This window comes from Mixophyes fleayi, chromosome 5, assembly GCF_038048845.1.
Source record: "Mixophyes fleayi isolate aMixFle1 chromosome 5, aMixFle1.hap1, whole genome shotgun sequence".
In the NCBI taxonomy this organism is placed as follows: domain Eukaryota; kingdom Metazoa; phylum Chordata; class Amphibia; order Anura; family Limnodynastidae; genus Mixophyes; species Mixophyes fleayi.
The window spans coordinates 241,411,534-241,532,904 of record NC_134406.1 but is presented as its reverse complement, the minus strand read 5'-3'; the positions used below and the strand labels follow the sequence as shown (position 1 = coordinate 241,532,904).

Below are 121,371 nucleotides of genomic sequence, written 5' to 3'. Positions count from 1 at the left end.
CAGCAAGATAGTCCAAACCAGAGAGACCAAACACAGCCAAATCAGGAGCAGTAGAATAGTCAGGAAGCCAAGACACAACCAAGAATCACTCTAAACCAAAATCAGGAACCAAAGGAGAAGTAAGGAACAAGCCGGGGTCAGAATCCAAATAGGCAATAAAACAGGAACAAACGCTGGAGCAAGGCTGAAGCACAAATACTCTGGCAACCAAATGGTGTCCAAGTGCTCTTTATATAGAGGAAAGCGATCCCAGATTGGTGCTGCCACAAATAGCGGGAGGAACGCAATCAATCGCCAACTGTTGTATGCGACTGACCGATGACCTGCGCTAACGTATGGATTGTTAACATGACGAGAGTCTCCAGTCGCTGAGCAATCGAATGGAGAATGTGCATCGCTATGCAACGGGAAGCAGGTATCGCATGGAGGTAGGCACCCAACTAGAGGCAGAATCAGGACGGCGTCTGATAGGTTAAAGTCGTTTTTTAACTCATGAGTTTTCAGCAATCTACATATAGCATCTATGTCTAAAAATTTTATGAAAATGTATATAATTTTATTTATATACGTATAATAAAGCATAAAATATTATTAATTGAAACTTACGCAACTAAGCCCTAACCATGCTGGATTCCTGATCAAAACACTTTTATCATTATAATTTTATTAAAAACAATGCAGCCAATCACAATAGAGAAGATGGGGACCAAAAAAGAAGGAGACGTGTGTTAAGGTAGGGATTTTTGATCTGGAAATTTTTATCAGTCGGACAGTGATAAAAAGCATACAGCCAACATAACAGTTTGTAGGGCTCTGGGCTGAATCTGTACCATACAACCGGGCCTGTGGAATCCTATTTTACACAACTTCTGATGTGCCAACCAGCCACTCCGCTACACCATCGTAGCCATTATAGAGAGTGTATAACGTGGCAGTCACACATAGAGTGGACCCAGATAACAATGTAGTTACTGTTGGCTGTACTCAGCAATAGACCTGTACTTCAGACTTCGACCTTAATAAATGACACTTGTACTAAGTTCATAATAGCACTATTATTATTGATCCATACACCAATGATTTTACATCTGATAAATATGATTTTTTTTCACTACAACATTATTACCTCCCTGAATCTCTATTGCTTTATGGACAGGGCTTTTTGCGGTTTTGAAATTGTCCTTTATTGACTATTGTCTATCTAAATATGAATAAAATGATTAAATATTTACTGATTTAATGTCAGTTTGCATACTGTAACTTATTTACATAGAAATTAGGGAGTGTTTATTAAATTACAGCATTGATTTGTGAATGTATCAGGCTAATTACTTCTGTAGCCTATGTACTTATATGCAAGTTTAAAACTGGTTATGGATAGGTAGCCGGCAATCATTTATTTTCTGCAGTGTGTCTCTGTAATGACAGCAGATGTTGGGAAAGGAGAGGGCTCTCCACTCAGGTGCAAAAAGCGGATGATGTTAATGACGTCTCAGGCACTAGCAAACCGATTGCAATTGGCTGCTTGCAATTGCATTACTGTAGTTAATTGAGGCTTTTTTCATCCCTTGGGCACAGATTATGCTTTTGTGTGTTTAAGAAAAAGTATTTCTTTCTTACTCTAGATGGGGAGTTTTCTTGGGGCCTAATAATGAATGTATTTGTTGCACATAAAACAAATGGATAAAAATATGGGCGCACGAGGGACATAAGTGTCTGTGACGTGTGCTTGGCTTAAACTGGGTGCATATGCTACTGATACCTACCTACATGGATCTTGAGATCATCATTATCGATTAATAAAGCGTTAATAGAGAGGAATATGGCTCAGCATCTTTTCTTGTCTGTTTTTTTATGAGCATACATTACGCCCATTTAGAGTCCAGCTCTGTATCAGGACATATATGTTCCTGTTTTTTATGTTTTTGTACAGTGATGCACCTTGGTATTCAATAAGCTGTTCACTGTACAACTATGTGATACCATAACTGGCTATGTTTTTACACTTACTTTAGTGACTTTGCGAGCAACTCATTTGATGAATATCTCCAGTACTAATAATAAAAACGGGACTTTATGAAGAACTTACCATTGTGGTCAGCATATCCCCACTTGCTCATACTTCTGCAGATTGCTTGTTAGGAAATTGGACAAAATTTATGTTGCACGCAGGAGAAAAATCTAGTAGTGCCTTTCAATTACTTGCTTCTTTTGCAGCCTGGACCTCTTCACACCACGCTGGTTTGTGGGAAGTGACTTTCTAAGCTGTCTCTAATCGTCTATACATCTGTTTGGACTGGACCCTACCCTCTGCTTTTATTGTATGTAAATACTGAGAGAATCTTGAGACATATGAACACCAATTGGTGTCAATACAAACTAAATAAGTCGCACTGATGTGCTAAATATATAACTCAGTGCTACTATTTGAAACTATAAATATGTACATTTTTTCCTAAATACTCATTTTAACATGCATACACACATTTTTCAAAATACATTATCAGTAATCATGCAGCAAAACTTCAAGAGCTTTTCAGTACATAAATATTTTCATGAGTTCTAGCATAGTTGTCCTGTGTATATATCTAAAGATTATTTTTTTGTAGCTCTTGACTGTAAATTGAATGACCTAGAGCCTTATTTAGGATTGACGCTGCCTTGGTGGATGTATCCTAAATCAGTATTTAGCTCATGCACTACTAGGCAGTTGATTAAGACAAAGTATTAAAGAAAAGTAAATTAAAGGTAAAAAAAATAATTAATTTATACCATCTAGACATGTCTAATTCAATTGCAACTTTCTTTAAGGTTAAAGTCGTTTTTTAACTCATGAGTTCTTAGCAATCTACATATAGCAACTATGTATAGAAATTAAATGAAAATGTATATATTTTGTTTAATGTATAATAAAGCATAAAATATTATGAAATGAAACTTACGCAACTAAGCACTAACCATGCTGGATTCCTGATCAAAACATTTTTATCATTATAATTTTATTAAAAACAATGCAGCCAATCACAATAGAGACGAAGGGGATCAAAAAAGGAGGAGAAGTTTGTTAAGAAAGATATTGTTGATCTGGAAATTTTTATCAGTCAGACAGTGATATAAAGCATACAGCCAACATAACAGTTTGTAGGGCTCTGGGCTGAATCTCTACCATACAACCGGGCCTGTGGAATTCTATTTTACACAACTTCTGGTGTGCCAACCAGCCATTCCGCTACACCATCGTAGCCATTATAGAGAGTGTATAACGTGGCAGTCACACATAGAGTGGACCCAGATAACAATGTAATTTCTGTTAGCTGTACTCAGCAATAGACCTGTACTTCAGACTTCGACCTTAAAAAATGGCACTTGTACTAAGTTCATAATAGCACTATTATTATTGATCCATACACTAATGATTTTACATCTGATAAATCAGGGTTTTTTTTCCGCTACAACATTATTCCCTCCCTGAATCTCTATCGCTTTATGGACAGGGCTTTTTGCAGTTTTGAGATAGCCCTTTATTGACTATTGTCTATCTAAATATGAATAACGTGATTAAATATATACTGATTTAATGTCAGTTTGCATACTGTAAATTATTTACATAGAAATTAGGTAGTGTTTATTAAAATACAGCATTGATGATTATGAGTAATCGTGCAGCAAAACTTCAAGAGCTTTTCAGTACATTAATATTTTTAGGAGTTCTAGCATAGTTGTCCTGTGTACATATCTAAAGATTAATTTTTTTTGTAGCTCTTGACTGGAAATGGAATGACCTAGAGCCTTATTTAGGATTGACACTGCCTTGGTGGATGTATCCTAAATCAGTATTTAGCTCATGCACTACTACATTACTATAAATAAGAATTTTAGGCAGTTGATTAAGACAAAGTATTAAAGAAAAGTAAATTAAAGGTAAAAAAATAAATAATTGATACCATCTAGACATGTCTTATTCAACTGCAACTTTCTTTAAGGTTATGTCACAATCACGAAGATGAAGTTGGTGACACCTACCAGCAGTTGGCGCTACTGAGTACTGAGGCGCAGAGTCTAACACGCCTCTGGTTTTCACCAGGGACCCCCGCAAGATGGTATGGACTTAGCTGCAAGAGGCGTGCAGGTCCCGGCCCTCAGTATCAGTTATCTGGCGAGGTATCAAATGAGGCAGCGGTGAGGAGGCACCAGGATCCAGGAGGGTTGCCGAGAAGCAGCAATGCACAGAACAGTCAGCAAGCCAGGTCAATACCAGAGAGACCAAACACAGCCAAATCAGGAGGAGTAGAATAGTCAGGAAGCCGAGTCAGAACCAAGAATCACTCTAAACCAAAATCAGGAATCAAAGGAGAAGTCAGGAACAAGCCGGGGTCAGAATCCAAATAGGCAGTAACACAGGAACAAACGCTGGAGCAAGGCTAAAGACCAAATACTCTGGCAAGCAAATGGTGTCCGAGTACTCTTTATATAGAGAAAGAGATCCGTGATAGGTGCTGCCACAAATGGTGGGAGGAACGCAATCAATCGCCAACTGTTGCATGCGACGGACCGATGACCTGCGCATGGATTGTAAATATGAAGAGAGTCTCCAGTCGCTAAGCAACGGTAGCCAAGCTCAGCGTACGCATGCGAAATCGAATGGGAATGTGCGTCGCTATGCAACGGGAAGCAGGTATCACATGGAGGTAGACACCCAACTAGAGGCAGAATCAGGACGGCGCCTGACAGGTTAAAGTCGTTTTTTAACTCATGAGTTTTCAGCAATCTACATATAGCATCTATGTATAAAAATATAATGAAAATGTATATAATTTTATTTAACGTATAATAAAGCATAAAATATTATAAATTGAAATATTATAAATTGAAACAGTCAACATAACAATTTGTAGGGCTCTGCGCTGAATCTCTACCATACAACCGGGCCTGTGAAATTCTATTTTACACAACTTCTGATGTGCCAACCAGCCACTCCGTTACTCCATCGCAGCCATTATAGAGAGTGTACAACGTGGTAGTCAGACATAGAGTGGACCCAGATAATTTAATTACTGTTGGCTTGTACTCAGCAATAGACATGTACTTCAGACTTCGACCTTAAAAAATTACACTTGTACTAAGTTCATAATAGCACTATTATTATTGATCCATACACTAATGATTTTACATCTGATAAATCTGATTTTTTTTTCACTACAATATTACCTCCCTGAATCTCTATCGCTTTATGGACAGGGCTTTTTGTGGTTTTGAAATGACCCTTTATTGACAATTGTCTATCTAAATATGAATAACGTGATTAAATATATACTGATTTAATGTCAGTTTGCATACTGTAACTTATTTACATAGAAATTAGGGAATGTTTAGTAAATGACAGCATTGATTTGTGAATGTATCAGGCTAATTACTTCTGTAGCCTATGTACTTATACGCAAGTTTAAAACTGGTTATGGATAGGTAGCCAGCAATTATTTATTTTCTGCAGTGTGTCTCTGTAATGACAGCAGATGTTGGGAAAGAAGAGGGTTCTCCACTCAGCCACGGCACTAAGGACAGGGCTTTAGACATTTGCCATTATGGGACTGATACAGAGTGAGTACTACGCCGGTGTGCTTAGCATCTCTTGCGTGAAATTCCCTGACATACCTAGAAGGTGGGCGCATGGATAGGTGCCCATGCAGTGTTGTGTGATTCTGCCACGTGGACATAGGGAAAAGTCTTGAAACCCATATTATTTGCGGGAGGTCAGGGGCAGGTGCAAAAAGCAGATGATGTTAATGACGTCTTGGGCACTAGCAAACCGACTGCAATTGGCTGCTTGCAATTGCATTACTGTAGTTAATTGATGCTTTCTTCATCCCTGGGGTATAGATTATGCTTTTGTGTGTTTAAGCAAAACTTTTTCTTTCTTACACTAGATGGGGATTTGTTTTCTTGTTGCCTAATAATGAATGTATTTGTTGCACATAAAACAAATGGATAAAAATATGGGCGCACGAGGGACATAAGTGTCTGTGACGTGTGCCTGGCTTAAACTGTGTGCATATGCTACTGATACCTACCTACATGGATCTTAAGATCATCATCATTATCATCGATTTATAAAGCGCTATTAGAGAAGCATATGGCTCAGTATCTTTTCTTGTCTGGCTTTTATGAGCATACATTACGCCCATTTAGAGTCCAGCTCTCTATCAGGACATATATGTTCCTGTTTTTTATGTTTTTGTACAGTGATGCACCATGGTATTCAATAAGCTGCTCACTGGAATGTACAACTATGTGATACCATATCTGGCTATGTTTTTACACTTACTTTAGTGACTGTGTCAGCAACTCATTTGTTAAATATATCTCCAGTACTAATAATAAAAGCTGCACTTTATGAGAAGCTTACCATTGTGGTCAGCATATCCCCACTTGTTCATACTTCTGGAGATTGCTTGTTAGGAAATTGAACAAAGTTTGTGTTGCGTCCAGGAGAAAATTCTAGTAGTGTCTTTCAATCACTTGATCCTATTGTTTATTAAATTCCTAACATAGACGTGTGTAAGACTTGCTCCTTCCCACCATGCTGGTTTGTGGGAAGTGACTTTCTAAGCAGCCTCTAATCGTCTATACCTCTGTCTGGACTGGACCCTAATCTCTGCTTTTATTGTATGTCAATACTGAGAGAATCTGGAGACATATGAACTCCAATTGGTGTCAGTACAAACTAAATAAATCGCACTGATGTGTTCAATATAAGGATGAGCGGGCTCGGATTACCGAAGTCCGAGCCCACCTGAACAGTGCGGATCCGAAGGGATCCGAGCACTGTTTGGGTACTTCCGGCCGCCAAACGAATCCAAAACGAGGCTTTGACATCCAAGTCTCGCGTCGGATCTCGCGAGACTCGGATGTCATAAATGCCCCGCTCGCGGCCGCCATCTTCATTCTCCCTGCGATCACTGTCGAGGGAGGTTGATATCCTGTGCTCTGTTATACTAATTTACTATAGTCAAGTGGTCCTTTGTCCAGTGCTCTGTCCTGCTGAGTCCAGTAGTACTTTGTCCAGTGCTCTGTTCTGCTGATTCCAGTGGTGCTTTGGCCAGTGTCTGTCCTGCTGAGTCCAGTGGTGCTTTTCTCTTGAGTTTTTTTGGGCTAAGTCCATAGTAATTTTATAATTATAATAAAATCTAAAAATTTTAAAAAAATAATAAAAAAAAATAATGAAAAAATAATTTAAAAAGTATAAAAAATATTTTAGAGCAATATATTCCTGCAGTCCCAAAAAATAGGAACTGCAATCTATATTACTACGTTCACTGTTTAAGCAGTCCAAAAAATAGGAACTGCAATCTATATTACTACGTTCACTGTTCCTGCAGTGCATAAATATTAGTATCAGATATTAAACTACCTTCACTGTTCCTGCAGTGCAGAAATATTAGTATCAGATATCAAACTACGTTCACTGTTCCTGCTACATCAAAAAAGCATGAACCTGCCCTGCCATCAACAAAAACAAGAGGTAGTGACGCGCTTGAACTCCACCCTCTATATGCTGCAGAGAATGAAGGAGCAGCCATCTGTGCAGTGGAATTTAGACAAGTTGAAGGAGGTATTGTGGCCCCGCTACCAAATTGGGTACCGGGGCCACTCCACTACGCAGTCCAGAAATCTTAGTATCAGATATTAAACTACGTTCACTGTTCCTGCTACATCAAAAAAGCACGAACATGCCCTGTCATCAACAAAAACAAGAGGTAGTGACGCGCTTGAACTCCACCCTCTATATGCTGCAGAGGATGGAGGAGCAGAAAAAGGCCATTCAAGCCTACACAGCCACCTACGATGGGCTACGTGTTTGTGCCGCCGACTTGTGTCGCTTTGCTTAGACATCCAGCTACCTCGGTGCAACCTTTTGGACTAAAAACAATATTGTGAGGTGTGAGGTGTTCACAATAGACTGGAAATTAGTGGAAATGAATGTTATTGAGGTTAATAATAGTGTAGGAGTGCAAAAAAAACCGAAATATGGATTTTAGCACTTTTTATGCTTTTTTAAAAAAAAATCAGAACCCAATACCCAAAATCAGAACCAAAACCTTTCGTGGGGTGTTTTGGCAAAACATATCAGAATCCAAAACCTCAAGCTAATCAGAACCCAAAACCAAAAACACCAAAAGTGCCCGGTGCACACCCTTAGTTCAATATATAACTCAGTGCTACCATTTGAAACTATAAATATGCACATTTTTTCATAAATACTCATTTTAATATGCATACACACATTTTTCAAAGTACATTGTGAGCAATCATGCAGCAAAACTTCAAGAGCTTTTCAGTACATTAATATTTTTATGAGTTCTAGCATAGTTGTCCTGTGTACATATCTAAAGATTAATTTTTTGTAGCTCTTGACTGTAATTTGAATGACCTAGAGCAGGGGTGTCCAACCTTTTAGCTTCCCTGGGCCACATTGGAAGACGACGAGTTGGTTTGGGCTGCACATAAGATACACTAACAATAACGATAGCTGATCATCCAAAAAACACTAGAAAACATAGTTAACATATATATATATGAGAAAAAAAGTGATTGATATATATATATATATATATATATATATATATATCACTTTTTTTTCAAATCCCCCTATACTTACCTTTCAATCGCCCTGTTCAAAAAATCCTCTAGTTATTATACTATAATCACTTTTTGTATTGTTTCGATGCAATATCAATAAAGTGCATTTAAGCCAGGCATTGTATATCAGGGTGCCCTGACCAGGCCTGCGGTACCTGACATATACACCACTGTGACCCCAAATTGTGACCTGTTTTGCTAATTACACCACTATGTTAGTTAAGGGATAAAAACTTATAATGGGCCAAAGAGAATAATATATAATGCCCCATTAGTATTACAAGTAGAAGTATGTAGCAGGGAGATAAGGTCCATGATGCTCCAGGACCAGGTGACTTTTATTCACTGGTCAGCATCCCTTGAAATAAATAAAAAAATCCCCCTTAACTTACCTTTTAATCGGCTTGTTCTCCTGTCCTCTTCTCTTCTTTTCTCCAATTCTGTGCTGCTGATTATTCTTCACGCGCGGGTGACTCCTCTGTGCTGCGCTCCGCAATGAATGTTGGGTGTGATGACATCACGCCCGACATTCACTGCGAGCACCGCACGGAGGAGACAAGGGAGGGAGCCGGAGCACCAGCTGACGTGACCGCAAGGTAAGTATTTTCTTTTCTTTTTTTTGCAGGATTTTTTTTTTCCATTAACAGTGCTGCCCCCCTTGCCACAACCAAAACTCCTTCTGGGCCACATTTACAGGCGTGCTGGGCAGCATGCGTGCCGCGGGTTGGACAACCATGACCTAAAACCTTATTTAGGATTGACGCTGCCTTGGTGGATGTATCCTTAATCAGTATTTAGCTCATGCACTACTAGGCAGTTGATTAAGACAAAGTATTAAAGAAAAGTAAATTAAAGGTGAAAAAAAAAAATATTTTATCCCATCTAGATATGTCTAATTCAACTGCAAGTTTCTCTAAGGTTAAAGTCGTTTTTTAACTCATGAGTTCTTAGTAATCTACATATATCAACTATGTATAAAAATTAAATGAAAATGTATATATTTGTTTAATGTATAATAAAGTATGAAATTTACGCAACTAAGCACTAACCATGCTGGATTCCTGATCAAAACATTTTGATCATTATAATTTTGTTAAAAACAATGCAGCCAATCACAAATGAGAAGATTGGGACCAAAAAAGAAGGAGACGTTTGTTAAGGTAGGGATTGTTGATCTGGAAATTTTTATCAGTCGGACAGTGATATAAAGCATACAGCCAACATAACAGTTTGTAGGGCTCTGGGCAGAATCTCTACCATACAACCGGGCCTGTGAAATTCTATTTTACACAACTTCTGATGTGCCAACCAGCCACTCCGCTACACCATCGTAGCCATTATAGAGAGTGTACAACGTGGCAGTCAGACATAGAGTGGACCCAGAAATTACTGTTAGCTTGTACTCAGCAATAGACGTGTACTTCAGACTTCGACCTTAAAAAATTACACTTGTACTAAGTTCATAATAGCACTATTATTATTGATCCATACACTAATGATTTTACATCTGATAAATCTGATTTTTTTTCCACTACATTATTACCTCCCTGAATCTCTATCGCTTTATGGACAGGGCTTTTTGCGGTTTTGAAATGGCCCTTTATTGACAATTGTCTATCTAAATATGAATAACGTGATTAAATATATACTGATTTAATGTCAGTTTGCATACTGTAACTTATTTACATAGAAATTAGGGAGTGTTTAGTAAATTACAGCATTGATTTGTGAATGTATCAGGCTAATTACTTCTGTAGCCTATGTACTTATACGCAAGTTTAAAAATGGTTATGGATAGGTAGCCGGCAATTATTTATTTTCAGCAGTGTGTCTCTGTAATGACAGCAGATGTTGGGAAAGAATAGGGCTCTCCACTCAGCCACGGCACTAAGGACAGAGCTTCAGACATATGGGACTGATGCAGAGTGAGTACTACGTCAGTATTCAGCACCTCTTACATGAAATTCCCTGACATGCACATCTAGCTCTAAGGGAAAAGCGGCTGCTATAGGTGAAGACCTCCGTCATCTAGTTCTGTGGGTTGGTGATCAGACCAGCAGCCTAACATTATAACCGGCCTACAAATATTCCGGGAGTAGAAAATCTGGAATGGATGAAAGCGGAACCAACTTGTCTCCAGCTCAGGTTCTAGCTGGTCAAATTCAGACCCTGTCACAAATGATCCAGGGATTGTCTCAGCGCTTGTCCGCTCAAAAGGAGACCTCTTGGACTTCACAAGCTATGTCAGGTCCTGCCGGTAAACCCAAATAAAATTTTCCGGAACGGTTCTCCAGAAATAGAACTTTGTTCCGGAACTTCAAGGAGAGCTGTAAACTCAAATTTTAGCTGAGACCTCTGTTTTCTGGTTCAGAAAAACAGAGGGTTGGGATTGTCATCTCCCTCCTCCAGGGTGATCCCCAGTCTTGGGCTTTCACTCTGCCTCAGACGAGCCCTACCATGCAGTCGGTAGAAGCCTTCTTTAATGCATTGGGTTTACTCTATGATGACCTGGATCGAGTGGCCTCTGCTGAGGCTCATCTACTTTAAAGCAAGCCCGGCATTCTGCAGAAGAATACTGTGTGGAGTTCCGCCGATGGTCATCTGATAGCGAATGGAATGACCCAGCGTTATGCAGCCAGTTTCGCCTAGGGCTGTCAGAACAGATCAAAGATTCACTGGTGCAGTATCCTTCCCCAACCTCGTTGGAAACCCTCATGCAACTCACCATCAAGATTGACAGGAGAATTAAGGAGAGGAAGGCAGAATAAGAGACACTTTCCTTTTCTTCTGCATGTATCCCTGTTCCTGCAGATATTGAGGAGCCCATGCAGCTAGGGGCATATCACCTCTCTCCTGAGGAAAAAGACAGAAGACGGTCACAAGATCTTTGTCTCTATTGTGGTACTAAAGGCCTCCTCTCCCGCTCTTGCCCAACAAACCGCTAAAAGAGCATGCCTAGGGAACGAGGGGAAGGTTCACCTAGGTCTGCAAATTTTTTTCACAAAAAATGCTATCTTGATTCCCGCACAAGTCACCTGTTCCTTGGCCCTGTTGGCCTTTATTGACAGTGGAGCTGCAGGCAACTTCTTCACATCGGGTTTGCCCGCTCTACTGGAATTCCGACAGTGAAGCTCAAATCTGCTATTATCGTCTGTGGCTTAGATGGAAGTCCATTACCTGGTGCCAAGATTATCTGGGAAACGTCTGTGCTGCAATTAAACATAGGAGCTCTCCATTCTGAGTCCTTGACCTTCTTCCTTATCGATTGACTGTCTGTTCTCTTGTTTCTGGGCCATACCTGGCTTTCCCGTCATAACCCTGTTGTGGATTGGGTAAAATGAGAAATTGTCCAGTGGAGCTCTTACTGTACACAGTCTTCCTTAACCTTACCTCTTCGAATTCTACAATCAATTCCTGAGCAGCTTCCCTCACAATATCATGAGCTCTGGGATTTGTTCTCTAAAAAAGCTGCTGACACTTTTTACCACTTCATTAAGAGTTTGACTGTGCAATCGAGCTTATTCCTGGTTCCAGATTGCCTAAGGGACGCCTATATTCTCTTTCCGGTCCTGAGACCAAGCCCATGCAAAATTATATTGAAGAGAATTTAGAGAAAGGGTTCATCAGGCCATCTAAATCTCCAGTAGGAGCCGGATGCTTCTTCAGATCCAAGAAAGATGGTGGACTAAGACCCTGTATCGACTATAGAGGATTAAATTTAATCACCTCCAAGAACACCTATCCCCTTCCTCTCATCTCTGTATTATTCGACCAATTAAGAGGCGCTACTGTCTTCACTAAAATCGATCTCCGTGGAGCATATAACCTCATCCGTATCAAAGAAGGAGATGAATGGAAGACAGCGTTCAATATGCATTCTGGCCACTATGAATATCTGGTCATGCCATTTCGTCTTAGCAACGCACCTGCAGTATTTCAGGATTTGATTAACAAAGTTCTTCAGAAATTCCTTGACCACTTCGTGGTTGTTTACTTAGATGATATCCTCATGTACTCTCTGTCGCTATCCATACATCGGGGTCGTGTCAAGCAGGTTCTACAGAAACTACAAGAACACCATCTTTATGCCATACTGGAAAAGTGTGAGCTTGAGGTTCAAAAGGTATCATTCCTGGGATACATTATCTCTTCTGCTGGGTTCTCCATGGATCCAATCAAGGTCCAAGCGATTCTTGACTGGGTACAACCCAACAATCTCAAGGCAGTGCAGAGATTCTTGGGCTTTGACAATTATTATAGGAGATTCATACGTGGCTTTTCTGATATTGTGGCTCCTATTGTCGCCCTGACCCTCAAAGGAATGGATCCAACTAACTGGCCGCCCCAAGCTGTAACCGCATTTGAGACCTTGAAAAAAGCCTTTGTGTCTGCTCAAGTCCTTAGACATTCAAATCCAGAAATACCTTTTGTACTAGAGGTCGATGCCTCTGACGCCGGTGCTGGTGCTATCTTGTCCCAGAAGGACCCCATACTCCCCGCTTACATCCATGTGCCTATTTTTCTCGTAAGTTCTCTTCTGCAGAAGCCAACTATGATGTGGGCAATCGGGAGCTGTTGCCAATTAAATGGGCCTTTGAGGAGTGGCGTCACTGACTAGAAGGTACTATACATGAAATCTCCGTTATTACAGATCATAAGAATTTACAGTACATTCAGTCGGCCAAACGCTTGAACCCCAGACAGGCCCGCTGGTCACTCTTCTTCACCCGCTTCATTTTTGTGATCACCTACAGACCAGAATTTCGCCTATAATAATTCATGTCATTCATCTACTCAAGTTTCTCTGCTCTATTGTAACTTTGGTTTTCATCCCAGGTCCAATTCCTTGTATTCTCTCAAATCCACTGGTATTACGCAGATTCGTTCCACAGCTACTGATCTTAAAACTATCTGGAAGAAAGTACAGTCCTCTTTAAGATGATCCTCATTTTTTGCTACAAAATTTTCGGATCGCCACCATACCACCTGTTCCATCAAAGTGGGGCAAAAAGTGGGGCTTTCGACACGCAACATTAGGCTCAGACAGCCCTGCAGGAAACTGGGGCCTAAGTTCATTGGTCCATTTACCATTGTTAAGCAAATTAACTCTGTAGCTTTCATGTTGAAAATCCCTGGCTCATTGAGGATCCCCAACACATTTCATTGTTCTCTTCTTAAGCCTGTGTAATACCCAGACCAATCTCAGCTTTCTAGTACTCGTTTACCAGATTGGAACAAATCTCGGAAGTATGTCATCCAGAAAATTCTCGACTCTAAGAGAGTGCAGTGTCAAGTATACTTCCTAGTTCAGTGGAAGAATCGCGGTTTGGAAGAGCGGTCCTGGGTTACATGGAGACGACTCCATGCTAAGAAGCATCTAAAGGAATTCTTCAAAAAATTCCCTAAGAAACCTGGGTGTCAGGGTTCTTTGAACCCTCCTCAAGGAGGGGGTACTGTTAGGAGCTGTGGTGGCCACAGGCACCGCCTCGACTCATCTATTACCCCGTGGGACGTCACTTCCGCCAGCAGGTCCGACCGTTGCCAAGGCAATGGCCGGACGCCGATTCACTGCACAGCGTGCCCCGGCAAACAGGACAGCTGGGAGCAGACGCTGAAATCTCCCCAGCCTGTGGGCTGATTAATGTGGCCTTGTTTAATTAGTCCAGGCTGTATTGTTACCGGGCTTAGCCCTGATTGGTTACTCTATGTATTTAAGGCAGGGAGGGCTTAGCCTCCCTGCCGGTCATAGCGTTTCTGACCCAGTCTTGCTGACCTGCTCCTGTTTGCTGTACCCTGTCTTGTGGATACTCTGTTGGATTCCCTGTGTATGACCCCTGCCTGGACTTTGGACTCTGCCTGTTTGCTCGTGACCCTGACCCTCTGGCCTGTACCTTGGACTCTGCTACTTTGCCTGTGATCCTGATCTTTGGTGTGCTATTGACTACCCTGCTTGCCTGTGACCCTTGACCTCAGCTGTTGTTTGACTATCCGCTGCTTTCTACCCAGTCTCCTGGCCTGCCGCTCTGGTTCTGCATTACCAACCCACACTACACCTGGACCTAAGTCCTGGGGGCATCTGAGTACCGGTGAGCACATCTAGCTCTAAGGGAAAAGCGGCTGCTATAGGTGAAGACCTCCATCATCTAGTTCTGTGGGTTGGTGATCAGACCAGCAGCCTAACACAGGTATACGGTCATTTATCTGGAAACCCTTTATACAGAAAGTTATGAGCAGCAGAGAAATAAAAAAGGTAAATAATTGCTGCTGTTTAGTAATAATTTCTTGTACACAGACACATAACATTATCTACTACAATCACCATGATTAGCACTGCAAAATTTAAGGAGGAAGGGGGTGTTAGGGAGAGTGTGGGGATATACAGACAATGATCAGTGACAAAAGTAATATAGTATGTTTTAGGCATGTCCTCTTATTTATGGAAAAACCCTTAATCTGTACAACAATTACTCCCAAGCATGTTGGATAAGAGATCCTAAATCTGTATAGTGTAAATCGGTGGAACATATGATCAGAATGTTGGCTCAGGAACTACACTTGTTGAGCCAGTGAAGAGCTGATATAAACTCACTAAAAGTGAAAAGAAAGTTTATAAAAAGATACCTTACTTTATACACATTGCTTCATTGCAAAAGTATAATGTGCACTTATTTATCATTTTTAGCAGCAGAATGGAGAAAATAAATATGGCAAGTTCATTGTACTATCTTGAAGCTCTGTTAAGTGTACACTCTGCACATTAGGTCACATATACTTATCTATCTGATGCAGAGTAACACTGTGCCTTATGATAGTGACACGTGCATAGTTCAAGGACCAAAAGAATAAGTTACAAATTAATTAGCGGTTATACTATCACTATCACATGTGTGAACAAATAGCTCAATCATTCTGTTTGCAGATACAAAATGTCATTAACCATTCTTTTCTATAAAGCCATAAAAATCCCATTTTGTCAGGTATCTATGTAGTGTCAACACTCTTTGCAGAGATTTGCACTACTAAGCAGAACAACAAATATCTGGTGAAAATACATTTAAATTGTAGCCTGTTTCAAATAAGTAGTTTCACCCTGCAGGGCTCCTTTGAGAATCTGCTGTTCAGTGCAACCCTGCATATTAAACTTTTTTAAATAAATTTTTTTTTTTTACCTTTTTCATTCACATATCTACTAGAGGAATGTTAGCTGAAATTCAAGATACAATGCAAACAACAGTCTTATATAATAGCATGGATCAAAAATACCTAAAGTGTCCTAGCCCATCACAAGCAATCCAACATTAGCTTAATTTGTACTGGGTAATAACTAACTGGTAGCTAAGGTTTAGATCTCTTTTCTGCTACTTGCACCATGGTATTCAATAAGCTGTTCACTGGAATGTACAACTATGTGAAACCATAACTGGCTATGTTATTTCACTTACTTTAGTGACTGTACCAGCAACTCATTTGTTGAATATCTCCAGTACTAATAATAAAAGCTGCACTTTATGAAAAGCTTACCATTGTGGTCAGCATATCCCCACTTGTTCATACTTCTGCAGATTGCTTGTTAGGAAATTGAACAAAGTTTGTGTTGCGTGCAGGAGAAAACTCTAGTAGTGCCTTTCAATCACTTGATCCTATTTGTTTATTAAATTCCTAACATAGACGTGTGTAAGACTTGCTCCTTCACACCACGCTGGTTTGTGGGAAGTGACTTTCTAAGCTGTCTCTAATCGTCTATACCTCTGTCTGGGCTGGAGCCTACCCTCTGCTTTTATTGTATGTCAATACTGAAAGAATCTGGAGAGATATGAACACCAATTGGTGTCAGTACAAGCTAAATAAATCGCACTGATGTGTTCAATAAATAACTCAGTGCTACTATTTGAAACTATAAATATGCACATTTTTTCTTAAATACTCATTTTAACATACATACACACATTTTTCAAAGTTCATTGTGAGCAATCATGCAGCAAAATTTCAAGAGCTTTTTAGTACATTAATATTTTTATGAGTTCTAGCATAGTTGTCCTGTGTACATATCTAAAGACTAATTTTTTTTAGCTCTTGACTGTAATTCGAATGATCTAGAGCCTTATTTAAGATTGACGCTGCCTTGGTGAATGTATCTTAAATCAGTATTTAGCTCATGCACTACTACATTACTATAAATAGGAATTCTAGACAGTTGATTAAGACAAAGTAGTAAAGAAAAGTAAATAAAAGGTAAAAAAAATAAAATAATTTATACCATATAGACATGTCTAATTCAGCTGCAACTTTCGTAAAGGTTAAAGTTGTTTTTTAACTCATGAGATCTTAATAATCTACATATAGCAACTATGTATAAAAATTAAATGAAAATGTATATATTTTGCTTGTTGTATAATAAAGTATAAAATATTATGAAATGAAAGTTACGCCACCGCGCACTAACCATGCTGGATTCCAGATCAAAACATTTTTATCATTATAATTTTATTAAAAACAATGCAGCCAATCACAATAGAGAAGAAGGGGACCAAAAAAGAAGGAGACGTGTGTTAAGGTAGGGATTGTTGATCTGGAAATTTTTATCAGTTGAACAGTGATATAAAGCATACAGCCAACATAACAGTTTATAGGGCTCTGGGTTGAATGTACAGGGTCACTATTAATAATTACTTATAATTTCCCTTCTGCATTTTTGTAAATGGGTAACATGGGTGAATGTGCATTACCTCTCCTCCCCTGAAAATTACCCCGTGCAGGACTCCTATGTGTCCTGATTTTCCCAGGGCTGTCCCATTGTTTCCCATGGGAATGCTTTAACTTGGAATACTTGCATTCCTATTATTTAGAGCTCTGTTGCAAATGGATTATCAGGGCTAGCTGGAATAGGTTTGTAGAACAGTTTTGAGTGTGCCCCTTTTCTGTTTCACCCCTACCTCTGGCCTGGAAATAGAAAGATCAATATTTTTTGTGTGCTTCTGTCACAGTCCCAGCCTCTACTTTAACGATATGTGGCATAAAATGTGTGGTTTGTTGGCAATGTCCAAGTGAACCATAAAGAATGGTGACAATCACGTCCCAGTATATAAGGTTGAAAGAGACATTCAAATAAATGTACAGCTTTTGTAGTGAATAATGCTTTGGCCAAATGTGTCTGGTCTTTAAGTATACTTACTCAGCAAGATCATATTTTACCTCTTACAAATAATCAGTTTGAGCATGTTATTATTATTATTATTATTATTATTATTATTATTATTATTATTATTTTTGTTATTTTTAGTATATGAGTATTGAATACAAATATTATACAGAGCATAAAGTAAAATTGCCAGCTCTTATTCTGCATGCATAAAAATAATTAAAATAAATAAATAAAACCTAGTACATAATAGGGAATTTTTCCAGGAACTACACACATCAACATGTGGGTGACCTATCTGGATGAGATCCAGCCGATCATTGCTGGGGGTGATCCCTTCTGTAGCTACAAGGGTCTGTTAGTGCAAGTGGAAGTTTACCATATTCACAGAAGGATAAGAGATTGTGTTGCCAACATACAAGCTTAGCCTTGCTTATCTCACAGAATAGGAGATAGTACCGTGTCCTTCCTTCCTCTCCAAGACTGAGGAAGTCCGTCTGGTCATCTTCCAGTGATACGCAGCTTTCAGGGGACTTGCCAGACTCCAGCTGTCCATTCAGCACCATGGCCTTTGTAAACAACAGTTCCTTGTAAACACATTAAGGGTTATTTATAATATTACACATGTGAACATGTAAAATGTGCTTACTTTATTGTTTTGGTTGTATATGGGATAATGTACCACCTACTGTAAATTATAAAGATATTATAAATCACCAAGCAGTTCCGTGACCATATACCATGTGCTGAGCGCTTTTATACAGGTGATAGATCTCCAATGAGATTTCTAATATCTGTAATACTTTACGGTAAGGGGTGTTTGATTCCTTACAATACACACATTTTCCTAATGACCACTGAAGTCATGACATTAGAACTCACCAGTTCTATAGGTATTATTTATACATACAGTATACTGTATAAGCTCCATATATACACACATACATAGAAATAAAATATTTGGTCTTGGTTCCTACACATGCCGTTCTGCTCCCATTGATGAAAGTCACGTGAATGCTGAATGGCTGTAAATCCAGCCATGGAAGGTTAGAGATTTAACTAAAATAAGCCACACAAGAGCTTTCAGACACTGACATGTGACTTCCCATGTACGACTGAGTAGTTCAAATTAAGCACATTCACTTGCTCTACTGCCTTTGTTACTAAAAAAACTCCTAAAATATTTAGAAAGCTTCAAGCCATTATAATCTGCCTCGCATTGAAAGCAAATCACTTTTTTTTCTACCACTGAGACATGCTGTAATGTACATATTCTCTCATTTATCTCTTTTACTTGTTGTTTTATATTCAGTAAAGAAAATGAGAACTATTATACATTAATGCAACAATATAATGCTGCTAATAAGTGTAACTTATTTATATAATTTATTAGATTTTGGGTGCTTCAGGAGTATTACATTAATTGGTGGAATCACATTCGCATTATGAAGTATAGCGCTTCTTCAGCCAGAAAAGTATTGGTGCTCATAGCACTCAAATCACTGGTGCTTGCACATTGCAGTGCACAGTACACACATCCTTAGACAACGCTGCATGCAGCATCATCAAAGCTTAACCGTTCCTGCGTGATATTTCCCATTCACTTCAGAACGATTTGAGCACTATGAACGCTAGTGGTCTTATAGTTCAAAGCTCTAGTGTAACACTAGGGGACAAAGGATTAAAAAAAAAATATTTGCTTAATTGTGTGTAGTAGAAGTCAATCAATGTGTATGCTAGACAACTTTGTGTCATCCATCTCTACTGGATAGAATCAAACCCAGAGGGTGGGTTTGGTCTCTGTCCTATTTTCATTCCTTTCCAGACCTCACCATGCCCCTCATGCTCATGAAGTCATGCCCCCAAGCTATTGTCTTATGAGTGGATTACCACTCCTTAAAAAGACTGACATCTCACAGCATGACACTGTGTTTTTGCATTTGTGTGCTTTTCCGTGCATCATTCTCTGTTAGCAAGAAATCCCCTGCTCTGTCTTGCTTTTCCTATCAGTGGCAGCAAGGTTTTGCACCACTGCTATACCTTGTAAGTACCAAGAAACATGGGCTATAAAATAGATACATGGCCTTGGATTTGCACTGCAGGTTGCATCTCTGCAGTTTTGTAAAGTCAGCCGTGTGATATTACTGATCTCATCAGGGATTGGTCCTTGGGCAGATTGTTTTACTAGTGAAAGTGATTGGTCACCTGTTGTTTAGGTATTTACATGTAAATGCTTATTTTACTTCTTTATGAGGAGTTTTACTGACTTGTAAAACAAACATTTAATGTAATTTTGAAGGAACACATACAAAATATATGTAACAAATTTGTAAGTTTGTCTTCATTTTAAGAAAAAAAAAAAAAAATGTTTGTAGAGAACAGACAGACTGTGCTTGCAGACATACCCGCAGTTACACAGAGATTAATGCTGCTAAATATATTTAAATCAATTACACTCAAAACATTCACTTGAAAAGAGTTTACGCATTGCCCAACTGCAGTATATTTTTTTGCTGTTAATAACTCATACCAGGACACCTACATTTCCCTCTAAACTTACCTGATCCATGAGCACCTTGAACGTACATTTCATATAATTACACATTCCGATAGGTCTATTCACCTTGGCCTGACATGACTGTATCTCTTACATGTACCAGGCAAGTAGGGTAACACAGAAGAGGTCAAGTAATGAGGAATAGTAACTTTATGTACCATCCTCTAGGACAGTGATGGCCAACAGGCGGCCCGCTGGGCTTCTACCAGCTCTTGCCTGCTTAGATGTCAGATCAGATATAGTAATTATAGCTTGTAACACTTGTTAATCTTAAAATAAAAAAAATACCATGGCCTTATTTGTGAGGAGTTTGTATGTTCTCCCCGTGTTTGCGTGGGTTTCCTCCGGGTGCTCCGGTTTCCTCCCACACTCCAAAAACATACTGGTAAGTTAATTGGCTGCTAACAAAATTGACCCTAGTCTGTGTGTCCTTCTGTGTGTGTGTGTGTGTGTGTGTGTGTGTGTGTCTGTGTGTGTTAGGGAATTTAGACTGTAAGCTCCAATGGGGCAGGGACTGATGTGAGTGAGTTCTCTGTACACCGCTGTGGAATTAGTGGCGCTATATAAATAAATGATGATGATGATGATTTATACTTTTCTCTTTTGTACTCTCAGTATATGTTTATAATATTATTACCTCCACCTCTTACCAATCTCTCCTGGTGTTCTTCCCTCTGTCTTTGCGTTTCATTATATTTTAGCACAATTATTTTAAATGATAAGGTTGGTAAATATTTTTTTTGTTTAAGCTTTATAATATTAAAAACAATTGTTAAATACAAATATTTTGTATAACATACATAATAATGTATTGTTGTTACTAACTTTATATTACTATGAAAACTAATAAAGATAATATACACACCGAAAATGCCTGCTGAAATGTTATTACAGATAGGTGTCTCTTTCTTTGGTTAAATATAATATTACTGAGATTAAGGGTGAAGTGCGGCCCTTTTGAAGGTTAGAGGGCCTACAGTGTAACAGGTTGCCTATTACTGGTCTTGGACCTAGCACAAATTTGCAGTTTAGGGATGGTATCTACCGTGCCACATGATCGTTCATCTATTGTCCATCTGGCTTAACACCCTCCACTATTTCTCTATTTCGATAAAAACATTATTAATGTTTATACAGTACTTTATTTGGCAAAATTCCAACACTACGATTGGAAAAACCTCTTTATTGATGACTCAAGCTCCTCCACTGTATATTAATTGTCTTCTGAAATAACATCTAATGTAATGGAACTTTCAAATATTGACAGAATTAGCACATATAAGTTTTTTCAAACACATAATATTACTTACATGTCCATTGGTGGTGTAATGAACAATACAGTCATGGCCAAAAGTTTTGAGAATGACACAAGTATTGGTTTTCACAAAGTTTGCTGCTTCAGTGTTTTTAGACATTTTTGTACAATGTTGCTATGGTATACTGAAGTAAAATTACAAGCATTTCATAAGTGTCAAAGGCTGTTATTGACAATTACATTAAGTTTATGCAAAGAGTCAATATTTGCAGTGTTGACCCTTCTTTTTGAAGACCTCTGCAATTCGCCCTGGCATGCTGTCAATCAACTTCTGGCCCACATACTGGCTGATGGCCGCCCATTCTTGCCTAATCAATGCTTGGAGTTTGTCAGAATTTGTGGGTTTTTGGTTGTCCACCCACCTTTGTGGATTGACCACAAGTTCCTAATGGGATTAAAGTGTGGGGAGTTTCCTGACCATGAACCCAAGTGCAAGGCAGTGGGCTTGGGAGACTGAGCAAATTGTGGTATTATTGACATTGAGGGAGATTTAAGAGGAGGTGGTGATTCTGGCAGAAGGGAAGATAATATGCTTTGTTTTGGACATGTTGAGCTTTAGGTAGCATTGGGATATCAGAGTTGGAGATAGCTGCAAGACAGATAGTTACACGAGATAGTACAGAAGGGTAGCGGGGTAGGGTCAGGGGAAGAGATATAGATTTGGGTGTCATCAGCATAGAGGTGGTAGAGGTGGTACTGGAGGCCGAACAAGCGAATTAGTGATCCAAGAGGTGTACAATGAAAAAAGTAAAGGGACAAGAACAAAGCCTTGTGGGACCCCAACACATAATGGGAGTGGAGGGGAGGACGTGTCAGATAGAGAAATGCTAAAGGAGCAATTCAATAGGTAGGAAGTGAACCAGGAAAGAACTGGGTCATGAACACCAGTGGAGTGATGGGTGTGTAGGAGAAGAGGGCAATCAACAGCGTCAAAAGCAGCAGAGAGGTACAGGAGAATGAGTATGGAGAAATGACCCTCAACTTTGCAGTAAGTAAATCATCAATCACTTTTGTGAAAGAAGTTTCAGTGGAATGCTTGGGATGAAAGGCTGATTGCAGAGAGTCGAGAATGGAGTGAGAGAAGAGAAAGTGAGACAGGCTATTGTACACTAATTGCTCAAGTAGTTTGGAGGCAAAGGGGAGGAGAGAAATAGGGCAGTAGTTGGAGAAAGAGGCTGGATTGAGAGATGGTTTCTTTAAAATTGATGAGATGAGTGCATGTTTAAAGCAGGATGTAAAAAGACAGGTTGAAGAGTTGAGCTAGAGGTTGGAATGCAGTGGAGGAGAAGGAGCGACGAAGTTGGGAGGGAATAGGGTCGAGGGGACAGGTTGTAGGGTGTGATGATGAAATGAGTGTGGAGATTTCGTCTTCAGTTACTGGAAAGAATTAATTATATATCTAGTATCTATCCTATTAATCTGGGAAAATCCACTTTTAAAAGTTGTGGATCTCAGATTTGTGTTAGGTTTTCACTACTTCTTAAATCTCCGTTACTGAATATGTTACAGCCTAACAATATCTCATACATTAACACATCTATTCTAGACATAATCTAGACATAATATATTCTTCACTAGCTAACGTTGCCCGGGTTTAAATCTTCAAGTTATTAAGTTATCAATGATTTGGATGTAACTGTCAACCTTTTAAAAATAATTAGCAGCTCTTCCAACACACCCATGAGGTGGCTGCCCAGTGTTGTTTTTGTTTTTATATTAAGTGTCATCCAAATCCATTGAGTGCACAATCCAGAACAGGCTCCCGGGCCAAAGTTCTGTTCAGCATACACCAACGGGTGGTCTGACTGGGACCCTAACCCCCTAAAACCTGGCCAGGATCCAACTGGACCACCTTGCACTGGTTTCATCCCAATCGTTGCAGAGGTGTCTGAATGATGGCTCACAACAGGCACCCTGGGTCAAAGTTCTGCCAAGCGTACACCAACGGGAGGTCCAACCGGGACCTTAACCTCCCTTAAATCTGGCTAGGATCCAACTGGACCACCTCGTGTTGGTTTCATCCCAATCGGTGCAGAGGTGATTGAATGAAGGCTCAGAACAAGCTTCCCGGGTCAAAGTTCTGCCCAACGTACACGGGAGATCCAAACAGGTCCCTAACCCCCCTAAAACCTGGCCGGGATCCAACTGGACCAGCTTGTGTTAGTTTCATTCCAATCGGAGCAGGGGTGTCAGAATGTATAACCGGACAGACAAACAGACCAATGATTTTTATATAAAAGATTGCTTCCATTCATTTATTAATGAAATGTGTCAAACCATCTTCTTATCACTTAACAGAAACAACTTGACTGACAATCGCAGAGCAATGATAATTGCCAATACCCAGAGATTAGGGCAATTAAAGAGTAACACAGTAGCAGGCTTCAACATGAGTCTCTATTTATGATGAATCCGTGTTTGCGAGGGATGATAATATTGTATATGTGTTCTCCAGTGTCTTCAGTTTGATCAGTTTGCTTCTGTAGGATATTGATTTATCGCATATGTAGTTGCCAACTGTACATTTTCAGGGATAGTACCCATTAAACATTTATCAAAGGACATTTATGTCCCTGCTTTTCAATACTGACCTGTAAAAATCCTATTACTCATTATAATGGATGCTATTCTCGTTAGCTCTTCTAAGCTGTATAACTTAATATTTAATAGACTGGAGTACTTAAAATTAACACAACACTGTATTCATGTTTAGTAAGCATATTATGATTGAAATTGTAAGTGTATGAAGGTCTATCTACACTGTACCATGTTTGCAGTACTTACATTATTCTGGAATATTGGCCCCTATGGCTTATTCTTTGTCATATATGAATAGAACATGAAGATTGACTATGCCCATGTGAGAGGTACAGTGGATTAGTGTAATCGCTGTTACGAACCCTGAAATGAAACATTACTGTTGACATTAACCTTCCATGAGTAACAAGTTAAACAGCGTCATCCAGTGAAGTAAATGCAGCCTGATGAGGTTTAATTAGCGATGAGCACTTTGGATTCAGAGAAATCCGTCAGATCTGAATTTTTGGGGTTCCAAGTTGAACCAAGCCATGTAACGGTATCTCTTGCCAAATTCGGATCTGAAATCAAGGCAAAGCACTAATTTCTGATAAAATGTTGGAACTCTTGAGTTTTGGATCGATATCTCTTATACAGTATATAACCCTTCCTCCGGTTCTTAGCTGCCATTTTAGAATTGATAGCATATGGCTAGGATGTTTGCAGCAATTATGTGCTCAGAAAATCGGTTGAACAGGGTGAAAGACACAATTTATATTGAAATAGCTGTGATTTTACTGCACAAATATTAAAAGTGTATTTACAGATCAGTCTGCTGGAATTGTGTGCTGATAAATTGAGTTTAAGAGAGTGAAGAGTTGACAAGCAGTGGCTATTGGTTGCAGTAGTATGCTTCTAAACTTATTAGGAGTGGACTAAATCTATTCTTTCTTGCATTTAAAGGCAGTTGTTCAAGGGTCAGTATCAGTGTCATCTGAACTACGTAGTGGATAAAAAACAGGGTTATGTTTGATTTTCGGCAACATACATCCCCCCAAAAATATATTTCTTGTTTTTAAAATATCAAAGTGTTTCAACTTAAACACAATTGTGTGAGGCGCAGTATCAATTACATGTTACTACTAAGAGGCCAAGAACAGGGTGCTCTTTGACTCTGAGCAGCACAACCCCCAAATAAAATAAAAACATTTGTTTAAGAACCTAGTGTATAAATTTTAATTATATTATAAGGTAAAATTCCCAACTTTTCTCATTGGATGTTCACCCGGTGTCATGTAGCTTTACACCTCTTGTCAACCATGGATCACTGTACAGATCAGAAGCATCCCAGTACCAGCAGTAGTAGTACTTTTTCAACCTTTACTAGTAAAAAAGGTTATGTTGAAAGACAGTGTAATAAAGTGTGCTCAAACTCCAAACATTGTTTGTCAATCTCAAATAGAACCTCAGGTCTTGATATAAGAATTACGGGAAAAGTTTGTGATGAATGTTGTGATTTGTCCAAGAAAATGAAAATAGCTTATATTCCATACCACCTGCAGTGGCAGGAAAAGGATCAACTCATGGCCACTTTTGCTAGTAAGGGTCATGCTACGGCTGTTACACGTACTAAAAGGCCCATTGCAAAAGAGAGTTCCCAACACGGTCATGCATCTTGCATAACTTCTCATGTACCACTTTCTAGCTCAGAGTGTAAGTCTGTCACCTCCAAAACAGCCACATCAGTGCATGAACAGAACACTGAGGCTGAAGAACAACTTGAGCACTCACAGAATCCTGCGGAGAGTCTAAGGGTTTCCATGAGTGCTATATGTGAGTCTGACGTTTCAGATTCTGTCACTGAAAAAATGAGAAATTCTAAAATTTCTCATGATGATGATTTAGACACAGAAATCAAGGATGATACTTTGTAACTTGCTAATATGCAAGAGAATGAGGGGGATAATTTTGGATCTGAAAATTATGAATTTGTTTCTCTCCAACAAGAAAATGAGGAGGATAATGATGACTGTGTTGAAGTGGTACAAGCCACCAGTGGTACAATCACATGCCCATGAAAAGCGCATTGACATGCCAGGGCACCAGACCAAAAAAAGCACTTCTTGTGTTTGGAAATATTTTTATCCCAACCCAGAAAACATTTTTCAAGGCATCTGTAGCCTTTACGACCCCACGAAATGTAGAGGTCGGGATGTTGATCATCTAAGCACCTCCCCCCTTACAGAAAATTCATTCAAGTAGTTGATCAAAAGGTGGAAAATTATGTATAGTAACCAGCAGCTCATCATCAGCTAGCAGCCAAATAGACACCTCATGGAATCTTCATCATCCTCCTCATTATTGGTACATAGTCCAGCATCCAGTTTTCAAATTCAAACTGACTCCTCTAATGAAATCCTTGATTCCCAAGAGGCATTCTTGAGACTGTCCAACTTTACTACCAATATGTGGTACTGGTTAAATAAAAGACTACATGACCATGACAGCCCACTGGGTAGGTGTATCGCCATCAGCAGCAACAGCGCTGTAGGAATATCTTCCTCCTCATCCTTTCAGCATAATAGTGCTAGCACACAAAGCCAGGACATTCACAGGCAAGCTATTCTCTATATTGCTGATTTCACTAAGAAACATGCCAGTGTCAATCTGTTGGAAATACTCAGGGATGTCATAGCAAAATGGCTCACCTCACTAAGACACTCTTCAAGATTCTTCATTGCCGATAAGGTAGTGAGCATTGTATGTGCATTACAACTTGGTGAATTTCAACACGTACCATGATTTGCACACACAATAAACTTGGTGGTGCAGAATTTCTTAAGAAATGAGAGGTCGGTGCAGAAGATGCTACCTGTGGCCTATAAAATTTCAGGGCATTATTTTTTTTTAACTTGAGAAATTTTTATTGAGTTTTTTTTAAATAAAACAAGACAAACAAAGCAATGCAAACAAGATACAATCGGTACAATCAGGAAAATGATACAAGCAACATTGCTAACATATGGATAACACTTCAGACAGCAAAATAAGACATAATAAAATTTCTGGGCATTTTTGACATTCAGTGACCGCATGTAGAACATTGCAGCAGCTGCAAAAAATATCATCTGCCATGCCAACAACTGAAGCAAGAGGTAGTAACAAGGTGGAATGACACACTTTATATGCTTCAGCAACTAGGGGAACAGCAACAAGCCATCAAGACCTACACAACAAGCCATGAGATAAGGAGAGGGGGGACATGTTACCTTACTCCAATACATTGAACAATCCTTTGTTTTATGCAAGCTACTCAAACCATTTGAAATTGTAAGAAATAAAGTGAGTTCAGAGCTGTCAGCCTGAGTCAAGTCATACCCCCTAATCAAACTACTGAAAAAGCAGCTGGAGAAGTTGAAGGAGGAGATGAAACTTAGCGATTCTGCAAAACTATGCAGGGTTTGTAGATCAAGTTCTTTATTTACTTCTCCAGAACCTTAGGGTTTGCAGCATCTTCAAATTGGATCACTACATTTTGGCAACCATGCTTGATCCTAGGCTTAAGTCATATGTATTGTTTTTCCTTCTAACTGACACAAGTGTTCACAGATGCAAACAGCTTCTTCTGAGCAAGCTGTCGGCTCAAGTCGCACATGACACGTCCTCTGCTTCAGCTTCTCCTACGAAAGCTACTGCCATAAAAAACATAACTTTTCTAAGAGTTACACTGCTGATGACTCAAAAGAGCACACTGATGTGAAAATGTTTTATGATATCTGGTCAGGCTTAAAATAAATACCCAAATATATTGACACCTCTACCATGTCTCAATCTGATACACCTTGTATTAGTAGAATGATGGAGGATTACTTTAATGATAATGTAGAAATTAGCATCTCAGATAGTCACAGAATTCTGAGAGGAAAAAAAAGGCAATTTTGAGCCTGTTGTGCAAACTAACTATCCTGTACTTAAGCTGCCCGCTGTCTATTGTGTACTCGGAAAGATTGTTTAGCACAGCTGTAAACATTGTGAGTGATAGTCAGAAGAGACTACTTCCCAAAAATGTAGAAAAATTGGTGTTCGTCAAAATGAACTACAAATTGTATGAGGAATACCATTGTTGCTGCCAATTACAAACAGAATCTGTAACACTAGACTCTAGTGTGGATGAAATAATATTGTGTGATGATGATCTTGACATCTGTGAGAAGGATGATGATAATGAGGGTGATGACACAATTGAGGAAGATGACCACTGTTAGCAAAAAGCCCATTAGTAATTTGTTAATCCAGCTCAACAACCAACACTCAAAATGTTCTCTTTTGTGGGGGCCCAAACAAATCAAGCACTTCAGCCACAAAAGTGATAATTTAAAATTTAATATTTATACACCAATGTTTATACACACTATAATTTCAGATTTAATGTTTATACACCATATTTTTGCAGGAAGATTTGATAACTCTGTCTTCAAGAGGTTGAATCGGTCTGTGGTTTTCTAATATAAAGGTTGCTTCTTCATTCTCTGCTGTGCAAAGCAAACTCCGAAAATGGTCCAGCTGGTGATAGAGTGGGAAAAAAAGTTGTGATTTCTCATAGGAATTTTATCAAAGCTTATTGTATACAGGTCTCAATGAATAGGAACGGCTCTGTAAGACAGACAATAGGAAGATGCCATAAAAAAAAATCTTTAAATCGAACTCTACTCCAGACTTAAAGCTTAGTAAATGGGTGACGTTCACTATGTTAAAAAAATCCAGAGTTTTCCTTACTTGGTATGTGTTGTTCTTTCTATCCACCACAGTCCCTAAAGCATTCAATGGTTCAACACAGGTCTCCTGTACACTTCCTATGCTTGTCTTATTCATACAGATACATTTGCATATACTGGGGAAGGGCATAGACAACATTGCTCCTGAATAAAGTGAGCATCAATAGCTTCAGGGAGAATTTGTAGGATTATTTTATTATTATTACTATTATAGCTTTGTAAGGTGCCACAGTGCCCCACAGCGCCGTACAGTAGGGGAAACAGTACATACATAAAACAGCGACATACAAAGCAGACAAAATAAATATAGACATGAAAACAAAGGGAATGAAGGGCCTTGCTTACATTCTAAATGAAAGAGGGTACAGCTGAAATAAGAGGAGCTAGTGTGGCTTAGAGCGGAGATTGGGATAGTTGTGAAGGTGCATCAGTGTGAATAGTGTTATCGAGGATAAGGTGACCTCTATATAAGAGATGGGTTTTCAAAGAGCATCTAAAGATTTGAAGGCTGTGGGAAAGTCTGATTGAGCGTGGTAGGGAATTCCATAAGTGGGGAGCAGCACGGGAAAAGTCTTGTAGCTGGGAGTGAGAGGTTGTTGCCGGAGACCAAACAAGACGAAGGTCAGAGGTAGATCTGAGAATGCGGGAGGGAGAGTATTTTGATATGAGATTTGAGATGTATGCAGGGGTATTGTTGTTGAGGGCTTTGTAGGTAAGGATGAGTAATTTGAGTTTGAGTCTGGAGGACACAGGGAGCCAGTGTAGGGATTTGCAAAGTGGTGCAGCAGACGTTGAGCTGTGAGAGAGGAAGATCAGTCTTACAGCAGCATTTAGGATGGATTGAAGTGTGGATATATGGGTGTCAGAAATGTCAGATAGCAGGAGGTTGCAATAGTCAAGACGGGAGATGATGAGAGAATGGATAAGAGTTTTGGTAGCATGATGAGTAAGAAAGGGGTGTATTCTGGCAATGCTTTTAAGGTGTAGTCCATAGGATTGGAAGAGTGTCTGGATGTGAGGTATAAAGCAGAGGGAGAAGTCAAGTGTGACACCAAGGCAGCGAGCTTGGGAGACTGAGGAAATTGGGGTGTTATTGACAGTGAGGGAGATTTGAGGGCAGGTGGTGACTCTGGCAGGAGGGAAGATAATAAGCTGTTTTGGACATGTTGAGCCTTAGGTGGCGTTGGGACATCCATGTGGAGATAGAGAAAAGACAGTTGGTTACACCAGATACTACAAAAGGAGAAAGGTCAGGGGAAGAGAGATAGATTTGGGTGTCATCAGCGTAGAGGTGGTATTGGAGGCCGAATGAGTGAATTAGTGCCCCAAGAGAAGAGGTGTACAATGAAAAAAGTAAAGGGCCAAGAACAGACCTTGTGGCACTCCAACAGAAGGTGGGAGTGGAGGGGAAGATGTGCCAGAGGTAGGAACACTAAAGCGTTTCGATAGGTAGGAAGTGAACCAGGAAGAACTGTGTCACGAATGCCAATGAAGTGAAGGGTGTCTAGAAGAAGAGGGTGGTCAACGGTATCAAACGCAGCAGAGAGGTCCAGGAGAATTATTATGGAGTAAGGATGCATTATAATTATCAATTGAGAAGTAAAAACACACAGGGAATAGTAATAGTGAAAGAAAAAAACAATACAAACTCAGCATTGTTTAAAAAAGTACTTCTTGCTGTTCTTAATCGTTATCAGCAGAGTATTTTTCAATAAACAAGGCAACTTGACTATTCATTTATTGTGTGAAAAATTGATTTGTTGGTTCCTCTGAGTTAATTTTTTGCTTGAATACTTAAACCACTGAGGGTCTTATATACAGTTGTATGTAAGTTAGTCTTACAATGCAAGTGAAACTTGTATCTCGTAGTGTACTTAGTATTCAGAACTGCTTATATCTTAAGATACATGAGATTCAGAATGATAGGTGCAGTGATGAATTTCAAAACAGCATTAATAAGTAAAGCAACTTGTTCTCAGTCAAAATTTGCAAATTTGTAAGAGTAAGTGTGTAATAGATGGTGGTAAAGGGGCGATATGCACTTGCAAAATGTGTGACCTGGTAGGTGGGTGGTGAATCATTCCAGGTGAAGGACATGAGGGTCCTTTCTAGCCCACATCTCTGCCATTTGTTCTGGTTGCTGTCTCTGCTGATGTCTCATTGCTTGACCTTTGAGCACTTAAGCAACATTGCAACCTCTTGTGAACCACTTCCCACTAGGTATACTGGGCTGAGAGATTGACAGGTCTCAGAAGAATGAATATGTTATATTCCTCAAATAAGTTCTCCAGATCTTGCGCTGAGATTGCATTGTGTGTTACGGACCATTATTCATTTGACAGGGAAGCCTCATCTATATTATTATTCGTGCCTTCAGAACTTCAGTTTATGGCTGCAGCTCGTGCCTGCTGTTTACAGTGGTGGCTGAAAGAGTAAACTCTGGAATTTTGGCAGAGTAGTTTGAAGCTTCTTAAATGCCTCCAGCAGACGTTCCCTAACATAAGAATAATGAATTTCTGCTATAAGTTAGTGGGTAAGATAGTGGTAGGCCTTTCATCTTAGGCATCATGTGTATTATGTTCACCAATGGCTCAGTGTCAGACAGCGCTAACTATGTAACTGACCCTGTGTCAGATTCAGCAGGATAGTAAAAGGGGGTATGAGAGGATTCTTGGCTGCATGGAAGGATTTCTTCCAGCCTGCGCCGAGGCACCTGGACGTAAGCTGTGAGCTTGTTCACCTGCTTGTTTTTAATTCTTTTTCCTATAATTGCTGTTGGATGTTTCACTCCCCTGTGAGCTACAGTATATTACTCAAGTTTAACCATGATATTTTATCTTTCACAGATGCATACAACCCAAAATATAGATGTAGAAATGCAAATGTATTTTTGCATCTACATTCAGAACATATTTTTCTTTCAAATTATTGACACAATTAGGCACTTTGATCTCCGGATAGGAATATGTATGTACTGTCAAACAAAAGATCAGTGGGAAGATCAGTTTAGATATTTTAGTACTGATTTCAAACTGCTGATGCGTTGTGAACTTTTTGAGCGAGGACCTCTACGTTGTCTTCTCATCAGAGAAGGGAAGAAGACATAGATATTGTTTGTTGCAAGTTAAAATTAACAAGCAGCAATGCTTAATTCATATTTTTATTTGGATTTATTAACCTTAGTATGACTGGTGCTATTTATGTAAAATTAGACAGTATATTTGTCATACATGTTTTATTATATAAACGTGCTAATTTTCTGAGTTTAGCTAAGACATCCTCAAATCTATAAAGGGCTTCACGATCAGGGGGTAAATGTATCAAGCTGAGAGTTTTCCAGCGGGTTTGAAAAGTGGAGATGTTGCCTATAGCAACCAATCAGATTCTAGCTATCATTTTGTAGAATGTACTAAATAAATGATAGCTAGAATTTGATTGGTTTTTCAAACCCGCCGGAAAACTCTCAGCTTGATACATTTACCCCCAGGAGTGCAAGCAGATATTATTTTGGGATAACTAGACATTGGATATATTTGCACATAAACTTGATCAACCCATAGTCTCATAACTAAAATCCAGGAATGGGAAACAATCTTTCCCTTACTAAACATCAGTAGGTTTTGAGGGCACTCCACCACCACAAATAATTTCTTGCATGAACCCTCTTACTTGTACCATTGTTACAGATATATATATATTACATTTATTTTCTAAATGAAAGGGAATTTTATTACACACCTGCTGTGAGCTGATAGGTATTGCCTCTCGGAGGATAATCCAGGTTACACATTCTAGGAAAGGGCTTGTTGTTAGAGATCCAAGGTACGTCCAGTAGTTTCTGTCCTTTGGCAGCAAATTCGCGAGATCGAATCTTGTAAATGGACATTCTTTATTCTAAAAAATATAACCTGGGGTTACTAAATATATCAAAAGCTGCAAGATAAAAACTCTGCTTTCCTTTGTATAATGATATGGATATGAAACTCAAACCCTGGTTTTGTTTAATATGTCCTTGTAGTAATGTAAAAAACAAAAGTTTCTTAATCCATTCTATAACAACACTCAGCAAGATTTTTTTTAAACAAAAAGCCTTATTTGTCTGCCTGCAGTACCTGCTCTGTATAGGAAACAAGGTTGGACAAACCACAAGTTTTTCTCCAGTTTCCAATTGTCGTGAAACAAGAAACTAGGACACCCAATCAACATGCAGCTTTCTTACAGTGTCCGTTCACAGGTAGGACACCCAATCAACATGCAGCTTTCTTATGGTGACCGTTCACAGGTAGGACACTCAATGACCATGCAGCTTTCTTACGGTGGCCATTCACAGGTAGGACACCCAATCAACATGCAGCTTTCTTACGGTGGCCATTAACAGGTAGGACACCCAATCAACATGCAGCTTTCTTACAGTGTCCGTTCACAGGTAGGACACCCAATCAACATGCAGCTTTCTTACGGTGGCCATTAACAGGTAGGACACCCAATCAACATGCAGCTTTCTTATGGTGACCGTTCACAGGTAGGACACTCAATGAACATGCAGCTTTCTTACGGTGGCCATTCACAGGTAGGACACCCAATCAACATGCAGCTTTCTTACGGTGGCCATTCACAAGTAGGACAACCAATCAACATGCAGCTTTCTTATGGTGACCATTCACAGGTAGGACACCCAATCAACATGCAGCTTTCTTATGGTGACCATTCACAAGTAAGACACCCAATTAACATGCAACTTTCTTATGGTGGCCATTCACAGGTAGGGCCAAAAGAGAATCCGCTCAGTCAGATGATGCAGGGTCAGAACACCAGCTTGGCAGCCATTTTTTGGCCCATTTTTACTGCAATTGAGCTCAGATAGCATATGAATATCACCCATTGCTTGCAAATACAGTATAATAAGGATATCTCCTCTCTCGTTTTATTATGTTTGATTAAGCCAATAATTCTGGGCTGTATCCAGTGTTTGGTTTAAAATAATTACCCTTGATTTTACTTTGTCCAAATTCTCAATAATATTTTGAATTTCAGGATTTGCTTCTCCAATCTGTAACAAAAGCAGACACATACAGCTCAGTACCATCATTAAGTTATTGCATTTGATTAATAGCCATCATTTGACAAGTATGAGATGGTCAAGACGAAATAATGTGACCTATGATCTACAAATACAAAATACAGATTATGCAGCATTGGTCTGCAAACCCATATGCATTAGTGAATATTGAGACGCACTTGCAGAAATTGAGGTCCATGGCTGGACCAACGCAGATGACCTCCAGTCGAGGCAGACATTTTTAAAATGCAGACTAGTAATTCCCTTTGTGCATCAGTAATGTTTTTGGTTCCTAGTGAATTCATAGGCTGTATTCTCAATAAGATTTATTTAACAAACAAAATGGCTGCTTCTACTATGCTTCAGTGTTCACTCTCTGAGTGGTAATAATAAAATGGTGGTATTTACAAAATGGTGGTAGTTACAAAATGGTGGTAGTTACAAAATGGTGGAAACTCAGCTGAAGTAAAAATGTACCTTAAGTGTATTGTGTGAGTTGGCCTAGATAGGGCTCAAAACTCGTCAATTTTAACACAGTACATGACATGCAGTATATTAATTATTAATGTGAGCAAATAGCATGATTAATGAATTGATTGGATTTCAATTATAACTCGACAAAATACTGAGGCTATTTATAGTTTGTGTCTACATCTTTGCTATCTTAAGACCTCTTCCAAAGTAATACAGTCATTAATAAGTAACAATTCTCTGGCTCTATATTTCTCATATGGATGAAAGGCTGAAATATTTCTAAATAATTACAGCGTCAGGATTGTGAAGAACAATTTGTACATAGTTTTGTGAAGCTCCACCCTACTCCCGTCACCCTGGAGACCCCATAATGTAATGGTGATGCTATGAACAAATGCAGTTTGTCAACGTCAATGTCTCACTCCCAGACAGTGTCTTACTACAGCTCCACTACACACGCAAGCATGGCTCCAACACTGAAAAGTGACACTTGCAGTTAGCACACGTAGATGTATTTGTTTAACTAGTATGCTGGATACACATAGGGTTCAATGAACCTTAAGGATGTAGTGCCAATAGTACATAAAATATTTCAGAGTGAATGTTCGACAAACATGGAGTCCACACAATAGGACAGGCTGCGTCTGTGTTAGTTCAACTTTCATTTTGATACTTTCTGTCAATGCTTTCTTCATAGGTTTCCATGAATCCTAAGTGCAGTGTTAGCATACATCACAGCTGTCCCAGTTTAGGTGAGGGGACAGTCCTGCGGGTTGGCACGTTTGTCCCGACTAGAGAGTAGGGACTGCCTGCACCAGAGGCAGGGGCCTATATTATATGTTTCAAAGCTGTTTTTAGGGGATGGGGGGGAGCTAGGGGTGGTCTAGCAGTTTGGAAGCCGTGGACAATCCCATGGGGTATATGGCATGCCCACCAACCTGGCGAGACCAGGCAGCTTTTTGAATACCTCCAGCACAATTTTGGGGAGTATGTGTTAGTTAAGCTGTGATCACCAAGCAGAGACTGTAGTTCTGAGTGACTATAACAAAGACATAGAAAAATTGCCTGTGTGTAAGAGTTTCTAAGCTATTGGTGGAGAGAGCATGAAGGAACTTATCTTTCTGTAACACACACAAGGTTTGATTTAGAATTGGATGTAAGTCCAACTGTGGGTGCTTTTGGAGAGTGCTTCTCTGTGTGTCCTTTTTACTATAAGATACTTTGTTGAACTACATGCTCCAGTGGATCCTAGCTGCCAGGATGTTCCACAAACTGCAGCATGTTCTGGCAGCCGCTGGCTCTACAAATGCCAGCATGCCCAAGTCAATGGCTGCTAGGACTTGCTGGGACTTGAAGTTCTACAACAGTATTCATCTATTTAGTGACAGTACACTTTTACTATTACCCTGGCATCCACCAACCAAGGTGTCCCAGGAAGAGTCCTAGTGCTATTCAGCAAGGGGCTGGAATGCCCTGGGGGGAGGTTCTCCTAGGGAATCCCACCTTATGCTGATCCGCTGGTTTCAGGTTATGACTGGGGGACTCTAAAAATATAGTTCTACCTGTTATAGAGTGACCAGCCTGGTCCTGGTTACTGCCTTTGAGGGAGCATGTCGATTTTTTTTTTTTACTTAAGGGGAGATCTATCAAAGGTCGATTTTGACCAAATCTCCTACTTTTTACTGATTTACATGGCAATTGCATTATACATAATCTAATAAAGGCAAATCACCAATGATTCCACACTCACAGAAATGTTCACTTTCTGCATTGTGTAGAGCGGGGGAATCTATTAAAGGCCGATTTTCAAAATTGTCATGAAAATCTTCAAACATAATCTCACTGTTTTCAGACAGTCAAGCTTGCCTGACAACCAGTGAGATGGGTGAGATTTTCTATTCATTTAAATGGCCAAAGCCTATGAATGCCCATAAAAATGCAATGTTGATTGAAATGAAAGGAAAAATGCTACGTAAACTAAAATCTTTTTATTTTTTGAAAGTAAAAAAAAGAAATCATTTACTATTGTGAAACTCATTGGCTGCTTGGACATGCTGGCACTTGTAGAACTACAATCCCAGCATACCAGTGACTGCCCGGACTTACTGGGACAGTTCCACTGTAGTGTATCCTTGCTTTGTCGCCAGCCCCATTGTTTTCTAAGGGGTTGGAGGTCAGTATCTGTTCAGCCAATCACATATGGCCAGCTTTTAAACATTGCTTGTAAGTTGCCCATTTAACGATCTCCCTCTAAATCTTTCTTTACAAGTAAATATATGACATCAAGTTGATAATGACTGACGTATCTTTACTCTGGCTACATTCAGATACACCCAGGGACTATCTTGTGGCCGGATAAGTTAAGGTACGTGCAGCTCAAAATACACATGGAAGGCTACAATTCTGCGCCGTAGATTTATGCCTGTGTTTGGACCGCCAAATTGTTGGTTATACTAAATAAAGCCCATAGTGCACAGGGCACAAGAACATACTTATTCACAAACCTGGAAGGTCCTTTTAGGAGATGTGAAAGAAAACGAGGAACATAAAAGAGAGAGTGAACTGCATGCAAGTGACTTGGTGGTGGGTGTACCCATCATACTAGTTCATTAATCCCCTGAAGTAACAGTTGTCCATAAAAATTGTGCTTTGCCCCATAAGAACCATCACATTAATACAAATTTTTCTACAGACAGACCTAAATCATGGCTCATATATTTTAGATTTCATAATAATAACAGAATTATTGAGCTAGTGTATATATGACTAATGTAATAATACTAATAACGCTCAGGATTGTACAGATTACCTCCAATAGCACGCCTATCACAGACAGGCCATCAGGATGCTTTATAGCCTCGTCAAAAGACGGATACCTCTGTGAATTCCAGTGGACTATATGCAACTTAAACAACAGCAAAACAACAATATGTCAGATATATATACCTTGGATAAAAGATATTTTACATTATATATTATTTGTTATCAATATGATTATATCAGAGTTTTATGTAACACTAATATATACAGTGATTTTCAATGAGCCAGAGTAAATATACAACAGTTTCTGTAGTGTATTAAAAATATAACAATTAAATAAATTTACAAAAAATGTATGTGTCCCCCTAAAATTAGTAACCAGCGCCAGTGCTATATACCTAACTCTAATCTTTACGCTCCTAACACCACATCAGGGGGTAAATGTATCAAGCTGAGAGTTTTCCGGTGGGTTTGAAAAGTGGAGATGTTGCCTATAGCAACCAATCAGATTCTAGCTGTCATTTTGTAGAATGTACTAAATAAATGATAGCTAGAATCTGACTGGTTTTTCAAGCCCGCCAGAAAACTCTCAGCTTGATACATTTACCCCCAGAAGTCTTTGATGACATCTCCAACACACTTACTGATTGGCCATCCCAGTTCCTGATTAGAGAGAGCGACTTTAACACAATACTGAATTGATTCCTAGATAGATCTACACGACTTTCATCCAAACAAACAAACATCACTTTATAGACATTACAGGACCATGGATTTTCAGACTCCTGACACTCTCCACCCTAAAGACCAGGATTATACCCTTATATTCTTACTCCTAATTCCTCAATGATTTCTAGCTAAATGAGTCTGTGCTAGCATGAGATTAAACGTTTAGATTATGCCATAGTGCAAATAATCCAGTCTGACTGCCTAGCAAAGCTAGCTCCTTCCACCTGCAATTTCAATTGCATAATATTACAAAAATCTGTATTTGTGTATGTTAAGCCGCTCATTAAATCCGTAAATGCAGGATAGGGAGCGTATTACCCAAATTACTCTATTTCTTCTGGACCCTCCTAACTCCCTTAGTGACTTCATATTTTTGCAAACTGGGAGTAGTAATCAGCAATTATAACCGGCAGAATGGCAGATCACAGGTCTCCAGGAAGACCCTCGATGCTCACCAGTCCTCCCCAAGCTTATCCCTCCCTCTGCATCTCTCTACAGCTGGTCAACTGAAACAGATTATCCAATAGTAACCCAAATTTAAAACACTGTTAAGCCAGAGTTTATGAGTCCCATACAAATGCAAAACCTCTGTCTACCACCTAAGACTAACTCTTCAGTCAGACGTAACCTCTTTATTCAACATTCTCTACATCTTTGGGGGTTTTGTCATAATAAACACAACGTAGACCCTCCACTCTTGTCACTTCAGTGAATGACCTGCTACACACAAGCAAGATATTTGAGGGATAAATATAAATGCCCCTCAAAAGAACACTTTGGGCTAGATTTACTAAGCTGCGGGTTTGAAAAAGTGGGGATGTTGCCTATAGCAACCAATCAGATTCTAGCTGTCATTTTGTAGAAAGCACTAAATAAATGAAAGCTAGAATCTGATTGGTTGCTATAGGCAACATCCCCACTTTTTCAAACCCGCAGCTTAGCAAATCTAGCCCTTTGTTTCTATCAAATACATGACTTTTCAACAAATGATTAAAGCTAGTGGCACCATTGCATTAAGTGAATATGAAAAAATATATACTCATGGTATAAAGTAATTTCTTCCCTCAGCCCAAAGTGTCAGTAATCCATTGTTCTGTGACCCCAAACAAGGTGGTGCCCAATAATATGAATTGTCCATTTAACAATCAAGGGACCCCAAAAATAGATTATGGAAACCATCCAGACCCAAACCGTCTCTAGTCTGTATATAACATTTAATTTAGTTCAGTAAATATAGAAATTCCCAGCATGCTCTTTTTCACTCTGCTGCTGCAGGTTTCTATGTTAGGGGGGAGGTGCTTCTCTAACACAGCAGACACACACTGACTGACAGCTTGTAAGACATGCTTAGCTGAAATACACTGTGAATTGGATATATATACGGGGGCTGGGCCAGTGATGTCACAGCAACTGAAATGACTGCAGTCTCTGCTTTATAACCAGTCTCAGATACCATGAAGACACTGTCCTAAAGATGTGGGAGGGACTCTACATTACTGTAATAGAGTGGGGAGGTAATACCTTACTTTTTATCAGAGCTGCAGTGGACTAACAGGTTTAAACTGATGAATGTATTTTATCTTCGTGGTTCATTTATTAAAAAGTTAATTTTGGGGGCTATTGATCCTATAAGTACCTGTCTGTCTCCTGAGACTGCATCATCTTACCTCAGCAGGGTATTGTTGTCCATCTATTACATGTTCGGAGCCATCTCTGTCAGATGATCCCCAGTGAAAATGGAATTGACGTAAGCGATAATTCCCAGTCAATGGTCCTTCACTCAGTACTACAACAGAAAAGCATTAATAGTCCATGCAGCAACACAAATCATTTCAGAGAATAAACTATAGATATATTTCTTCTCTTAAATACAGTGCTCCCTATTTATACTGCCATCCTAAAACACAGACCAAAACGGATATTATTATTAAGAGGGTGACATATAATGGAATTAATTTCTTTTTATGTACTTTTGGATACAGAATATATGTGGCAGTAGGGGTGGCGCTATAAAGGGGGTATAAAGAATATGCATTAAACTTTTTTTTGCTTGTTGTCTACTTTTACTTTAAAAATACTTTGATCTTGCACTGGTGTATATTGATGTAACACCCAGCTGACATGAAGATCATGCTTCCTCTCTGAACTAAAACAGTAAGGTAAAGTGACTATGAGCTTTTAGAGCAGGTAACTGTGTTTGTATCAGGAAGGGCTCTATTCATGTAATGTGGTCATCCATTAATGCAGTGGTTCCCAAACTTTTGCAGTTCGCGGCACCCTTAGAGTCTCCAAATTTTTTCAAGGCACCCCTCCAAAATAATTATTGAGTCCTGTTTTAGAAGTAGTTGGGTCAAAAAAATGTAATACGTATTTAGGTCAGGACAGAAATACTTATTTAGTTGTATGCAAAAATGCTACCTCTGCATCCAGACACTCTGCCCTCAGGCACTCTGTCCCCACTGCATCCAGACACAGTGCCCCCTCTGCATCCAGACACTCTGCCCTCAGGCACTCTGCCCCCTCTGCATCCAGACACACTGCCCCCTCTGCATCCAGACACACTGACCCCTCTGCATCCAAACACACTGCCCCCTCTGCATCCAGACACACTGCCCCTTTTGTCACACTGTCCCCCCTCCTCTGCTCTGTCACGCTTTCCCCCCTCCTCTGCCCTCTCTCATGATGTCCCCCTCCTCTGCCATCTCTCATGATGTCCCCCCTTCTCTGCCCTCTCTCACGATGTCCCCCCCTCCTCTGCACTCTGTTACACTGTCCCCTCCTCTGCCCTCTCTCACGCTGTCCCCCCCTCTGCCCTCTCTCACGCTGTGTCCCCCTCCTCTGCCCCTCTCACGCTGTGTCCCCCTCCACTGCCCCTCTCACGCTGTGTCCCCCTCCAATGCCCCTCTCACGTTGTGTCCCCCTTCACTGCCCCTCTCAGGCTGTGTCCCACTCCACTGCCCCTCTCACACTGTGTCCCCCTCCACTGCCCCTCTCAGGCTGTGTCCCACTACACTGAACCTTTCACAATGTCCCCCTCCTCTGCCCCTCTCAGGCTGTGTCCCCCTCCACTGCCCCTCTCACAATGTCCCCCTCCTCTGCCCCTCTCACGCTGTGTCCCCCTCCTCTGCCCCTGTCACGATGTCCCCCCTCCACTGCCCCTCTCACAATGTCCCCCTCCTCTGCCCCGCTGTCACCCTCCTCTGCCCCGCTGTCTGCCCCGCTGTCACCCTCCTTTGCCCCTCTGTCTGCCCCTCTGTCTGCCCCGCTGTCACCCTCCTTTGCCCCTCTGTCTGCCCGCTGTCACCCTCCTCTGCCCCGCTGTCACCCTCCTTTGCCCCTCTGTCTGCCCCGCTGTCACCCTCCTTTGCCCCGCTGTCTGCCCCGCTGTCTGCCCCGCTGTCACCCTCCTTTGCCCCTCTGTCTGCCCCGCTGTCTGCCTGGTGTCTGCCCCGCTGTCACCCTCCTTTGCCCCTCTGTCTGCCCCGCTGTCACCCTCCTTTGCCCCTCTGTCTGCCCGCTGTCACCCTCCTCTGCCCCACTGTCTGCCCCGCTGTCGCCCTCCTTTGCCCCTCTGTCTGCCCCTCTCTCACCCTCCTTTGCCCCTCTGTCTGCCCGCTGTCATCCTCCTCTGCCCCTCTGTCTGGCCCGCTGTCTGCCCACTGTCTGCCCCTCTGTCTGCCCCGCTGTCACCCTCCTTTGCCCCTCTGTCTGCCTGCTGTCTGCCCCTCTGTCTGCCCCGCTGTCACCCTCCCTCGCCCCTCTGTCTGCCCGCTGTCTGCCCAGCTGTCACCCTCCTTTGCCCCTCTGTCTGCCCGCTGTCTGCCCCTCTGTCTGCCCGCTGTCACGCTCCCTCTCACTCCTCTGCTGCGAGCCAGCTATAGGAAAAAACAAAGAGCACATAAACTTACCAATCCGTCGGGCGCCGGGACCCAGCAGACTCCTCTCTCCCGCAGCTGTTACTGACGTCGATATTCAGTGACAGCTGCGGGAGAGAGGAGGCTGCTGGGTCCCGGCACCGTGCAGATTGGTAAGTTTATGTGCTCTTTGTTTTTTCCTATAGCTGGCTCGCGGCACCCCTGGGAGCCGCGGCGCACTCTTTGGGAACCGCCGCATTAATGTAATGTGGGTTATACTAATATAGGTTCTCTGTATTAAATATGGGGAGTAATAATAAAAATGTGGGGGGGGCATTAGGGGAAATAAGCCTATTTATTAAAAGTGAATGCTATTGACTTAATGTTGGGTGTGGTTGTGGGGAGGAAGGCCTGTTATTAAATGTGGGTGCTATTAATCTAATATTGGGGGAAGGAGGCCTAGAGTGTTCACTCATTGCTTGAATTTCCAGGAGGTCAAAAGTGCCTTTCCAAACAGGACCCAAACATTATAGGAACCAAACAAACAGCAAATGAGCGTGAGCCACTACCAGCAGTAGGTTGTAACTGCTTCAAGAACAGGAGAGAAACTGTCTGACGACTGTCCCAATTCTGTTGGGAAAGTCCTGATATTGGACTTTGATTAGACTACAGGGACAGCTGTGAGGTATTTCCCATGTGTGCGACTTGTAAAGGGGAGGTGTAGAGAAAGTAAAGAAAATGAATTCACAAAAGCAAATTTTCTAAATTAGTGATTTCAACTTGTTGATAAATTGAGCAATATTGAGCTTCTATTTTACACTATTTGTATAGAACTGTTCATGGTAGTTTATCTAAAAGATAAGAAGACTGTTATTTCAGCTATATATGTTATAAGCCCCATACGCAATTGATAGTGTGGGTTCTGAACTGCAACTAATGAAGCTTAAGGGTTTATTTAGTCAAATTGTCAATTCTCTGGGATTTTGCCAGCCAGTTCTAAAGCGGCAGGTTTATTCAAGATGAACCTAGCAGGTTGTGCCTTTAACAAATTTGCTGTTTTAAGCATGAACGCAGAAAAAATGAGAATTGTCGATTCTATAAAATCGGAGTTTGATAAATAAATGTATTAGTCACAAACTGGCCAATAAGCCATTTAGAATTCAGCATTTCTGAGATTTAATATACATTTATCTATATCAGAAATATCTTAAAAGAATGTGGGAGCATTTGGAAATAACTTAATGATTTGCATTCCTAATAAAGTTATCTTTTTGAGGAAGTTTGGGTATAAATGCAAAAAGAAACAACTAGTCCACTGGGTGGCAGAGTGAGTCATATTTACACTAAGAATGTAGGATATACAGGTAAAAATGGGCACTGTCAGTCATTTTCAAATTTAGTGTCAACTACGGCTAATGCTGGCAACACGTGCTGAAAAACTGGCAGCGATATTGAACAGTTAGCTATATATCAATAAGAGTGTGGAATCACAACAAGTACATTCATTATCTAAATTAACTTAAATCAGATTGTTATTGGGTTTGTTAATAAATCTAAGCTGGAGATGATCACTATAGGCCTGTGCAGACAGGCATCTACCAATCACAGGTTCCATCGATGCCAGGCGGAATCTCTCTACTCGGCTAATGAAGCTGAAAAGTTCTAATTAGCACTCTGTTCTGTCTTTCAATCTGACACACAAGGACTACGCTATGCTGAGATTATCTCTTTTCCAATTTGTTACACAACATTAATAATACAATGTTTCAATGCATCAAACATACCTGATTTATCATTTGTGTCATCAAACTCTACATTAAAACAATGACCGACATTAACAAGTCTTCGAGATGATTTGGGATCATAGTAGATGTACAGAGGCTTCAAAGATGAATCATGCTTGACTTTTTTGGTATTAATATTAACTGGGGACTGGTGAGGTCGACATTGTCCAGTACTGGAGGTACATATACCCATATCTGGGCTCTATTCTGAAAAAAAAAAAATAATATTGCTATAGTGAAAACTGGATTGACAATTTATTATCATTATTAACTTAGACAAAAACATTTGGCATTTTGCTTTTCAAGGATTCGTCCTGTGGGTTCGTCAGTCTGTCCGTACATACTATATGTACTTATTATTAAGACCACAGAACAATGATATTGGCAATAGGCTGCAGTTATTGATCTGCCCTTTTAGCCAGTAGGTGAAAGCTGTGCAAATCAGAAAATCAGAATTATACAGGCTATTTTCATCTTCACTTAAACAAAATACTTAAAGGTTATCAATAACATTTTCTTGGACATTTGTATACTCATGAGAATTATTCTGTGCCTCTATAAACAGTGGATGGGAGATTTGCCAGGGATCAGCACACATTGGGCCTGAGTCATTAAGGAAAGTAAGGCAAAAAAGGAGTAGATGTTCTCAGGGACAACCCATGTTATAATACAAGGGGTGCAAATTAGTTTATTATTTTGCGCATAAATTAAATACTGGCTGTTTTTTCATCTATCACACAAATACTTGATAGCTTTATTTGTACACTGACTATTACAGCTGATCTAGGACATGCCCTACCCCAACTATAAATCTGTCCTCACATTTTAAATTTACCTCCCTCTCCGATGCAACATGGTTTTGCCCAGGTGCAAAGTTACTCCTTTTTTATGCTTTGCTCTTCTCAGTGAACCCAACCATATGTGGACCTCTAATGTATGTTTCATACAATGAAAGTGACTATACTGCCCTCTGGTATCCCACATTCATTAACCAAATATGTCATATTGCAGATAATTATATAAAAAAAAGTGCCAAATTATGTGATTTTAGAAAAAAAAAAAATAGGGATTTTTTTTAAAAAAAAACGGTATCCAAAACAAAAAACAAAACACGTGAGGGCGGTTTTGCCAAAACAAAAACCAAAACCAAAACACGAAGTTAATCCAGATCCAAAACCAAAACCAAAACACAGTGGTTAATGAATACCTCTAGCTCAAACTGTATTTCCCTACTATCCCCCAGCATGTGTATTAGGAAGATAAGAACATTGGTAGCAATGAGCATTAGGTCTATGTTCCATAAAGCCCTAAGAAAACAAAGAGGCCCAAACAAACATTATATTATTTATAGTTCTGGTATAACACTAACAAACACCATCTCATAGAGATTTATAGCTGGTACCCTGGCCTGTGATTGGCTGACCGTGTCTACAATTAGCCTGGCTACATCTATATGTATTATTTTCTTACAGATGTCAGAGTATCAGTTAGGAACATTTAGAAATTATGTGTAGTTACATAACCCTACTGTAGATAATAAGGATACTTAAAGTCACCATTACATTCCGTGTCCTGTATTATACTTTCAGCCTCCATATTGTATCTCTATATGGTTACTGAACCTTTTGGAGATTTATAAAATACAAGTATACACTATGTATTTTTACATACATTCTGCTGGAAAGATAGATTTAGAGTATTTGAGATATTTGGTAAGGGGGAACCTGTTCACAAAAGCTAGCAGAAAGAAAATAACCTTTGAAAGGTGTAAGGGTCATATTCATCAAAGGCCAATAGGGTGTTTTGTAATTTTGCCCTATACGTCAAGGGGTTACTGCCATCTATAACACTTCTGATGGTTGTAAGATTCACTGGTTCCCACCTTAAGCTGGGTACACACTACAGAAATTTCAACAAACTTTTTATGTCGAGCGATTTTACATGCGATCGATGGTCCGATCGCTCGGTCCATGGACTGCATACACACTAGCCTTGTTTAGGATGTTAAAGGGAAGAGCGGACGTCCCTTTAGCGACTTTTTACAGCCATGTTGTCGTGAGCAATGACTGTAATTTTGTACTCACTGTTGTGGATCGGTCGGAAGTTTATACACACGACACAGCGGAAACGAGATTGGAACGAAAATATTAAATGGTACGACCAACCAAATGAGGCGACAATCGTCCATTTGGGCAGACTTTGGACCATCGTGTCACTGCACACACTGACCCGACTTTTGAACGAGAGGTCGTATGTCGGCTGATTGAGCCGATTATTGGATGAAAACCGTGTAGTGTGTACCCAGCTTTAGATTCCACATCCCATTGCAACCTATATAAACAAGCAGTGCGGCAATATATGTATTGCCTCTATATTAGTTCTGATATCGCAATCTCACAGTGGTGAGAAAATCAATGAAAAGTTATTTGAATAAAGCATTTTTACAATGTTGAAAGGTTTTTAATTATATTCTTAATATTTATTATTTTTTTTCTAATTAATGGAACTGAATTTCCAAATCTGGACTTTCTGTTCCACACTCATTTGTGTCCTACATGAAAAAACAGCCAGTATTTTCCTTATGTGCAAAATAATAAACTCATTTGCACCCCTTGCATTGTAGCATGGTTTTGGTCCAGTACACTTAAGTAAGAAAACTTACTCAATTTTTTCTTAACTTTCCTTAATGAATCAGGCCCTCTATCTCTTACAGAAGCACTAACCCAGCATGAACATACTCTGACCTGTGTGTATAGTATTATGAAAATGTTATTCCATATATTATATATCTACGACTGACTACAATTATTGCTAAAAATAGATGTTTTGATCTGCTGTACTAATGTGATACTTTGTTTTATTTTTGGGCTTGATTTGTGATTGGATATATAATGAAAACAAATCTCCTGGAAGCAAAGAACTACGGGCCTGATTCATTAAGAATCTTAACTTTAGAAACTTCTTATTTCAGTCTCCTGGACAAAACCATGTTATAATGCAAGGGGTGCAAATTAGTATTCTGTTTTGCACATAAGTTAAATACTGACTGTTTTTTCATGTAGCACACAAATATCAACTTTAAATTTCAGTGCACAAATAAGCTATAAAGTATTTGTGTGCTACATGAAAAAACAGTCAGTATTTAACTTATGTGCAAAACAGAAATAGTAATTTGCACCCCTTGCATCGTAACATGGTTTTGTCCAGGAGACTTAAGAAGTTTTTTAAGTTAAGATCCTTAATGAACCCTATATTACTAAATTATTGGTGATTTATAAGATGTATGGTATATAGTATTTTCTCATTTCATTGTGAAACTGGTTGTCTGTTAGAAGTATGTAATTTGTCTAATCCTTTCTCACACACACACACACACACACACACACACACTTCACACACACACACTTCACATACACACACTCACACACGCACTTCACACACACACACACACACACACAAGCACTGTTCCTTTTATATTAAAGCTAAAGATTGCAGTAGACTTGACACACAGTCGATATAAAAAGTCTGGATAGACTTATTGCAATTGCAGGTGTTTGTGATGTAAAGAGTGAAATCAAGACAAATCATGTCAGACATTTTTCATAATCTGACCAACAACATTCAAGTGAAAAACAAACTGACATTTTTAGGAAACAGAGGGGAAAACTACAACACTCTGGTTGCACAAGTTGCAAAGTCACGTTGAAAATGGAAAAAAAACATGGTTTATCTTGATTTCAGACTTTACATCACAAAACACCAGCAATTTCAATAAGCATGTCCAGACTTTTCAAATCCGCTGTATACACAAGTTCACAAGTCTTTCTTAGAGAAGAGCCCTTGCTTAGCTGTGTTAACCCTGTGTCTGCCTGAGTACAGTTTGTTAACTCTTTGAGGGCTGCACACCAACTTCGTTGCACGCAATTCCTGGTGACGAACCTAAGAGTGTCAAAAAGACTGATTTCATAAATAAAATTAACATTTTGTAGCAGAGACCACTGGCAGAATATCTGGGTTATTTTGGTGTGTGATTCCACTCAATCCTGTAACCTGTGTGACGGTGTGTGAGATTGAGCAGTGATAAAAACCTGTAGTCCCATCCGGATTGGATGTGCTGTCAGTGTGTACCTGATATCAGGCCTTACCAGTTGGCCAACTTTGCAGATTTATTTTTTTACATGGGCATGCGGAATCAATTACTATTGTCCTTCATGTGTAAGAAGCAGCCTTAGACTAGTTTACACTGCTTTGGATACTTGTCTGCCTTATCTGAACTGTAAATCTTCCATACTGGAGGGTCTTAGTCAGGGACATTTTAAGAAAGGGTCCATAGGCCTACCAGATGTGGGAGCAGGGGTACCATTAGGCTGGTAAGAAGAGGATCTAAAAAACTTGCTTGCCAGGAACTAATGTTGTAGGAAACAAGATATCTCTTGTTAGAGGTGAATCTCCTCCTAGGTGATGCTAGAATCTCCTGGGACAAATAAAAAATGATTAACCTAAAGTTTAACCTATTGTCAATCCTAGGCCTAACATTAGTCCAAGCCCTAAAATAGCTTGTATGGTGGTCCACTAATATGTTCTTTGCCCTGATCAAAGCAATATCTTAAAGCAATACCTCGGCGCCACCAGTAGAGTGCACTGTTTTATAGTACCAGTGGTCAGTTAGGGGAACAGAATATAGACAAGGAATAATGCATTGCTCTTGTTAAAATGGCAGGTTAATGTCAGCATTGTTCTCAATTATGTTGTTTAGTACTTTCAAAGACAATGAATTGGATAATTACATGTTACAGAGAAACTAAAGCTTGAGCAGTTAACTAGCATTTTAGTGCAGAGCATATTTATAGTGATCCCATAAACTGCATTGTCGGTCCTTGCAGAATTACATGGTTATTTACTAGGATTTCGTCAATAATTCATCACAGCTCATAGAGATACCTTCTCCTGTCCCTGTCTCTATCCTGCAACTTCTGTCCAATTAGGTACTGCATTAGTGTGTGTACGTTCCAACTATTATTGTTCCAAAGCACATTGTATCATTTGATTTTTAAACTGAGCTAAAAATCTCATTCAACGATGGAACCATGTCCTTCCAATTCTGCAGTGTGTCTGCACTCAGGACCAGCAGTGTCCATAGATCTCTATGGAGTGTGCAGAGTCACAATCTTTTCAGCTGATAGTTATGACAGATGAAGAGCACAGATCTGAAGATAAATCGTGTAAAATGTGTTTAGTGTATACACAGGGATTGGCTGCTGACCAGGACTTTTTTGGGGACTTTTTTTTTTCTTGTTTTTTTAGTCATTGGTAAAATCGTTAAGGATATCGCATGGGGAGAAATTTTGTAAAATGCGTACCCAGCCTAGGTTATAGTAAGATCTCTAGGAAAAAAGCCTATCATTCAGAGGCGAGGGGATTTTTGTAACCCCCCCTCCCATATAATCACTGGTAACATTCACTTAAGCTTCAAACACGCAGAATAATTATATGAATTGTAATCAAATGTCTAATTTATAAACAATTTTAAATATAAATTATTTGCAACTGAACTTGTAAGCAGATATTCTCTAATCTCCCCACAGCACCTACTGTAGTAAGTGGTGTCTGTGTAAAACTACCTACACATGTTACAATTCAGTTATATGATGTGATTGATAATGATTGAATGGAATTCAGTTTATGGAATACAGCTAATCAAGTCCAATCGCAATTCTACAATATATATTGCAAAGACGTCTTCGGATTGGATGCTTTGAAAAAGTTTTTATCTTCATGCAATCAAATTCTTGTCTGTGTGCTGTCATTGCAGACTTTGCACTACATTGCTCATTCTCAGCCATTGCAAACGGGAACATCTCTGCATGTGTGGGGAAATGCTTTGATTTTGTAGATGCAATCCAATACATTTCTGAGTGAATCTCATAAAGATCCAATATACTGTGAGTGAAAATCATGGCCTGATTGAGGATTCATATCGCCCTAGTCTAATACTCTCATAGCGCCCCTCAGCTTTCACAATACTCTGTATAATTGTAAAGCAGAACGGAGAGATGAAAGAGCGCTATAGAAGGTGAAGGTATATGTTTGTAGCCTAGCTTGTCTCTCCTATTCACATATACTCAAGGACTCACCCAAGGATGATTCATTGGGCCTGATTCATTAAGGCACGCAAAACGGAGGTGCGACGAAACGAGTTTGATAACACTGTAACCAGTCTGTTCCTCGTTTCTCACATAATGTGGATTATAGCAAGTACTTTTATAGCCCTTGCTTTTGTTCCCCAGCTCAACAGACTACAACTGCAGTGTCTAATTACATGTGGATAAGGGGACATTGTAGTTCATTGTAAATATGTATATTGTTTAATGTATATTGGTGGTGTGGCAGTGAGGTTGTTATTCATTGTCCTTAAAGTGAAGGCAGGGGGTTATGGGTAGGGATCAGGTTGCAAGATACTGGAGGGGGAAAACTAATTGGTGTCCATTCTTCTCACAAGACTAGTCCAGACAGGCCATCTAGCAGGGGAGGTTCTGTGGAAGGACAGCTCAACTTCACTCCCCTCTCCAACCCCCCCTAGTCCAGCACCGACCAATGTTTAACAAGGAGAGGCCCAGGGGTTTGGCCAGAGAGGGGAAAGCTCTGTGGAAATTAGACCGTAGATATAAGGAACCACTCCAGGGGGGAGGGGGTGTTCATTCGGTGATTTGATTGCTTGAAGGTGCAAGATCTGGTTTTGAGTTGTCATTCTCTACCAGAGTCTAGATAGGCAGCTGAGAGAGATCCATGGGTCATCAAGTCTGTACAGCCAGGTCACTGTAACTCCTTAAGCTAGTGGGGTAAAGGACAGATAATGTGGTAAACCTGCCTGGCATTTATTTACTGTGTGTACATAATAATCTAGTGATTGTTTTTATTACAATAAATGTATTGCTTTACTTTATAAGTGCATTTGCCTGAGTGACTAGCAAGAACCTTAGAAGGTACTGGGTAGACTTCCCTGGCTTAGGAAGGCACCTGTGCGCGGCCAGTCAGCGTGAAGTGGGTATAATTGGGCCAGAAACCCCAGTATCTTCACAGAAGGCATTGTGTATTTTTTTTTAAAACACATGTAAATCGGGCATATGCACATCCGTAGTCAACAAAGAGCGGATGTTAAAGATATGTCTATTGTTAAATACTGGTCTCAGTACGCTCTGCTCTAACAGACAATACACAGCAATACCTCCAATACATAAGTGGGGTATAAAGACCCAAAAGAACGGACAAAGAATAATAAAAAGTTTTCAGTTAATGTCACTTGTTAATAATATAAAAACATAAAAAAACATTATTTTTTCTGTACATAAAGTGCATGTATTAGAAATGTTATGAATGTCTACTGTACAAAAAATTCATCTTTACAGTAGCTTCTGAGTGCAAACACATGTTCTAACATGTATATACCACCGTCATCACTAGTAATGGGCACTTACACCTGACCTGTACTGTGCAGGAGATACAACAGAAAAACAAAGTAACTTTCAGATGCCCAAAGCTTGAATCAGATGCTGCAGCGTGCTCCCGACCTTGGCATGTCCTTACTGTACAATGATTACAAGTGTACACCCAGTCCCCTCCCCATTCCACCCCTGAAATCGTAGGCTGTAGTAAGTGACCTTTGCGTCTGAAGATGAGTTGGATGTTGCTACATTCAGAGTATGGGCCAGTTCTGGACATGAGAAGATCGATTTTACGCAAAATACGGCAAGTATCTGCATTTACGTTCCTTAGTGAATCAGGCCCATTGTCTTCAACCTTTACCATGGAAATACGTCATGATGAAATCCTTACTACATTTATTTTTACTATTTTGTGTTTAATTTTTAGTTTGGAGAACAAAAATTCTCTTAAATGTTAAAATGAACAGATTTTACCTCTCCCTGCACAATTTTGCACCCCAAACTCTTGCACCCCTCCCACCCCCCCCACACACACACACACACAAGACTTGCACACAAGCCTGCCGCTTACTCAGCCTATTGCATAATCAGGCCCTGGGGAAAATTGCTTAAAATCAACAATCAAAAATTGTGATTGTTATGTGTCTGGGTAGCTTAAGCACATTTTATTCAGTCTGAGTGATTAATTCTCCTGAAAAGCACTATATGAATAAACAGTCCAGGTAATGTAATTGCATTACCTAATTAGTCTTGGCATCATCCTCAAAGATATTGCTTAAATTCAACCACAAAGAACGTGTTGTGTACTGCCACCTGTGAGACTTGCACTTTCCTTACCAGACTGGAGACTTCACTGTAACATGATCATATGTGGGACGATAAAGGAAGAAAGGGTGCAAAGTCTTTCAAGCAACACTTACAAAGTTTTTAGGTTTCCTAGCAACAAAATAGCTAATCAGAGATGAAATCACACCCTAAATAGTACAATGAAAACAACTTGTAGTTTAGAAAAAAAATTCGTATCACTTACAGCAACTAGCAGAGTTTGGAAAACAAAGTTAAATCAAATACATGGCGGAGACATTTATTCGACAATAATCAACATAAGTAGTAGCAATGAATCTATATATCCCATGTTATCGCACCAACAGAGTATGAACCAGATTAATTTAGATGTTATTTTATTTGTATAATTTTAACACTATGATGATTATGATGTTGATGAAAACTGTTATTGAATAATAATGATAAAAAACCAAATCATGGGCCTGATTCATTAAGGATCTTAATTTGAGAAACTTCTTATTTCAGTCTCCTGGACAAAACCATGTTACAGTGCAAGGCGTGCAAATTAGTATTCTGTTTTGCACATAAGTTAAATACTGACTGTTTTTTCATGTAGCACACAAATATCAACTTTAAATTTCAGTGTACAAATAAGCTATCAAGTAGTTGTGTGCTACATGAAAAAACAGTCAGTATTTAACTTATGTGCAAAACAGAATATTAATTTGCACCCCTTGCATCGTAACATGGTTTTGTCCAGGAGACTGAAATAAGAAGTTTCTCAAGTTAAGATCCTTAATGAATCAGGCCCCATATCCCCACACATTAAAATACATATGAATGTAATTTCTACTGAAACAAGTTACAAATTAAGTAATGTCATATTTAAAATACAATTAATGGTATTAAAGCTCTCAATTATTAAATCACTACTGTGGCTTCCAAACTGTTATTGAACTACGACCAGCTGCTTACACCATTAATCTGGGTACACACCTATGTAATTATTATGCAGATCACACGGTTCACGTTTGTTCAGATATTGCCAGAGTGCGTACGCTGCCACGATCATGTTTTATCATACTAAAACACATCCCTTCTGTTGATTTGGTTTTATAAAATTCCTAAAAATCACAATCAACGATTGAACGATGTCTTTCAGCAGATGGTTATGAGAGATGAAGATCACAGATGTAAAGGTAAATCGTGTAGGTGTTTGCATGAATCAGCATCTTTCAATCATTGTTGAAATCGTTACAGACATTGCATTTGAAGTAAGATAGCATAGGTGTGTACCCAGTATTACTGTCAGAGCTTGCTTGGACTTGTAGTTCGACAACAGCCGGAGAGCCACAGGTTGCCTTAGTCTCATTTATTAAAGTTATACTGACATAAATCTACTGATACGTAATAAAACTGTTCCACGTACCAAGCTGCAATCACAATCTTAGATTGCTCTTAAAGCATTAGGCTACGGGTTTGCTGGTATCATATATAGTGTATCTGTCATTAGCAAAGAGCTGCAATGTGCACATTGTTGGCATTTGGCCAATACTGCATCACTCTATCTCATTCATGTTCCATAACCATCAGGAATATATAATCATATTGTACCCTACATACTATACACACAGCATCAGAGAAATGCATTAGTCATTACTGTAACCCAATATCCAAAAGCTTTCAGTAACAGCAATCCTTTACATTTTACCATGTATTTTATTTATTTTATCTATATACTCACCGATCGCAGATCTCCTCTCTCCTCTCCCTCTTCTGGTATTTCTATGTGGTCTTCACTACTCAATATAACTCAAAACATATCAGCGGCACAGCAACCAAAACACAGAAAGTCAGACTGGTTTTACAAGCCAAGCCTCATAATGCAAACGGGGTGGAACTTGTATAGGATGACAGGATGGCTATATTATAAATAGTAATAGGTGTAATATGCATCTTTAACAAGCATGCTTTTGATGTTTGATGCTCTCCAGTGTTTATGCTTGAATATATCTAATCATTAAATTAGAAAAAATAGGAGCAAACTAATGAACATAACATCCCACATTTTTATAGAACTTTAGTAAAGATTTATTTTAACACAGAGTCAACACAGACATAATAAAAGCATTCCGGATGAGGCGTAAAAGGATGTTTCTATAACAGCTGCTAAGCTTCTTTTGACAGGACAAGATGCCTATTAAAAACACACAACATTACACACCTTTCTGCGGTGCCTTTTTGTCTTCTTCTCAACAAATATTTCTTTCCAGACAGTTGTTCCCCTGCTGTGAGCCAATAAGGCATGACCATGACACTACACATTGCAGACAATATTGTTTTTTGTAACATCATGTAGCGTTGGACAAAGCAGCCTCTAGGCACAACTTTATCATCTACTTTCTTTATAAATGACATAATCATCATAATCATCATCATATTTTATTTATTCATCAGGTGCAACAGAATCAGCAGAGCCCCACAATCAACAAGATGTAGACAGAGCAATATGCTGATAAGTAAGGGGGAAGGGAAACAATAGTATCAGTGAAACTGAATACAAGATTAGACAATGGAGACAGCGACTACATTAGAAGCCACAACTAGAAGAAAGTAAACCTTACATAGAGGGCGAGGAGACTGGGGGGGGTAGAGAGGGCCAAGCTCATGAGACGTTACACTGAGGGGCAGGAAGGAAACAGAGATGAGTAGGGTATCAGGAAGCGAGTGGATCAGGGTGGTGGAACAAGAGGAGGGAAGAGTATGAGATGGGGCGGTGTAGCAAATGGAGACAATAGGGGTGGAGGGAAAGGGGCAGGTGGAGCGTAAGGAGGGAAATGTCTTAGGATGTTAGGATAGGGCAAGTTAAGCAGATGTGAAAATGTGAGTATTGAGGTAGATTGGAGGTTGGAAGTGAATCCAAACACAAGAGAGTTGTAGCATTACATTTCTATCCTCAGCAAGATCCCCCAGGCATTCCAACCGTTTATACTGAATTAAGGGGGATTCCACACTTGGATCTCAGGTGGGGTCAGAGGCGGAACTAGTGAGCTGTGAGCCCTGGTGCAGGGAGGTGGGGAGGAGGGAACTGGGGCCCCCGACCCTTTGCATCTGCCATGCAGCAGGCCCCATTATTTCCATGGGCCCCCGATGCGTGTCACCTGCCAATGGTAGTTCCGCCTCTGGGTGGGGTCACTCCTATTAGAACCCCATAATTACCTTAATATTACTCCCAGTGCATTATGTTACAGCCTTCTAGAAGGCCGGACGACTGGGGCTGCCATGAAAAATCAAAAGTGCATTGGATTGTAGTAAAGATGCTCAGTGTGCAAACACTCTGGTCATTCAATCTAGTGCCAGGTACTGGAGGGAGCAACCTAGGTGGGGAATATATTAAGATGTGTTTTGAAAATCAGACATTCACAAGAGTTACAGCCTATTACTGTGGTTTTGTAATTACACAGAATGGGATTTATATAGTTCAGATAGCGCACTGCGCAGTACAAAGGCTGCTTTGGTGCCACCATGCACATCCATTCCCAGAGTGGCAGAGTTTTTGTAGGAGCAGAAGTTGGCATAGGCCAATGGGAGATGTAAATTTCTTTATTTTGCCCAAATTTGTATTAAACCATTAAACTTCATGGCAGCTCATAATTTCTTTTTCCATTTTATTTATAGTTTCACCATTTACCTGTACTTCAGAAAGAAAAATGTCTTTACTATATCATTTTCTAAAGTTGTGTCCCTCAACATAATGTTAATGTTTGAGAATAATTGAAAAATGTGAAATCTATCTGTTTCTTTATATTTCCTAAACAACAATAAAATCAAGACACAAATATAAAACTAATCCCACAAAAAAACCAAAACATTTTATAAAGTTAGAATTCGAGTATCAGCACCCACATCTTGTCCTCTTCCTCTTCCTCCTACTAAGTGACTTAATAGAAGTTTTACATTTAATTCTTTACCTGGAAGATCCTCTCTATGTAGCCAGAGGTGGCCACTGACATTACGTACAGCATGCAGCATGGCAGCTCACAATATCCTTTGTAAAGTTTATTTTAGAAAGTGAAATCCATACCATTGTCTGTAGGTGCTGGCACCGAGTCCTAGGGCGACTCCTCCTCCCCTTCCACGTTGTGGCCGGAAGCTGTTGATACATAATTTTCCATTACAAACATGGTAATGCAGCATCGTCCTCATGCCTGGGCTCATCATAAATTGTGTATTCATGGCAGGGCTGGTGAAAGCCCTGGGGGGCAACCTAGGCGGAGCCCCCCAGCCCCACCCCACTCAGAAGCGGCGTCCCACCCCTGCTGCTTCTAACCTTAGCATTCTAGATGTGGGGACAGCATCCTCAGTTACTGAGACTCATAGCCAAGCGCAACACTCCCAGCGTAAAAAACACTGTCATGGAGGAGCCACAGCTAATTGCTGGTGGCTTCTAATTCATGACAGCGGCCGGGCGCTCCACGTGGGTGCGCTGCAGGGGCAATATATATACTAGATCAGTGACATTATGTCATGCATTCAGGGCCTGATTCATTAAGGAAAGTAAAGCATAAAAAAGGAGTAACTTTGCACCTTGGCAAAACCATGTTGCATTGGAGGGGGAGGTAAATTTAAAATGTGGGGACAGATTTATAGTTGGGGTAGGGCATGTCCTAGATCAACTTTAAATTTCAGTGTACAAATAAAGCTATGAAGTATTTGTGTGCTATATGAAAAAACAGCCAGTATTTCCTTATGTGCAAAATAATAAACTAATTTTCACCCCTTGTATTGTAACATGGGAATACTTACTCATTTTTTCCCTTACTTTCCTTAATGAATCAGACCCTCAGTGTTTTAGCGGCGCTCCTGAACTATTGGTGCCCTAGACACACACCTTGGCTCGCCTAATGGTAGGGCTATTTTTTTAATGGCAAACTCAAATCATATACACTAGAAAACAACACAATTTGAGCGTGTTTTGGGGTGTGTTCCTGTATGGGCTAATGCTTAAATGCAGCATAATCACCATATATGAGCATTTATGTGTCCATTATTAAGTATATTAAACATTCATACCTTAAAGAATGCTACTGGATCCTGGCTGCTGGGGGTAATTCTCGTCCTCACACCTTCCTGAAGTTACATCAAATCACGAAATAGGAAACAAAAATGTAATGTCATACATATACATTTTTTAAATGTTATATAAAACCTCTACAACTGATCTGTAGGAGGCTACACCACCTATAAACTACTTAGCAGTAAAGTAATTCTTCCTCAAACTCACCCTAAATCTGTCAGCTGTACAATACTTATCACCTGTGCCTTGTAAAAAAAACAACTTTATATTATCATCTTCATCATCATTTATTTATATAACGCCAGCAAATTCCAAAGCACTTTACAATTGGATATTTGAAAGCCTCTATCATCTACCTCTATCATCCTCCCCTTTCCCTTCTCTCCACTAAGCTATAGATAATTAGGTGTTTTAGCCTTTCCTGTGAAACTTTGTGATCTATACCGTACAATGCACCATTTTTATAGTTATAGTCCTACTCGATACCTTCTATAATGTATCTATATACTTCCTTAAGATATGATCTCCAGAACTGCATAAATCATCCAATGTGTGGTCTTAACCTGTATAGTAAGATTTTTAGAAATCTTGTAAATTGAAAACAAATCAACCTTTAGAACTTTTAACTTGTGACTCTAAAATATTACATAATATATATATACCGTATTTCCCCATGTATATGACGCTCCACTGTATAAGACGCACCTATATAAATCATGTGAAAAAATTGAGGATAAATATAATCTTTTCACAGAGTAATTGTGCAGCGGGTACTACAGAGAGGAGAGACGGAGTTCTAACGCTATTGTCAATTCTGCCTGACCCTGTCAGATGCTTCCTCTGTCCGGTAAAGTCTTCTATCTTCTGTCCATTCTGATCCTGATGCTGGAAAGTCGCTTACCGTCCTCTTTCCGATGACCGGAGATGACCGGATGTCCAATCAGGACTTTGACAAGGTCCTGTTTGGGAAAATGCCAAATGCAGAAACCAGAAGTGTGCGTTCCAACTGGGGTTCACGCACCACATCCGGTCATCGCGAAGAGGACGGTAAGCGACTTTCCAGCATCAGGATCAGAACAAACAGAAGAAAGAAGCCTTTACCGGACAGAGGAATCATCTGACAGGGTAAGCGCTACTACCCCTGTATAAGGCGCATCCAGTTTTTATACCCAAAATTTTGGGGAAAAAGGTGCGTCTTATACATGGGGAAATACGGTAATATATATATATATATATATATATATATACACTATATGAACAAAAGTATTTGGCCACATCTGCTAATTATTGAATTGAGGTGTTTCAATCAGACCCATTGCCAGAGGTGTATAAAATCAAGCACCTAGCCATGCAGTCTCCCTTTGCAAACATTTGTAATACAAAATGGGTCGTTCTGAAGAGCTCAGTGACTTCAAGTGTGGTGCTGTGATAGGATGCCACCTTTGTAATAAGAAGGTAGGTGAAATTTAATCCCTCAAAACAATAGAAGGGCTGCGCTCAACCCCAATTCAGGCAAGAGCAGCAATACTCAGGAATCCCTTCCTGTAAATCACAACATATACACACAATGTACTGCGCTCAATTGCCAAAACTGCGGATATACACTGATCAAATGTTATTGAGTGATAGATGTAGGTGCATATAACTCGTGCTATTGGTCAAAATACATCAGGATACAATGAAAATTACAGTGGTCAAATATATAACTCATAAATGGGTGACTGATATAAGGAGGCTGTTTGAATATAAGACAGTACCATTAGTAAAATAAAAAATAAAAAATGATGGACAGTATGGAAGGTAATGACCAAGGGTTTAATCAGGGATTGGTCGTACACATGGTAAACTAAATGACATAGCTCTGTAGCATCATGTTACCAATCAGAATTAGATAAAAACAGTAAGAAATATATAAAAAAATACCAGTAAAAAGTCAATCATAAAGTCCAAGAGGGTTCCAGCATCAACCCTTTCACAGAGAATCCCAATGAAGTAAAAATCAACTTCCTATCCAAAATGTCACAATAAGGTAAATCCAATAGATGAAAAAAACCTTTGGGGAGCACTGAGCAGAGAGCCGGTACTCACAATTCCGGATCACAGGATATACGTGGCAGTGTACCTGACCAGAGACTTGGGGATCCGGGGACCGCGGTCCAGATGATATCCAAACGGTAATTATACCAGTGAAGCTCACAAACCATGTGAGGAATGAAACAGACAGCGGGGAAAAACGGAGTGCGTTCCAGCGTGGAACGCAAAATCCGGATATCCTGTTGTGTCTAGCGGATGTGGGTGTGTCCAACGCGTTTCATCTGCTCTGCAGATTTCTTCAGGGAATGTAGGTAATGGGTGGAGATTAGTGTAGTCATTTATATAGTGTGGCCAATGATTGAGTAAATGGATACTTTGGAATTGGTCAGCTGTTAATCGACCATAATGTTAACATTACCAGCAAATGCTTGTGTGTTTAAACGAGCATGCTGCAATATTACATAGTGAACATACTGCAATGTTACAGGTGAGCATGTACATAAAACTTGCAGAATACATACAAAGATAACAGCGCTAATAATCTTAATAAAAATATACATTCTTACAGGTGAGCAAATAATATTACCTCTGAGTATATCAATAAATATTGTAGGTGTATACAGATAATTAAAATGGAAGGTATGTCTAATTAAACCAATATTAAAACTATACAAAAAGAATATTATGTGACTGACATATACCTCTGTTGGAATGCATATATGATGGAATGTCAGCAATCAAATACAGCAATAAAGTTATAATTTGCAATTATTCTCAGAGAAGATGTATATATGTCATCAATTATTATTCAATTGTAAAACCGTAATGATACAAATATAGGTACATATTGTGTATTGGTACATAGTAGATGACGTGCCTTTACACTCAATATCACCGTATTGGGATGTTTCTACTACATGTACTCTACTGTACCGGATGTTCCCGGGAGGTCGCCCATCCCGGTACTAGACCAGCTCCACTCTGGTTGGCTTCCAAGTTCGGTGGGGATTGGGCATTTCCAGGGTGGTATGACCGTAGTCTACATGGAGACACAATACCCAAAGGGACAAAGGTGACATAGGCACTGGATAGTCATCAACTGATAACCAATGATTCACAATATCCTAATGATATGACATCATATTATAATGAGACATCATATTCCATATTAAGTCCTCGTGGTGTTAATGTGTTAAAATAAAGGATTAATCTAGTTTCTTCCCTGTTAATATTTTTGATTGGGTCTCTCCCTCTCCAGTTGTTGTGTACACACTTAATGCCGAAAAATGTCAACCCTTTTGGGTCACAATTGTGGGTAGTTTTGAAGTGGCTAGAAAGGTGATGCTTCTCAAATCCATTACGTATATTCCTGATGTGTTCACTAATTCTGACCTTCAGGGGTCTTATTGTGCGGCCAATGTATTGTTTGCCATACGGGCATTTGATGAGGTAGATGACGTTCTTAGTGCTACACGTGATAAAGTCCTTAATCGAAAACTTCCTATTATCATGGGATGAAAAGACCTCAGTAATGGAGTGAACACATCAGGAATATACGTAATGGATTTGAGATCACTCAATAACATTTGATCAGTGTATATCCGCAGTTTTGGCAATTGAGCGCAGTACATTGTGTGTATATGTTGAAATTTAATCCCTGCTGGATATTCCACGGTCAACTATAAGTGATATTATTAGAAAGTGAAAGTATTTAGGAACAACAGCAACTCAGCCACGAAACAGAAGACCATGTAAAATCACAGAACGGGGTCAACGACTGCTAAGGCGCATGGTGCGGAATATTTGCCAACGCTTGACAACTCTGCTGATTTCATAGCTGAAGAGTTCCGAACTTACACTGGCATTAATGCAAGCACAAAAGCTGTGTGGCGGGAGCATAATGGAATGGGTTTTCATGGCCAAACAGTTGCATGCAAGCCTCACATCACCAAGACCAATGCTAAGCATTCGGATGTAGTAATGTAAAGCACGCTGACACTGGACTGTGAAGCAGTAGAAACGTGTTTTGTGGAGTGACGAATCACGCTTCTCTGTTTGGCAGTCGGATGGGTGAGTCTGGGTTTGGCGGATGTCGGGAGAACGTTACCTGCCTGACTGCATTATGCCAACTGTGGTTTGGTGGAGGAGGGATAATGATATGGGTCTGTTTTTCAAGATTTGGGTTAGGCCCCTTATCTCCAGTGATCATCTTAATGCTACAGCATAACAAGTCATTTTGGACAATGCTATACTTCCAACTTTGTGGTAACAGTTTGGTTTGGGGAGGGCCCTTTTCTATTCCAACATTACTGTGCCCCAGTGCACAAAGCAAGGACTACAGAGACATGGTTTGATGAGTTTGGTGTGGAAGAACTTGACTGGCCTCCACAAAGCCCTGACCTCAACTCCATCAAACACCTTTGGTATGAACTGGAACAGAGATTGCGAGCCAGGTCTTCTTGTTCAACATCAGTGAATGACCTCATAGCAAAAAAGCAAACAAACACTTGTAAAAGATGACCAGCTTTTCTCTAAGAGTTAAGCTGGGTACACACTACAGAAAATCCCAGCAGCAATATGCCAAATTAATTTAAATAAAGGGCTGAACCTCAGCTCACACAACACCCACAAACATACATCCAGAAATAGGAAATATCATCATCGCCATTCATTCCATTGTTCAGCTTTGTGTATAGTGTACGTTCCGCAGCTCCGTTCACAACTGTACACTTGTTACGATTTATTATAATACTGGCTGGAGTACCCGGCATTGCCCGGGTTTAAATCTTCAAGTTATTAAGTTATGAATGAGTTGGATGTAATGGTCAACATTTTAAAATAATAATCAGCTTAGCATCTCTTCCAACGCACCCATGAGGTGGCTGCCCAGTGTCGTTTACATTTTTATATTAAATGTTATCCAAACCCATCCAGTGGAAAGCTCAGAACAGGCTCCCAGGGTCAAAGTTCTGCCCAGCGTACACCAACGGGAGGTCCAACCGGGACCCTAACATTGAGAGCTGTGGAAGACAGTGGCCAACAAACAAACCTCTTCTTTAATATATATATAAGAAGATAATAAATGAATAAATGAGAATTGCTTCTCTACTTGGCAAGAGCGCTGCAAATACTCAACCGTAGGGAAAGAAGAAGAAATCTGACTTGTTGGACCAAGGATTGGTTCAAGAGGAGAGCCCAAACAGGATCCAAGGTGGATTTTTCTGAGGCACTGTTGGCCATTTTGGACAAGAAGCACTCACAAAAATCCCTCAGTACGCTGCTGTCAGCCAGTACAATGTTAAGCGAGGCCATTTTAGCTGAAGGCACTTAAAATGCATGGATTATGTTTTTCAGGCCCTTACCGATTCAGAGTTAAAGTTGTTTCATTCCCAGCCAATAGAATCAATGGGGAGTGGTTTTAGTCACCTCATTAGGAACTCCCATGGATTTCTAGATCTTTCCTACCCGCAATTTCACGGATGCCTCCCCGCCTGCCCAGCTAGTTATTTGTTTGATTCTAACAATCTTTTTTACAGAGGAGGCGCAGTTGGTGGTAGAGCAATGCAGTCAACGACTAGTCACAACGGTGGTTAGGATATTTGGCCGCACGTCACTGCCCCTTTCAAGTAACATTACTCTTGATCCTTCTGAGTGGAGGATCCCTTGGCGTGCTTTGCGTGGCCGTCAATGTTGAGTCCAGAAGGGAGCAGTCATGCTGACGCCTGTTTAACACCGGCCAATGGTAAGGGAGTATTCCTTGGTTAGTTTGAATGCCATTTGGGCATTGCAGTATTTGGTTAGATGATTAGTTGTTTAGTTGACTGCAGTTTGCTCTCGCCACCACCAGGTGACTTTCATTTAATTGGTTTATGATTAATAAAAACTGCGACCTTTTGCCAAAGTAGCCATACGTGTCTGTGTCTTTATTTCATTAGTTTAAGTTACACTTTTAAGGTACGAAGGTTGGTAAGGTGCGTGCGTGAAGGAAAAGGACATTAGCCATATGCATTTTAAGACTAAATAAATCTGGCTTCTATTTGTAAATAAAATGCAGAAGTCTTGGTTACAAACATTTGCAAATATATGATAAGCCACCTTCCATTGATATTATTCAGACACCTTACAAAATCCAGGCACTAGGGTGCTCAGCTAGCTCTGCTGCCTCCAGTGGTGAGGACAGGAGGAGGACATTCTGGTTACAGGCGTGGGCAAGGTGTTGCGCTGTCACGTGAGGAGGAGAGCCCGCCACATTCAGTCAGTGTGAGGGCTCTGCAGCTTCAGCTGCCAGCATGTCAATCCGGCTCCCATCTTCAAGAAGCCCTTGTAGATCTTCTAGCTGAGGAGGAGGAAGTGAGCCAAAGCGAGGCCGGTGCCAAGGCGCCGTTGTTGCTTCATATTTTTAAAATATAGCACTGTGCACCTCTGCCCTAGATTTGTAGCTAGGTCTATAATCATTAAGTTTCGTTGAACTCATTTGCATCATGACTCACATGGGGGAGTGTGTTTCCTTGGTGTGTGAGTTTCCTTTGCACAGAAACCAAGCTGTCTATGTATATCAACTGAAGCCATTAGAGGTGATTCCTGTCAGTTGCAGTACTGTAGCATTGCATTATTATTATTATTATTATTACCATTTATTTATATAGCGCCACTAATTCCGCAGCGCTGTACAGAGAACTCATTCACATCAGTCCCTGCCCCACTGGAGCTTACAGTCTAAATTCTCTAACATACACACAGACTAGGGTCAATTTGATAGCAGCCAATTAACCTACCAGTATGTTTTTGGAGTGTGGAAGGAAACCCACGCAAACACAGGGAGAACATACAAACTCCACACAGATAAGACCATGGTCGGGAATTGAACTCATGACCCCAGCGCTGTGATGCAGAAGTGCTAACCACTAAGCCACTGTGCTGCCTATTGTCTACCAAATGCTGTTTAAGGGCAGCATCAGCTCAGTTCCTTATCACAATGATGTATCACTGTAGTTCCAGCATAGGAAGGAGATTCCAAGGCCCTAGTAAAACCCAGTTGAGCTTCTGAAAGTATCTAATTTGTTTGTTAAAGGATCACTGTCATGAGAAAAATATTTCTTTTACGTTTTATAGTTTTAAATCTAGGGCTCTAAGAGTTATAACAATTACATTTCAAGTCAATACATTATGTATTGTTATCACAGTGTGGTCCAACAAGAGCAACTATCCATTGCTGAATGACAGGTCTTATTTCATTTAGCAGAGTAGCAGGATTCACTTAGGAAATGAGTGCTAATCCTAAGTGTATAGCATGTTCATCAGTATCAATGTTGATCTAGTTTTAAGACTGAAGAAGGAGAAACAGTAAAAAAAAACTACCTCTGGGGGAGCTTCCAGCCCCAGTACAGATAACCCTGTCAGGGGCAAACGCAGGACTTGTAGAGGGGAGTTTCCACACCATGCCGCCAGTGGGCGTGACCAGCATGCATGGGGGTGTGGCTATAATTTTAGACAGTGCTTGGCTGCTCTCCAACTCTTCCTATCCCCGTAATATACATGGGCACTACTGTTAGGTGCATGCAGCTCTCCCTTATCAAGAAGAGCTATCTGAAGAGGGGGCAAGGTCCAGCCACCTCAATTATACAGTGCCCCAGGCTTGGAGGAGGGTTCACAGGCACTAGGAAACTCCCCTCGGTTTGCCTATGCCGGTGCCATGTCAGGTCTGGGGTAATGGGCTGTCAGCTCCAGGTATCGGAAACCTGCCACTGTACCAGGATCTTTGAAATACCCAGCAAATAAAAAGGCCAATGAGAAGCCATACTCAACAGATTACCTAGGTGGAGCACATGGATGTAATGTAGCATGGCTGTAAGTACATGTAAAAGATTACCTAGGTGGAGCACATGGATGTAATGTAGCATGGCTGTGAGTACATGTAACAGACTACTCAGCGTGAGCAGAACACTGTAGTGCAGTTCACATGGATACAGTGTTAGACCCATAGGGAAATCTTTGGGAAAAAACACCCCTTAAAACGTTAAGAGGAGTAATGTTACTCCACAGACCACCACGTCACAGTGCTTCTGCTGATCTTAAACAATGAGAGACCCTATATCAGGTCATACATTCATGTTTTTAAATTGAGAGCTAACTTGAGATGAGATACCCCAAAAGCTTTTTGTGTGTGCTATCTAGATAACCCCTCACTTCCAAGCACCTCCTGTTTGTGTAATCTTGAACAAGGACAAGCTAATGTACAATAGTGACCTCTGGTTGCCACAAGTGAAATTAGCCGATACAAAATGTTGCAACTGCTCTGAGATGCAATATAACGTTGGGTCTGTTTTCAAGCCGGTTTCACACTGGTTAAGTTGCAGTTTGTGTATTACGTAGCAGACTCTAACTGTGGACCCATTTTGCTGCTAGTGTATGTCACTGGCTCAGATGAGAAAAGAATCCTAAGGGGTGTCCTATCTGTACGAGGGACCATCTGCAAAAACGCTTTAATATTAGAATGAATCATTTTATATTTTTTTATATTATTAAACTAGTTTTAAATAATTTTTATTATATTTTTTTTTCCACGTTTGTCATTAGCAGAGACTAGAATGGCAAAGCAGTAAGTTAACCCTTACTGCTCCAGGCTAGTATCGCTGAGGCAGCTGAGTATCGCTTAGATATTATCGGTGTGATATTATTGAAAACTTGTGACGATAAAAAAAATCTTTGTTATCAGCACTTGTTCATAATTAGTCCCCTATGTCTCTACAAAATGGTTATTCAATACCAAAGACCAAATAGGTCTACACTTATAAAGGTCTTTCTCTCTCAGGGATGGATATGTAAATTACTTCACAACAAAGTTTCCTTTTAGCTTTGAATAATGTTTAACGTTTTCCATTCTTTCCTCTATATTTTCCTCTGGATAGTGAGCCATGGGTGCACCCTCATGGTAATGAGATTAACTATTACCAAACGGAATGTTGCATCGCTCCGTCTTTATCCCTGCAATCAAATCCTCCGTCACCTCTCAGGTGCTGAAAGTCAGCTCTGTTCTGTTTTATGTAATAACTCTATATTACATGTGACGTCACTCTGCTTCATAAACAGAGCACTGGGCATAGGCAAACCAGGGGGGGTTTCCTAGTGCCTGGAAACTCCCCTCCAAGCCTGGAGCACTGTATAATTGAGGTGTTAGTACCCTGCCCCCGCTTCACACGGCTCTGCTTGAAAAGGGAGAACTGCGTGCAGCTAACAGTAGTGTATGCAGCATTGCCCATGTATATTATAGGGATAGGAAGAGTTGGAGAGCAGCCAAACACTGTCTAATATTATGGCCTTGCCCCCATGCATGCTGGTCACGCCCACTGGTGGCGTGGTGTGGAAACCCCCCCCCCCCCCCCCTCTACAAATCCTGCGTTTGCCCCTGCTGGGGCTCTATCAATGTAGTGCATAGTGTCCTCTACAGCTAAATGCAATGTTAGTAAATAAGCCCTACTGTATTTAGCAATTCGTTAACCACATATGTGGATTCCTACATGAGGCTGACTTGTGTAGACACATCAGTCTATTTATTAAACCTGTTTTCTCTGCAAGACAACTGCCGTTGTTGGCAAACTCAGTTACCATGTCATTTCCCAACAATGTATTGCATTGCATAACTATTTGCCTCCCACACAGAGTACCTTACATGAATCATTATCACCAGGACATAGAAATTTGTAAAGCCAATGACTAAGCGTCTAAAAACAAACTAGCTGTACAAGTTACACAGCAAAATAATGTGGCCTAGGGGTGAGAATGAGAGGACATTTCAATGTAAAACAACTGGTGATTTAATTATTACTAGAAAGCAGGTGAAATGTAATATAGTTAGATGTTAGTCATATGGACATAGTTATCTTATGAAAGAATGATCTCAGTTAAAAGGTTGTCACTTGGGCTGTTGGGTTTCTCTGTGAGACACGCACAGGATGCACAAGGTAACCCCACTACGTCACAGCAGGGCGAGACACAGACGTAGTTGGGGATAGACCAGGGGTCAGAGAGGGGTAGCACAGGTTGCTGGTTGAAACACACAACGGAGGTCAGAGTCACAAGCGGATAGGGAGGGTTAGAAACAGGCCGGGTCAAAAACAAGTGATCACAACAGCAAACAAGACAGCTGGCGCAAAGGTGGCCAAGAACAAGCCAAATCAGTAATGGGTAATCACATAAGCAGATAGAAAGCATAAAAACAGTAATAAACACATCAAAAGTAATATAAAAAAATAACAAAAATAAATGTTGCTCTAACACAGTAATGTGCACTAAGCGTACTTTTAAATCCAGTGGCGAAAAAACCCCCAAATAAAACAGAAAAATAAGAAAAACAGAAAAAGAGTCAGACACAAACCTAATCGGAAACCGGGAGCGAGAACACAAGAACAGGTAATGGTGCTGACAAAGGAATAATTTTTCATGATTTTCCGATAGTTATTAGTAAATCCCATGTATGGCTTTCAGGCCTCTCAGGGTCCATTTGAAGGTCAAATTCAGAAAAAATGTATCCTGGGAATGAAACCTGTTATTATTCAAACATATATTTCCCAGGTTTGGCATAAAATCCATTGTCTAGAAGACGTTGAAGAACTGCTTTGACATGGAAATGGTTTGAAACCTGATCGGAAGAGTAAATCCAAATTGTGTCTAGCTAGAGAATAACAAATTAATAGAGAAAATCCCAGAACAGGTCATCAATGAAATGACTGCTGGGGCATTTCATAGCCTTAAATACATGGCATGGTGGTCTTCACTCATCCCCTTCTTTGATACCGATGACATTACAGAAAACTGAGTGTCAGGATCTACCTGCAGCTTTCTGCATTTCATGCTGCTTTTGCATTGGCAGCTCCTGTCTCCAGGACCTTGGACTTATTACATTAAATGTATTATCTGCAGTACCTCTATTCACCAGAGGTGCTGCTATTGTGCATTTCCTTTTCATCAGTAGGGATTAACCTGTTGCACCAATTATCTCCTGCACCTATTGGCTGCACTTATTGCTGACACCGCTACTCCGGATCTCTCTCCACTATCCATTGTACCCGCATTCGCAGTATTCCTTCCAACCAGTATTCAGCCTTCTCAGAAATCCCTGTGCAGTTCCAGCAATATTTGGTGTGTACTACTTTTCTGTTTTTTTTTCTGATCAATAAACACCTTTATGCTTTCATCACATCCTGGGCTCCATAGCCATGATTTACATTGAAACGTGACACTGAGGCTCCATGAATTTGACTGAAGAGTTCCAAGATCAGTAAAAGAGGGTACCATTTATGGTCATTTTATTGAGATCCTTGCAATCAATGCAGGGTCCTAAAGCCTGGTCTTTTACTCAACAAAGAAAAAGCCAGCATGAGCAGGAAAAGGAGATTCCTTGATAAAAAGGTCCAAATTCTCCATATTGTACTCTGACTTAGCTTTGGTTTTTGGTATTGAATGGCGCTATGCACAAAATCTGGGAAGAATGGCACCAGGAATTAAGTTGACGTTACAATGACAGGGTTGGTGCAGAGGTAAAGTCCAAGACTTGCATTTACAAAAGACATCAGTAAATTCTGAACATGCTGAAGAGAGAGAGAGTTGGCTACCTGAGAATTTAGGTTTTATTTTCTCAAGACAAGTACAGAAAAATGAATGCTAAGACAAAACTTGACTGGTGTTGTTGCAGCCAGGGCACACCTAAGAGGATTGGATAAAAAGATGAATTGACAAGAAGGTTTGTTCAGTATACAATTCCAATATGTAATGTAAGGGGAAATGTAAGGGGAAATCAAAGGAACTAGTGGAATCCAATACTTCTGAACAAGAGAAGTTTACTTTGAGACACTTTAATTACTGCCATCAGATATATAGGCATATTTTGGGCATTAAAATGTGCCTGTTGCAAGGCTGTCTGGAACAAAAAAATATTTACTCATGGAGCACACTATTAAAATCTAAAGATTTGGAGACCTTGGCCTCAATCATGTTCAGACACAACCTGCACACAACTTGCATTTAAAAAACAAGCACGGAACCGGAGTATAGTTCCGACCATATGCAAATCTCAAATATACGTTTCAATCTGAATCTCTGCCTAAATGTTACTTGCTGTATGTTAACAGACAGAACACTGCAGGATACGAACATGCAATACACGGTCCCATCAGAACGCATGCAAAAACAATTCTATAGAATAAATTAACAACTCATAATACTATACTCATTAATAAAATATGTTTTTTTAAAAAATGATTATTTTTTTTTATTATATACATAAATTTGGATATACTTTTACCTCTCTGTCTGTATGTATTACCCAGTATTGTCTTATCAATGTTTGTTCCCAATTGTAAAGCGCTACGGAATTTGCTGGCGCTATATAAATAAATGTTGATGATGATGATGATATACTTAATGGGGCTGATTCATTAAGGAAAGTAAAAAAAAAAAAAAGGAGTAACTTTGCACCTTGGCAAAACCATGTTGCATTGGAGGGGGAGGTAAATGTAACATGGGGGGACAGATTTATAGTTGGGATAGGACATGTCCTGGATCAACTTCACATTTCAGTGTAAAAATAAAGCTATCAAGTATTTGTGTGGTATATGAAAAAACAGCCAGTAATTAACTTATGTGCAAAATAATGGAAATAATAGTGTCTTTTCCATCTATGGAGCATGAAGCGGAATATACATTTATATGTGGAACTTATACTATAAAGCTTGTTTGAACTGAGGCTCTAGTTCATCTCTGCTCAATACGGAGTTATATATATGGCCATATAGACATTATCATTCATAGGAAGAAACTTACCACTACGTGTGGATTGATGTTAACGGCAACTATCAGCACTATATATCTTTTTGTGGGGAAATCGTAGAGCGTTGCTCATGTCTTTTAATCAACATCTTTGACCACACAATTGGCTACATAATATACAGCTGTTATATTTTTCTCTCATCAGTAGCGTGTGGTTCATATACGTCATAGTGCACTGTGATGTAGTTTTTGCAATTTTTCCTCACAATATACCTTTGTAAGCACACAGGTATTTACATGCATGGTTTTTAATATACACAATAAACATGTTGATTTTATATACTTGACCACTCGTGATCTGCCACTCATTATTTTTATTAGCCTATATTGGAGACAGTTAGATTTAAGCGCTGCATACCGTTTTTTGCTCTATGTGCAAAATAATAAACTAATTTGCATCCCTTGCATAGTAACATGGTTTGTACAGCAGAAAACTTACTCGTTTGTTTTTTGCCTTACTTTCCTTAATGAATCAGGCCCACATAAGTACCAAATAAATCTTTCTAACGAAGGTTCTTGAAATACAAATATGTGCAAATACTGCCACCTTGTGGCAGTCTATGTCTGTGATAATTTAAATATTGTCAAAAGTCTTAAACATGCTACTGTACTAATATTTTGGTGATAAGATAAAAAAAATTTTTTTTGGACAATGTCACACAAGGAATTCTGTAACTATAATAGTTTTCATGCAGGAATGGATTTCCCACAAATCTATAGCAGAATTCACATTAGTGGTATTAGTGAATTCACATTCGTGGCATTAGTGAAATTGCAGTTAGCAATAATTTTTTTTATGACTTTGCAGCAAACAATCTATTCACAAAAAATGAAACTAGCTTGTGACTGAAATTAAAGGAAATCAGGAAATATGTTCAGAGAATTCCAACCACGCTGATCAACTTTGCATTAAGAATGATATCACTGATAACTGATTTTAAACATATATTAAAATCGAAGGATTCCCAAATAAACAATGAACAACAAATCCTTCCTGTGTTTGACTGTATAGAATGGCAAATTCACAAATTAATAATAAGTCAGTTAAGAATACAACTTTAATTAACACTTTTTATAGATCACTATTTTTCTACAAACATCAAGGTAATTACCTGCTCACTAACATGCCTGTTGGGAATTTGCCAATTACTGTTTTAAAAAAATACTAAACCCAGGGGCTGGCTAACAAAATTTTAGCCCAGTGAGTAAGACTTGGCTCAGCAGCGTATTAGGAACATTTTAAAGTGGAAAATAATGCTGATTGTTCAGTGGCTAAGCCCAAGGTAGCCCACTATGGAAATGGATCTCCTGCCCCCAACCAGCCTCTGATTAAACCTGAGATTGGAAGCTTCAGATATGAACCAAGAAGTACACATTGTTCCGTGTTAGCCGGACATTCCATTGCAGCTCTATTCAAAAGAAAGCAAAGTATTACCTCCCCGTTCCACAACAGACAAGGAGACCCTCCCACATCATTATGACAGTGGCATCTGCTCCACCAGGCCATCAAACACTATCTACCTGCTCTGCTAGAGAAGCACTGTCCTCCTCAGATGGCAGCCTGCTACAGAGGAGCAATAGACTGATCTGGCCTCATTTAGAAATGATTGCAGTTTATGAATATTTTAGTTTCATTTGGTTAAAATTAAGGGCTAGGGGAGTGGCATTTTTCTTTCACAAGCACTAAAATTTTAAGTTACGGCTCTGGCCTAGTCAGGTTCACCTACAGGACAGTACAGTCCGGCACAAGCAAGTTATGAATGTCCCTTTTATATTTAAAACTATGTTTTATTAGTTTACAGGCATACATTTCAGACAGACACATGGGGTAAATGTATCAAACTGAGAGTTTTCCGGCGGGTTTGAAAAGTGGAGATGTTGCCTATAGCAACCAATCAGATTCTAGCTATCATTTTGTAGAATGTACTAAATAAATGATAGCTAGAATCTAATTGGTTTTTCAAACCCGCCGGAAAACTCTCAGCTTGATACATTTATCCCATGGTGTATAATGATGACTGCCATACCTTTCATTGTTAGAAATAAATATTTGTAAAAATAAGCATTACTCCCCTTAACATTTGTAACCAGCAGCAGCACTATACAGTCTGGGCTGATTTCCGCTAAAAAGGGGACACATGTGGGGTATCCCTGTTATAGAGGGAACCAGACTCAACCTGGTCAGTGCTGGGCTCTAGGCTTTGGCCACTTGTGACTGGCTGTGTGTGGCTTCAAAAAGTTTGGCCCCGGGGAAGACGTTGATAATGGTGATGGACATACTGTATACACTATATGGACAAAAGTATTTGGTCACACCTGTTAATTATTGAATTGAGGTGTTTCAATCAGACTCATTTCCAGAGATGTATAAAATCAAGCACCTAGCCATGCGGTCTCCATTTGCAAACATTTGTGATACAAAATGGGTTGTTCCGAAGAGCTCAGTGATTGTGGTACTGTGATAGGATGCCTGCTGGATATTCCACAGTCAAATAAGTGATATTATTAGAAAGAGGAAGCATTTAGGTAGAACAGCAACTCAGCCACGAAGCGGAAGACCACGTAAAACCACAGAGCGAGGTAAATGACTGCTAAGGAGCATGGTGCAGAAGAGTCGCCAACGCTCTGCTGATTCCATAGCTGAAGAGTTCGGAACTTTCACTAACATTAATGGAAGTACAAAAACTGTGTGGCGGGAGCTTAATGGAATGGATTTCCATGGCCGAACAACTGCATGCAAGCCTCACATCCCCAAGACCAATGCCAAGTGTCGGATGGAGTGGTGTAAAGCACGCTCACTGGACTGTGGAGCAGTGGAAACATGTTCACACTTCTGTGTTTGGCAGTCAGATGGAGAGTCTGGGTTTTCCGGATGCTGGGAGGACGTTACCTGCCTGACTGCATTATGCCAACTGTGAAGTTTTATTGAGGAGGGATAATGGTATGGGGCTGTTTTTCAGGGTTTGGGTTAGGCCCCTTATCTCCAGTGAAGGGCAATCTTAATGCTTCAGCATACCAAGTCATTTTGGACAATGCTATGCTTCCAACTTTGTGGTAACAGTTTGGAGAAGACTGTGTCCCAGTGCACAAAGCAAGGACTACAAAGACATGGTTTGATAAGTTCGGTGTGGAAGCTCTTGACTGGACCACACAGAGCCCTGACCTCAACCCCATTGAACATCTTTAGAATGTACTCAAACGGAGATTGCGAGCCAGGACCTCTCCTCTAACATCAGTGCCTGACCTCATAAATGCTCTACAGAATGAATGGGCACAAACTCCCACAGAAACACTTCAACATCTTGTAGAAAGCCTTCCAAGAAGAGTGGAAGCTGTTATCACTGCAAAAGGGGGACCGATACCATATTAAAGTATATGTATTTGAATACAATGGGCCTGATTCATTAAGGAAAGTAAAGCAAAAAAAAGAGTAACTTTGCACCTTGGCAAAACCATGTTGCTCTGGAGGGGGAGGTAAATTTAAAATGTGATGGCAGATTTATAGTTGGGGTAGGGCATGTCCAAGATTAACTTTAAATTTCAGTGTACAAATAAGCTATCAAGTATTTGTGTGGTACATGAAAAAACAGACAGTATTTAACTTATGTGCAAAATAAAAAAATAATTTGCACAACTTTCATTGTAACATGGTTTTGTCCAGGAGAAAACTTACTATTTTTTTACCTTACTCTCCTTAATGAATCAGGCCCAATATCATTGCAGTCTCTGTTGGAGTAATTGTCAAGTGTCCGAATAATTTTATCCATATACTGTATTTACGCTGGAAGCATCTACATGCTAGATTTTTAAATTAGACTTATTTTAAGAAACATGCAACTGAAAATAAAGACATAATTTTGTTCACCTCTAAATGAGATCCATTACTTAAGTAAACCTTTGTTTCAGATTTATTATTCAGCTTAGTAATGCACAGCCTTTCATATATATTGATTTATCATATTGGCTTTATTTATTCTTTAGGTTTTTGCTTTCTTTCTATTAATTGCCTGCTTATTGTAAACTTAAAATGCATTGTCTTGGCATGAATATGTATTTTTTAAATTCTGTTAAATGTATTTCTGATTTGTTCTACAGGTCAATAATGGTCCCACCCTCAATTAAAGACACATACAGTATTTTTGCTTTGATGACACTTTAACTTCAGAATCACCACAAAGAGGAGCAAAATAGGCAATTACCTCTAGAAAAGGGGGTAGTTGATGAATACAGTATAGAATATAAAACCGACATACATCAATTATCTTGTGCTTACCTACTATTATTATCAATGATTTGTAAGGTGCCACAGTGCTCCGCCACGCGCAGTACAGTAGGGAAGACAAGGACATACATAAAACAAGAACAGACAAGGCAGACAAAATGAATGGAGACATGAAAACAAAGGGTATGGAGAACCCTGCTCATTAGAGAGCTTACATTCTAAGTGGAAGAGGGCACAGCTGAAACAAGAGGATCGAGTGTGGCTCAGAGTGGAGATTGGGATAGTTGTGAGGGCGCATTAGTGTGAATAGTGTTATCGGGGATAAGGTGACCTCTAAAAAAAAGATGGGTTTTCAAAGAGCATCTAAAGATTTGAAGACTGTGGGAAAGTCTGATTGAGCGTGGTAGGGAATTCCGTAAGTGGGGAGCAGCACGGGAGAAGTCTTGTAGGCGGGAGTGAGAGGTGGTTACCAGAGAAAAGACAAAGCGCCGGTCAGAGGTAGATCTAAGAGGGCGGGAGGGAGAGTATTTTGATATGAGATATATGAGATTTGAGATGTATGCAGTGGTAGTGTTGTTGACGGCTTTGTAGGTAAGGGTGAGTAATTTGAATTTGATTCTGGAGGACACAGGGAGCCAGTGTAGAGATTTTCAAAGTGGTGCAGCAGATGTGGAGCGCTGAGAGAGGTAGATTAGTCTTGCAGCTGCATTTCGGATGGATTGAAGTGTGGATTTATGGGTGTCAGGAATGCCAGATAGCAGGAGGTTGCAATAGTCAAGACGGGAGATAATCAAAGAACGGATAAGAGTTTTGGTAGCATGTTGAGTAAGAAAAGGGCGTATTCTGGCAAAGTTTTTAAGGTGTAGTCGACAGGACTGGGAGAGAGTTTGGATATGAGGAATAGAGCAGAGGGTGGAGTCAAGTGTGACACCAAGGCAGCGGGCTCAGGAGACTGAGGATATTGTGGTGTTATTGACAGTGAGGGAGATTTGAGGGCAGGTGGTGACTCTGGCAGGAGGGAAGATAATAAGCTCTGTTTTGGACATGTTGAGCTTTAGGTAGCGTTGGGACATCCATGTGGAGACACCAGAAATATAGTTAGTTACACGAGATAGTATAGAAGTAGAGAGGTCAGGGGAAGAGATATAGATTTGTGTGTCATCAGCGTAGAGGTGGTATTGGAGTATTAGAATTAGTGGTATTACCTATCCACATTATATGAAAAGGTAAATAAATATTAATGAGTAACATAGAATAAAGTTGGAGTTATGTAATAAGAGCATCATTTTAAAGGAAAACGCGCCAGTTCTGGGCTGCTCTGTATGAACATCTACGTGTTTAAATAAGAGAATCATATTATTATTATTATTATTATCGTTTATTTGTAGGCGCCACAAGGTTTCTGCAGCGCCGCACATAGTACAAACAGTAGACTATACAGTAGACTATACAGGGTAGAACAGTACGGAACAATAAACACACAGTACCAGTACTTCAGAAACTCTGGGAGGGCAGATACAGTAAAGACGGAGCAGAAGAACAGGTATGGAGACGGGAGGGAAGAGGGCCCTGCTCATTCGAGCTTACATCCTAAGGGAGGGTAAACAAAGTCAGGCACAAAAGGGAGCCAGTGAATCAAAGGGGAGAGAGATGAGGGGTCAAGGGAGGATGAGCAGAAGAGATGAGAGGTTAAATGGATGGTTGGTAGGCCTTGAGGAACAGGTGAGTTTTAAGTGCCTGTTTGAAGGAGCACAGATTGGGAGAGAGACGGATGGAGCGAGGGAGGTCGTTCCAGTGAAGGAGGGCAGCACGGGAGAAGTCTTGGATTTGAGAGTGGGAAGAGGTGATCAGTGTGGAGGAGAGGCGGCGATCATTGGCTGAGCGCAGGGAGCAGACAGGAGTGTGGATGGAGAGGAGGTTAGAGATATAAGGGGCAGTAGACTGGGAGAGAGCCTTGTAAGTGGTGGTAAGGAGTTTAAAAAGGATTCTGTAGGGGAAGGGAAGCCAATGTAAGGCGAGACAGAGTGGAGAGGCGGAGGAGGAGCGGCGTGAGAGGAAGATGAGTCTTGCAGCCGCATTGAGTATAGAGCGGAGGGGGGCAAGGTGGGAGTGGGGGAGGCCAGTAAGTTCACTTGTAAGTTCACTGTAACATTATTTTATTGATATTATTAATGATTAAAACAAATGGAATAAGTATGCGCTTCTATAGTGTAAATTATTAAAAACTATTGCAAGAGAAAATAGTAAGATTGCAGGTGTACCAAGTAACGTATGGAGGCAACGTATAATCTATGCAGGCTGCATGTTCCAGATAGCTCAATTTCACGGACAGCGTTCACAGAAAGTTTTATACAGTACTTACAGACATAAACATACCATCGATTTATTAACCAGTCTGGCAACTAAATGTCATTAGATCAATTCACATTAGATTAAAAGTCATTATTTATTCCCTAGTTTTCTATTTAACATTTAGAGTGCAAGAAAGTGAATAGACAACATATTATTTGGTTGGTAAAAACAAATCAGACATAAAATTACTGGGTTGGTCAAAAGTTGTAAACATATACATAATTACATTAAGAGAATCTAGAATGTTTTGTAACAAAGAAATACCTTACCAGGCTAGATTTTTCAATAGGGTTTCAAAAGAACTGTACACTGTTACAGTGGATCAGCTGCAAAATGTATCTCACATTCCTTTTCTAGTTGGTTTGAACACTAGTATCAAAGCCTTAGCAACATAACCCTGAGTGAATTTCTCCCAAAGGACACCAAGTCATCTCAGGCTCCATGGGAATTTTCTTGTTTCCTCTTTCAGTGTCATATTGAGCCTGGAACAAGTTTTAAGGTCAAGAACATCCTAGACTTTGTTCCAACAAAGGAAAAGCTACATAAGAACATATTGAATGCCTAATAAATCTTCCTCTGCCAAGGATCCGTGCCAAGAAAGAGACAACACTGCGTTGACTGTGCCACAAGAGATAACACTACATAAACTTTGCCAACAATAACTTTTATTTTTTAGACTGCCCAAATAAATGTTATATTGTTCTCTTTCTGTTGGGGCCATATGAGTAAGTTTATCTTTAATTTATGAGCATGAATTGAAATATGGGGGTAAAGGCATTTTTTCAGAATTCTTCTTGGAACTACTTTCACTAAATATAACCTTTATTTTATTCTTGACATGGAAACGTTTACATGGATATTAGATGTGTGTAAATGTTTGTGTGTCTGTGTTTATTTATGCTGTAAAAAAATACAAACAACGTTTCCACTGTATTTCTATCACACCAGGTCAATGGTAGAGCATGTAATGACAAGCAGTACCACTAGAGGCACTGTGCCAGAAATAATCTGAACTGGGTCTTACTAGAACCAGATAATCTTTCTCATGCACATTGCTATCATAATGATGCATTGTGATAGCACTCTCTTTAAGATCGCTTTCCATAGTGTCTAATTACCCTTTATGGGGCATATTTAACAAATAGTGATGGTGCACTATCGTGCACGTACCGTACAATCCATGGCCCTCTGTGTGTCCCGCATATTTATTAAAGGTGCATCGCAGCAGATATTGTGGATATCTGCTGCTTTGCATTCTGCTTCGTTTTTGGGAGCAGTCACCATTCTACAGTATGGTGACTGCTCCCTCTCGCAATATAAAAAGTTCCGAAAAATTGTTTTTTTCGGAAACTTGTCATGATAATGTACGCCAGCTAAAGCTCATAAATGAAAAATTTCAGTACTGTCAGCTCTGCTCCGAAAGAGCAGAGCTGGACAGCGCATGTGTGGAGGGATCACATGATCCCTCCCTATCAATCACTGCTTGCTCTCTGCAACCTTTGCAGAGACAGAGCAAGATCTTTGTGCGTATGTTCTTCAAACTGCACATGCGCAATAAGAAAACAAGTGAAGAGGACAAGGAGGTGATCCGGAGATAGTGCGTTCCGGAGAGGCGGGCAAGTATGATTTTTTTAACACAGAAAAAGCAGTTTATCGGAACTGCTGTTTCTGTGCTGGGTTGTACATAAATTTGAGAACTAGTTCAATCCTTATCATTGCGATAAGGATTGAAAACTATTTTTCACTTCATGTGAACATTGATAAATGTGCCCCTATGACCTTCTAGAAACACGGTCATTTTTTACATATGGGCTTACGTGTCTTGTAAATTTTTGAGGCAAGAAAACAATATTCAGCCATCTGGCAGGTAGAAAATGCTGCAGCAAAGTAAGAATCTGCCATTGGGATCATTAATCAAGCACTTTAAAACATAGATGAAAATTTCTGTAAAAATATCCACTGCAAAGTGTCTCCAGAATGGTTGCAAGATACTTTGCAGCTAATTGAATTCCCCCCTAAGATTTTAAATGAACACAAATAAAGTTAGTATAATATGATTCTAAATTAGTTTTTGCCCAGGGACACTAGTACTGTTTATGAAAAAGATAAAATAAACTTTGAGTATTTTAGCCTGTTCAATGTGGAAGAACAATGGAAAGGAGACAATGAATAAGCAAGGGGATAAGGCTATGTAAATCCTGAAACAGGCTGCACTACAATAGGTTTATTACATGCTGTATGTCTGCAGTTTGTACTGTGCAGTTATGCAGCAGCATGCGTGTGATCTAATTGCAGTGTAGCCACAGCACACGGTTATTTCATGTGTTGAGATTTATATTTTGAATATTGGAGGCTAGTATAACAAGGGTACAATGCAACTCCCCCTTTATTCATTTATACTGGCAAAGGATCTCTACTGCTAATAAGAGACGCCTGCTGCTGTGTGCTTTGCACTTCATCTCAGCACAATGCTATTTCCTACAGATCTCTCCACCAAAGGTACTTGTGCATAAACAGAAACAGCCGGCAATCTCCATAGTATGTGCAGCCTGCAGCGTGCACGGCTGGGGAATGCGTCACCTCGGCCCGTTCAGTGAGTGCTGTCTACTCTACGGCGCCCTCTGACTGTATGACTGTGTGCTTCCGCCTCGCGTAGTGATTACGTTACAGCTCAGCACACGTGTTGTTAGACTGCGGGAGAGACGGAGATACAGGTACAGGGATTATATTCTGTGGGACTACAATAACTGCTGTATATTATATACATCTTCAGGACGCATTCCGGGTACTGATAGTGAAGATACCTATATCATAAGTGTCAGGTTTCCACCTTAAAATAATCCCTTGTTGCAGATTTGTGCTGATCGCTTAAGGACTGAGCCTCTGCCATCACTTTAGAATCTTGATGTTTCCATTTACTCTTTGGAATAGAGTGTAAGTAAACCTGCCCTGTCTTTCTATTCACAGGATATTGTATAAGCGATGGCAAAAAGCAAAGGGAAAGGCCAGAAACAGAAGAGTGTGTTTCACGTCGCCAACACTAGAAGCGTAAAAGCCAAAAATAAAGCAAAACCAGTGAAATCAAACCTGAAGAAGGTCAGTGTTACATTTTTGGAGGTTGTCAACAGTGGTGTTACTCAATAAGCCGGTATTATTTACATTAACTTGTTTCCATACTATTGTACTGTATTTCTTTACCAGATCAATGTTTCTACCAGTGATAAAGTGAGCAAAGTTAACAAAGCATTTACAGAGCTGCACAAAGATGTTGCACAGATGAAAAAGGTGACGGCCTTAAAATCAAAGAAAAGAGAGGTAATTATACTGTAAGCAGGAAGTTATGATGCAAGGCAAAATGTTTTGTTATAATGTTGCGTAAAATCTATGACTGGCATTGGCCATATTAGCCTTTGACAGAGGTAACAATATTATGTAAACAGAGACTGGCCAAAATAATTAATGACCGCTTCTTAAAAGAACACATTAACTCAAGGCGCTTGTTAATTCGGTTTAGTAACAAGCGAAATATGCAGTTTATATTTATTCTTGCAGCTAGGAGGCATTTGGCGTTCAGTGCTAGTCTCCTCTGCTATCTTCTGAACCATGTTTAGGACACTCCAGGTGTTGTGAAACTACAAGTCCCAGCATGCTCTGCCAGCTATTAGTTAGTTATCTACTGGCAAAGCATGGTGGGACTTGTAGTTTCACAACACCTGGAGTGTCACAGGTTAGCCATCACTGCTCCATACTTCTAGCTGGGGTAACAGGTCTTATTGGGGGTGGAGATAGCAATACATTGAATTATCTTAGTACGGAATTTATTTCAAAATCATGTTCTGTTCTACTACTTCTGTGGCACACTGTACGGGCCTCATAATCCTCTTTGGCAAAGTTTACTTTCTATACATTTTATGAAAACCATGCATTTCTCAATTTAATGTGCAGGTATGGGTGCAAAACTGTGGACACATTGCACTGCATGGTTTCTGTATTTTTATTTTCTGGCTGCATCCACAATGTTGAATGTCCTTCCTCGCCAAGTCTTTCCTTCTAGCCTCCAAAAGTTCTCTGAAACCCCACTATCAGTGAAACTTATCAAATTCCCCAACCACCGTCTGCTATCCTACCCTACTACCACTCCTCTACACAGTAGACTTGCTTGTGTTCTTTCTATACTCAAACAACCCTCTGACTATCAGTGCTGTGTGGCTGGATCATATAGCTCACAAAGCACTTTTTACCCCTGTAGTCTGGCTGGACCATGATGCATTCATTGTTCCCAATTGTAAAGTGCTATGCAGATATATAAATTGTTAACTATACATTTAGTTAAAACCAACCCTGAAATATAGACTATAAAGCAGCTTTAGGGGTGTATTTACTAAACGGCAGGCTTGAAAAGTGGAGGTTTTGATCATAGCAACCAAATTCTAGTTATTTATTTAGTACATTCTGCAAAATAACTAGAATCTGATCGGTTGCTATAGGTAACATCTCCACTTTTCCAAAACTGCAGTTCAGTAAATATACCCCCTAGAGTGGTACAACTTACTGCAATATTTTCAGCAGCATGTATCAGACACTTGTGGCCCCTTACAGTGTTAGAAGCTGCGCTGGGGCATTCATGTGTAAGGCTCCCTTTCAAGAGAGGTATCAGTATTTTGGTTTCTACGTATCTCTGAAAACATTACCTGCAAACTATAAATTCTACATATACACAAAAGGGCACCAGCTCCTATGTCTACAGATAGAGCCATTCAATAGGCCACTTGCAGCTGTCATAATAAATGCGGTGAACAAAGATGGAAAATCACATAGAGAAAATAGTACCAATGCCTTTTTTTATTTACAAAGCAGCCTATTTGGTTACTTAAAAAACACATGCAAGTCACGTTTGGTGTAATATTTGCCATTATGATACACATAATGCATTGTGTACAGAAAGCTGCCAGCCACCAATTTTAATGCATATTGCAAATTCATGTATATAAAATTCAATAAGTGTCCCCTTGGAGGCATCAAAGTGTAAACGTTGGAAATGTCATTGCTAGAAGTTTGTTTTCTTCCTCTCTTAGATTCCCAAGCCAACCTCAGAAGCCCCCGCAGATGTAGACATTGCTGCAGATCTATTCTCACAGCTATAGTCCAGTGTGTGGAAAAGACCACTTTACTTTGTTGGAACCGCCTCATTCTGTATAAATCACACCAATTCAATGTCTGTACATGTTTATTAAAAATAAAAAAAAAGTACAATAATCAGCATATTAATACAGCAACAAGCCAGGAAAGATGTGGAAAATGATAAAACTGGGTGAAGATTACAATCACACAATATACACAAATGACATCAGGACTGAAACGTTAACTAAGGCACTTTCAGATTGCCCAACCAGGAAGGGAACCCGACTTAACTTGGCAGTGATCATCAAAAAAAAAATTACAAAATAATTTCTTGGCAGACTGAATATTTTGCAAGCTAGTGCTTTTTGTTCAATTTGGTTCAAATAAAGTGGTTTGGCACTAACCCTCTGAAGGATGTAAATGGCTGCACTGCCACTTTCCATGCTTGCAGAATTCCACCTCTAACAAAAAGGTAAAACTAGTATATATGTACTAATGCAGAACAGCTGGTTTCCAAGAAACCTACTTAACCAGGCACTTTTTCATAGCGTTACACCCAGGCAAGATTGGCTCCATCACTAGAGTGCACAATCCCTTTGATAGAAGTGTGCTCTATTTGCAGTTAATAAGGCTAGGCTACACTAGCAGTGATAGTGTGCAACTAATCACCTCATTTGTAACAAATGATCCCTAATGGCAGCAGCTACAGATGCAATAGTAGCTCTGAATGACTGTTACAACATGTGTTCTCACTGCACTTGTTCCATGAGATTCATGGTTTCTGTTCACATGTATAGAAATGATTTGTGTTGCATGACAAGACACTTGCATGTAGCACTAGTCTAATCATGTTATAAGAGAAGCACAAAACAATACATAGCACCATAACGTGTTCTATATTCATGCACGTTGGGAAAGGGTAAATATGTTTGTATATTATACACATACACCTAAAAAGGAAAGGCTCCTGCTGAAGGGATGGATATGCCAAATTATAGATGTTTTTCTATAGTTTGTATAATAACCTTGCAGTTAAACTGATATATTGAAGATCTGTGTTCTCAAAAACATTTCCTGGGGGTGGGTCTCCTTCCTTAGTGTATCAAAGTATCACATTTAGAGGAACAGTCTATTGTTTTGTGCTTCTATTATAATGGGTCCTGCGTGGTGCTTGGCTATTCACCGGTTAGGGTTACTGGTGATTCCTGCAGTAGCACACTGTGTTTTGTGAGTAGTACTTTATTGCCAACACTATGCATATCTGCCTGAAGATACCCTTCCTGTACCTTGCATCTCATCCTTTTTGTTCTACTTCAGTGTTGGCTAACCTGTAACACTCCAGGTATTGTGAGACTACAAGTCCCAGCATACCCTTGCAGCAATAAGCTGCTATATATTGGCAAAGCATGCTGGGACTTGTAGTTTCACAACACCTGGAGTGTCACAGGTTAGACAATTAACTAGAACAGTGTTGGCTAAGAATGGTGTCACCCTGGCTGTTTCAAAACGCTTCAGCTTTTGTGGAGCTGAATGCAACTTTTTTTCAGCTTCAGGACGTCTTGGGGGTGTCAACCTGAAGTAATTTGCTATAAACAAAATCCTATCCTGTGACAGTGAGATTGTCTCCACTGTGTCAATGTAGAAGACATGCATGTTTTTTGTTCTACTTCGTTATTTTGGCCTTTAAAGGCATAGAAGAAAGAAAAACCAGCTGTCCATTGTCCAAATGAAGTTACAGTCCTCACCTAGATGTGCTATGTTCAAGGTTCATATGTTGAATATTAAAATAAAAACATTAGTACATGGTAATGTATTGGAAAAGACTATTCCACACAAAATTAATTCTCCTTGAAAAATTTGTATACTTGCACAAAAGGTAACCGCAAGTGTAAAAATTAGTTATCACAACCTAAAATTTAATGTAGAAATCCCAATAGCTCAGATGAATCTTAAACACAAGATTAAGGGAGAACAGATTTGTCAATGTCAAGTAGTTATAGTACATATGGTAACCAATAGCCAATGGACCATAGTTCTAACTAGGAAAATGAGCCATATTTTGGCTATTTCAGCACAAGAGGAATCTAAGGGGGGAATTCAATTGGCCACATTACTGTAAAAAGTAACACGGGCTGCGCACTATTACGGTAATAGAGCACTTAAATATCGTTAGTACAGTAGATTCAATGCTGGCTTTTTGCTCGCAGCTCCCAGCAGAAAGCTGGGTTAAATTTACCGTAATAATGGTAATAGTTTTCGCAGCTTTACTTCAGGTGGAATTTAATTCCCCCCTAAATCTTAGGCAATAGCAAGTGACTACATGTTCTAAATTTACAAACACATCCAGAATGCATCCTTCTTCATAAGGAGCCTGTGTGTAGAAGTCTGACAGATTGACTTGATCTATTTCCAATTCAACCAGACATCTTCCTGAACAAATGTTGATCAAAGTAAACAGTTTAAACTCGCATGTTGAGATTTACAGCCAATTCGTTTCTAAAGTTTATATGGCCTCAAACTGCACATGGTACCATCACTTGTAGCCTTACAGATATATTCAATTCAGGAGAAAACCCCTTAACCTTTATGATTAAAATGATGAATGGCTCACTGTTCTGCTCTCAATTCCTGAACAGTCTCAATCTGGCAAGTCTGTCATTGTGGCATAAAACAACCAAATAGAATTGTTACACTCAAGTTCTGTAAAGACAGATCCTATAATAAGGGCTTGTACCATGTTAGAAGACAATTAAGGATTTTAAAATTGAAAACTCCAAAACCCATGCCATATTCTTCTGTTTTGGAGTCAAACTGAGTTTTCTTTAAAAACAAAAAACCTTCCATGGATTTGGAGTTTACAAGCCATGGGAGGTTTATATCTATATATAAAAAAAAATAAAAAAAATACTATGTTTTAATCTTGCACATGGATCTGATAAAGGCAGCACAAATCTCTTTATTACATATAAAACAACTAAGAATGTGTCCTTTTAACTCACAAGCTGAACATCGGTTTATCCCTTGTTAAATTTAAACATTGGATGGCAGAAAAAACATTTTTCTTCTTCCAGGATTGAAAGTAAGGTGCTTAGAAAACAACTTGCATGAGTCTGGGACCCAGTATTTGAGAATATCATAAGATTCATGTAATTCACCAGCAAATTAAGAAGGTGCTCTATGAAAGTCAGGCTTACTGTTAATCATTGTTAATACAACATTTTTTGATCTAGAAATCACTTCAGTAACAAAACAAATTGAATATCCTCTACTTATAAAATCTATTTCACTGTACATGGAAAAAATATAAATCCAAGTGTAAAAAATAAAATAAAAACAAAAATTTGCACTACTGTCTGTAAGGCAGAGAGGTAGACAGAAATCCAGAATAAGAATTAAATCTAATAATTTAGTATCTGCACATCAAAGAGATCACACACTCCTTCACTGTCATCCAAGTTGAAACTGTATTCATCTCCGGGTGTTGGAGAAAGCCGCAACAACGGGAACACTGAAACAAGAAGGTAACGGTTATAAAATCACCCATGTTGTCTGCATGCCATGTCTAACTAGTAGACTACTTATAAATGGTGGATAGACTAATACAACCTGTAACCAACCCTGCCTAACAGACACAATGTTAAAAGACTATGTAGGACACCCAGTATAAGGAAGTATGCTTCATTTATTTTACACCATTATAATAGAGGGGGGAGGAGAAAAAACAAAAGCAAACCACACACACTGGGGAAACAAGTAAAATGCAAAGTGAAACCGTACCCATCAGATATACATCAAAGCTTTATTTAAATGGGTTCTCCAGTTATCAATTGCTAAAGTACCAGTAAACTGCTGCCAAATAAAGCAGGAGACAGGGGGACTGCATGGAAATCGAGTCTAACAGTCCTATCAAGTATCAGCACAAGTACAAATATATATTATTGGGCGCTCATAACTGGGGAAGAGGGGATAGGTGAGCAATAAGAATTTTAATGGGACCACCCATATTCCTATTTCGGTAAATGCATAGCAAACAAAGGGATGTATACAGTGATAGACTGCACTGTCATCTACAAAAGGATTATAAATGGAAAATCTTGTTATGCATAGGCTCCTTAATGCTACAGATGTACTTCAAGACTTAATACATACCATCAGAAGACATTAATTCGTCAATTAGGTCACCACTTATTTGACCTAAAATAAATAAATGAATTCATGAGTCACGTGATATACAGAATGGGGGGAGGGGACGCATTTCTACATACAGCTGATCTCCATACTTGAGAACAGGCCTCCATAACATACATGCACTGTGTGGTGTCTGCAGGAATTAGATCTGGTTTAATAGCATGTTATGTTCTATTCTATACAGTTTAAACCACATTGAATCTTACCTTCTGGGTCATCCATTTTCATCATGTCAAACGAATTGGGCTTAAGGATACTGTTTACATCCAGTGGAAGGAGCGCTGGAAAATCACTGGAGCTGGCAGTAGACCGTGTTAGATCAGTCTCCAGGGGATATAAAAGAGACTCCGGAATCTCGGAGTAACCGCTCACAGTTGTGTTCTCTTGTACATTACCATCTACAAATACAAGAAAACAGATCTAAATATGGTCATTAAAAGATGCCACATACTTTGATAGGTTTCCCCATCAGGCTTATGAATGATCACCACACATATAAGTTTTGTAAATTCCCAAATTAAATTGATCTCTATATAGCCACACGGGTTAATGCCTCCCTTCCCTATAGTCTGTAGCATAAAACAATGAGTAAAATATTCTCCTGTTCCCCTCCCCATCCCCCTAAAACCTTTCCTTTCTGTTCGTCTCCCCCCCCCCCCTGAAAAATAAAAACAAACATTTTTCTTTTCCGTGTACAACATACCGGATTTTAGATAATTAATCTAAGTCTTTCTTACTATTTGTGTGTAAAGTTTTTTTGAATTTCATATGTAAGCAATATGTTTATACATTCTTTTGGTATGTTTCAAACTCATTGTTTTGTTTTGAAAAAACCCTAATAAAAATTATTTTCAAAAATAAAAAATGCCACAGACTGTTCATCTTTCCCAACTAGCAACAACTTTTCTTAGAAAGTAGATTCAGATATAGATTATATTTTGTGGTTTTTGTAAGTGAATAAACATATGTCATTACATTCACTCATCAAGGCAGTGAGATGTACAATGTAATGCAGTGTTTTTTTGTATATTCACATGATCTGTGGGCATTGAAGTGATGGGGTATTTTTCATGTCTGGCTATACATTTTTTTTACTCCATCCTACAGCTTGTGGCAATTATAGGATTCCCATCTCCGTCATCCCTGCCTTTGGGAATCTACCCTTGAACAGAGATATCACTTCCATAAAAACAGTTATGAGAGAAGTTTGGGATAATGGCACACATCAATAGTAGCAGTATAGCCCCATATACAAAATCATGGAAAACCTACTAAACTGAAAACTGTGTACAGTCAAAGAACTTCTAAGACCACATGCACTGCGCTTTTATACAGGCCAGAACAGCAGCGTGGTCCCATATCTCTTTACATTTGATTAAAAATGTTTGTCTTTCAGTGACCCCTTTGCAATACAGCGATAATTAGCAGAAGTTGCTGAGATTCTGCCAGTTCATGTGCCAAATTATAAGTACGAAGTAGTTGGGGGGGGGACGGACCAACTAAGGAACAGCGAATACCAAGGGCTTATTAAAGACTTCACAAAAAAATGTTCTGTAATATAAATCAGATATTCACTTTTAAATAAATCATCTTGTGTAGTGCTAATAGCAACCAAACAAACATTTGGCCACGTGCTCTATAGAATCATAATATATACTTCTGGTGTACATCTATTCAGTGCTTACCAAAAACACAGACACTGCCATTTATGAATATATAGCATATCATTACCTACCACACCATGTTTGGGCAACGGAGGCCCTTTCATAACCCTAACTAAGCTTAATAAAATATTATTATGGCTGTGATTAATGTTCATATTTATCTCACTTCATAAACTTTATATCATTATGTGTAATAAAGTGTTTGCTGGACACCTACTATACTTAATACAATACTCACTTATGTTGAAGTCTGCTGGGTTCTTATGCTGTATGTCCTCTGTCTGCTGAGGCCTACACTGTGGGGGCAGTTTCCCGAAGCTGCTGGATGTGTCAGACTGAACATGGGACTGTATGATGTCATCAGGTGGAGGAACAGGAAAAGCTACTGGTTTCGAGGAACTTGATTCCTTATTAATCAGAAGCACATTAATGGGCCCCAAATTGCTCTTTAAACTGATTTGGTATTTCTTTAGTCCATTGTGGCCCTAAAAATACAAACACATTAGGAGTACATTAATCTTCTGCTAGTGCCCCCAACATTACAAATGTTCTGCTGTTTGTACATCAGTGTGCAGGCAAATCAGTACGTCAGAAGAAACAGCGCTCATTTAAGGGTAGTCTTTTGCTCATCTCAGGCAGTTTCAACATTTTAGGGTACAGTATACCTCCAATACACTGATGCTGCAGCTTAACAGAAAGCAGATCACCCCTCTCCCATAACAAGAATTGTTAAAAGCAGACAAGATATGCAGTCCTCATACTGAAATATAAACTGTTCCCCCACTGGAGTTTTGTTTTTCCCTCCTTTAAATATTTTATATGCCTTTTGTAGTCAATAATATGGATATTCAAAAAGAGTAACCATTCAAAATTACTGGTATGTAGCACAAAGTCAGGAAAACAAACAGAAAGTTAAAAGACATAATCCCATTTAAAGTAGACTACATTCACTCACTGTTTCTGGAATGGGAACTTCCAGTTGTGTACCGGACGGAGCTTGAACTGCCAAAAGTGTGTCCCCTAAGCATTAGAGAAAGCACAAACATTAGAACTATGTAAAAAGGTCAACATACATAATATACCAAAAGTAAACGTTTTTCAAAACACATTTATATTTTAGGCTGGGCTAATCATCCTTCCTCCAACCAGCAAAACCGTGGGGGGGTCATGCCAAGAGCTACCGCTTTTCGGGAGAAACTCGAGCCGAGCAGTCAGGACAATGTCTCCGTTTGGGGTGGATGGTGGCACAATGGACACTGGCTAGCACCAAGGACAGCACATTTTATGCAGTATAATATACAGACAGAAAAATGTTATTTTGACCAAGCAAAGCAGTGATCGTTTAAAAGTCAGTCAATTTTAGCTCACTACAAGTACAATCTGAAAAGCACAGATTAAAATACGATAAGGAAATAGCTTTTTGTTACTAAAAGCTTGTAGGACATATTCATAATAAGCAGTATATATTATTGTGGAGTTTTCTGAAACCATCATGTACACTAGAATACAAATCTGTGTATTGCATGAGTCATCAGAACATCAGATATTCGTATGCAACGACACCAGCACTTCTCATCCTCAGATTTGTCACAAAGCTGGTAATATACTCCTTATTCAATGCCAACCAAATTAAAACTACATTATGAGGCAGATTCATTTAGCCATGAGGTCCTGTAGTAATCTTCCAGCTAAGTTATTGTGTGACGTTGTTTGTAATGACCTTTGTTTATTTTTGCTCACACTTCATAGAGGTGCAAGCAAATATGAGAAAAGTTTTCATCACTGTAATTGCCGGTAATGTGCGTAGAAACAGCCACAAGGTTACTACAGAACCATGTGGGCAATTGGATCCAGACCCTACATGTCTGGTAAACAAGGTTCTCTACGTGCACACAACAGAAGCCAACACAGAGAACATTTTTTTTAATTCATCAAGACAAACAAAAACCACCCAACATAATTATGCTAGAACCCATGTACTTACCAGTAAAAGTGCTACAAAGGTCATCATGAGTTACAAAGGAAAATGTATGGCTATGTTCAGGAAAACACTAGAAATCAGAATATCAAACAAGTCGGTTTTACTGCATTTGTCTATGGACAGTATTCATTCCAACATCAGCACACAATCTGCATATGGAGTTGCAGACATGCTACACCAGAGAAACCATCAGTCAGAACCTTTTAAGTTTAATTTAATGTCAATAGGGAGGACAAGGTGCTGGATGCTTTAAGGGATATCAGGAAACCATAGAGTAAAATAGGACACATTTGTGCCATGATGTAGTTTTACTCATTACAGTATATGTAACACAGCTATTTACAATAATTTATATGTACATGCTTTACAACCCACCAACAAGTGATCAAAGGCCTTTTACAACTCATTCTGCCTTTTCAAGCTCCTACATTCCATGGGCTGGTGGAGAGCGTTTTTTTTTCTTCTAATTCTTCCCCTTTAAAACACTTTGAAATGTCAAACTAGAAAAACTGGCTTCTGGAATGAAGCTTTTGCTGACTATTGGGAGCAGACGTGAAATCCACATAAGTGTCCTCATGGGGGTGGCACAGATGTAGATACTATAGTAGTACCAGTGAAAAAGGATTAAATTATATGTGGTTTTATATTGTGCTGATTCAGTCAAATTTTAAGTAGTAAACCAGGGACAAAAGGTTTGTGATAAAATGTTTAAAACAGAGTCCATAGTTGCAGAGAAGAGATTGGGCATGGACAGTTAAGTAACTGCAGCAAAGACAATGCTCTGCTCAAAAAAAGGAAGAGAAAAAAAACAGACCAGTGCACTTCCTGCATTAGGGCAGAAAATTTAATTTCTCTCCATATAAGACAGGATTTAAAAATATAAGTACACACTATCCTGTCCCTATCCTTGTAACTAGTCCAACTTTGCATTCATTTACAGAACACAAAATAAATAAAAAGTGCAATAAAAACAGTCTGATCTTTGAAAACTAAAAAAAATTATAAAATGTATACACTAAGGTTAGTTTACTAGAATATGTAACAATTCACTAGACTGCCAGCCATACAGGCACTGCAATACATAAGCACTTTCACCTTCATACCTTAAAGCAGATATGCTCAAACCCAGTCCTCAAGAGCTACCAATAGGTCATGATTTCAGGATTTCTGTCTGTAGAAACAAGTGGGATAATTTATTTGACTGGGTCAGGAATTGACTCACCTGTGCATGATTAAAGAAATCCTGAAAACAAACTGTTGGTAGCTCTTGAGGCCTGAGTTTGGGAAACTATTCCTTAAATTCTATATTCTTAAAAATAAAAAATAAATAAAAAAAATTATATTAAATCTAACAGACTACAATGCCATTTATTGAGGAAATAAACAGTTTACTTTAATAAAGACAGTTTTGCTCTTACCATAAAGTAGACCTCACTGTCACACACCTATGAAAAGTGGTACACAGACAATGTAATGTCCCAATGCCACTAGACAGTTCCCACTTCCTAGGGCGTGGAATATTCCATTGTCTGTGGTCCCCTAATGTAGATAGAAAATTGCTTTATATTAAGTAAGGCGAGCTATCAAAAGTATTTACATCTCAAAAAGGATATAATTTATTTGCAGAATCATCCATAACATTATTGATGCTTTGTTGCAGCCGCACTTTCTGTTCGTCTAGCTCCTTTTCTCTGAGATCCAGGTCTCCAATTTCTGCTTTAAGGTTCCTCAGTCTGTCTAGAATTTCTTTTGTGTTGCATCCAGCACCAACACCCCTTAAAGGAAGCAATTAAACAAAAAATAAATAAAAACACTCGTCAGTTCAAGGAATTACAGAATCTATTAGGCCACAAGCTATGGGTAAAACAATCACATGACTGGATGTAACATGTCAGATTGTTCTGATAAACTTTCACTGATCTGCTTAAAACCCATAACATTCTAGAACCAACAATTTTCTAATTAAATATATACATCAGCTTTGGACTTCCATTGTCAAATTTTATTCTGACCCCATTTTTGAAGCCCTGAACTGTCCAATTGTTACAGGGAGTCACAATCCATAGTGTGTTGAGAGTTATTTCTTATAGCTCAGGACCATTTTGCATATTAAAACATCATGCACATGTAAATGGCAATAGAAAAATGTATGTATAAAGTGATTAGGGAATTATTGGAAAGCAGTGAAGTTGTACAGATGAAGGGTGTCTGTTTCAGAAAGGATTCCGGGAGGGTTGACAAGAGATGCTGCAATGTCAGAAAACTGAAAATAAAATACACAAAGTATATACTTCGGTGTGCTGATGGCTACATGGTTTTAGACAAGCTGCAATTTCAAGCGCTTATTGAGGAGACAGCTTTTGACTTGCCCAAAATTCTCTGTTTATTCAAATTAGTTTGAAATAAAACAGATTAGGCAGAAGCCTTATTCACTTTCAAACACAGTGGGTTTTTTTTGTTTTTCTGTTTCCCTGAGTGTATTGAACAACAAAGTTGGCCTCTTTACTTGACATGTTGTCAATATTGATTATCCACTCATTAAAGTGCTGTTGGTAATCCATTGAGGATCATGGAGATTACAAACTTTTTCCCATGGTTTCTGAAAGTAAAGAGTGTCTATGTTTGTAGACATGCAGCAGTAACAGTAGGTACTATAGGCCGCCATAGCTTTTCAAATAAGTCGTTGCTGGACAACATTATACACTCCAGGGGGCCGCATGGGTGGGCCTCCAATAACCCTTAATCTCAGAAGTTAAAACAATACTATTTATGAAAGAAAGATACCCATCTATAATAATATATCAGCAGACATTTTAAACAAGTGTGACAAGTTATTACAAACAAATCTGACAGTCTAGGAAGGAGCCAAGGCCGTAGGGGAAGGCTCGGAGGGCCGCTTGCTGCCCTTGGCTGAAATAAGAGCTTCAAAAATTGGCAACTCTTACATCAGAATACTACAGCAATGTGTTAGCCAAGGACAAGCTAGAATGGACTGAGAGCAGTCCATGATGGTGAACAGTAACCTCCTTCCAACACATGTAACCCAAACACACAGCAGAAGACAGTCATCCCTAGGACAGTAGAATGGGATACAGGAAGGGAAAACCCACAGGTCAATACACCAGTAAAAATGCTAGTGAATGGAACAGCATCCTGTTACTATGCATTCATCCTTAGATCAGCCATTACCAGAGGCTCCAAGAGAACTCTTGCAAAGTTCATGACAGTCAGGAACGGTCAAGTCTCAGAAATGCCCAAAAAAGAACTAAAGCAGCCTTACTTTTGGGAGTTTCTAAACCGTATGGGTTTAATTGCCCCAGCGCACAGTTATGTAAATTACCACGCCTGAAAGCTGCCACTGAGAAACTTATCGACTCCACATCCTAAAAATACATATTCTTACTTCCACTGGATGCTGTTCTTAGATTTCTTCTCAATCAAACCAATCCCCTCCAAGACATTCGTGATATCATATATTCTTCGTTTTTGTCTTACAGCCAGAGTATCTGCAGCCTAAAAAAAAATAAAGATCAAAAAATCACTAGCTGATTTAACTAAAGTTACTATACATAATGTAAATCGTACACGTACCTTAGGCATTAAAAAAAGAAAAAGTGCTCATTTTTAATTAAATAAAAACAAAATGGAAAAATATGACTGTAGCCAAATTGCATAGAAGTCACAACATAACTTTCTTCAGAAGTGCTCCTGTAGAAGAAAGGTCTAATCCATGTAGAGACTGTTGTGGTTTCTTATGCTGTAAAGCCAGTTGAATGGAAACACTTGTACAACTGCTTTATGAGCATCCTTATGCTGTGAAAGGGGGTAACTCAGTCACTTATCAAAAAGTAATCCCTCTGGGGATGTCTCAAACCTCTTCACATTCCACTGGATCATTAAAGAAAGAATACCGCACCAACCACCACAACCTTGGAAAACTAGGGGGTATATTTGAAAAAGTGGAGATGTTGCCTACAGCAACCAGATTCTAGCTGTCATTTTGAAGAATGTACTAAATAAATAACTAGACTGATTGGTTGCTATAGGCTCCACTTTTTCAAACCCGCAGTTTAGTAAATATACCCCCAAGTATGAAAGAGGGATCCAATCATGAGGCTTTTTTTCCCCCCCTCTTTACGTCAACCATATAAAGATAAGACTTACGCAAAAAAGAGGATTTATGTACGTACGTTAAATCCGTTTCTCTGATTCCGTCTGGGGGACACTGCTTTACCATGGGTTGTGGAGGGGAGCTGGGAGTTGGCACCTAACTAGTTAACTTTAGTGCTGGTGATAGACCCCTCCCCTCTACAATCCCCCTGCCTCTTCCTGTACAATCCAGTTAGTTTTAAAAAGCCCCAGGAGAAAAAAGGGCAGTCAAACAAGAGCACACAGAAGAATAACAGAAGGGAGGGATCGCAGTGTCCCCCAGACGGAATCAGAGAAACGGATTTAACGTAAGTACATAAATCCTCTTTTCTCTTTCATCCAGTCTGGGGGACACCGCTTTACCATGGGGACGTTCTAAAGCAGCCCCTAAAGGGTGGGACTACTCTGAAAATGCTGATGCAAAGACATTAAATTAATAAAATTTAGTAAACGTATGGACAGAGGACCAAGTGGCTGCCCTGCAAAGCAGGTCCGCAGAAACACCATTCCTTGCTGCCCAAGACGCCCCAACCGATCTGGTGGAATGGGCTGTGACTCTCTCCGGCACAGGACGGCTAGCCTTTATATAAGCTTGTCTGATGGTAGACGTAATCCATCTTGCAATGGACTATTTTGAGGCTGGCCAGCCTCTCTTATTAGCGTCATAAAGGACAAATAGAGAGTCTGTACGTCTAATCTGGGAAATTCTCCTAACATAAATGCGGAGAGCCCTAACCACATCTAACTTTTCCATCGATTGCTGATCCGTATGGGAAGATGAGAAAACCGGAACTACAATTTCCTGGTTGAGATGAAAAGCCGACACTACTTTTGGTACGAAAGGAGGGAGAGTTCTTAACACCACTCTGTCCTCGTGGAAAACCAAATATGGTTCCCTACAGGACAGAGCTCCTAATTCGGAAACTCTACGAGCCGAAGCGATAGCCAAAAGAAAGAGGACCTTCCAGGTCAACCACTTTAGGTCTGCCTTACTCAAAGGTTCAAAGGGGGGGCCCTTGAGCATCTCCAGGACCATGTTAAGATCCCAAGGAGCAGTAGGAGGGACATAGGGAGGTTGGATATGTAAAACTCCCTGGAAAAAGTCCTAATGTCTGGCAATTTGGCTAATTTCTTATGAAAAAATACAGAAAGTGCCGAAACCTGGACCTTTAGGGAACCTAGCCTAAGGCCTGCTTCCAGGCCATTTTGAAGGAAGGCTAATAGACGGGAAAGCTGAAAAGAGGACGAGTGGAACGTCCTATTTTCGCACCATTTAATGTAGGCCTTCCAAATCCGGTGATAGATTCGAGAAGAACCAGGCTTCCTGGCTCGCATCAGAGTCTGAATTACACTGGGCGAAAAACCTCTAGCCTTCCAGAGGCTGGATTCAACAGCCATGCCGTTAAATTGAGCTGAGGTACATTCTGGAAATGGAATGGACCTTGCAGAAGCAGGTCGATTCGATACGGAAGGCGGAACCCCGGCCTTTCCGCCATAGATATGATGTCTGCGTACCACACTCGGCGCGGCCAAGAGGGAGCGACTAGAATTACTGGCCGAAGGCCCTGCCGAACTCGTCTGAGTACTCGAGGAAGCATGGGAATTGGGGGAAACAGGTATCCCAATCTGAACTCCCATGACATCGTCAAAACGTCCACTGCCACCGCTAAGGGATCCCTTGCCCTTGCGCAAAACTTGTGGACCTTCCGGTTGTGTCTGGAGGCCATGAGGTCTATGTCCGGAAGACCCCACCTGAGAATCAGAGACTGGAAGACATCCGGGTGTAGAGACCACTCCCCCGGCATCAGCTGGTTTCGACTTAAATAGTTCGCCTCCCAGTTTTCTATTCCTGGAATGAAAACCGCCGATATTGCTGGGACATATTGCTCTGCCCAAACAAATATTTGGGCTGCAATCTCTATAGCCGCTGCACTCCTGGTTCCTCCTTGTCTGTTGACATATGCCACGGCCGTGGCATTGTCGGACTGAATTCTGACCGGTTAGCCCTGAAGAAAAGACTGGGCTCCCCGGAGAGCCAAGAGAATGGCTTTCAATTCCAAAACATTTATCGGTAGAGTTGATTCCTGAGGCGACGAAATTCCCTGGAGTCGGAGGTGAAGGATTACCGCCCCCCAACCCTTCAGGCTGGCGTCGGTCGTGGCTATGATCCATGACCATTGTGCGAAGGATTTTCCCACGCTCATGTTGTGCAGACACATCCACCACTGAAGAGATTCTCTCGCTTTCTGAGATAGAGATCTTTTGACTTTTCAGGTGTAGGTGTGACCCTGACCACTTCGATAGCAGATCCCATTGGAAACATCGAGAATGGGCTCGCCCGAAGGGAATGGTCTCGAAAGAGGCCACCATCTTTCCGAGTAGCCTCATGCACAAGTGCATTGAGGGGCTGGGGTAAGACAAAACCTGGGAGGTTACCGACTGAATAGAGGAGATTTTCTCTGCTGGGAGAAACACTCTGCCTCCTGGTGTCCATGATGAGTCCCAGGAATACCATGCGCTGACACGGGATCAACTGGGATTTCTTTGAATTTATTAGCCAACCGTGGCCCTCGAGAACTGCCTGGGTGAGGGACAGGTGATAACGCAGGCAACCTTCTGAGGAAGCCTTGATGAGTAGGTCGTCCAAGTAAGGAACGACCTGAACGCCCTGCAGGTGAAGACATGCTGCCATAACTGACATAATCTTCGTGAAGACCCTTGGCGCAGTTGAGAGGCCGAAGGGGAGGGCCCGAAACTGATAGTGAGCAGATCCTACCGAGAATCTGAGGAGAGACTGGTGGTGGATCCAGATGGGAATGTGGAGATAAGCGTCCTTTATATCTATGGACGCCATGAACTGATTTATCTCTAGGCCGTTTATTACTGACCTCAGAGATTCCATCCGAAATTTGTCCACCCTTAAGTGAACATTGAGGCCCTTTAAGTTTAGGATGGGCCGAAAGGAGCCGTCCGGCTTCTTGACTAGGAACAGGTTTGAATAAAAACCCCTTCCTTTCTGCCCATCTGGCACTCTGCAGATGACCTGCTGGAGTAAAAGAGAAGCAACACAATCCTGTATAGCCCGTCTTTTTAAAAGATCCTGAGGTAGCGGGGTCTGGAAGAAACGCTGTGGAGCCGGGCCCAATAGGTCTATTTCGTACCCCTATGAAAAGATTTTCCAAATCCAAGGATCTTGGGAAGACGCTGTCCACTGTTTCTGAAACAGGGACAGACGTCCTCCCACTGGCGCCCCCTGTAGAACAGGTTGGTCGTCAGGACGCAGGCTTTTCCTGGGTCTTAGCGGCCTGGCGCTTGGAAGTAAACGAGGATCTTCCCCTAGAGGAGGAGCCTCGGGAATTAGATTGCCTTCCTCTGAAGGACTGACCCCTTTGGAAGGAGGTCCCTTGAAAGGGCTGTCGGAAGGAGCTATTCCTCTGAGCGCGGCTTCTGTTAGCGTATACTGGCAAAGAAGTGCTTTTGCCCCCCGTTGCCTGGGAAATAAGGGTATCCAATTCCGGGCCGAATAAGCCCGCTGCAGAAAAGGGGATGGTTTCAACGGACCGCTTTGACTCTGCATCACCTTCCCAGGATTTCAGCCATGGTGTTCTCCTTGCTGAAATGGAGGCCGCCTGAATGGCAGAGGAAACCGCCGCTGAATTCTGGGCCGCCTCATAGAGATACCCCGAAGCTTCCTTTAAATGCAAAGCAAGGGGAAGGAGCTCAGAGTCCTGTAAAGCTTCTGCCAGCTGGTCTGCCCATGCTTCCATGGCTTTTGCTACCCAGGCTGAAGCAAATGTGGGTCTAAAGCCAGAACCCGCAGCCGCAAATATTGATTTGAGCTGGGATTCTACCTTACGGTCATTGGCGTCTGGAAGAGACGCTGAACCCGGGGCTGGGAGTAGAGTATGTTTAGCCAGGCGAGCAATAGGAATGTCTACCTTGGGAATACTCTCCCAGCGAGTCGCCTCTTCCTCCTGAAGAGGATACAAAGAGGTGAACCTTTTGGGAATGAAAAACCTTTTCTCAGGTTGTTTCCAAGCCCCTTCAGCAATCTCTCAGAGTTCTGCAGAAGGAGGGAAACGGTTGGTTTTTCTTTTGGCCTTTTTGAACAGACTTCTGTCCCTGGGGGAAACCTCCTCCGGCTCTGGGAAGTCCAGCGCCTGTCTAACCGCTAAAACCAAATCATTAACAAATTGGTTTCTAGGGTACACTTCCTGCTCTGAGGAATGACTATGGTCAGCATCCGAATAGATTTCCCCTTCTTCCTCCGAATCTGAAAGGACCACAAGGGGATTTATCGCTCTAAGCCTCCTTCTCTTAGCAGGCGGGGTATTAGAGGAATCTAGCAACTGGTTAAGCTTGTTTAATCCCTTCAAAAAGGCTGTAGACCAAGCCGGATCTGTATTAGCAGGGGCTGGGTCAGCCTGTGATGTGGAATCTCCCGGCAAACTCGATCCACTGGCATCTGAGAAAGCCTGGGGGTCTGAATGTGTATTAGTATTGTTAGCCACCGAAGTTGCCACAGTTGATAGCAACTGATTTGATTGAAAAACCATTTGGGCTAGGGAGGTAACACTGTGTTAGGGAGGTTACCCAGGCCGGTTCCTCAGACGAAGGGGCTGTAACCTGCTGGCTTTGCACAGAGGGGGCCCCTGCTTCGCATGCAGCGCAGAGCGCCAAAGGGTCCTTCTGCCCACACGGTAATTTAACATGACATTTAGAACATGTGAAATATTTTGCCATAGGGCCCTTTCCCTTATCTGTCATTTTATATAAAGGAAGGCACACCAATCACACAAAATCAATCTAGCTGAATATACAGATAGAGATAAAGGAAGAGAGAGAGAGAGAGAGTAAAATATATTAAAAGAACAGAGTAAATTACAAGTAATCAACTAATGTCTTTGAAAAAGTTGTACTTGAATATTTTTAAACACCATAAATATTTTAGGCTAGCAGGAGACTATAATGTAAACCTGCTAAGCCAGTAATAAAACAACAAATGTGTTTAAATAAGCTTGTACTTAGCCCAAGGGCCACCAAGACAGGGAGAAGTCCAACAGCAGTCTGTGCCCTCCCTCAGCTCTGTTCCTGTTCCCGGGCTTCTGCTTTGGCGCCAGAACCCTGGGACAGTCCATCTCTCTCTTTCTCTGTAGGAAGGGGGGGGAACTCTATGTTTTAGCTCCCCCCTCTTCCCTGATGCCGATGTTCCTGCTTGAAAATCCATAGGAAAAACGGCTTTTGGTGGCAGATTTGTGGAGACCTCTATTAGTTCCTCTTCCCAGGACAGAGGTCTCCGCAGCGGTACCTTTCCGACGCCCCCCTCCTATGTCTGAGGGGGGAATCTTGGTTTAGCCCCTTCTCCTCGGCGCTGCCTGCCGAAATCCAAGATGGCCGCCGCCATTTTCATTATCCGATAACCGGCGCTCTATGCCTGTAATGGCAGCGCCGGTAAACGGGGAGGCTGTAGGAGTGCAGCGGTCCATGAGACCGCTTGTCACTCCCTTCAATCAGGCACTTTGTACTTCTGTCCCTGTCACTGAGAACCGCTGGTTCTCTGCTGACAGGGGAATGCCTGCGCTGCCAAGCTGTGAGTGTGTTCTCTATATTAGAACACACTCCAGCGCTGCCACCTGAAAAAAAAGTAAAAGAAAAAAATAAAATTTCTTAACATTAAACTAAGCACTAAGCAAAAAGGCTGCCCAACTCCAGGGCACCTAAAAAAAACTGGATTGTACAGGAAGAGGCAGGGGGATTGTAGAGGGGAGGGGTCTATCACCAGCACTAAAGTTAACTAGTTAGGTGCCAACTCCCAGCTCCCCTCCACAACCCATGGTAAAGCAGTGTCCCCCAGACTGGATGAAAGAGAAATTAAATGCAATATGTATTCATCAAATTGCCAACACACACACATGGGAGGATGTTAAAATAAATAGGGGCGTAAACTAAATAGAAGAGTCTAAACACCAGGGGGAGGGTTAAAATTATAAATACAGGTCACATTTAGTTGTTGCATAAAAGCCTCATCTTTACATGATTTATATGGTTGAAGCTCAGACAAACAGGAGCTGAAAAATTGTCTAGCAAGACTACACCTATACAGTGGGCTCAGGCCAACCAGGAAATATAGGTTCCCAAACCACTAGTTACACAATAGTCTTACATCACAGTACAACCAAAAGGCTCCCTGAAACATTGGATACAATGTGGACATTATTTTTCATGCTTTGTGACAGAGTTGGGAAAAGTCAAAGCTGGATTTAGCTGCGAATAAAGTAAATTCTAAGGGGGGTATTCAATTGTTAGCGAGTTCCGCTAAATACTCGCGCTCTCAAAATATTACCATTAATACGGTAATATCTCAAATTACCGTATTAACGGTATTTACGCGCATATTACCGGTAATATTTTTAGAGCGCGAGTATTTAGCGGAACTCGCTAACAATTGAATACCCCCCTAAGTTTGTTGGTTGGTAGGGACAGCACTATCTTAGACCACATAACTCAAAGTACACACACTTATGCGGTAATGGTTTTTTGCAAAATTCGCTTAGGAGACATTATAGTTAATCATTTCTAGTTTCACTGTAGAGGTTTTCAGTTTATCTGCAGTTAAGGTCCATTGTTCTTTCTGTAAACAAGCACTACCTTCATATATCCTCCTCCAAATTTCAGTGTTCTTGTTCTGCAAATTTTACGATAAATAATCTGCATTCCTATAAATACCCATAATTTATTTGAATGTTTATCAGATTATCTCTGTCCCTTCTTTCTGAACTGTACATTTACAGCTATAGAGGTCTTCGCTAATAAATTTTGTTTAGCCCTGAAACCATGTGAGAAAAATAAAATGAAAATCACAACACAAAAAACACACATTAGATGTGGTTTACTTATGCTTTAACACATTTTCCATTATCTACATGTAGCACACTGCACATTCTATAACCAAACAGAAGAAATATACCAGATATATCAAGTTACACGTCACTTTCTAAGCATTGAATGCTCTTGTGACATTACAATTTGACAACTACAGTAGAGCTGAGCTCCTGTGACATTGCAGTTGTTAACCAATTATCCACTTTTGACAGAACTGCAAAATAGCCAACTTTTACAGTGAGAAATTGCCTATGTACTTTCGTGGAAAACAAAAAACATTCTGCACACATTACAGTAAAGAACATGCTGCAATTCTACCCTACTAAAAAGTCTTATTTACAACAGAAAGATTTGCAAGTTATGGCTCATATTTTGCTTGTCTTCTATTGGAAAAGTAAAATGATGATTATTTGACCACCACAGAAAATTTTTGTAATCTCAAAGCAGGGAAGCAAATCCGGTGGCTGCTCTGAAGAACATAAGCGGTGGTCCTAAAGGTGAACTGACAAGAGTAAGCATGCCGGCTATTTCCACAAGTGTAGTTTGAGAAATGCCTAGCTCAACTTGTGTGTACAACAGCTTACTCCTGTCTTCTTTGTATGACATAAGAGATCAATAGTGCTCACTTCACAATATTATGTAAACAGATAAGGAACAGTTCTTGTCTACATGAACCTCACTGTACATTTTTTTTTCTTTGATATTATAAATACATTCAATGAATTATTTGAAATTAGTTTCCCCATGATGACACTCACCCTTACAATCTATCTTACACACAGCGGCTAGATCATTTTTCCACTGCTGATCCACTCAGTCTCTACATTGGTTTCCTGCTTTTCACCGAATTCAATATAAAATACTTGTACTAACACACAAGGCAATCAACAATAATGCACCCATACATCTCCTCACTTGCCTCTCCCAACTAGACACATACATCCTGCATCTCTCATCCACACTTTTACCTGCTCCCAGGGGGTATATTTACTAAACTGTGGGTTTGAAAGAGTGGAGATGTTGCCTATAGCAACCAGATTCTAGTTTTCATTTATTTAGCTCATTCTACAAAATGACAGCTAGAATCTGATAGGTTGCTATAGGCAACATCTCCACTTTTTCAAACACGCAGTTTAGTAAATATACCCCCAGGACTTTTTGCAGCCTGCTCCCACTTTGTGGAATGCCCTTCCACGCACAATACGACCTCTCTCTAGTCTGTAAACATTCTCTAAAAACCCAAGTCTTCAAGCTAGCTTATAAAATTGCTCAACCTCCCTAGGGTACTCTTACCAGCCTTTACTCAGGACAACAATACTTTAATCAACACTGCTGTGCGACTAGATCATATAGCCCACTAAGCACTTTTTACCTTTGTAATCTGGCTGGAATAATACGCAACATGTAGCACTTAACATCATGTATCAAACTCCTATAGTCCTATAGACTGTTTGCTTGCTAGCAGGGCCTTCTTACCTCTGTCTAGATTACCCAGTATTGTTTTATTGCTGTGTTTGTTCTCAAAAAAAGCACCACGGAATTTTCTGGCACTATATAAATAAAATGTTGACAATAAAAGTTGCACACACCTATCAAGTAGTTCAAATACTTCATTAAAAGGAGGACTGCTCAAATCCTCAAAACTGCTTCCAAAACACTTTAGAACTGTACATGCATTTTTCAATTTGAGTCACTGATTTGAACGTAGCCCTGTTCAAGGCTTCAAACAAGTATGTGCCCAGTAAGAATAGATGGAAAAAAAGCTGGCACAAGTCTACCAATACATCACTGATCACCATAAAGTACTGTTGAGTTTCATATACAGGGAAAGACCAGATAGCAACATCACAAAATAAGCCATATTCCTACATGTAATATCCAGTGCACACAGAACAGAGATGTGTATTGCATGATGCATGCAGTTTCCCTGAATGCAATTGACCATTTCCTGATGAACACTACTCAGACATAAGATTTGCAAGTTGCTATTCAATATAGCATGATCAGCCCTTGCCTACCTGTAGGCCCGCAGTGTAGAAGCAAAAAAAGATTAAATAAGCCTCTTCTAAATCTAAATGCCACCAGCCCTACCAACTCCATAAGTCCCCCACCATGTTATTGCAGCCACTGGGTGTGAGTGATATATATCTACTAAATAAAAGCCTAGTTGCGTGTGTCTGTGTGTGGGGAAAAAAAAAACCAAGCTGCAGCGCCACCTGCTGGGCGAAGTTATACACTGACCTACTAAATTCTTATGGGCGTATTCAATTGTTCCTCCGGCCGACGGAAAAACGAGCGCTCTAAAACTATTACCGTTAATACGGTAATTACCCGCCGAATTTCATCTTGCAGCTCCCTGAGCTGCTAGATCAAATTCAGCGAGTAAACTACCGTATTAACGTTTTTTACGCGCAAGTTTACCATATAAACGGTAAGTTTTAACGCGCTCGTTTTTTCCGGGGGCCGGAGGAACAATTGAATACGCCATTTAGTGTGTGTGGATAAAAAAACTGAGAAAGGGCTGAAATTTGCTGCAGCGCCACCTGCTGGGCAGTTATACACTGACCTACTAAATTCTTAGCATGTGGAAAAAAACTCAGAAAGGGCTGAAATTTGGTATACTAAGATGTTTTTAATTTGTTGATTTAATTTAATTGTTAAAAGTGTTTATAAAGATTTTAAAAAAATATATATATTTCTTGAAGAAGTGACAGTTGGGAGTGGTTGGTTGTTGCCGGGGGCGACAGTTGGGAGTGGTTGGTTGTTGCCGGGGGCGACAGTTGGGAGTGGTTGGTTGTTGCCGGGGGCGACAGTTGGGAGTGGTTGGTTGTTGCCGGGGGCGACAGTTGGGAGTGGTTGGTTGTTGCCGGGGGCGACAGTTGGGAGTGGTTGGTTGTTGCCGGGGGCGACAGTTGGGAGTGGTTGGTTGTTGCCGGGGGCGACAGTTGGGAGTGGTTGGTTGTTGCCGGGGGCGACAGTTGGGAGTGGTTGGTTGTTGCCGGGGGCGACAGTTGGGAGTGGTTGGTTGTTGCCGGGGGCGACAGTTGGGAGTGGTTGGTTGTTGCCGGGGGCGACAGTTGGGAGTGGTTGGTTGTTGCCGGGGGCGACAGTTGGGAGTGGTTGGTTGTTGCCGGGGGCGACAGTTGGGAGTGGTTGGTTGTTGCCGGGGGCGACAGTTGGGAGTGGTTGGTTGTTGCCGGGGGCGACAGTTGGGAGTGGTTGGTTGTTGCCGGGGGCGACAGTTGGGAGTGGTTGGTTGTTGCCGGGGGCGACAGTTGGGAGTGGTTGGTTGTTGCCGGGGGCGACAGTTGGGAGTGGTTGGTTGTTGCCGGGGGCGACAGTTGGGAGTGGTTGGTTGTTGCCGGGGCGACAGTTGGGAGTGGTTGGTTGTTGCCGGGGGCGACAGTTGGGAGTGGTTGGTTGTTGCCGGGGGCGACAGTTGGGAGTGGTTGGTTGTTGCCGGGGGCGACAGTTGGGAGTGGTTGGTTGTTGCCGGGGGCGACAGTTGGGAGTGGTTGGTTGTTGCCGGGGGCGACAGTTGGGAGTGGTTGGTTGTTGCCGGGGGCGACAGTTGGGAGTGGTTGGTTGTTGCCGGGGGCGACAGTTGGGAGTGGTTGGTTGTTGCCGGGGGCGACAGTTGGGAGTGGTTGGTTGTTGCCGGGGGCGACAGTTGGGAGTGGTTGGTTGTTGCCGGGGGCGACAGTTGGGAGTGGTTGGTTGTTGCCGGGGGCGACAGTTGGGAGTGGTTGGTTGTTGCCGGGGGCGACAGTTGGGAGTGGTTGGTTGTTGCCGGGGGCGACAGTTGGGAGAGGAGTGTGATACTCAGGACCGCTGAGAGAGATCCCTGTGTCTGGATAGACATCTGGATAGATGTGGGGATAAAGATGAAGGATGAGGTGATGGAGAAAAATGAGGTGGTGACATGTGGACAAAACCACGTTAAAAAAGGGCTCTTACGTCGGGATGTAACACTCTTCCCCTGAGGAGGACTGGGCTAGGCCCAAATGCATGGCAGGAACCTTTTTAACACCTTAAGTAGCTTGATTTGACTAGAATGCATGAGTATCATGCACGGGTTAAATATATATATATATATATATATATATATATATATATACATACACACACACATACACACAGAAAACTAGGCAGTTGACCCAATCTTTTGGCATTGCCAAGATGTAACTTCTCTTTTTTTAATGCTTACCACCTATAATACATACAGCCTAGAACTCTATATATTAGATTGGTTAACACAGTGGTTCCCAAACTTTATCAGTTCTAGGCACCATTAGGGTCTCCATAATTTTCCAAGGTACCCCTATGTCAAAATGATTACCAGGTAGTCCAGATTTTTAAGTAGTTGGGTTTAAATAATGCAAGAAGCATTTAGGCACCTTCACCAGATCACAATGTGCCCCTTCACAATGTCACACTGTCTCCCCTTCACCAGCTCTCACTCTTTGATCCCCATTTTTTTCTTCTGGACAAGCAGCTATGGCCGCGGCACCCCTGTGACAACTCCGCCGCACCCCTGTGACAACTCCGCAGCTCCCTGGCGCACACTTTGGGAACCGCTGGGTTAACACTCAACTTTAGGAAGCAAGTTGCACTGTATTAGTTGTAGGGTTAGGACTGCAATCCCTCTATTGACCTGTACTCAACTGGAGCCCAACCTCACTGCTGTAAACAATGACAGCACAGCTTGCTCCCCAGAGGTAAGCTTGGCTTCCAAGTGGCAGCATCACAGACCTAGGAGCAGTCTGTGCTGTAGATCAGACACGTTTATGTGATTGACATTTGTTTGCATATGTAACAGGTGCAGGTCTGACGTGCAACAAAAAATAAATAAAATTATTTTTCAGGTATAATGCGCAGACGTTTTTGTTTAATGTCCGTACTATGGAGCATTCTTGCCACCACCCAACATGTATACATGGCATGCTAAATAAGCCCTTTCCTGATGTGGCACGCAGGATGTCTGACCAATGCACCAAACAGATGAAACCTCCAAGCTATCATTGCTGTGCTAACACCACAAGCCCAGGAGGCTGCGGGCTTATTACAATACACGGCCACTCACCACTTTCAGGTCCAACACGCCGTCTTTCGCCTCCTGCAGCAGAGACACGAATTTACTAGTGAGGAGCCCCAAACTCTTCTCGTGCCTGCTGGGCACACCCGCTGGCTCCGCCATACCTCCGGGTCCGACACTACGGGGCGGGCCACTGCAGCCCGCCCCCCTGCACCAACTTATAACGGGGAAAAAACGTGGAGCACGCGGGGCACCACGAGAGAAGCGGCTACACGGGAAGTGACGTCCTGTCGCACGGTTGCCGTGAGAAACAGAAACTGGAGAGAAAAAAACATGGTGCTAAAGGACGACATATTTAAGGGACCAAATACGTCAGGTGAATCATGAGCGGCCATTTTGGATGATGGCATGACTTCGGCGGCACCATGATAAATGCCAGAGCGGTTGTCTCCAAGATTTCCAGATTGAAGAGTCGTATATATATTTTAAAACAAAACCTCGCCACACGCGTTTATAAATAAGACAATAGTCGGGCTTTGCCCATTTGCATGTTTTCCCATTACAAAAATGGTCGCCGACCTACCTAGCTGAGGCACTCTATGGTACTGACGTCATTACGGGCTGCACCTATCAGCAGGGGACAGTAATAGAGAAAGCTGTCAGGTATTGGATGCAGCGGAGAACAACACAGGAGCACATGGCTGTGAGTTCAGTGCACCCTGGAAGATGTAGCGAGGAGACAGGATTTGTGGTGTCTGCCAGGTGTAGGCATCTATTGTATAAAATACAGTGGAAAATATTATCATTTTTTTTTATTTTTGGCAAAAATGACAACATATTTTATAAAATTGTGATTTTTCTTTATGTTAGGTTTTCATAATATTGTTGTTGTGAGATAAAATGTCTGTCATGGAAGGAAAACTGTATAAAAAATAATGTTTTATACTACAAAAAGGTTTTATCACTTTTTTTTTTTAAATCACATTAGGTTCATTTTTAATTATATAGTAACTTTTTGAAGGGTGTGGGTAAAAGCCAGAAACAATGTAAAGTGTATTGAAAAAGCCGGAAATCAAAATAAATGTATTGTAAAAGTGGCAAGTATGTAGTAAGTACACACTACAGATTTTCCACCCGATTATCGTGCCAATCACACGATAAAGGAATGTTAGGTCCAATACTGTATTAGTGTGTATGGTTCCACGATCATGTTTCATTTGATTTTTTAAAGTATTTTCTATAGTTTACGACTATTTCAATACATTTACTATGATCTCATGCTTTTTCAAAAATGAGAGGTGGAGGGGTGAGGTCACATGTGACAAGTGTATCAGAGGGCGCGGTGACGCCATTGCTAGGAAATGCCCACATTAATGGCATTGTATAGCGATGAGCGGAGCATAATGATGCAAAATTACCCTTAAGCCCCGCCTCCACCGCGTTCCGAGGATGCCTACTTTCCCAGAAATTCCAGGAGAGTAGTCAAGTATGTACTATGGTTTCTGGCTTATTTAATGCATTTAATATGGTTTCCGGCTTTTTCAATACACTTACATGGTTTTGTGCTTTTTCAATGCATATAATATGATTTCCGGCTTTTTCAATACACTTAACATGGTTTCCGGCTTTTTAAATGCATTTAATATGATTTCTGGCTTTTTCAATACACTTCATTCTTTTTCTGTCTTATCTGAAATTAACATCTTCTACATTTGTACAATTTCAATATTTTTAAATGTTATACAGAATGCTAGTTCAGCCAATTCAAGGGTGTAATGCGGCGGTCACCAAACTGCGCCGCGGCTCCCAGGGGTGCCGCGGCGCTGTCACAGGGGTGCCGCGGGCCAACCATAGCAAAAACAATACAAAAACTTACCAAACCGCGTGGCACCGGGACCCAGCATCCACTTCTCTCACGCAGTGTGTCACTGAATGTCGCGGTTTGGTAAGTTTTTGTGTTGTTTTGTTTTTGTTATGGCTGGCGCGCGGCAGAGGGGACAGAGGAGGGGGGACCAGCGTGGCAGAGGGCAGATGAGGGGGGACCAGCGTGGCAGAGGGCAGAGGAGGGGGGACCAGCGTGGCAGAGGAGGGGGACAGCGTGAGAGAGGGCAGAGGAGGGGGGACCAGCGTGGCAGAGGAGGGGGGACCAGCGTGACAGAGGGCAAAGGAGGGGGGACCAGCGTGGCAGAGGAGGGGGGACCAGCGTGGCAGAGGAGGGGGGACCAGCGTGACAGAGGGCAAAGGAGGGGGGACCAGCGTGGCAGAGGAGGGGGGACCAGCGTGACAGAGAAGGGGGGGCCAGCGTGACAGAGGGCAATGGAGGGGGGACCAGCGTGGCAGAGGGCAGAGGAGGGGGACAGCGTGAGAGGGGGCAGCGTGTCAGAGGGCAGAGGAGGGTGGACCAGCGTGGAAGAGGGCAGAGGAGGGGGACAGCATGAGAGGGGGCAGCGTGAGAGAGGGCCGAGGAGGAGGGACCAGCGTGGCAGAGGGCAGAGGAGGGGGGACGAGCGGGGCAGAGGAGGGAGGAACCAGCGTGGCAGAGGAGGGGGGACCAGCGTGGCAGAGGGCAGAGGAGGGGGACAGCGTGAGAGGGGGCAGCGTGTCAGAGGGCAGAGGAGGGGGACCAGCGTGGCAGAGGAGGGGGGACCAGCGCGACAGAGGGCAGAGGAGGGGGGACCAGCGTGGCAGAGGAAGGGGGACCAACGTGACAGAGGGCAGAGGAGGGGGGACCAGCATGGCAGAGGGCAGAGGAGGGGGTCAGCGTGAGAGTGGGCAGCGTGTCAGAGGGCAGAGGAGGGGGGACCAGCGTGACAGAGGGCAGAGGAGGGGGGACCAGCGTGGCAGAGGGAAGAGGAGGGGGGCCAGCGTGGCAGAGGAGGGGGGACCAGCGTGGCAGAGGGCAGAGGAGGGGGACAGCATGAGAGGGGGCAGAGGAGTGGGACAGCGTGAGAGGGGGCAGCGTGGCAGAGGAGGGGGGACCAGAGTGGCAGAGGGGGCAGCGTGAGAGAGGGCAGAGGAGGGGGAACCAGTGTGATAGAGGGCAGAGGAGTGGGACATCATGACAGAGGAGTGGGACAGCGTGAGAGAGGGCAGAGGAGGGGGGCAGCGTGAGAGGGGGCATAGTGTCTGGATGCAGTGGGGGCAGAGTGTGAGGGGGCAGAGTGTCTGGATGCAGAGGGGGCATTTTGGCATACCACTAAATAAGTATTTCTGCCCTGACCTAAATACTTATTACAATTTTTTGACACAACTACTTCTAAAACAGGACTGCTCAGTAATTATTTTGGAGGGGTGCCTTGAAAAAACTATGGAAACTCTAAGGGTGCTGCATACTGCAAAAGTTTGGGAACCACTGGTGTAATGTATATGACATACCTTCTAAATAGCAAAGGCACATTTGGCATTTACAGAATATGAACATATTCCTTAAAATAATATGAATAATTTTCTTCTTCACATACATTTACAAACAATTGGAGGTGTACATCACAATACAACATCCGTTCACACAAATGTGTGGTTAGCTATTAACTGGGATTTCCGTACATTCAGCTTGGTAACTTGTCAAACTTCCTTTGCTGAAAAGTCAGAAAACCTAGTCACACACAATAACTCATTGAAAAGCCATGTGTTACGACTTATTCACAGAATATAGTCTCTTACAGTCACCAATTAATAAAAATAAAATATTTATTAATAATCCTAAAACATGGATTTCCCTCTGAAGAAATGACTTTATGTAATGAAATGCGTCAGCTACTTATGTTGCGGTCTGACACCATGTATAAATAGATGCATGTGTCCGCAGTCTTTCGAGACTCATACTGGACACTCTGGGCCTGAGTCATTAAGGAGAGTAAAGTATAAAAAAGGAGTAACTTTGTATCTGGGCAAAACCATGTTGCATTGGAGGGGGAGATAAATGTAAAATGTGGGGACAGATTTATAGTTGGGGTAGGGCATGTCATAGATCAACTTAAAATTTCAGTGTACAAGTAAAGCTATTAAGTATTTGTGTGCTAGATGAAAAAACAGTCAGTATTTAACTTATGTGCAAAATAATAAACTAATTTGGACCCCTTGCTTTGTAACTTGGTTTGTCCCAGAGAATATTTACTCCTTTTGTTGCCTTACTTTCCTTAATGACTCAGGCCCTCTAAGATTTCATCTATACTACTTCCCCTTTGTAACATGGTTTTGTCCAGGAGAAAAGTTACTAAGTTTTTTGCCTTTCATTAATGAATCATGACCAGTGTGCGTAAATTTGAAAATCTCTCTTCCCGTGGGCTTGTCGCTACGATGATCCGACAAACAGACCATTTATTTATTCACAGTTTCCGGATACATTTGATCAATTTTTTGCTGTCCACCCGTTCGGGATTTACGTTAAAAACTTTGAAGACTTGTGTCGAAGATGGAACTTGAGAGACACATTCAATGTCAGCTTAATATATTCTCTGCAAACAAAACATAGCGCATTAGGATGCGAGTATATTTTGCCAGGTGATAACAATCGGGTGGTTATTCCAAGAGGTCCCAGCTGTTCTATAAGCAGATCTACGAACTGACGTCAATGGTAATATAAACATTTTTTCATTCTTATTGAACAAGTTTTCCGACTTTTATATCTACACATTCTCCCACTACTGAGGCTGACAGCGTGTCTGAGTAGAACATATATACCACCCAGCCACGTACTGGATATATTGTGTCAGCCATTGGAGGCTATTGTTACAGTGTATTGGGCAAGAAAACAGTTGTTTTCTATGCTGTGATGCATATGTTGTCCTCATACAGACGTGTAAAATGAAGTAAACCCTCTTTTAATCTATATTTTTACATATCAGGACATCGTTAACTATCATACAGTTCTCACCAAGTCTTAAAATGTGATAAATCTTACTATACGAGTATTCTCTAAGAATTGAACGATTTGTTCCTTGAGAGCAACAAAATGTTGCAACACTCTTTCATGGCTCAACCAACGAACCTCTGTGATAGAGTACATTGTTGCAGGTGGCACCAAGCTCTCCAAGAAATGCTCGAAATGACCTATGTTTTAGTCCCCTTGAACGGATATAGTTTACAATCGAACCTACCTCTGATATTACATGGTTGAAAGGCAAAACTTATCTGCATAGCACTTGCCGATGTACAATGCAATGATACTTAGTTATTTTCTTGCCAGCAAACTCTTCAACAAGAGTTACTGCACCGATGTTTTTCCCGCACATAGTTGGAGCGCCATCAGTGCAAGTGGCCACTAAGGGGCACATTTATCATTTATCGTTGAAATAGAGAAATGGTTATCAATCCTTATCGGACGTATAAGTATTGATTCATTTCTCAAATTTATCAAAACCGGAGTACAGAAACAGCAGTCCCGATAATCTGCTGTTTCTGTGAAAAAAAAATCATACTTACCTGCCTCTTCGGAAGCGCGGTCTTCGGGTCTTCTCCTTACTCTTCAATTGCGCATGTCCAGTTCCAAGAACTGGACATGCGCACACAGATCCCCTCTCTGTCTCTGCAACGATAGTTGCAGAGAGAGAGCGCTGAGTGACAGGGAGGGATCATGTGATCCCTCCACACATGCGCTGTCCAGCTCTGCTCTCCGGAGCAGAGCTGACAGCATTAGATTTCCTCAATTCGGATGATGTACGCACATTAACATGACAAGTTCCCGAAAAAAATGTTTTTTCGGGACTTGTTAGATTGCGGCCAGGAGCAGTCACCATTCTGTTGAATGGTGACTGCTCCCAAAAACGAAGAGGAATGCAAAGCAGCAGATATCCATGATATCTGCTGCGATGCCCCCTTAATAAATTTGCGGAGGGCACTGTGGGACCTTAATTACCCGGTAAAAGCACTATCGTGCTTTATTAAATATGCCCCTTTGTTTTCAAACTTTATGCCTAACTTTTCAGTTACACACTTGATTTGCAATTTCTTTTCCAGTAGTTTGACCTCGCATGGAGAACAAACCAGCCAGTTCCTCTGTACTTCAAAGTTGTCAATTGTTTTGTTTCTATTGCTGTAATTTGATGCAGATTGTACAACTTTAAAATATTCTCAACAATATTTATATTTTGTGATTCTGCCTTTCCGGTTCTAATAAAAAGTGAGTATTTTACACTGTCATTATTTATTCAACAAAAATAAGTCCTCATGAAAAGCGATGTGTGAACAAGTAATTATACCCTTGCTGCTTCCATACCACTAGATTATTTAGCGAGTAGGTTATAAAGTTGGCTGATAATCATAGACATGTCATTATTTGATCATCAGGGAATGCTAATGCACTGGTGGAGGAGAGAGCTATCATTTGGACCAGTTGGATGAGTAGCTTTGATCTCCAAAGGTGTGTTACTAGTACAGCACCTCCTCCCCTACTGTGGATGGCTTTGCAGAGTTGATAAAACAGATGCGCCCATAATGGATACTTACTGGACATCTTCATGCTGTCTTGGTCTGATGTCACGGAAAGGGAACAATTTAATACATATGAGAGAAGGAAAAAAAACATTGAAATTCACAAGGAGCACCTGATGCAAAATGAGTTATTCTCCATTGCACCTGCCTAATTAATAGCCAGGTAGCCAATCAGGAGTGGCCACTTATGACATCATTATTCATATTAGTAGTGGGGGTGCATTATAATTATTATAGTTACATCATCATCATTTATTTATATAGCGCCACTAATTCCACAGCGCTGTACAGAGAACTCATTGTCACACGAACTGGTGAATATTTAGTGAATCCCGTGCAACCGCCAACTAGTGAGGCTCATTCAGGGGCGCTAGGTCTAACAGTAGGTGGTGTTCACCAGTGACCCCCGCAAGAGGGTATGGAATTTGCTGCACCTATTCCGCAGGTCGTGGTTCCCAGAAGGAGTAGTGGCAGAGCAATTGTCAGAGCCTGATACAGAGGAAGAGTAAAGGTAGATCAGGGAAATACTGAAGGTATAAGCAGGAAGCCGGTCTAATCGTAATGCTGAGCTGAAGTGAGTAGCGGAGTTGAATAGAGAAGAACTGGCAACTACATGGATGGAAACTCAGGACATCTCACGTGAATACTGGTACAGAGGTAGTACAATAAAGTCAATCTACAGCTGATCCGTAGATGGTAACTCAGAGCAATAGCAGGTGAATTACTGGTACAGCGGCAGTTCAGGTAGAAACAGTAGCGGTGTGGAACTTAGCTGATCCGTAGATGGTAACTCAGAACAACAGCAGATGAATTACTGGTACAGCGGCAGTTCAGGTAGAGACAATGGAGAGATGCTACAGCTGATCCAATAGTGGTAATGCAAAGCAACAGCAGAAGAGTCAAACCGAAGGAAGCCAAATCCTTAGTGAGAGTAACTCGAAGAACAGACATCGGATAGCAGGAAATGGGAGGTTTAAATAGCGCTCCAAAGTGCCAGGACCAATGGGAACAGGTAGAAGGTCATAAGAGAGAGTGGTAGGTAACACATGCACAGAACAGGAGACCAAATAGTGGCTGTTGAACCAAGACTGCAATTCAGAAAACCGTGATCACCGCTTATGAGAGAGAGGTAACAAAACCGGTGCCCGTCCGCGGGGCCGGCGTGTGACAATCATTCACATCAGTTCCTGCCCCATTGGAGCTTATAGTCAAAATTCCCTAACATACATACAGACAGAGAGAGACTAGGGTCAATTTGATAGCAGCCAATTAACCTACCAGTATGTTTTTGGAGTGTGGGAGGAAACCGTAGCACCCGGAGGAAACCCACGCAAACACGTGGAGAACATACAAACTCCTCACAGATAAGGCCATGGTCGGGAATTGAACTCATGACCCCAGTGCTGTGAGGCAGATGTGCTAACGACTTAACCCCAATTCTAAAAATAGGCAGCACGGTGGCTATGTATAAAAAAACCTGTCTGGGGACGAGGCCCACTGGCAGTGCATATGTGCACCATGATTGGGGCAAGCATTAAGTTAATGGGGACATGGCCAATCCCAGAAAGGACCAAAAATATGACATAGAGTATGTAAAGTGGTAGCAGACACAGCCCCCTGAATTTGCTGATAGCCTGCACAGTTATAACATAAAACTGTGTCTAGCATATACATTGTCCTGAACTTGGCAAATCTGAGCAGCAAAAAATGTAAAGATTATATTTCCTCATAGTTGCCTGCTCTGCAACATCAGAGAGACTCACAAATATTGAGACATGTCCAGGATTCCAAGTGGTGCAGGCTATTCTCCCTTAAGGACAGTGAACAGCCTGGGAAGTGTGCAGGCATGTGTCACAATGATGTAAACACTGAGGGAGCAGTGGTGTGATTAAACAATTAGCTGCATTATTTGCCTTACCGCCCTCTTGCGACAAATTGTATCACCAGGCCCCTCCCACATCTGTCTTCTTGGCATTCCTTCTTCTGGAGGCATAACTCCAAACGTTTGGGTATCCAGCATGGTGACAGTTGACGTGGCCACTGCCATGTAGGCCAGCAGTGTATGACGCACACCTCCCCATTTCCCATCCACAGGACAAAGCTGCCCCAATCAGGATGGCAGGACAGAGTTCTCAAATCGGTACTGTCCCGCCCCAATAGGGACGGTTGGGAGGTATACTGGAAGGAAGGTGTAGAAAGTAATTAAGAATGCATTCTGTGTTACTGTGTAATTTATTATGTGTCCTTCCTAACATTATTGGCAAATCCACTGGATATCATTCAGCACATTGCCTTTTGCTAGAGGTCTTATACCATACTTGCCTACTCTCTCGGAATTCCCAGGAGGCTCCCGAATTTCGGGGAGTCTTCACGGACTCCCGGAAGAGTAGGTAAAGCTCCCGCATTTGCCGAAATTCACGGCAGTGAATGGAGGGGGCTTTTTATAGTGGGGGCGGGGCTAAGTGGTCACCACACCCTTTTCCTTCCCCATGTCACATGACTTCTCTCCAGGGGAGAAATCTTAAAAGTTGGCATGTATGTCTTATTTGCAAAAGTCACTCCAGGCATGAGACTCAGGTCAGATAAATGTAAAAGAACCTGAAGTGTACCCATTTCCAGCATCAGACTTTTTATATAATAAGGACAAAGTAAAGGTAGACTGGGTTGCTATTTAATTTTGTCTCTGTTAATGAACAGTTTTATTGAGCAGCTTCTAGAAAGGACGGACACAAGTCTCTCTGCAGCACTTCTGAGTACAAGCCTCTCCTGCTGTTATTATTGTCAATTAGCAGACTATCTTCATTCACTGACAAACTCACTGCTTACTGCACTTAGTTCCAGATGATTAATTGTATAATCCATCTTTACAAATGAGTGGCATTTATAGATAAGCACAGCCATTAAAACAAAAACAAAGCTTGGACGAATAGAACAGTTTTGAAAAACAATGACACGGAAAATAAAAGAAAAAACAGTCACTTCAGGGGAGAACGCTTTCTTCAAACTTGAATGTTAGCAGATATTTAGGCTTTTAATTGTTTGAAGATTACTTTTCTATTTGAATGGAATTTGTATTTCAATGTAATTCTGGATGCTGCCCAGTAATGTTTGTCAGCCAAATTGCTTCCATTAAATACTTCTGAGGACCCCTTAGGTTTGTCTTTTTGTGAATTTTATTTATTTTCTACTTCAAACTTGCAAAATTGGAGTTTTGTTTCACGCACTAGAAACTTGCTTCTCCTGCCTCAGTGATGTCGCTAGTTGCTAGTGAAATAATTATTTGCATTCAAATGAATACTGTTTTGCCTTACAAAATGGCTGCCTCCACTGTTAGTGGTCACCGTGTACGTTTTAAATTGGAGTTATATCGATTGCCTATGCATGGTGGAGGCACACAATACGCTGTCAAACTTTAAATCTGTCTGTATTTCCTCAGGAGAGGTACAACATCTTCCAGTGGTGCGTTAGTTACCCTGCAGCGTCAGCGCTGGTGAAAATAGTGACTGTACTCATAACAGATTTTACAAACATGAAACGAGAGTCCCCTGATGTCAGTGCTTCACCCACTGTTATGTTTACTTCATTTGTTTATAACCTGTTTTGCACTAAATACACCTACTTTATAAATATTAATTTATAAAGCTCAGAGTATAGATGCTAAGAAAAGAGGAACTTTTTTGTACAGTTGGTCAATATTGAAAAATAGGGATATTTCCGGGGCCAAAAATTTTAAACCTGGGATTGACCCTGGAAATTAGGTCAGCTGTTTAGGGCAGAAGATTCTGGACTGAGGGGTGGGGATCATTGGAAATAAATTGGGATGGTGCTGAGCATGTTAGTAGCTACTGTGTGCGGTTATAGGGACCCAGTGGTGAGCGAAGTCCCCTTCTTAGCTCTTATGAGGATGCACAGGATCCACCAGAGATGCAGCAGAGTCCTGTCTTGGCTTTCAGTTCCACTGTGGTAATTCTTAAGCAGTGGAACTGAAACCTCAAATGGCGCTCCATTGTGAATGTGCCAGCCGGAGTGCAGGCTCAGAAGAGCAAATCAGGGTCCTCTGAAGCAGCATGTTGATATGCATCAGCACCCCCTCAAACAAAATTATTTTCCTATAAGGACAGGTGATTGCTAGTTACACCCCTGGCACAGGGGCGGATCTAGAAAAATGCTGTACCCGGGGCGAGATAGGGGGGGGGCGATTTAGGCCCCGCCCCTTTCTAACATCTTAGGCTGCTGACGGCTGCACACTATGTGCAGGTCCGTCCAGCCGTGACAGGCAGGGACAGTGTGCTGCCCGGCTGCTCTGATTGTGACAGTCAGAGCAGCCGGGCAGTACACTGTCCCTGCCTGTCACGGCTGGACGGACCTGCACATACTGTGCAGCCGTCGGCACCAAGTGTCTGCTAGGGCCCCCCCCCCCGGATCCGCCACTGCCCTGGCACTGGCTATTCACCAATCAGAGTGTTGACAGGTCCCCACACATTGATTGGCTGGAACTATCCACCAATCAGTGCTGATTGCAATCTACTGGGTATGATGTCATTTAGGCACAGTCATACTTTTCCAGCAAGCCAAGAGACGGCATGGGACCACAGTAGGGGGTAAGTACTTAATTTGGTTGCCACCTGGGGGTTGGCAATTTGTCTACGACAGATTTGTGGGTCAGCGTATTATTGTAGCATTACAAGTCATATAAAGTACAAACTAAACATAGATTAGAACAAGTGCATACAAACATAAAATACAGATAACACATAAGTACATGTGAGGTAGACAAAGGTGTAGACAGAATGTAGAGAGGACCGGCCTCTTCAGAGCTTAATGTTTATATATAGAGGACTATATTGTTTAGTAAGATGCTCTGTGAGTGTATACAGGTCCCTAGAATTCAAATTAACAGAGAGCTATTGTGTTTAACTTGGGGCACTCATAGGATGTAATAACCTTAAAACATATTAAAGTTTATTGATATACATTAAAATTATTGTAATAGTGAACAATAGAGCAGTGAAATATTAAAAGATGTAATTGACAAGTTGAACCGATTATGATTAATAAGAAACTGTTAAGACTAGCATAATCTGCTAGTACGCGCCGTCCTATCTAGTAATGTATTGAGTCAGGGTATGTTTTAATTATGTGATTTATCTTGATACACAACTCACATTAACCGGGTGTTAGGGCTTAACTGGGAGACTGAACTATATACTTTGGCGATACCGGAATGCTGCCATAATTCAGACTCCCCCTTCTCCGTAGTAAGAGAGCATGGACAGTGTGTAAATTATAGTAATGTCAGATATCCCTATCAGTATCGGTAATTGCCGTCACCTGGGATATGTAGTCCGAATTGATTATCAGGCATATGTTGATTAATATATGTCCTCCATTTTGGAGTTGCTGTTTCTAAGTATAGATGTAATTTGCCACAGATGTACACATGATCTGAAACATTATAACATAACTGTTTCGTATGGGATATCTGACATGGTTTTACAGGATTTGTTATAGTTCCTGCTTATAGCGTGTCATACATTCAATTACGGCACGCCCTGTAAATGCTTTAGCTTAAGCTAAATAGTGTCACTATTATTAACGAGAGCCTATAAGTATGCTGACCGGCTGTAATAATAGCAAATCTCTCTCCAAATGTCATCCGTAGATCTCTGAGTATCTATAGAGTATGCATTTTATATAGATCACTAGAATGCTCTGTGCGTTATATATAGATCACTAGAATGCTGTCAATTGTATATAGGTCACTAGTATGTTCTATGCATTATGTACAGAGCACTAGAATGATTTCTATTGTATATAGGTCACTAGAATGTTCTATGTTTTATGCAGAGCACTAGAATGCTGTCTATTGTATATAGGTCACTAGAATGCTCTGTGTGTTGTAAAAGGGTCACTAGTTTGCTCTCTGTATTATATAGAGGATGGGGCCTGTAGGTGCTGTATTTTATTATAGTTTTATCAAGTAGAAGATCCTGGGCCTCTTGCTTGTGTTTGCCCTGCATGCCAAAAGTTGCCAGCCCTCCCCTGCTGTGGGTCCCGTACCAGGAACCACTGCAGTTCTACAGTTCCACAGGATCTGTACCAGATCCTCCCTAACCTAGGAAATTTAAAGAAGTAAACAGTGCTATGTTCATTCTAACACAAGTTCTGATAGGACAAAGCCAAGACTGTGTTATACATCAATACAGAGCAGTTTGCACCAGGGATAGGATCTGGAGCAGCACCAGCAGGTAAGTCATTAGTCTTGAGACCTCCATAGGTCTGTGCCAGGTACCTAGCAACACATTCAGTATACAGATTCTTCCTATGAATTTCCCATCTCTACAATTAGATACAATTTATAGCTTTCTTGCAGACTACAAATAAATAGCAATGCTTCATGCGCTTCTTTAAGAATTGGTGTCAGGAACCCCTCCAGCCAGTACAACAACACACTGAGTCTGCTCTGAAAGTCTGGTATTCACTGGAGTCCCTAGTGGTGGGGACAGACTTGGCCGCAGACTAACAGAGGGTCGTGTGAAGTGTACCAGCTGTGGAGAACCCAGGAGCAGAGGGTTATGGCAGACAGCGTATCCAGAGAACAGGCCGAGGTCAGGGGTCACTTGCTAGATAGAATCGTCAGAAAACAGGCCAGGGGTCGGGGTCATGAGCAAATCAGCAGTATCAGCGGTTCAAGCCAGAAGGTCAAGTGCACAGGTAAAAAGACAAGTCCAAGGTACAGGCAGGGATCATACACGGCAAACGGAGGTCCAAAGGTTAACACCAACAGCACAGCAGCAGGCAGCAACACAGAAGTCTGGAAGCTATAACTGGCAGGGAGGCTAAGCCCTCCCTGCCTTAAATACCAAAAGTGACCAATCAGAGCCTAGCTCTGAAATTGCCCTCAGCCTATGCCTAAATAATAAACTAGCAAATCATTAGCCCACAGGCTTGCTATAATCTTGCGCCCGGCTGCCTCATAGTGCCGGGACGCAGCGCTGAACAGAATAGCTAAGGCAACGGTCGGGCTGGACCCCAGAGGTGACGTCCCGGCCGCCATAGCGACGGCCGGGACGCAGGTAGGAGAGTCCCGGCGGCTGGGCACCGCCGCCTCTCGTAACAATTGGAAGTAAGTCCACTTTGCTGTACTACACATGCACAGTTAAATACAGAAGCATTATGAGTTACAGGCAATTTGCACTTGGAGAGGTGGTGGTGGGCATGTAAGGCCGAATACCGGAAGTGACCAGGAGGAGACTGGAGCGAGTAACAATCAGCAGGCATTTAAAACAAGTGTTACAAGTTTTAACAAACAAATTTAACAATAAAACATGAAGGAGCTGGGGGCCACAGGTGAAGGGTCAGAGGGTGGCCTGTTGCCCTCCACTGTTTTATAAGGAAGAACACAGATTTGTTGGCCAAAATGATGGTGTCTGCCAGGAGCAAAATGTTGTATCTTCTGATCGGAGGAGCTGAATAGACTGGGGCTTTCCAGACTAGGGGAAAATGGCTTAAAGTGTGGTTTTGTTAAACTGATGTTTTTTCAGTGATTTTCTGAGCAATTTGCAAACCATTAGATTTACTAAAGACCAGGGGGTAAATGTATCATACCCCGGCTTTGTCAACTCGCGGGAGTTCGGCGAGTTGACAGCTAAAATTTAAAGCGGCGCTGCCTTGTAAAGGTAAACTTGCCTTTACAAGGCAGCGCCGCTTTAAATTTTAGCTGTCAACTCGCCGAACTCCCGCGAATTGACAAAACCGGGTTATGATACATTTACCCCCAAATCACTAATAAACCTCTGTTTTTCAAAATGCCACATTATATATCGATTTTTTTTTTTACATGGTAAGAGTTCAAATCGTGAAATGTATCAAGCTGCAGCTTGCTAAACCCCCCCTAGTAGCAATCTTCATACATTAAAATTGTTGCTGAGAGGACCGATCATTGGGAAGAAAGGCAGCGGGGCCAACAACCAATCAGAGTGGAGGGGTGTGGCTATGCGTTATTACCACCCTCTCCTCAAAAAAATTCTAGGTCCACCCCTGGTTGGCCTATGAAGTCTGTAAATATGGTCCCAAACCTGTCTGCTACTGTGGGTGTGGGTGTGCAATTTACCGTCTTCCTTGCATTTTGGATGATCATGATACCTCCCAACATTTAGAATCCCAAAACCGGGACAAAATAAGTTATGCCCCTGTACTCACCAAACTCCGCCCACAAATGGGGATTGCTTTTTTTTAAAAAAAACACCACCCACTTTTCTGTTAAACCCCACCCCTTTCTAGCACACATATTGGGATGTCCCGCCAAAATCAGGACAGTTGTGAAGTATGTAAATTACACTGTACATAAAACTAACTAAATTACATGTAAATGTTTGATAATGTAATTTTATGTGATGTTAATGTGGTAGACATGTCAGATGTTCAATTTAGAAATTGATTGTTTATGATTGAAAACTGCCAAAAAAGAGGCAGCTTCTAAACTGGTGGTTTGGGAGTTTGTAAACCCCCACACATTGCTGGCGATTTGAGTTTCCATCCACCAAACTGCTAGTGGTAGTAAATCCAGCAGTTTGGAGATGACACCGCTGGCCACGTGTGGTGATTTGCAAAGCTCCTAGAAATGACGGCTTAGTAAATTGCCCCCTAGGAGTTTAAACTCTGTGACATCTGGAAGTGATGCACTGATGGACGTGGTCTTGCCTGCAGTGTATATCCCCTAAAAATCCTGATTTTTAGATGTTTAATTTGGCATGGAAAAGGCAGATCAGGGGTGTGGACAATTTTTCTTAAAATTCCAATTAAGAATCTTGGATGGGCTGGCAGTGATCCACCAGCATTTAAAATGGTACATAATACAAAACTATGCCATGGTTATATAAGCTGTCATGTATCTACCAAACTAATGGAGAGATTTTTAAGGTAAATTACCTTTTTATTAATATACTTTTTAACCATACTTGCCAACTTTTTGGATCTTCCCTCCATTAGATCACAGAGGGGAGATCCAGATGCCATCCCACCACTACTCAAATGCTGCGATTCGTGGCATAATACAGAAGGAAGGGGGGCAGGATGACACATATTGTTGTGAATCACATCATTATGCCCCGCCCCCACCCATTTCACAAGGGAAGTGAGCTAGATGCGGGAGGTTACACTGCTCTCCCCGGAGTCCAGCAGAACTGTTAGAAATTCAGGGGTCTCCTGGACATTCTGGGAGAGTAGGCAAGTAGGATTTTAACAAGAGTGCCCATAGCTTTTCAATGCATCAGAAATTTGTCCAAACTTAAGATACTTAAGACTTATACTCATATAAATGGTAATTAAATTGGAACTTTATTATTTAGATTTGCACATATACCTGTATATATATTGGAGCAAGGAAGCTAGTAGGCGGGTACAGTAAGAATGTCATTCTAAGCCTACATAACGTTGAATGACTCTGTAGGTAAACAGCTGGGACATAACTCTGAAATGTTGCGGCCTAGGAGGCCTAGTGCGGGAGAGAGAAATCAAGCGGAGTAAAACATTTAAATTGAGGCCTGCTGGTGCTGAGGGAGTTTTCATGCAATATATGGC

The 121,371-nt window shown here is 40.9% G+C and overlaps 3 protein-coding genes, 1 long non-coding RNA gene and 1 pseudogene across 7 annotated transcripts; 1 reads left to right on the top strand and 4 right to left on the bottom strand.

Annotated features, from left to right (window-relative positions):
* Nucleotides 1-27,137: 27,137 nt before the first annotated feature.
* Nucleotides 27,138-53,691, bottom strand: LOC142157866 (carbonic anhydrase 13-like). 2 transcript variants are annotated; one of them, XM_075211395.1, is made up of 7 exons: nucleotides 53,573-53,691; nucleotides 43,601-43,807; nucleotides 39,630-39,748; nucleotides 37,283-37,378; nucleotides 33,928-33,990; nucleotides 32,679-32,834; nucleotides 27,138-28,728 (listed from the first exon to the last, which is right to left on the bottom strand). In XM_075211395.1, the coding sequence occupies exons 2-7, from the start codon at nucleotides 43,791-43,793 to the stop codon at nucleotides 28,591-28,593; spliced, it is 765 nt and encodes a 254-aa protein (XP_075067496.1). In that variant the 5' UTR covers nucleotides 43,794-43,807; nucleotides 53,573-53,691; the 3' UTR covers nucleotides 27,138-28,590. The 2 variants fall into 2 exon arrangements, with proteins under 2 accessions (XP_075067496.1, XP_075067497.1); XM_075211396.1 differs by lacking the exon at nucleotides 37,283-37,378.
* Nucleotides 53,692-55,916: 2,225 nt separating this feature from the next.
* On the bottom strand, nucleotides 55,917-76,812 carry LOC142157865 (uncharacterized). Its single transcript, XR_012692663.1, has 3 exons — nucleotides 76,607-76,812; nucleotides 56,902-56,958; nucleotides 55,917-55,981 (listed from the first exon to the last, which is right to left on the bottom strand). It is a non-coding gene; the product is annotated as an uncharacterized LOC142157865 (long non-coding RNA).
* On the bottom strand, nucleotides 59,861-59,979 carry LOC142159668 (5S ribosomal RNA; annotated as a pseudogene).
* A 2,000-nt stretch (nucleotides 76,813-78,812) lies between the features above and the next one.
* On the top strand, nucleotides 78,813-81,593 carry RBIS (ribosomal biogenesis factor). Of its 3 annotated transcripts, none has more exons than XM_075213740.1 (4): nucleotides 78,813-78,836; nucleotides 79,305-79,433; nucleotides 79,539-79,652; nucleotides 81,413-81,593. In XM_075213740.1, exons 2-4 carry the CDS (start codon nucleotides 79,320-79,322, stop codon nucleotides 81,479-81,481), a joined length of 297 nt encoding a protein of 98 aa, XP_075069841.1. In that variant the 5' UTR covers nucleotides 78,813-78,836; nucleotides 79,305-79,319; the 3' UTR covers nucleotides 81,482-81,593. The 3 variants fall into 3 exon arrangements, with proteins under 3 accessions (XP_075069841.1, XP_075069839.1, XP_075069840.1); XM_075213738.1 differs by lacking the exon at nucleotides 78,813-78,836 and adding an exon at nucleotides 78,942-79,051; XM_075213739.1 differs by lacking the exon at nucleotides 78,813-78,836 and adding an exon at nucleotides 79,100-79,122.
* E2F5 (E2F transcription factor 5) lies at nucleotides 81,547-105,678 on the bottom strand. Its single transcript, XM_075213737.1, has 9 exons — nucleotides 105,406-105,678; nucleotides 92,695-92,804; nucleotides 90,905-91,066; nucleotides 89,295-89,338; nucleotides 88,266-88,330; nucleotides 87,549-87,795; nucleotides 85,853-86,044; nucleotides 85,608-85,652; nucleotides 81,547-84,966 (listed from the first exon to the last, which is right to left on the bottom strand). Exons 1-9 carry the CDS (start codon nucleotides 105,517-105,519, stop codon nucleotides 84,857-84,859), a joined length of 1,089 nt encoding a protein of 362 aa, XP_075069838.1. The 5' UTR covers nucleotides 105,520-105,678; the 3' UTR covers nucleotides 81,547-84,856.
* Nucleotides 105,679-121,371: the final 15,693 nt, after the last annotated feature.

Coding starts and splice junctions, on each gene's coding strand:
- LOC142157866 (XM_075211395.1), bottom strand. CDS start 43,793: ATGGGTATATGTACCTCCAGTACTGGACAATGTCGACCTCACCAGTCC. Junction 33,991..37,282: donor TGATAGGCGTGCTATTGGAG/GTAATCTGTACA, acceptor CTTTTGTTACAG/ATTGGAGAAGCAAATCCTGA. Junction 32,835..33,927: donor TGGACAAAGTAAAATCAAGG/GTAATTATTTTA, acceptor TATATTTTTTAG/AATAAAGAATGTCCATTTAC.
- RBIS (XM_075213740.1), top strand. CDS start 79,320: ATGGCAAAAAGCAAAGGGAAAGGCCAGAAACAGAAGAGTGTGTTTCAC. Junction 79,434..79,538: donor TGAAATCAAACCTGAAGAAG/GTCAGTGTTACA, acceptor TTTCTTTACCAG/ATCAATGTTTCTACCAGTGA. Junction 79,653..81,412: donor TAAAATCAAAGAAAAGAGAG/GTAATTATACTG, acceptor TTCCTCTCTTAG/ATTCCCAAGCCAACCTCAGA.
- E2F5 (XM_075213737.1), bottom strand. CDS start 105,519: ATGGCGGAGCCAGCGGGTGTGCCCAGCAGGCACGAGAAGAGTTTGGGG. Junction 86,045..87,548: donor CCCAGCAGACTTCAACATAA/GTGAGTATTGTA, acceptor TTGTATTTGTAG/ATGGTAATGTACAAGAGAAC. Junction 85,653..85,852: donor GAAAATGGATGACCCAGAAG/GTAAGATTCAAT, acceptor TATTTATTTTAG/GTCAAATAAGTGGTGACCTA.